At 44.4% G+C, this 144179-nt stretch overlaps 3 protein-coding genes across 4 annotated transcripts in view; all 3 read left to right on the top strand.

Moving 5' to 3' along the window:
* The window catches only part of LOC120936280 (WD repeat and coiled-coil-containing protein-like), a 15197-nt gene extending 2016 nt beyond the window's left edge, over positions 1 to 13181 (top strand). Inside the window, exons 2-3 of the mRNA XM_040348512.1 lie at positions 5771 to 5885; positions 12748 to 13181. Of these exons, the coding sequence (XP_040204446.1) occupies positions 5771 to 5885; positions 12748 to 12893 (261 nt within the window). The 3' untranslated portion in view covers positions 12894 to 13181. The remainder of the gene's footprint in view (positions 1 to 5770; positions 5886 to 12747) is intronic.
* Positions 13182 to 62490: 49309 nt separating this feature from the next.
* On the top strand, positions 62491 to 93119 carry LOC120935624 (cytosolic phospholipase A2 gamma-like). Its single transcript, XM_040347676.1, has 10 exons — positions 62491 to 62793; positions 64468 to 64502; positions 66326 to 66410; positions 70902 to 71047; positions 71416 to 71617; positions 74073 to 74163; positions 76932 to 77072; positions 84589 to 84642; positions 91271 to 91324; positions 92965 to 93119. The coding sequence occupies exons 1-10, from the start codon at positions 62779 to 62781 to the stop codon at positions 93117 to 93119; spliced, it is 978 nt and encodes a 325-aa protein (XP_040203610.1). The 5' UTR covers positions 62491 to 62778.
* Positions 93120 to 101753: 8634 nt separating this feature from the next.
* LOC120936279 (cytosolic phospholipase A2 gamma-like) lies at positions 101754 to 124508 on the top strand. 2 transcript variants are annotated; one of them, XM_040348510.1, is made up of 6 exons: positions 101754 to 101896; positions 106595 to 106648; positions 110787 to 110954; positions 114142 to 114287; positions 119999 to 120158; positions 124212 to 124508. In XM_040348510.1, exons 1-6 carry the CDS (start codon positions 101833 to 101835, stop codon positions 124445 to 124447), a joined length of 828 nt encoding a protein of 275 aa, XP_040204444.1. In that variant the 5' UTR covers positions 101754 to 101832; the 3' UTR covers positions 124448 to 124508. The 2 variants fall into 2 exon arrangements, with proteins under 2 accessions (XP_040204444.1, XP_040204445.1); XM_040348511.1 differs by having other exon boundaries at positions 101755 to 101896; positions 110859 to 110954.
* The last annotated feature ends 19671 nt before the right edge of the window (positions 124509 to 144179 follow it).

Below are 144179 nucleotides of genomic sequence, written 5' to 3'. Positions count from 1 at the left end.
GTTTTTAAAAATCTATATCTATACCAAGAAATCTGAATTCAGTACAAGAAAATGTTGCCTCATGAGTCAAATGAATCTGCAACATTTTCCTCTAGAAACTTACTAGTGGATTTTTAACTAGATGAATTAAAGTGTAAGTACATCTTTACCAAAAAAGCACACTATGCTGTCTCATATGGGTATAGCAGCATAATGTGCTAAATCTGGGTCAGCACCCCCTAGTGCACAGGTGACAAACCCAAGGCCCGCAGGCTGAATCCAGCCCTCCAGTCCATTTCATTTGGCCCTCGCACAGGGGCGTAATTAAAAATCACAGGGCCCCATAGCAAAATGTTATATGGGGCCCCCCCCCCCCACAGCTGCCCTAGTGTCAATGCAGCGTTGCCTGTGCCCCATACAGCGTTGCCTGTGCCCCATGCAGCGTTGCCTGTGCAGAGGAAGAGGCAAGCTGGCTGGATCAGCAGAGAGCAGGATTGCCCGCTGTAATAGCTTTCATTTGGATTTCCAGTCTTCCCGGGTCTCATCGTCACATAGTCCCACCTCTTGGCCCAACTCCTTTGATGACATCACATGTCCCGCATTGGACCGGCGTTCTGTCTATCAAAGGTGCCGGGCCAAGAGGTGGAGCTATGTGACGTGAGCCCCGGGATCACTGGAAGTTCTAATGAAAGCTATTACAGAGTGCAATTCCGCTCTCTGCCGATACGGACAGCTCGCCTCTTTCTTTCCTCTCTCTTTCCCTGGCTGGGAGACCATGCCGGCAGTAGGGTTGCAATGGATCAAAAAACTCACGGATTGGATCGATCCTCGGATCAGGAGTCACGGATCGGATCATTTTCGGATCAGCAACATTGCCCCCACATTAGTAATACTAGCCACTAGCCAGTAGTTTAACATTGCCCCCCACATAGTAATAATAGCCAGTAGTTTAACATTGCCCCCACATGACATTATTAATAATAGCCAGTAGTTTAACATTGCCCCCACATGACATTAGTAATACTAGCCAGTAGTATAACATTGCCCCCACATGACATTAGTAATACTAGCCAGTAGTATAACATTGCCCCCACATTAGTAATAATAAATTCAAGGTACATCTATAGCCACTCAGTAGTATACCATTGCCCCCACATATTAATAATAATAGCCAGTAGTTTTTGCATTGCCCAAGAATCATTATTCAACTCACTGTACTTGCAGTCTTGCAGATGCATTCAAAATAGATCGCGGCGTGCGCTCTGGTAGGAATAGCAGAGGGGTGATGACGTCAGCGCGCACCGCCGCCGGGTGTACCAAGATGGCCGACTGCTCCGGAGCTAGGCCGAAGCCGCGGTCTTTCCTAAGGCCACGGCGGGGGTGCGCCACTGCCCTCGCACCTCTCCTGCAGCTGCAAGAGCGCTCCATCCCTCCTCTGGTCCTACTCCAGACCCTTACTTTCTGCTTTCAAGCAATGCATCCAGCTTCTTCCCAGCAGCAGCATAAGGAAAGGGCAATCATAATGCTGATGCGGCCCACGATGAAACTGAGTTTGACACCCCTGCCCTAGTGCAATGGAAAGGAGTGCTCTATTGTTCTTTCTAGCCACTTATGCAACAGCTGAGTATAGACTGCGCATGTGCGGACTGAAAGAACAGCACAACACTCTCTCCTGTGGCGCTAGGGGGTGCTGGTCCCAATGGCTGTTCTGTCTCTACAATAACTTGGGACACAGCCATCATAAACCGCAGAGGGTTTTAAGAAGCTTCTTTTAACCACTTGTCGCTCTTTGAATGACAATTGCACAGTCATGCAATACTGTATTCATATGAAATGTTTATCATATTTTTGAGACAGATAGAGATTTCTTTTGGTATTATGTAATCACCACTGGGTGTTTTATTTTTTTGCTAAACAAACTAAAATAGACTGAAAAGTTTGAAAAAGAAACAAAAATTTTGTTTCTGTTATACAATTTTGCAAATAAGTAATTTTTCTCCTTTACTGATAAGTGTTGATGAGGCTGCACTGATGGGCACTGATAGGCTGCACTGATGGGCACTTATTAAGGGGCAGCACTGATGAAGAGGCAATGATAGGGAGGACTGTTGGGCACTGATGGGCAGCATTGATGGGGCTCTACTGATAATAAGGGCACTGAAGATCAGTGCCCTGATTATCTGTGTACATGTCTCCTGTCAGGACTGCCTAAGGGGCACTTTGATTGACCCTTTACCTTTGGACACAGCAATCACGGAGCGTGCTGAATGCACACCCCAGGGGGCACGTGAGGGGCGTGGTTCTGAGATGAAGTCCATGGACGCCTTAGGGAGAATGGGAGAAGTTTTGCCACTTCAGGTAGGATGTGTCCTTGTAATGATCCTCCTCACAGAAGCCACAGGTGCAGGCAATGCATATAGCAAGGTAGAAAAAAAAAATTCTGGACAGCCGCACTCCGAACAATCGTTGCCTTTATTGGTAAATCAAAAAACAGCACTACAAGCCACAGCAACAACAAACGGAACAGCTTACGCATTTCATACTATTCCTAGTATTTATTCATAGCTTATTATTAAACACTAGGGATCCTCTGGTGGCGGCTATAAGGGGAAACACAGAAATACAGGGATTCAGGCGGGGAGAACTAGAAGAGAAGGTAGCACTATACGCAGACGACACGCTGTGGTTTCTGGGTGATACGTCTGCATCCCTGATTCATCTTATGAAACTGGTCCATACTTTTGGAACCTTCTCTGGTTTTAAAATTAATTGGGACAAGTCTACCCTTCTTCCACTAGACGCACTCTTGGGACCTCTGCCGAAGATTGCTGACCAGATCAAAGTTGTGGATAAATTTAAATATTTGGGCATTATGATCCACCCTAATTTAGATCAATATATTAAACTGAATGTGGAGCCTGTTCTTAAAAAATTTCAGGAAAAAACAACGAGCTGGATTAAGTTGCCGCTGTCCGTCGTTGGGCGCTGCAACATGATCAAAATGATTTGGAACCCACAGCTACTCTAGGTGCTCCATAATGCTCCTATATGGATCCCTGCCCAAATATTTAAGAAATGCAACACACATATATATATATATATATATATATATATATATATATATATATATATATATATATATATATATATATACACAGAGCACTAATATGGAGGAAACTGGTCCCAAGAATTAAATTAGAAACTTTACAGGAGAGGAAGGATTTGGGAGGCTTAGCAGTACCGAACCCATTTTTTTATTTTATTGCGGCACAGCTACAACACTTGGCAGGACGGCTGTGCCCGGAACCCTCGGACCCCACTAGAAACATGGTGGGAGCCCAGGTAACCGGAGATAACCTGATAGAATGTATAGAGGCGGGGGAACTGGGGTCTCTGGACCAGTACCCCACATTTATACTTATAGACAAAATCTGGAATAAAACTAAACAACACCTGCAATATAGGGGATATACTAGCTGGTCACGTATATGGAGGAATAGTAATTACTCAGAACTTAATAAATTACAACATTTTATTGATTGGGAGAGATGGGGAGTAAAGTATATCTCTCAATTATACGATAGAGGGGTACTTAGAGATTTTCAGTCCCTACGTGCAGAATTTGAGCTGCCCAATACGCTCTTCTTTCAATATCTACAATTGCGACATGCCATTTCTGCGCAGGCTACAATATCTATATGGGAGCTTACTAGACCAATAATGCTCATGAAGCTAACTATGGTGCCCTCTAGGAAAGGACAAATTTCGTCCTTGTATAGTGCCCTTCTTGGTCATGCCTCCACGGCGATGACTTTGGAGTGTAGAGCTGGCTGGGGGGATGACATAGGATATATTGCTGATGAAGAGTGGAATACAATACTAGGCAATGTTCTTAAGGTTACATTGTCATCAACTCAGCAGCTAACCCAACTTTTTATTATTCATCGTACATATCGTACACCTGAAAAGTTGTATAAATGGCATAGAAGGGATGACCCATTTTGCCCCCGCTGTCTAGTGGACAACGGGACCCTTGTTCATATGCTCTGGAGGTGCCCGAAGCTGCAGCGTTACTGGGGAGCGGTGGTGGACACTGTTAATAGCATTTGGAACCTTCAACTCCCTATGGATCCTAAACTTTGTTTGTTGGGGTGGTTAGACGAAGAAATGTATATGCCATATACCTCTACTGCAATCCTGAGGACCCTATTTTTGGCTAGGAAGCTAATTGCTAGGAAGTGGCTGTCTGTAACGGCCCCCACATATACAGAGTGGATATTGTCGGTAAATGATTCTCTTGTTAGGGAACAACTTACTTATAAACATCAGGGTAATTCGGGGAAGTTTGAGAATATATGGGGTCCTTGGTTGAATGCCCCAGGTATGGCACCAATGCGGCTGATGCAAAGCAGAACCCCTGGATATAGAGAGTAGAGACCACTAGGCAGGGGTAGAAAGAGTAATGGGAGGGAATATTCAGGGTGCCTAGACATAACGCATCCAGTTTAGGGCTGAAGAAAATAGAGATGCTATATGGATGTATATGTGACTTTGAAGATATGTGAAATCTGTTGTGAAATATACCATGTAATATTTTGTAACGCATTTAAAAAAAAAAAAAAAAGTAAGTATGTGTTTTGTATGTCAGAAATCCAATAAAAAAAGTATCTGATTAAAAAAAAAAACACTAGGGATCATGTGAAACGCGTCAGGTGTCCAGTTTGCTGTTGCTGTAGCTCGTAGTGCTGTTTTTTGATTTACCAATAAAGGCAACGATTGTTCGGAGTGCGGCTGTCCAGAAAAATATATATATTTTTTACCTTCCATGGACGCCTTCCCAGAACAACAGAGCTGCGCTGTAGCCATCGTTCGGCTATAGCGCGGTAAGGAAGTGGTTAAAGGCGGTTTTGGCTTACATTGTTTAAACAGCAAAGGGAAGGTATGTTTCTTTAGGTATATGACAGAATAGTATACTTTTTGGTAAAGTTGAACTTACACATTAAATGTGACTGTGGTGCCAGTAACAACTTCCAATTGTAGGATGACAACAGCCACTCATATTTCTGTATTAGAACAACGTAAGCAAGAACGGACCACTGAACCCAACCCTTCAACTGTTTTCCAAAGCATAGAGGGGTGTGGTTCTGTAGTCCTCAGAGCTAACAAAGAACAATATACAGTACCTGATAATAGTCAGCTGTATGGGCCATATGTGCCCAGGAATGTGAGTCTGGCTTCGTTCCCTGGCTACATATGGTCCTTAACATATATGTGAGCAGCCTATTGCATTAGGGTGTGCACCCCAAAGCTCAAACACACACTACCGATCACTCACCATGTTCATTCAGAAAGGTAAGGGTCTGATAAATACATATTTACCAGCCCCTTCCCTCACTCCTAAAACATTTCCGCAGCAACAACCAGCAGGAGAGGAGAGGAGAGGAGGGAAGACGGAGGTGCTACAAAGGGAAGGAGTAGGGAGCTGCACAGAATGATTAGGGTGTGCCTGGGCACACCCGGCACACCCTCTGTGCACACCTATGGTCCTAAATGTTAGTACCACTCGATGCTTTGTCTAGCCATAGCAGCTTTCAACCTCTCATAGAGTTTTACAGGCAACGGGTCCAGACAGTGTGCCTGTTCCTTTCCACCTACATGAAAATTCTGCATACTTTTGCACAGGTGCTAAACACCCAGTATACATGTGGCCTTACAATGACGAGAGCTGAGCTCCTAGTCCTTTAACTTAATTTATTGATAATAATGTTTTCTCTTTATTTATTTTTTTAAGGCGTCATCAGATGTAGGAAGAGGTGCCTTCAGACTTGTTCTTTTATGTCATGGAAAACTTCACCTAAGGACTGTACGGGAGATCTTTCACCTCCAAACCATTGAAATGATGTTTGGTAATAATTGTATTTATCTGTATACCCTTCTACCTTATTATATTATCATTATTATATTATCATGATAGGGGGCAGCACATTTTCCTAGGTTACTTATCTTATTTTTATAGAAGTTCATAAATTCCATATATAACAAAATTCATTAAATGGCTAAATGCAAAGTAATAAGAAGGAATTGAAAAATATGTGCTGTAGTTAAAGTATATCTAAGGCCCCTTTCACTCATGTAGTTCATTTGTCCGTTTCTGAAGAAAAACAGACATCTATACATTTCTTTGGAAAAATGGATGTAAATGGATGATCATCTGCATCCGTCAACATCTGTTTGTTTAAACTGATCAAAGCTCTATTTTTCTTTCGTTAAAAAAACGTATCGGATAAAAAATGGATGTAAACTAACAAACACTCAATTTTTCATAATTGTTTGCATTGGTAGTGGATGTAAAAAGACTGATGAGAGACTGATGAAAAACAAATGAAAACTTTGTCCGTTTAAAAAAAAAAAAAGACGTGACCGAACTGATGAACTGAACGGTCTGCATGTGTAAAAGGGGCCGGCGCAGCGTATCTGAGATACGCTACGCCGCCGTAACTTACTGTTTTTGGTTTGAATCCTGAAAGAATTTGCACCGTAAGTTACGGCGGCGTCGTGTATTTGTCGCGGCGTAACGGCGCCTAATTCAAATCGGCGAGTAGGGGGGCGTGTTTCATTTAAATGAAGCGCGTCCCCGCGCCGAACAAACTGCGCATGCGCCGTCCCTAAATTTCCCGCTGTGCATTGCGCTAGATGATGTCGCAAGGACGTCATTGTTTTGACGTGGACCTAAATTACGTCCAGCCCGATTCACGGACGACTTACGCAAACAAATTTATTTTTTTTAAATTATACGCGGGAACGACGGCCATACTTAACATTGAGTACGCCACCAAACAGCAGCTTTAACGAGACAACGTAAAAGAATGCGACGGCCGCTCGTACGTTCGTGGATCGTCGGAAATAGCTAATTTGCATACTCGACACGGAAAACGACGGGAACGCCACCCAGCGGACGCCGAAGAATTGCATCTTAGATCCGAAGGCGTATGAAGACGTACGCCTGTCGGATCTAACCCAGATGCCGTCGTATCTTGTTTTGAGGATTCAAAACAAAGATACGACGCGGGAAATTTAAAAGTACGCCGGCGTATCAGTAGATACGCCGGCGTACTCGCTTTGTGGATCTGCCCCACAGTTACCAGTTACCCAATAGTGCAGTTACAGAAGGCTGGACTGAAAGTGTAAGGGCCCTTTCACATTATCGGATTCCTTACATATCCGCTTGTTCAGCGGGGATCGCTCCATTGATCCCGCTGAGCCAGCAGATGACAGGGACCGACCTGTCAGATCTCCGCTCTCCCCTATGGGGGGACCGTCTGTCTGTGTTCACCCAATCCGATCCGCAGACAGATGGAAAAATAGGATTTTCCTCTGTCTGCAAAATCGGAACATAGCGGGGACAGATGAGATCGGGTGTCAGCGGATGTTCATCCGCTGACACCTGCTATCCCATAAGGGGTAATGTATGTCCGTATTTCATCCGAAAACGGATGGATGAAATACGGACATACTGTCCGCATGTGTGAAACTCTGACTCCGCTAAATTCTGATTCATACACCTGCCATACATCAGCTGTGTCTAATAGAGACAACTTGTCATGAATATGCATCATTTTTGTGTATATATATATATATATATATATATATATATATATATATATATTAGGGCTGTGCAAATTAACTTTTAATTAATCGATTAATCTTTAATTTTTTTGATCGATCAAAATCTTTTTGATCGACTAAAATTCTTTTGATTGGTACGCACCTCTCCGCCGGCTTCCGGGCCTTCAGGGAGTTTTTTCGGAGATCCAGTAACGTCACGGACACCGGCGGGGCTTGCCGTGTCCATCTGAAGGGCTCCTTTGCTGTGCCTTCATATCTGCATGCCAGCGGGACCTTACTATCTGCCACACGCAAGGGCTGTTACACTTCCCTCTATCACTTCCCTCTATCAACCTGGGATTCTACAACCATCCACTGATAGTTCCCTTCATGGGACATCTACATGCCGACGGACTGATGTTAACCTCTCCTCATCTAGATTCAGCAGTGGTATCGTTGTACACATTTTTATACCAGTATCACACTTAGCTACATGTTTTTATGACTGCTTTTGGTACCGTTTGGTATTACTCGCACCATTTTTACAGTTTATGTAGCTACATCGATTTTATCTCCAGTGCAATATTTATTTGGTTACCTACTTGAAGACTATAAAAGTTTTAATGCTATTCCCATCAAGCGCTGCCTTTGTGTGTTTTTTTGTATCCTGCTATCCATTTTTCCAGTGGTTGGTAGCTGCACCGGGAAACAGCCTGCAAGGAGATCAGCTAAAAGTAGTTGGATCTGTATGTGCGTTATAATTAATCAAAATTAGTCGATTAATCGATAAAAAAAAAAAAAAAACGATTAATCGAACAGAAAAATTTTGATCAGTAACAGCCCTAATATATATATATATATATATATATATATATATACACACACACACACACACATTAGACCTGAAACTCCATCATTATGGATGTCTGTCTAATCTTGTTCTCCATTTTAGGTCAGATTTGAGCCCAAACTTTGGGCTAAATTCGGACCTGAAATGGACCAAAAGACGCACAGCATTCCTGTGCAAATCACACCAGAGCCGCTGCGGAGATATGTGAACCGGCTTCATAGAGAGAGGGTCACAATCTCCTGCTATTGCGAATTAGATGCAGGGAACCCACATCCAATTCACACTAGTGTGAACCAAACCTAAAGGGATTGGAAAGGAGGAAATTAAGCGCTGGCTAATGCATTGATGCCCGAGTGCTTTCAGACTGGGGCGGTGCGTTTGCGGGATGTTAGAAAGAGTCCTGCAAGCAGCAGGTTGTAGTTACATGCTTCTCCAATGCAGACAATGTCAGTATCTTCTTCTGCTGATGGGTGGAGTGTGCAGGAGCTGAGCGATCACATAACAGCCTATGTGGAGCAGAGCTGTAGTACTGAAAACAGGAGAAAACGTATCTCTGGAAGTCTGTAAAGCTTAACATATACTATACAATTTGTACAATCTTTTAGATCTACCATCAACTATGTAGTGCAAGAGCCTGCATGATTGAATACAGAGTGATCGGATAGATAGGAGTGTCCTCTTATTATATAGTTTTGGTAAAACGAAAGGAGATTGTACAGAGTATGTCGATTGGGATGTATAGGATATGACCACCTTTATACATCTAAATTTAACTAGTCACACTTTCAGTGGCGTTAATTTTTAGTGGCACCCCAAACATGAAAGCAACAATAAATTTTGCTGGATGCAAAAATGTGCAACAAATGTGGTAAAACACACAGTAAAAACCATGCAAACTATAACATGATAAAAAATCCCCAATGAGCTGCTTTGCATTTATTGACAATAGGGCAGCCCATTGAAATCAATGAGCTGCCCTATGCATATAGCAGAAAAATTACACCCAAAAAAGAAAGCTCCGACTACGCTATGAGAATGGGCCCTGATCGTGTTTTGAATGCTTATAAGGGCAGAGGAGGGACCAAGGATCCCTCCATAAACAGTACCTGTCACATGTCTATTGCTGTCACAAGGATGTTTACATTGCCTGTAAAGGCTTTTAAAGTGTCGCCTATTGATAGTAAAGCTTACATTGTTTGTTGCTATTGCACGGGCGTGTGCAATTTTAACAATTAGCTTAACCGTAGCTTCAACTGACAATTGTGTGGTCGTGCAACGCTGCACCCAAACAAAATTAAAGTTTTTATTCCCTACACATAGAGCTTTCTTTTGGTGGTATTTGATTACCACTGCAGTTTTTATTTTTTGCGCTATAAAAAAAAAGTAAATTTTGAAAAAAATAAAATAAAATAATAATTTTTACTTTTCGCTATAATAAATATATAAAAAAAAAAATCTTCATCAGTTTAGGCCAATATGTATTCTTCTTGGTTTGCGCAAAAGTTATAGCATCTACAAAATAGGGGATATAATTATGGCATTTTTATTATTAATTTAATTTTTTACTAGTAATGCCCGTGATTAGCAATTTTTAGCGGGATTGTGACATTGCAGAGGACAGATCGGACACTTTTTTTTGGGACCAGTGACATTTATACAGTGGTCAGTGCTATTAAAAAAAAAATACACTAGCAGGGAAGGGGGCGATCAAGGGGTTAAAGCGGAGTTCCACCCAGAAATGGAACCTCCCCCCCTCCAGTGCCACTATCAGGGAGAGGGGGAGCAGAAATCTGTCAAATCCAGGTATCTGCTCCCACTTCCGGACATAGACCAGAGAACTACGCAATGTCCAGCCCCTCCCACTCTCCCGGCTGTCTTTTGGGAGACACACAGGTCCCAGAAGACAGCAGGGACCATTCTGATCACGCAGCGCGACTTGCTTCACTTCCAGTTTCCCCTAGTAAGGATTTTGGCGCCTGCACCCGGAGCCGAGGGATGGGTCGGCTTCGGGTGAAGACATTGCGGGCACCCTGGACAGGTAAGTGCTCTTATATTAAAAATCAGCAGCTGCAGTATTTGTAGCTGCTGACTTTTCTTCTTTTTTTTTCAGGTGGAACTGTTTTAAGTGCTCCCTAGGGAGGTGTTTCTAACTGTGGGGGGAGTGTACTGACTGGGAGTAGAGAGAGATTGCTGTTCCTGATCACTAGGAACCACAGATCTCTCTCTCTCCTCCCCTGTCAGAATGGGGATCTGTTTGTTTAAACTAACAGATCCCCGTTCTGGTTCTCTGTGGAGCCGACGTATACCTACGTACAACTTTGCGGGAACCAGCCGACCTGCCACAGTATAATGAAGGCGGCTGGTCGGCAAGCAGTTAAATTATGTCATAATTGGCATCTATCTACTCTAAATAACAACATCTTTTATATTTTACAAAAAAAAAAATAATAATGAGTCATGTATTGTGTTTTCTTGCAATAAAATTCTATTTTTTTTAAAATTCTTTTGAAAAACTGCTGCGCAAATACCGTGTGCCATAAAAATGTGTAAAACCCACCAATGTATTCTGTAGGGCCTCTGCTTTAAAAATAAATATAGTGTAGCGCTACCCCCTCAGGAGCCGCTGATTGATTTGGGATTGGCGTATTAAGTTACCTCTATGTAGTGTCTAGGGGTGAAGGTAGTGAGCAGAGCAATAATCGAATGTCCAGGCTGTAGATGAAGTTTTCGAATGCTTTATTTTCCTAGTCCAACTCGACCAACACATCAACTTGAGGTAGACAGGAAAGGTTGATGAAAATAGAATAACTTTGCAGTATCAGACTTTGGATAAAGAAAGCAGTCCTGCCTTCTGTAATTGTATCAGTGTCGTCGCACACCCAAGCCAGAATGGGTGAAGTGCCACTGGATAGACCTCTCTCACCGGTCTGACAGCCAGAGCGCCACTTAAAGCGGGGATTCACCCTATAAACAAAAAAAATTTTTTTTTTCTTCTAGCATAAAATTAGGCATAGTAGCGCGAGCTACAGTATGCCTGTCTTGATTTTTTTAGCCCGGTACTCACAGTGCAATCGTACATTGAAGATTCCGACTCCCCGCGGGGAATGGGCGTTCCTATCCAGACGGAGGATGATTGACGGCCGGCTCTGGCACGTCGCGCTTCTCCGGAAATAGCCGAAATAGGCTTGGCTCTTCACGGCGCCTGCGCATAGTCTGTGCGCAGGCGCCGTATAGCGACGTGAAGAGCCGAGACCTACTCCGGCTGTCTTCGGGGGGGCGTGACGTGCCAGAGCCGGCCGTCAATCATCCTCCGTCTGGATAGGAACGCCCATTCCCCGCGGGGAGTCGGAATCTTCAATGTACGATTGCACTGTGAGTACCGGGCTAAAAAAATCAAGACAGGCATACTGTAGCTCGCGCTACTATGCCTAATTTTATGCTAAAATGTTGCTATGGAGGGTGAACCACCGCTTTAAGGTTGCTGGGAGGAACAAGTCTCTGCCACAGACTTGGCTCTGATTAAAGGATGAGACCTCTGCCACAGGCCTAGTACTTGGTAATTTTGAATGGTCGAGCGAATCCTCCCAGTAAATCACGTTAGGGTCACCGGTTGACAGTGTGAATGCACCTGTCAATGTCCGGTCACCAGATCCCTGATGGTTCGTTCAAGCCCTTTTTGATCACCTGCCTCCGGGTTCTCCTCAAGCCGATCCCCCACCGAACAGCATACAGCTTGGGATCTTCTCAGTAGAAGTGGGGACCCAGTAAGTCACTGGGGCCCCTTTGTAGCATCAGTTGCTCCAGGCTATGAGAGCCCAGAGTCAGGAACTCTGCGTAGCACGCGACCCTAGGCCAGGAGGGCCATAGTGGTGGGGCCCGTGATGTGCGCACACCCCGCAACAGAAATACCCCTCCCCAGCATGCCCCGTGAGGGCAAACTCCTCCAATTGGCTGCTGGGAAGAAACGGCTCCGCCTGGACCCCTCTGGCACCACCTGCCGCCCAGAGATGAAACTGTATCCCTGGAACGCAGACTGACCCACAGAACAATCCAGATTTGGCGATAGCCAAATTTACCAAAATCAAGAATGAGAGCAACATAACTCTCCCATTCCCCCACTAAATTTAACATAGCGTCCTTACTGAAAGTAAAGGGGCGCTACAATAGTATTTGGGGGTTATAAGTAATTTTTTTTTAGCAAAAAGTACTGATGAAACAAAAAGTGCCAGAAAAATCCTGGTCTGGAAGTGAGATGGATGCAATAATTGTTCTAGTAATCCTCCTATATGTTGCGTTTTGTATTATTTCTGCAGACACAAAGTGGGTCGTCCTGACAGAAGATGGCGAGGGCTTTGCCCCAGTAATATTCAGACCCAATCAAGAAGTTATGATACGTGAGGCAAAAGATTCCTTATCTTCCGCCACTGAGTCTACTGGATCTACAGAGAAAAGGCAGTAATGTGAACTTGATGTGATCCTTCAATTATGTTGTACGCTGCCGCTTGCTGTGAGGAGACCCTGAAAACATGTGTTGTCCACAGAACTTGAAGAATAGCATGTTTTAGTAATTAGGAAAATGATGTAGTCCTTATTTTGCTACACTTTCTTTAAAATGAATATTATGCAGCAGTTATCTATGGCCACATGTGAGGCTTGTTGTCACCGAGCCGGTATTGGAGCAGTTAAAGGAGTTGTAAAGGAAAAAAATGTTTTGCCTAAAATTAATGTCTGCAAGGTAGACAGACAGAATAGTGTAATGATTCTGTTAAATACCAATTAAATTCCTTCATCTATATCACCTCCGGCATTCAAGTTTCTGTTCTCTCATTCACTTCCTGGTTTGCGGCGCTCGTTCATGTAAGAACTAAATTTCCCAGTATGCATTGCGACACGCCCAGTAATTCACACCTCCTTGAAGTCTCTAACACGTAGAGAGCGTCCTGCCGCACAGATGTAGTTCCCAGGAGGGGGTGAGCACGTCACTGACCACCGCAGTAAAGCCTCCCAATCACGGTGGTGAGTAACAAATCAGACAAGCAGGAAGTGAACACAATAGAGAAGAAATAGAGCAACTTCTGAGCAAAAACAAACAAGCTTGGTGCTTGGTGTAGAACTCAAGTGGCCTGCAGAGAGCCCTAAACTCAACCCTACATCTTTGGGATGAATTGCTTCTCATCCAACATCAATGCCTAACCTCACAAATGCTTTTTTTTTTAACAGAATTGGCAAAATAAATCCCACAAACACATTCAAAAAAGTTTTCCCAGAAGAGTAGAGGCTATTACTGCCACAAAGGGGAAAGGGGGGGAGGGGGGTAGGTGTAACTCCATATTATTGCTCTTGGTTTTGGAATATCATTTACAGCAAGCTCATATACAGTGGGGATCGAAAGTTTGGGCACCCCAGGTAAAAATGTGTATTAATTTGTATTAATGTGCATAACAAAGCCAAGGAAAGATGGAAAAATCTCCAAAAGGCATCAAATTATAGATTAGATATTCTTATACCGGTAATATGTCAAAAAAGTTAGATTTTATTTCCATCATTTACACTTTCAAAATGACAAAAAACAAAAAAATGGCGTCTGCAAAAGTTTGCAGAGTTAATATCTTGTACTGCCCCCTTTGGCAAGTATCACAGCTTGTAAACTCTTTTTGTAGCCAGCCAAGAGTCTTTCAATTCTTGTTTGAGGTATCTTTGCCCATTCTTCCTTACAAAAGTCTTCCAGTTCTTTGAGATTTCTGGGCTGTCTGTCACGCACTGCTCTTTTAAGGTCTATCCATAGATTTTCAATTATGTTGAGGTCAGGAGATTGTGAAGGCCATGGCAAAACCTTCAGTTGACGCCTCTTGATGTAATCCCCCGTGGATTTTGAGGTGTGTTTAGGATCATTATCCATTTGTAGAAGCCATCCTCTCTCTTTAACTTCAGCTTTTTCTCAGTTACCATCCAAAATTTGCTGAAATTGTATTGAATCCATTTTTCCTTCTACTTGTGAAATGTTCCCTGTGCCATTGGCTGCAATACAACCCCAAAGCATGATTGATCCACCCCCATGCTTAACAGTTGGACAGAGGTTCTGTTCATTAAATTCTGTGCCCTTTCTTCTCCAAACGTACCTTTGCTCATTCCGGCCAAAAAGTTCTATTTTAACCTCATCGGTCCACAGAACTTGTTTCCAAAATGCATCAGGCTTGTCTATATGTTCATTTGCAAAGTTTAAACGCTGATTTTTGTGGTGAGGACGTAGAAGAGGTTTTCCTCTGATGACTCTTCCATGAAGACCATATTTGTACAAGTATCTCTTTATAGGGGAATAGTGTACCACAACTCCAGTGTCTGCCAGATCTTTCTGGAGGGATCGTGCAGTCAAACGTGGGTTTTGAATTGCTTTTCTCACAATCCTGCGAGCTGTTCTGTCTGATATTTTTCTTGGTCTTCCAGATCTTGCTTTAACTTCCACTGTTCCTGATGACTGCCATTTCTTAATTACATTCCGAACAGAGGATATTGATATTTTTTTTTTTTATGAGCTCTATACTTGATATCATTCACCAATGATCATTTAGACCAGTGGTTCTCAACCTTTCTAGTGTCGTGACCCCTTCATAACATTTCACAAATTGTGGGGACCCCTAACAGTAAAATTATTTTCGTAGCGTGGAACCCGTACTACAGTGGTGTCTCCCAGCCCCTTCAGCCCCTCCCACTTCACTTTCCTCACCAGTCAGCCGACTTCTAGTCTCTGTCCCTCAGCCATGCCGCGAACTGAACGGGCGGCTGCAAAGAGGCTGAGTGGGCGCCCGCGGGTTCCAGGAACAGCCCAGCTGGGCGGCCGAGAAAAGGCTGGGAGAGCGGTGCGGTCTTCAGAAAAAAAGCCAGGATTTGGGGACCCCTGGCAAATCATCATTCGACCCCCAAGGGGGTCCCGACCCCCAGGTTGAGAACCACTGATTTAGACCATTATATGAGCCTTTACAACCACTTTTTGCTACAGGCAAGCCTATAATAAAGCTTACCTGTAGCTAACCCAGATATCTCCTAAACCTGCAAGGTTTAGGAGATATCCCCTGTCCCCTGCATGTGCAGATGTGATCAGCACATGCGCACTGAAGCAATGGCACGTACGCACCGTTGCATCAGTGAGTGTGCCGTTACCAGCAGCTCCTGCATGCATTTATCGCGGCTTTGGCCAATAACAGTGCCAGAGCCCGCGATACCCGGAAGTAACACAGAGAGTGATGTCGCTGGCAGGAGGGGGATACGAGGACCGGCGGCTTCGATGTAAGATAAGTAATTCATAATGAGCTAGTATGCTATGCATACTAGCTCATTATGCCTTTGTCTTGCAGGTTTTTTTTTTTTAAGGTTTACAACCACTTTAAATTGGTCTGCATGGCTGTCGTCCCAGAAGGAAGCCTCTTCTAAAGATGTTGCACAAGAAAGCCCGCAAACAAACAGTTTTCTGAAGACAAGCAGACATGGATTACTGGAACCATGTCCTTTGGTCTGATGAGACCAAGATAAACTTATTTGGTTCAGATAATGTCAAGCGTGTGTGACAGCAACCTGGTGAGAAGTACAAAGACAAATGTGTCTTGCCTACAGTCAAGCATGGTGGTGAGAGTGTCATGGTCTGGGGCTGTATGAGTGCTGCCGGCACCGGGGAGCTACAGTTCACTGAGGGAGCCATGAATGCCAACATGTACTGTGACATATTGAGGTGTCCGTTTATGAAGCAGTGAAATCTTTTCACTGCTTCGTTCTCCGGCATTCACGGAGGAGATTTTTCCCCTCTGTGTGCCTGTTTATGAAGCGGAGAAGATCGCTTCACCCTTGGAGGAGTGAAGTGATCTACCAACGCTTCTAACAGTGGAGAACGGCTCCTGATACTGGAATCTCGTGAGACTTTACGAGATTACAGTACCAGAAATTCACAGAAATACAGAGATGTCAGTTTATTGAGCAGTGATAAAATTATCACCTCTCACTACACTGACAGACGGCGTGGTTAATGTAATTAAAATAACGAGTCCCCCTGCATTATATATGTATACACACACACACACATTATATATACATACATATTGTACAGGACACCGGGGGTGGGTCCTGGACGGGTGCTATACGGCACCACTGTTTGGACTATGGTCCATTTAAATAGAGGTAGAAGGTTCAGGGGGTCACCCAAAAGTGGGTGAAAAGTTCCAGGCAGGCGCTAATTCAGAGAGGACTGGCTCGCAGTCTTCTCTATCTTAATAAAGTAGTTTGGGGCCTGGAATTTTGGAGGCTCCAAAGTGTTATTTGGGTGGGATGGAGCCTCCACTCCTAAACCCTGGAAGCCAGCGCACAAGGGGTTAAAATCTCACAGACAACCACCCATTAAAGCAGGAAGTGATGCTGGAGGGAGTGAGTGAGGTGGGAGAGTGCACCTGTGAGGACAAGATGGAAGTCTGCTAGCTGCTCAGAGAGGACTTTTGAGTAGTTTGGAAGTGAAGCTGTGTCTGCAGGGAAGGTCTGGAGGACTTCTTACTAAAAACGTATGTGCCTTTCTTTTGGTTGTTTTTTCTGAAGAAAGACTTTCTCCTAATTTATGCTGGAAACAAGCAGGACTTTTGTTGTGACGTTTTGGATGCTGAAGAAAAGCTTTATTTTGTTTTGTTTGGTCACCAATAAAGACCCTTTGCTTTACTGACACGGTTTTACGCACTTGTCTCGCGGAGCTTAAAGACCCCCAAAGTTTACAATTGGTGTCGAATGCGGGCAAAGTGCATTTGCAGGCGCAAAAACCGTTTAAAACTGACATTTAAAGAGACAGTATACTTATGGCATGTCTTGGGTGAAGTCAGCCCAGGCGTTACAAACAGCAGACAAAGGCATGGAGGAGGTCCTTAAGGCTTTGGCACAAGCCACTGTGACCCAGCAGCAAGCCACTGTGACCCAGCAGCAAGCGTCAGCAGAGTCAAACCGTCGCCATGAGGAAGCGATGGTTCAGCAGCAGCAGGCCCTGGCACAGGCTATAGCTGCGCAGCAGGAAAATACACGGCTGCTATCCGCCCAGTTTACGGCCCAGCAGGAGTCCACTCAAGCACAGGTGGCTGCCTTGCAGGAGGCCGTACAGCAGCTGGCTCAGGGACAAGCGCAATCGGTCGTTGCCGTTAGCAACCCAGTGTCTGTTAGAGCCAGCCATTTCTTGCAGAAACTAACACCCAGCGATGACGTGGAAGCCTTTCTTACCACCTTTGAAAGGATAGCAGAGAGAGAAGCGTGGCCCCGGGACCAATGGGCCGGCATTATATCGCCTTTTCTCACTGGTGACCCGCAAAAGGCCTATTTTGACCTCCCAGCTGAGCACATCAAAGACTATGAACGTCTAAAAGCTGAAATCCTGGCCCGCCTGGGAGTGACCACAGCTGTCCGGGCTCAGAGGGTGCATCGCTGGCGGTACAAATCGGACCAACCACCCAGGTCCCAGATGCATGAACTAATTCAGTTAGTTAAAAAATGGCTGCAGCCAGAAAAGTTGTCATGTCCACAAATGGTGGAACGAGTGGTGATGGACCGGTACCTACGGTCCCTACAAGATGACCTACAGCGCTGGGTAAGCCATGGAAACCCTACTAATGCTGACCAGCTGATCAAGCTGGTTGAACGGTATACCGTGGTGGAGGACCTGCTTGGGCCTGCCAAGCGTCGAGAACCCACGCCAAGGACACCCAGACCAGCCACCAACCTGAGGAGAGAAGCCTTGCCAGATGTTGGCGTCCGCAGGTTTACACCATCTGCCCTAGAACCACGGAGGTCGGTTCCTGTACCAAAGATGGGAGACATACAATGTTGGCGATGTCGGTCCTGGGGGCATACCCGGGCACAATGCCCACTGCAGGAGGAGCCTATGGAGTGCGGAACTGGTCGGAGAAGCTCCTTCTATGTGCGAAGTGTGTGTACTACTCATCTTGACCTGGCTGCAGGACGGTTTGAGTGTGAAGTGTGGGTGAACCACCTTCCTGCCAGGGCCCTACTGGACTCCGGTAGCATGGTAACATTAGTACATGCCAGGGTACTTGGGAGGCTTAGACCAATAAATAAAACTCTTCGGGTGGTATGCATTCATGGGGATACCAAGGAGTACCCCTTGGTTCCGGTGACTGTCTCTTATGGCCATGCCTTAGTTACACAGGAAGTCGGGGTGGTAAACAGTTTAATTCATGACATTATTGTGGGGCGGGACTGTCCACTATTTCTGGAACTATGGAACGAGGTGCAAATGGCACCACCAGGGGAACTGGGGGCGCTGGGCCTGGAAGGGACAGGGTCCGAGGGGTCCGGAGCTGAAATACACCCCTCTGATATAGAAATACCTACCATTGATAATGAAGTCGCAGGGAATGCTAATGTGGAGGATAATGCCCCTGACCCAGGTCTTAAACCCGGGTTGATCTCTGAGGGGGGGGAGGTCTTCCCATTACAAGTCATGCTGGGGGAGGATGACGAGGAGCTCTCCCCGGTTGAGGAGGATGAAGGGGAAACATCCTCAAGGCCAGTACATCCAGATCTAGATGTGTCCAGAGGTGCATTTGGTACCGCCCAATTACGGGACCCTGCCTTGGTCAATGCTCGAGAGCAGGTTTCTGTTGTTGATGGGGTCCCACAAATGCCAGACGCAGACCAGAGGTTCCCTCACTTTGCGTTAAAGGGGGACTTACTGTATCGAGTGGCTGAGAGCCGAGGGGAAACTATAGAGCAGTTGCTGGTTCCCCAACCGTATAGGCGGATGCTCCTCGATCTAGCCCACAACGATGCACTGGGAGGACACCTGGGGGTGGAGAAAACAGAGGCCAGGATAAACGACCGGTTTTACTGGCCAGGGTTGAAGGCCGAGGTTAAAAGATACTGTGCGTCTTGTCCCATTTGCCAGTTAACCGCCCCAGTGCCACACTATAGAAACCCTCTGGTGCCCTTGCCGATTATCGAAGTCCCGTTTGAACAGATCGATATGGATCTGGTGGGACCCCTGGTAAAGTCGGCACGGGGCCACCAATACATATTGGTCATCCTAGATTACGCAACTAGGTATCCAGAAGCTGTCCCTTTGAGGAAAGCCTCCTCTAAGGCCATCGCCAGGGAGTTGTTTCAAATGTTCTCACGAACTGGGTTCCCCAAAGAGATCCTGACAGACCAGGGTACCCCTTTTATGTCAAAGGTAATGGCGGACTTGTGCAAATTGTTTCAAATTAAGCAGTTGCGGACGTCTGTCTACCACCCACAGACCGATGGCCTAGTCGAAAGATTCAATAAAACCCTAAAATCCATGTTGAAAAGAGTAGTCCAGAAAGATGGGAAGGATTGGGATATGTTACTCCCTGCCCTGTTATTTGCTATCCGGGAGGTCCCGCAAGCATCCACAGGTTTTTCGCCATTTGAGTTAGTGTATGGTCGAAGGCCCCGGGGGTTACTCGACCTGGTAAAAGAAACATGGGAAAGTGAATCCTCACCACACAAAACGGTGGTAGAGCATATCTCTCAAATGCGAGAGAGGGTGGCTAAGGTGATGCCACTGGTGAAGGAGCACATGCAGAAGGCTCAGGATGCCCAAAGAAGAGTGTATAACAGGTCGGCTAAAATTAGACAGTTCCAAGTAGGAGACTTGGCCAAATGGCAGGGCCCATTTGAGGTAGTAGAGAAAGTCGGTGAGGTGGACTACAAGGTACACCAGCCAAGGAAAAGAAAACCATACCAGATCTATCACATCAATTTGTTGAAACCCTGGAGAGACAGAGAACAAGTTTCAGCGGTAGTAGGGGTACAGTCAGGGGACCATGCAGGGATTGACTTGGTGCAGGTTGCTGCTACCCTGACTAGACCTTTAAACCCAGCAAACAAAAGAGTTTCTACAAAAAAATAGAGATATGTTTTCAGAGTTGCCCGGTCGCACCAACGTCATCGAGCATGACATTGTGACCGAGCCCAATGTAAAAGTCAGGTTAAAGCCTTACCGTATCCCAGAAGCTCATAGGGTGGCAGTGTCCGAAGAGGTTAAAAGAATGTTCGAGCTTGGAGTCATTGAAGAGTCGCAGAGCGAATGGTCAAGTCCAATTGTGTTGGTACCCAAGCCCAACGGCACCCTCCGCTTCTGCAACGACTTCAGAAAGCTTAATGAAGTCTCCAAATTCGACGCATATCCCATGCCACGAGTAGATGAGCTAATTGAAAGGTTGGGGCCTGCCAGGTACATTACCACGCTAGACCTCACAAAAGGGTACTGGCAGATTCCCCTGACTAAGGAAGCCAGGGAAAAGACAGCCTTCTCTACCCCAGAAGGCCACTTCCAATATAAGAGGATGCCATTTGGTCTACACTCAGCCCCGGCCACGTTCCAAAGGGCCATGGACAAAACTCTGTGTCCACACCAACGGTACGCTTCTGTCTACCTAGATGACATAGTCATCTTCAGCACTGATTGGGAGTCCCACCTTCCCCGGGTTCAGGCAGTAGTAGACTCCTTAAGAAGAGCAGGGTTCACCATCAACCCCGAGAAGTGTGCCATTGGGATGGAGGAAGTAAAATACCTAGGGTATATTGTGGGTAGAGGGCTGGTGAAGCCCCAAATGAGTAAGGTGGAGGCCATACAGGACTGGCCCCGTCCCCTAACCAAGAAGCAGGTCAGAGCGTTTTTGGGCATAGTTGGCTATTATAGGAGGTTTGTCCCCAACTTTGCCACTGTTGCTGCACCACTGACCGACCTGACCAGAGGCAGAAAGTCAGTGATGATAAAGTGGAACGCCGAGGCCGAGACGGCTTTTCAAAAGCTTAAGACAGCTTTGTGCCAAGATCCGGTGCTTGTAGCTCCAGATTTTACAAAAGATTTTGTAGTACAGACAGATGCTTCAAGCGAAGGGTTGGGAGCGGTCCTGTCTCAGGAAATCAATGGGGAAGAGCACCCTGTGGTCTTTCTTAGTAGGAAGCTGACGGCAGCTGAAAGAAACTATGCGGTGGTGGAGCGGGAGTGTCTGGCCATCAAGTGGGCTCTAGACTCCCTGCGATATTTCCTCCTGGGCAGAAAGTTCCGCTTGGTGTCAGACCATGCTCCGCTTACCTGGATGAGACAGAATAAACACACCAATAACAAGGTGGTTCCTTTCTCTCCAGGAGTTCCATTTCATGGTAGAGCACAGACCCGGGAGACAGCATCAGAATGCCGATGCCCTCTCCCGAGTCCATTGTATGGTGTCTACTGTTGCCTCCAACACCTCCGCGTTGAGGCACAGGGGGGGGGATATGTACAGGACACCGGGGGTGGGTCCTGGACGGGTGCTATACGGCACCACTGTTTGGACTATGGTCCATTTAAATAGAGGTAGAAGGTTCAGGGGGTCACCCAAAAGTGGGTGAAAAGTTCCAGGCAGGCGCTAATTCAGAGAGGACTGGCTCGCAGTCTTCTCTATCTTAATAAAGTAGTTTGGGGCCTGGAATTTTGGAGGCTCCAAAGTGTTATTTGGGTGGGATGGAGCCTCCACTCCTAAACCCTGGAAGCCAGCGCACAAGGGGTTAAAATCTCACAGACAACCACCCATTAAAGCAGGAAGTGATGCTGGAGGGAGTGAGTGAGTTGGGAGAGTGCACCTGTGAGGACAAGATGGAAGTCTGCTAGCTGCTCAGAGAGGACTTTTGAGTAGTTTGGAAGTGAAGCTGTGTCTGCAGGGAAGGTCTGGAGGACTTCTTACTAAAAACTTATGTGCCTTTCTTTTGGTTGTTTTTTCTGAAGAAAGACTTTCTCCTAATTTATGCTGGAAACAAGCAGGACTTTTGTTGTGACGTTTTGGATGCTGAAGAAAAGCTTTATTTTGTTTTGTTTGGTCACCAATAAAGACCCTTTGCTTTACTGACACGGTTTTACGCACTTGTCTCGCGGAGCTTAAAGACCCCCAAAGTTTACAATTGGTGTCGAATGCGGGCAAAGTGCATTTGCAGGCGCAAAAACCGCTTAAAACTGACATTTAAAGAGACAGTATACTTATGGCATGTCTTGGGTGAAGTCAGCCCAGGCGTTACAAACAGCAGACAAAGGCATGGAGGAGGTCGTTAAGGCTTTGGCACAAGCCACTGTGACCCAGCAGCAAGCCACTGTGACCCAGCAGCAAGCGTCAGCAGAGTCAAACCGTCACACACACACACACGTACACATTATGGCCCAGATTCACAAAGCACTTACGCCGACGTATAACAAGTTACGCCGACGTAAGTGCAAATGTGCGCCATCGTATCTGTGTGCCAGACCCACAAACAGATATGCGCCTAAAACCAGGCTACACCCCGCCGACGTAGCTTACACCGGCGTAGGGTGGGCGCACATTTAGGCTGGGTGCACGGTGCGGCTCCCATTGATTAGCCATTCAAACATGCAAATGAGGGAAATACGGCGATTCACGAACATACGTGCGCCCGACGCAGGCTACTCGAGGAGCGCGTAAGTTGTACGTCCGTCGTAAACTTATTCCCCATAAAGGAGGTGCAACCCTGCAACAGACATGCTCAGGTCTGCACCAGGGAACATAAGCCAGCGTATTGTGCGTTGGACGTGTGTCTGGCTGGGCGTAGGTTACGTTCATGGCGTACGCAGTGATCCGGCTTAGCTTAGGCAGTTGTTCCGACGTGTTTGTGAGCAGGCGCAGGGGGATGTGTCCACGTCACGGCGCATGCGCAGTTCGTTATACGTTCTTGTCTGGCGCTCGGCCCATCATTTGCATGGGGTCACGCCTCATTTGCATGGGTCATGCCCACTTCCACCTACGCTGGCCTGCGCCTTTGAAACCCACGCCACGCTGGCGCAACGTTGGGAGCACTGGCTTGATGAATTCCATGCTTGCCTCTCTGCGCTGCGTTGGCGTAGCGTACAGGGGTTACTCTACAGCGGCGTAATGTGCGCTGTGCTCTCTGTGAATCTGGGCCTATATGTATGTATGTATATATGTGTGTGTATATATATATATATATATATATATATATATATACACACACAGGCAGGGGCAGAGGGACATGGTTACAGTGTTGGGGGGTCTGAACGAGGTAGAAGGAAGTTAAAAATCTTCCTCCTTCCTCCTCAGAACCCCTGGGATTCCATCTTCACTCCCCGCTTCACCACCTCTGAGATGGTGAATCGGGGAGTGTGAATTCTGACACAGATCGCCAGTGAAGCACTCATATCACAGCTTCATAAACTGGCCGTTACTGTGTCAGTCTATGAGACTTCTCTGTGTGTGGAGATAATCGGCGGGAAAACAAGTTCAAACACTTCTCCCCCGATTATCTCTGTTTCATAAACTGTTTATGGGCTGTGATCAGTGGTGATCCCTGGGATCACCGCTGTTCACTGCTTCATAAACGGACACCTGAAGCAGAGCATGATCCCCTCCCCTCGGAGACTGGGCCGCAGGGCAGTATTCCAACATGATAACCACCCCAAACACACCTCCAAGTCTCTCTCTCTCCTTCCCATTCCCAACACTATAGCCTCCCTTTATTGTTTCTTAGCTAGATCTTCATCAGTCGGTCCCTCCTATAAAAAGTTCCCTTTCATTTTTAGCTGTACATCTAAGGCCTCGTACAGACGGGCAAACATGTACGATGAAAACGGTCCACCGGACCGTTTTCAGCGTACATGTCCGCCCGGAGATTTCTGTATGATGGCTGTACACACCATCATACAGAAATCCGCGCGTACACGATACGCGGCAACGAGGCCGCGCCGTCGCCGCGAAGATGGATGGCGGCCGCTCGGACATGTACGGTAAGTCTGTACAGACGACCGAACATGTCCGACGGACAGGATTCCAGCAGGCATGTTTCTAAACAAGTTTAGAAACATTTGCCCGCTCGAAAAAGGCCCGGCGGGCAAATGTACGCTGGAATCCTGTCCGCTCGGCTTTACAGACGACAGAACATGTCTGCTGAAACTGGTCCGCGGACCAGTTTCAGCAAACATGTTCGGTCGTGTGTACGGGGCCTGGCGAAGATTATGCGGAGTGGCTGGAGCTTCGAGGAAGTAAGTGTGGTAATTAATTAATAGCTGTGCTGCAAAGTGTCCCTGGACAAATGTTGGCAACTATGCTATCATGGTAACACACTCTGCAATAAAACTGAATTATTTTTCTGAAATATATGTTTATCAAGTGTCATCAAAGAGCATTAATGTGATTTAGGAATAACACAGAAACAAAGGCCAAGTACACATGTATAATACAAATGGATATCCACCGATATATATGCATAGAGTGTGTCCAGAGAAGATAACATTTCTATCTAGGATAATAATAATAATAGGAGTTTCAGTATAAAAAGCACGTGTTTCAGCATTTGTGTAACCTTCTCGTGATAAAATAGATGGATGTTGGTGCTAATAAAACCCGAGTGTATGTCTTCTTGGACATAAATTAAAGTGCAGAACATACCGCAATCTCTAAGCTACCTCCAGTCCACTAAGAGATGCTGGAAGTGAGCAGACAGGGGGAATACATTAAGTGCTTGTAAATTTCTACCTCCATGTTCATCAACCCCTTGCTGAATCTTCAGGATTTTCCATAGTCAAGGCACAGACTATTACTGATTGCCTTTAAATCTTCTTTCTACGTTATTTTGCTATCAAGAATAAAGATGCATAATCACATTAACCTGTTAGATTAAATTATTTATTTCAGGTACTTATATAGCGCTGTCAATTTATACAGTACTTTACATATTTATTATACATCCACATCAGTCCCTGCCCTCAAGGAGCTTACAATCTAAGGTCTCTAACTCACATCCATACATACACAAACTAGACAGGAGCCAATTAACCTATCGGCATGTCTTTGGAGTGTGGAAGGAAACCCACGCAGGCACAGTGATAACACGTAGACTTGTTGCAGGTAGTGCCGTGGTTGGGATTTAAACTGACAATCCTAGTCCTGCTTGGGAGAAGTGCTAACCACTTAGCCAATATACTACCACTTAGCTTCATTGCTTTAGGCCGGATTCACACTTGTGCGGTGCGAATTTCAGCTCTCTTATCTCTGCAGAGAGATTTTTTATTTTTTTTAAAAGCCTATGGCGTGTGAACACACCCAAAAACTCCACCCGGTGCAGAAAAAATGTGCACACACATAAAGAGTGTTCACAAAAAAACGTGCAGACGGGTGCAACGTCAAGTGGTCCTCCTGTGAAGAGGGACCCAAACCCTGATCCCCCGGGGCGTTAGGCTCCAGACAGGGACTGAGGTACTGTGGTTCGAGCAACCGAAGCCGACAGGGACCCAACTTCCTCGGAGGGACTTCCGAAACAGAACCCTCCCAGTACTAGGTGGGGCTCCCCCGAAGGGAGACCTCATGAGAGCAGGCGAACTAAGCCAGAAGGCCATGTCCACCCACTCCCAAGACATTCAGGGCTGGCCCGAGGACCCGCACCCTACTAATCACACAGTGACACAAAACGTGCACAACAATCTGTACAGACTCACCGGACTTGTCCGACCGCCATCCCTCGCATGCGTCAAAGTGATTCGACGCATGCGTGGAAGTATTTACCTTCCAGGGTCACGCACGTCGCCGCGTCATCGTCGCGGCGACGGCGTGGCCACGTCGCGACACATAACCGCGTATGTTTTCCGCTGGGATTTTGGTCTGATGGTGTGTGCAACCATCAGACCAAAATCCGGCAGCGGATATGTCCGATGAAAACGGTCCTGCGGACCGTTTTCATCGGATAATCCGCCCGTGTGTACGAGGCCTAAGATCCGACAGGTGTAAGTGTCTTACACCGTCGTATCTTCGGCTGCAATTTCAGGCTAGCCGCTAGGTGGCGCTTCCGTATTTTTATGCAAGGAATATGCAAATTACTATTTACGTCGATTCAGAAACGAAAGGCAAAAGTCATAATGAGCTAATATGCACCGCATATTAGCTCATTATGAAATACTTACCTCGGAACAAGGTGTGTAGAACTTACCTGGTCCACGCCGAGCGAGATATCATCTTGACTCGGCGTGTCTTCCGGGTATCGCCGCTCCAGCGCTGTGATTGGCTGGAGCGGCGATGACGTCACTCCCGCGCATGCGCGGGAGATTTAAATTCGGCAGGGTCCGGCGGCGACCGGTCCTTTCACCATAAACCCCCCCTGCGCATGCGCCGCTGCAATCAGCGGCGCATTATGAGGGGAATATCTCCTAAACCGTGCAGGTTTAGGAGATATTCTCCTTACCTACAGGTAAGCCTTATTATAGGCTTACCTGTAGGTAAAAGTAAAAAAAGTGGGTTTACAACCACTTAAACCAATCGTGTTGCTTGTTTTTTGAAAATTTGCATATTTTAAGAAAGCACTTACATTCCTTGAATTTTTATATTTTCTAAGTAATAAATGTGAAGGACTTTTTACCTATATGCTTCAGGTTAATCCTCCCTGCTTGTTTAAGGCTGTTAATGGTATTTGCCCTTCTGCAGCCAGTCCTGTTTCAAATGTTAATTGTTCTAGCCCTGTGTTTACTGGTTACTGTGATTGGATAAGTGGCTCATGTTAATTATGCTGATTGCTTCATTGTGGTAATTATCTCTCTATATGCGGAGCCAAACCGGCTAGATACTGATTAGTTCAAAGAAATATCTTTATTTCAAAGGAGCTGTATTGAAGACCCCCCACTGTGTAAGAGGGGGGCGGAGATTTGTCATTGTAACAGTTTTGGAAATGACATATAAGCTGTGTGATATAACATTAAAGTCTGTCTTGTTCTAGCAGTAAGCCTGGACTAATGTGTGGCTTAATGGGCGATCTCAGGAATATTCCTCCTAGTGGAATATTGGGTGACGTTCTTACGGAAGAAGGGAATCTTTGACGGGGATATCATACCAATACCGTCACACCCCACTACTAGTACTTGCAGCCTGGTGGCCCCTCGGTGGCCGCGGCCCACCGGGCGAATGCCTGGTTTGCCCGGTGGCCAGTCCGGGCCTGCCCTCCGTGAGCTAGGAGGATGTTAGTCGTGAATGTGCCCCTCGTGATGTCTGCATCATGGGGTCGGACATTCATGCTTGACATCCATGTCACTCACCAACCAGCCAGCTGTTCCCGTACACGTTCTGTTAGAATTCTGTTGGAATGTTGCTTTGACGGTATATGTAGCTGTCGTGGCTGGACCCGGGGTGTTTGGCACAGACGTGCCATATGAGGCATTGGGCATCGGCTATCACCTGTACGTTGATGGAATGCCACTGCTTCCGATTGCTGAATATGTGCTCTGTGGCACGGGGGGGGGGGGGCTGTAGTGTCACATGTGTGCAATAATCAAATCCTGCAATCATGTAAAAATCCTGCATTGCCTTCTGCCGCAGGTGCTCATGGGTGGGTTTGATGAAGTGCTGGGACATGCATGTAAGGATTGCCGGGATAACCTGGTGCACACATCTGCTCATGGTGGATTGTGACATCCCAGCCACGACTCCACTTGTATGCTGAAAAGATCCACTTGCAAGGAAATGCAGTGTTGCCAGTACCTTGACCAGTGGCTCCACTGCATGTACGTGCTGTGTCTTGCTGGTGATATCATCATGTAGGGTTGTGGCTAATTCCAGGATGGCTTCAGGGCTGAATCTGAAAATGCGAAAAACACCTCTGAATCACTCATGCCAAAGACGTTCATGCGCGTGCAGTATATCCTCTCCCGTGCCCTCCTACGTGGCGATGGACCCATTAGTAGTGCTAGGACCACGGCTGCCATGTGTTGTCCTGCAAGTGTGGTTGCTCAGCTCGTCCGTAACAGTGCTGCTGCAGCTACTCTCCAGCTGATGCAAAGTTACCCCTGCTTTATGAGGGGTAACTTTGGGCCGGGCGTACAACTGATGCGCACCGCGCGTAGCCTGCGCCGGACGCACGTATGTTCTGGAATCGGCGTATCTCCCTCATTTGCATATTTGCATAGGAAATCAATGGGTGCGCCAGATGCGTTTGGCGTAAATATGCGCCTACGATGCGCCGGCGGAGGAAAGTTTCGTTGGTCGGGAGAAGCCTATTTTCAGGCGTATCTAGTTCTGTGGGTACGGCGCATAGATATGATGGCGCACATTTAGACTTACGTGGCGTATCTCGAGATACGTCGGCGTAAGTCCTACCTGAATCTAGCCCACAGTGTTTGGTCTCATGTAGATGTGGCTGGAAAACCTATTCATTATTCTTTGAATAATGTCCCCCTTGTCACTGGTGTGAAAGCATTATGAATACATTGTACATTATTAATGTCTCTTGAATAAGCATGCCTCCAGCTAACTCAAATGAAAGGCAGCGCAGAGATTGAGTATTGAACGAAGGCTCATTCTCTACCCCATTGGGATTGTGTAAAGGATAAACGTGCCATAACCACTAGCGACTTGTCATAGATAGGCTCACAGCAGTTCAGGGACTGCAGGGACTTTGTACCCGATGTGCCATTTATCTGCAGCAGACAAGAAGTCTACAACATGCCCAGGTCTGATACTGCTGGGCGAAGCTACTATTTACATTGCACAGTGACGGTGGGATTTTAAGTAAAACTGTTTTCAATTGTGCAACAGATGAACCGCTAAATAAATTGTTTTTAAGCTTTCGAGGAGTGTTACTGGATATTTCTCACCATAGTGGCCTATATACACAGAATTATTTAACACAGAATTAATTAAGGCACAGTTTTATTCTCGCATGAATATAATACATTTTAAGGATGCCTATACTTTTGTATCCTTTATTTAATCCTCTCCTCTACCCCAAATTGCCCCCCAATCCCCCCAGGTCTAATACTCACCTGTCCATGCTTCTGAAAGGTCCACAGCAAAATCTACCTCATAGTTTATTGCTTCTTCTATACATGCTATCCAGGGCCGTCTTTAATATGGTTTGGGCCCTGGGCAAACATTTTTTTTGGGCCCCCCTCCAGCTTATTTTGGGCCTGGCTGGTTCACATGTATGTGTTTTGGCGGCCCTCATTTGTGCAGGCACAGCAGCCCATTGATTTGAATGGGCAGCCATGCCTTTGTTTCCTGCAGAAAAAAAGGTGCATTCAGCATTTTACAGTTGCCTTGAAATCCATTCTGCTTTTGCACCATGCTACTTACCTGCAGTTCTTGCACACACAAACGCACTGTATTTTTTAAAGTGTGACCTAAACGTCTCAAAATCCAGCAAGTTTGACAGTGCGGGAACTGCAGATAAGTCACAGCAGACAGCACAATGGACAGACAGTGCTGTATTTCAGTGCTTGATGGGCATAGGTGTGCCGTGTGCGCAGCCTATTACATGAGGCATGCGCTTTTCTTTGCAGGAAACGCAGGCATGGCGGCCCATTAAAATGAATGGGGTTGCTGTGAATGCGCAAATGTGGGCCACCAAAACACATACATGTGAACCAGCTAGGCCCAAAATAAGCCCATCAAGCAGTTAAATACAGACAGTAATGCCATGTGCTCTGAGGCCTTACTCAGCCTGGACTGCAGGTTTGGTCTGTGATTTAAAGAGTTCCTCTATTTTACACATGGCATGGGGTCCCATGGTACTAAAGCAGAATGGACAGTCGGTGCGGTGACCCCCATGCCATGCCATGTGTAAAATAGAGGAACTTTTTAAAACACTGACCAGACCTGCAGTGAATCATCAAATATTATAAAGACTTTGGGCACACTCGACAGAAAACTTCTATTTGCATAATACATTAGCAAACAGTGACATACCTTGAGGTGCAGGACATGAAGAAGAAGTCAGCCTTTTGGAGATCAAACTGGGGAAGCTCTAAAATCACATTCTAATTCACTTTTATATACAAGCAGCACCCAGTGGCAGGAAGGGAGAAGTGCACTTCTAAAGGGAAGCCAGGGGTGCTGTACATTTTAAAACACTGGGAAGGGAAGCAGTAGCGTGCCGCTGATGATTTTCAGCGCTGATTTGTGGGCAGCACAGGGGCTTAACGGGCGGCTCTGCTTTGGGCCCCCAACAGTGAAAGGGCCCTGGGCAGCTGCTCCTGTTTGCCCTGTTTGCTATCAATGCTATATCCTTGCCTAGGCCAACAAGGCTTAGGCCTAGGGCAGCACTTTGCAGGGGGGCAGCACGGAAAGAGTCCCTGCCATCCTGGACCACAAACCTTCCTCACTGTGCTATATGTTTCTGCTGCACCATTGGCATGGTTATATCTTCTTAGTCCTCTCCATAAAATGATCAGAAATTTGTGCTTAAAGTAGAACTATAGGCAACGCTTTTTTTTTTTCATTTTGGATAGTAAGAGAGGGTTATAGCCCCTGTCAATAAATGTTTTACCATCCCTGTTCAATTGCAGAGATTTCCCTTCACTTCCTGCCCCATAGCCAAACAGGAAGTGAAAGGAAATCTATGAAAATGAAGGGAATCCATTGCCCCCTCCCCAGGCCCTCAGAACTAGTGTCCCCACTCGAAGATATTAGGGCGGGTCTTAAACAGAAAGGGGTGGGTCATTTTTAAATTAGGGGGTGCACAAGTTTAGTCAGGCCTAGGGCAGCACAAAACGTAAATACACTACTGCATGCTATACGTATAATGTATAGATATGATAATATGATGATATCTTTATAATAAATTAATGTTTTGTTTTTTGTTTTTTTTGCACGTGCCCAGAAGATCCAAGGTAGCAGTCCAGGGCTTTCACCTGTTTATGTGGCTCCCCATTGGCCATAGGGTTGCCACCTGTACGGGAATGACCCAGACAGTCCAGGTTTGGACACTTGTGCCTGGGTTTTTGTCATCCCAAAACCCGGACACAGCAGCATAGTGTGTAAACTCACTCCATGCCAGCTCCTGGGGGAAACCAGGGCACAGCAGCATAGTGTGAACTTACTTTACACCAGCTCCTGAGGAGGAACCTGGACACAGCAGCACAGCAGCATAATGTGTGGACTCACTTCATGCCAGCTCCTGGGGGAAACCCGGACACAGCAGCATAGTGTGTAAACTTGCTTCACGCCAGCTCCTGTGGGAAACCTGGACACAGCAGCACAGCAGTCAGAGGAGCCTTATCCTATCTGCTCCCGCATACTGTATGTGGGTAATGCACAGTTATGTCATGTACACACGACCAGGTTTTCCAATGGGAAAACTGCGAGGAGAGCTTTTGGCCAGGAATCCCGGCTGTGTGTATGCTCCCTTGCCGTTTTTCCAACGGGAAAACTGCCAAACCCGCCAGACAAAAAAAAGAGAACCAGCTCTCTTTTTTCCCACTGGGATTCCTGACAGGCTTTTTCCCGTCAGAAAAGCCGGCTGTGTGTAGAAGAAAACGGCAGTTTTTGGCCGTTTTCCTGTGGGGAAAAATTTAGATGGAGCATAAACACGGTCGGGATTCCCGAGGAAAAGCTCTCATGAGTTTTCACAACGAGAAAATTGATCGTCTGTATGGGGGAAAAGTAGAGAGCAGGTTCTCGTTTTTCCCCTCTGGATTTCCGAAGGACCTTTTCCTGCCGGGAATCCCGGTCGTGTGTACTAGGCATAAGGGTACAAGTATTAAGAACAATCAATCCACTTGCATATGAAGTCAAAAATAACAGCCCTTATGCCTCGTACACACGATCGGAATATCCGATGGAAAAAGTCAGATGGAATTTTTTCGAGGGAGTTAGAAAGAGAACATGTTCTCTTTTTTTTCTATCGGAAATTCCATTCGTCTGTATGGAACTCCGACGGAGAAAAAAACATGCATGCTTAGAATAAAGTTGATTTTTTTCGGCTCGTCATACGTGTTGTATGTCACCGTTAGGGATGAGCTTCGAGTTCGAGCGAACAACGAACAATTAGGGGTGTTCGCGGCAAATTCGAAAAGCCATGGAACACCCTGTTAAAGTCTATGGGAGAAATCTAAAGTTCTAATTTTAAAGGTTAATATGCAATTTATTGTCCTAAAAAGTGTTTGGGGAACTGGGTCCTGTCCCAGGAAACATGTATCAATGCAAAAAAAAGTTTTAAAAACGTCCATTTTTTTTCGGGAGCAGTGAATTTAATAATCCTAAAAGTGAAACAATAAAAGTGAAATATTACTTTAAATTTCATACCTGGGGGGGGGGGGGGGGTGTAAAGTTAGCATGTGAAATATTGTATGTTTCCCGTACATAGAACTGTCCCTGCACAAAGTGTCATTTCTGAAAGGAAAAAAAGTCTTTTAAAACCGGACTTGCAGCTATAATGAATTGTCGGCTCTGGCAATTCAGAGAGAATTCGTTCATAAAAAAAAATAGCGTGGGGGTCCCCCCAAATTCCATTACCACATAGAAATGGTTGGGGACTTTGAATGAGGCATATAGACTGCCGCACCAGCACATGCCTCCATGCCCGAAATTGGAACAAGAAAAGAAGTTGGGACTTTAAATGAGATGCGATTTGATGCTAACAGTAGTAAAGTATTAAATACGTAATAACCAAGCTCAAACTTACCACCCAAACAGCAAGCCACCTTCAACTGTCTAACTGTATGTTAAAAGCAGAGGATTGGTTGCACACATTTGCAAATGCATGGATAAGCTACAGGCCACTCCACGGCTCTCTGCGTTTCTGTAGTCCTAACTAAACTGATATAGTTTCCTCAATAAGAGGCATACAAATACTAATGAGTAGATGGAGGACTGGTGACTGGGAGTATGTGTCCCCGCCTCCACCTAAGAATGGTATGATAGTGAGAAGCATTGGAAAAGACGCATAAGGGTAAATATATAAAAAAATAAAAAATAAAAATCGCATCTCCATCCCTATAATATGACATAGAAATGGTTGGGGACTTTGAATGAGGCATATAGACTGCCGCACCAGCACATGCCTCCATCCCCGAAATTGGAACAAGAAAAGAAGTTGGGACTTTAAATGAGATGCGATTTGATGCTAACAGTAATAAAGTAATAAATGCGTAATAACCAAGCTCAAACTTACCACCCAAACAGCAAGCCACCTTCAACTGTCTAACTGTATGTTAAAAGCAGAGGATTGATTGCACACATTTGCAAATGCATGGATAAGCTACATGCCACTCCACGGCTCTCTGCGTTTCTGTAGTCCTAACTAAACTGATATAGTTTCCTCAATAAGAGGCATACAAATACTAATGAGTAGATGGAGGACAGGTGACTGGGAGTATGTGTCCCCGCCTCCACCTAAGAATGGTATGGTAGTGAGAAGCATTGGAAAAGACGCATAAAGGTAAATATATAAAAAATATATATATCAAAATCGCATCTCCATCCCTGTAATATGACATAGAAATGGTTGGGGACTTTGAATGAGGCATATAGACTGCCGCACCAACACATGCCTCCATCCCCGAAATTGGAACAAGAAAAGAAGTTGGGACTTTAAATGAGATGCGATTTGATGCTAACAGTAGTAAAGTAATAAATGCGTAATAACCAAGCTCAAACTTACCACCCAAACAGCAAGCCACCTTCAACTGTCTAACTGTATGTTAAAAGCAGAGGATTGGTTGCACACATTTGCAAATGCATGGATAAGCTACAGGCCACTCCATGGCTCTCTGCGTTTCTGTAGTCCTAACTAAACTGATATAGTTTCCTCAATAAGAGGCATACAAATACTAATGAGTAGATGGAGGACAGGTGACTGTGAGTATGTGTCCCCGCCTCCACCTAAGAATGGTATGGCAGTGAGAAGCATTGGAAAAGATGCATAAGGGTAAATATATAAAAAAAATATATATCAAAATCGCATCTCCATCCCTGTAATATGACATAGAAATGGTTGGGGACTTTGAATGAGGCATGGTTATTACGCATTTATTACTTTACTACTGTTAGCATCAAATCGCATCTCATTTAAAGTCCCAACTTCTTTTCTTGTTCCAAATTCCATTACCAGGCCCTTCAGGTCTGGAATGGATATTAAGGGGAACCCCGCCGTCAATTTAAAAAAAAAATGACGTGGGATTCCCCCCAAATATCCATTCCAGACCCTTCAGGTCTGGTGTGGATTTTCAGGGGAACTACACCCCAAATTAAAAAAAAAATGGCGTGGAGTTCCCCCAAAAATTCACACCAGACCCCTTATCCGAGCACGTTAACCTGGCTGGCCGCAGAAAAGAGGGGGGACCCCTCTCCTGCACCGTACCAGGCCACATGCCCTCAACATAGGGAGGATGTCCCCATGTTGATGGGGACAAGGGCCTCATCCCCACAACCCTTGCCCGGTGGTTGTGGGGGTCTGCGGGCGGGGGGTTTATCAGAATCTGGAAGACCCCTTTAACAAAGGGGACCCTCAGATCATGGCCCCCCCTTATGTGAATTGGTAATGGGGTACATTGTACCCCTACCATTTCACGAAGAAAGTGTAAATAGTTGGAAAAAACACACACACACACCGTAGAAAAAAGTCCTTTATTAATAATAAAAAAAAAAAAAAAAATCCAGCGGTGGTAATCTACTTGGTCCCAGCTCCCTGCTCCAACGTTGTCTGTATCCAGCAACGGGTGATCTCCGGTCCAGCAATGAGAAGATCCATCCATCCAGAGCGCAGCCACGCCGACCTCCTCTCTCCGCTGTAGCTTTGACATTTCTTATATAGGGGAGGCGGGGCCACACATCACGTGACCCCACCCCCTCTGACGCACCCTCTGCTATGTCACTGGGGAAGCCCAGCAAGGGGGAAGATTGTCTCCTTTCCCAGTTGAAGCCTGATGAAGGGCGAAACGCAGCGTAGGTTGGAGCCTATATATTTTCCCAAAGACATTGCCATGTTTTAGCTTGCTGGTTGTTACCGAAGCTATTTTTGATTTTAAAGATACCGCTTTTTGTTTCTGTGTAAACTGTTGCTTCACAAGTATCAAAACTGTGCTGTTCTTACTCAGAAACTTTTTTATTAAAGAAGTGTTTTGCTACTAAGTATTACACTATGAAGTCTTCTTTTTCTTTTTTCATTTTGTTGCTACTTGTTTCCTAAACACCCGGGGAGAGCTGTATATGCTAATCATCTCACTGCTGAGGAGTTGATCATTTCATTGCTGAGGAGTGGATTACAAGCGCTGCTGCACCTGAAGCACAGAACGCCAGATCCTGTCGGCTTGCATGAACTACAGCTCCCAGGTCGGGGATGACATGCCTATGAAATCGTCTCTCTGGTAAGAGGCTCATTTATCTGCACTTTCCACCGTATTATTTATACTGCATGGATGTAGAATTTTTTCCTATAATTGGAGCAAGCTGATCGTTGGTGTCAGAAATTAGGAATTTTCTTTCTTTTTTGGACTGCATTTGATTCTATGCACCTAATCTTAACAGTTTATGTTTTTTGGACTATTTTTTATATTTTATATTAATTTTCTTACATAGGAAAATTTAACTACAGACTTTATGCTTATTGATTTTCACATATGTAAACTTTTTTTCTTCACATATATGTTTGTGGGTTGCGCATTATTACCATATTAACACAAGGGGGAAGACTGGGCTTCCCCAGTGACGTAGCAGAGGGTGCGTCAGAGGGGGCGGGGTCATGTGACAGGTGGCCCCGCCTCCCCTATATAAGAAATGTCACAGCTTTGAAGTGAACAAGAAGGCCTGACTCACAGTCTCCACTCCTACTATTTTTCCCAAAGGTGTTCTATTAGATTGAGGTCAGGACTCAGGGCAGGGCAGGCCAGTCAAGTTTCTATACCCAAAAACTCGCTCATCCATGTCTTTATGAACCCTGTTTTGTGCACTGGTGCGCAGTCATGTTGGAACAGGAACGGGGTCACCTCCAAACTGTTCCCACAAAGTTGGGAGCATGAAATTGTCCAAAATGTTTTGGTATGCTGATGCCTTAAAGGAGTTGTAAAGGATTTTTTTTTCTAAATAACAAACATGTTATACTTACCTCCACTGTGCAGGTCGTTTTGCACACAGTGGCTCCGATCCTGGTCTTCTGGGGTCCCTCGGCGGCTGTCGTGGCTCCTCCCCACAACAACTACACACAGACATGTGAGCAAGTTTGTATGATGTGTAGCTGTTGCTGTTCCGTGATACAGCGGCAGCCAAAGCCGCCCCTGTATCACTCGCCCCCCCCCCGGTGCCCCGCGTCATTGGATTGACAGCAGCGCCAGCTCCATTAAGGTAAAAAATGTTTTACCTTTACAACCGCTTTAAGAGTTCCCTTCACTGAAACTAAAGGGCCAACCCCACACCATAATCCCCACCAAATGATTTGGACCAGTCCTGACTAGGGATGAGCTCCGGTGTGTTCACACAGTCCACGTGCAAAGCCCACCAGGAAGTCTGCATGGTGCTGCGCTAATCACAAGCAGGGAGACATTGTCCCGATGCTCGGCTGCAGAGATCCGGAAATGTCTCCCTGCCTGTGGTTAGTGCAGTGCCGTGCAGTCTACCTGACGGGCTTTGCACGCGGACTGTGAGAACACGCCGGAGCTCATCCCCAGTCCTGACATTAACCCGATGGAAGAGATTTGGGATAAATAGTAAAGTGGGGACTGGCCTTCTTGTCCACATCAGTGCCTGACCTCACAAATGCGCTTCTGGAAAAATGGTTAAACATTCCCATAGACACACTCCTAAACCTTGTGGACAGCCTTCCCAGAAGAGTTGAAGTTGTTATAGTGTTATAGAGTGGACCAACTCAATATTGAACCCTACGGACTAAGACTTGGATGCCATTACATTATAGTCCAAGGCCCGGATTTACAACGGACTTACGACGGTGTATCTCCACATGCGCCGTCGTAAGTCCGAATCCGAGCCGTCGTATCTATGCGCCTGAATCATAGAATCAGTTACGCATAGATTTGGGCAAGATACGAGCGGCGTAAGTCTCCTATGCCGTCGTATCTTGGGGTGCATATTTATGCTGGCCGCTAGGTGGCGCTTCCATTGATTTCCGCGTTGAATATGCAAATGAGCTAGATACGCCGATTCACGAACGTACGTGCGCCCGGCATATCAAGATACGTCGTTTACGTAAGGCGTCTGACCGGCGTAAAGTTACCCCTCATAAAGCAGGGGTAAGTCATGTTAGGTATGGATGTCGGAAACGTCCAAACAGCGTCGTATTTTACGTCGTTTGCGTAAGTCGTCCGTGAATAGGGCTGGGCGTAGGTTACGTTCACGTCGACTAAGCATTGAGCGGGCGTAATTTACTTTGAAAATTCGACGTGATACTGAGCATGCGCGCGCATGCGCCGTTCGTTCGGTCATGCATCTACATGGGTTCATGCTTAATTTAAATACAACACACCCACGACCTGCCTACTTTGAAATACGCGCGCTTACGCCGGCCAATTTACGCTACGCCGCCGTAACTTAGGACGCAATTGCTTTGTGAATACTGCACTTGCCTCTCTAAGTTGCGGCGGCGTAGCGTAAATAATATACGCTACGCCCACACAAAGTTACGCCGCCCTACGTGAATCTGGGCCCATGTGTGTAAAGGCAGGCGTCCCAATACTTTTGGTAATATAGTGTACCTTCTGGTGTTTAGGTTTCCTTTCAATGCTGGTGTTTCCTCCTACATTTCAAATACACACTGACTTTCACCCAGATTGACCAGTGTTGTGATTGTAGTAGGGAGACAAGATTGTAAATTTCTTTAGGAAAGGGGTGATGTGAAGGGTATTATGTGGCTCTGCAGGAACTCTCAGAAGACAGAATAGGCCAGAGCCAAGTTCAAGTTTTACATGAAATGTTGAGATTGTCGTATGACTTTAGCTTCTTATCTGCAGATTGTTTCTGATTATTTATTATATGCTTCAAATGATTATTTTAAATAAAAAGGACAACTGGGCTTTTATCTACAATGTTAGGGAATGGAAAGCGGGACAAAACAGCTTGAGTCAATCTGATTAATAGGTCAGCCCGGGTGATAATGAAATATAGGCTTTTGCAAACCGCTTATTTCTAATGAATGTATTTGAACACAGCTGGAGACTGCTAACTGCAACAAGGCTACAAAAGAAACCATCAAGCAGACCTATTATCCATGCAGGACAAACAGGCTAGAGAAAGGCTAATACAGTGACAAATCTTTCACTTAGAATGGTAGACAGTAGCAAAGTTGTTCCTCCTCTACTTCACTGCAGCCCTGGTGGGAATTTTCTCAGATTTTCTTTCAAGTTGGAAGAGCAACAGGAACAGAAAAGGATAAAAACGCCAGGAGGAAGTGAGCATGCAAAATACTAGGGAGAATAGAAGTACAATTTTCTAGATGCCAAGGGGAGGTTAGACACAAGCACAAGCCAGGGACAATGCCAGGGAAGATAGGGCACAAAAACAATAGATGCAAAGTGAAATTCAGGCAAAAGACATTTAATGCCATGGAGAAGACCAGCACAAACCCATTGTATGACTTGGTGAATAGAGACCCAAAACTGCTAAATGTCATGGGAAATTCAAGCACAGGTCCCCTAGATGCCAGAGAGATTGCAAGAACAAAACGACTAGATGCTGGGTGGATGTAGATGTATTAGATGCCACGCAGAATTCACCCAAAATACATTAGATGCCAAGGAGAAGTACAGCACAAACTCATTAGATGAATAGAATACAGACCCAAAATTGCTAGATGCCAGGGGAGGCACAAGTCCACTAGATGTCATGGGAAATTCAAGAACAAAACTACTAGATTCCAGTGGGGTATAGGCACAAAAAAGCGCTAGATGCCTAGTAGAATTCATGCAAAAACATTGGATGCCAAGTGGAAGACCTTTACAAACCCAGTAGATGACTGGGAAAAGAGAGACCCAAAACTGCTCTATGCCAGGGGAGATTCAGGCACAAGAACACTAGATGCCAGGGGAAATTCAAGAACAAAACTACTAGATTCCAGTGGGGTATAGGCACAAAAAAGCGCTAGATACCTAGTAGAAGTCATGCAAAAACATTAGATGCCAAGTGGAAGACCTTTAGAAACCCAGTAGATGACTGGGAAAATAGAGACCCAAAAACTGCTATATGCCAGGGGAAATTCAGGCACAAGAACACTAGATGCCAGGGGAAATTCAAGAACAAAATTACTAGATGCCAGTGGGGTATAGGCACAAAAAAGCACTAGATGCCTAGTAGAATTCAGGTAAAAACATTGGATGCCAAGTGGAAGACCACCACAAGCCCAGTAGATGACTGGGAGAAAAGAGACCCAAAACTGCTAGATGCCAGAACTCTAGATGCCCGAGGGAGTGCAAGAACCATACTAGACTTCAGTGGTGATACAGGCACAAGATGGCAGCCATAATTCAGGTAAAAGACTTTGGCTGACAAGGAAAAGCACAGCACAAATTTCTCAAGACACCAGGGGAAATAAATGCACATAAGAACTAGATTGCAAGCAGAATTTAGGCAAAAGACAAAAGATGACAAAGAGCAATGCAGAAAAAAATGTACTAGATGACAGAGATAATAGTGACCAAAAACTTCTGGTCCCATGGGAAAATCAGGCACAAGTCCACTAGATTCTAGGGGGCAAGCAGGCACAAAATGACTACATACCAGAAGGAAAACAGTCACAAAAAAGCACTAGATGCCTGCCAGAAATCAGGTAAAAGACATACATGTTCAAGCCCCCCCAAAAACCCATTAGATGCCAGGGAGAAACTGGGCACAAAAAGGCACTAGAAGCCAGGGATATGCACAGTGTATAAAAATGAAAATGGTTGGAAGAAGGAGCCATATGCCCCACCCCTGCAGGCCCACTATGGAACCACAACATAGTGGGCCTGCACTAGTCACTGCTCTTGGATTGAATAGCCCTTTAGCAGGGGCAGGAAAAATAGCTACACAAAGTTCAATGGAACCTGGAGGCTTAGTGGACAGATTCTACTGCCATCTTTTTGATTCCTTACTAAAGAGAAGCAAAGTGCCAACAAAATGTAAATGTTTGAGTATGTACAATTTCAAAGTCCTCATTCACGCAGTCAAGCCATGTTTTTAAAGGGGTTGTAAACGTTTTTTTTTTTTTTCTAAATAGGTTCCTTTAAGCTAAGAAATTCAGACAAAGAAAAAAACATTTCGAAGGGAAATCGAAGGAAAAGGTAAGTGAACCAACAATGCACTAGCTTAACCCCCTTGGCGGTAAACCCGAGCGTGACTCGGGGTAGGTTTCCAATGTTAGGATCGGTATCCCCGAGTCACGCTCGGGGTGGACGTGCAGAGTGTGCAGCGGCGCGGCTTACCTTCTCGCTGGATCCACAGGCAAGTTACTTACCTTGTCCCTGGATCCAGCGATGCCACCCCGCTGTGTGAGCGAGCGGGACCTCCTCGCTCGATTCACAGTGCCTCTGTGTGCCGCCGATCTCCGTTCCCTGCGACGTTACGACGCACAGGAGCGGAGAACGGTGCCAAATTCAAAAAAGTAAACAAACACAATACATACAGTATACTGTAATCTTATAGATTACAGTACTGTATGTAAAAAATACACACCCCCCTTGTCCCTAGTGGTCTGCCCAGTGTCCTGCATGTACTTTTATATAATAAAAAATATTCTTTTTGCCTAAAAACTGTAGATTGTCCAAAAGTGTCCCTTTATGTCAAAAATGGTTTTAGATCAGCTAGAAAACAGTGATAATAAATTATAATCACTTGCAGAATTGTGCGATAGCGATTTGTGGGGAAATTCGTCATAAAAAAAAAAAAATAATGACAGCGACAATTCTGCAACTGAGCAAATTTCAGTGATTTTGAGTTGATTACATTATTGAATCATTTTTATTATAATTATATTATTATTTGTTATAATTATTTATAATTATTTATTATATTATAATTTATCATTTTGTTTTAAAAAAAAAAATCATACCCGGGATGCCTACAAGACTCTTGCTTGGTCAGATTTAAGTGAGTTATTTCTAAAAATTACAGACCTACAGTATAAAACGCCAAATTTCCTTGCAAAATAATTGTACCGCTTTTGGTACGTAATTCCAGACAGAATCATACCGCCAGGGTGGTTAAAGGAACCTATTTAGAAAATGAAAAACTAACTTTTACAACCCCTTTAAAAACATGGCTTGACTGCGTGACTGAGGACTTTAAGCTGCAAAAGCAGTGGAGAGGGGTGTCCATATGCCGTTGGTGTGATGTTTGGCATCGTGGTGTGGCAAAAATGCTGATGTAGAGTTTAAGGGGTTGACACGGGTGGTGAGGAGGTGATATAATGCCTCCTCACTGCCTGTCAAAGGCCCTCTGAAGACCGACCCAACATCAGCGTGTGACGCAAAAGTATACAAGGCCTAAAGTAACTGCATTCCAACATCATGTCCATGTTCCTTGAAGGCACGTATGTCTAAACCTCTGCTTCCATCACTATTCAATATGTGATAATATAATTTATCATAACCAATGATGCTGTTGTGATTGCAGGAACTCATTTAAATGCTACATTAGGGCCCTAGAAGGCTTGGCTATTTGCACTATTAGGGTAAGATGGTAATTTCATAGGAAAGAATCTATCTACCTATATTGGATATCTAAGGATCTGTAGAGAAGTATTTTAAAATGCAGCAGCTATGTGTCAGATTTTGTCAAAAACAAAAGAGGTGATTGTAGTTTTTGTGGCAAATATAAAGCAGCTTTTTAAAATTGCAGTACTCCGGAAAAAGTATACATTTTGGACCTCAACAAAAGTAACCAATAATAGTGACTATTTTATGTTTAATATATCATTAGTTGTGGCCATTTTGTTCACTTGCCTATGCAGATGGGCACTTTGTATGCAGATGTTTTCATAGGACAATGGGCCATTGACATCAAAAACCATTATATAATATGTACTGAAACTACTAAGTCAGGAAGACAACCAGGGAACCAGCAATTTTCTTCAAGACGCTGGTAATAAAACTTACACCTTTCCACAGTGTTCACCCCAGACCCCAATACTGCTAGCCAACGTGATTATACACTTACCTTGCATACTGCCCAGATGAATATACAGTGGAACCTTGGTTTACGAGTAACGCGGATAACGAGCATTTTGAAAGACAAGCAACTTTTTTTTTTTAAATTCTGACTCGGTTTGCCAGTGTTGTCTCGTAATTCAAGCTAATGGGGAGTGCAGTACCGCATTTGGCCTGAGGTGCTCGAAATACTCCATGCCCGGGTGTTTCCAAGCCTTTCCGAGGGTTTCGGAGGTCAGCTGTCCTCTGGCCTTTCCTTGTGTTTCTGAGGCATTCCGGCGACCCCCCAACTCTGTCCACATGCGGTATAGCATGACATTAAAGTCAATACAGAACAAATTATTTTAGTTTCCATTGACTTCAATGGGGAAACTCGCTTTGATATGCGAGTGCTTTGGATTACGAGAATTCTCCTGGAACGGATTATGCTCGTAATCCAAGGTTTCATTGTATTGCAACATCTTGTTTGTTTTGGTTAGTCTCTTTCATCCATTTTTTACATAATTGTAGGCACCCTTATGCTAGAATGGGTGGACGGAGATGCACATGTTGTATGTTTATGCAAAATTGACATGTGGACATGTGTACAATAATATATATATACAGTAATATATACAGTATATGAGCATAATGACTATAGTGGAAAGATATATGTGTGATCAAAGATTTGTATTACGTTGGATACTTAAATGTTATATTTGTATTTACAGACTTTCAGATACTGATATTACTGTACATATACTTACACTGTTCTAAATCTGTTGGGCTTTCCCTTGTCCTGAAGAAACAGGCAAGACCCAAGAAACGCGTATACTTATGGGATACCTTTTTGTAATGATGCACATTATATCAGATATTTATTTCTGATTTTAATGACCCTTAATGACTATCATGTATCTAATGTACAGATATGGGGACATCTGTGCGAACACACGTTTTTGATATACGGTTAATAAATATAATTTATTTTTGAGTTATTTGTTGTAATGTTTTCATTTGCAAGTGTTGATGTGCTTAGTAACCTCATTTTGTGGATACAAATACTGGCTTTGGTATACTTTGTAGGAGATCATCACAGCAATATAGGGAGAATAAAGGATCACCAAGCTATTATGGATTCAGGGGATGTCATATATTTCACATTCATCACCTGCAGATTCTGAAGATAATCATAGGTTAAACTATATCCTTACTTAAGGACTTTGACTTCCCTGTGGTGTTTACCTCAATGAGATACTGACAATATAAAAATAATTCTTTCCACTAAAAACTGACAAATAGATTTTATACCTTGTGTGCATTAATCCCTATATTATAGCTTCTGGAAAATTGCAGCGAAAAGCAATAGATTTTCTTTAAAGCAGAACTAAAGTCTTTTTTTTTTAGCTGCTAGTAGTTAGGATTTTATTGTAGAAAATAGTCTGCGTCTCTTTTGCCATAAAAACGTCTGCCTTGCCTGCTAGCAATTTTCTTCTAAATGTACATAGAGTTGCATCATGCACAATTTTGCCATGGCTTAGGTGCTAGCAGGGGGGGCAGGGTGGAAATATCCCCCCGGGCTGGTGACACTATGCACAGCCACCGGCTACCAAATGCTGTTTTTGCAGAGCAGGAATATGCCTGCTGGAGCTCTGTTAACACAGGTCACAGCCGCTGCTCACCTCCCACTGTGCAGCCATGCCTGTGTCAGCTCCAAGGTAGATGGCTACAGAGCTGAGGTATGTCTCATCTCACACATAGCTCAGCCTCAGCGCACACCAGCGCTGACATCCCCTTCTCATTCTGCACAGACACGAGGAGAGATAGAGCTCATCTGCTTCTCCTCCTTCTGAGTCTGCCCTGCCCACACTCCCCGGGCATGTGTGGGCACTGGACAGGAAGCTTGAACCCAAAAAAGCATCAGACAGCCTGCCTGTGCCACAGCCTCCATCCTGGTAAGCTCATCCTCTAGTCTCTCCTGCCTCCCAGTGTATAAAAAGGGGAGGGGGCAGGCTTTGGTGAGCAGAGACCCTCTTTACACAATAGTCCACAGTATGCACTCTTAAATCAAGTTTCCCAGAACACCCCTTACATCAGAACTGATGTATATGGGGTCTGTGCGGACTCTGATGTAAGGGGAGGCTCTGTGCGGACTCTGATGTAAGGGGAGGCTCTGTGCGGACTCTGATGTAAGGGGAGGCTCTGTACGGACTCTGATGTAAGGGGGGCATCTGATGTAAGGGGGGCCTCTGTGCGGACTCTGGTGTAAGGGAGGCCTCTGTGCGGACTCTGATGTAAGGGAGGCCTCTGTGCGGACTCTGATGTAGGGGGGGCTTCTGTGCGGACTCTGATGTAAGGGGGGCCTCTGTGCGGACTCTGATGTAAGGGGGGCCTCTGTGCGGACTCTTGTGATCATGAAAAATCTTAGACTGTTTTCCACGTTCTATGGGCCACTTGACTGGACTTGCCCCCCAGGCCTAAGGCTGCCAGCCCTCCCCTGGGTGCTAGGATTAATTACCAGCGGTGTGCATAAATGGGAGTTATGTCATCCATGACAGCCAATCAAAATTGCCCATGATGCCAAACACAGAAGAGAGGTAAGCGGTGGCAATGAGGGAGGTTGCAAAAAAGTGCTCCCTCCAGTGAGTATAATGAGCTTAGTTGCACATTATGGCCAAATTCCACTTGCATCGATGCATGGCATGCCTGCCCCACAAGCTAACTGTTCGCTTTCAAACAAATGCAATCTGGGGGCTGTACACCCACAGAGTGTGACATCTCTTCCCCCCTCCATGATCCTTCCTGCCATGCTTTCTGCAGATATGGGACCTGTATGGTGGGTGCCACTTTATGGAGGGGAGGGAGACCAGTGAACATCTGTTTGCTGATCTCCCGTAGCTGAAATTATCCTGGAAGCGAAGTGTAAAATGTCACGTCTGGATTCTGATGACATTAGTCAATTAGCTTCAATGGACGACAGGTGAGACATCAAGACTTTTTGTCCCCTATGTGAAAGAAAAAATAAAAAAGTAGAAAAAAAAGTTACACCCAAGCACTTATTGCCCCCCCCCCATAAATGTTGTGCCCCTCGCCCCCACATGCGCACACACACACACATGAATGAAAAATCACCCATCAGGGATGCCTATGTAAACACTGGAGTGGGGTCAATCATTTTAAGACTAATATTTAGGGCCCTTTCACACTGCAGCGCATGTATTTTTACAGTGCAGTGCTTTTAAAACGCACTCTGCGTTTTAAAAGAACACTTAGCACGTTTCAAATGTGTTGCATGCAGTGCATAAATTGTGAATAGCTGGGCATCACCCTATAACTTCCTATTAGCACAAGATTATAGAATCAAAAACGAAATAAAAAATCTAAGCTAATCCTATAAACTGAAACATATGTTGTAAACAACTGAAATATCAGCTAAACCAACATAAACACATTTGTAAATCTCATGTGACCAAAAAAACTATTTATAAAATCAAGCATGAAACAACAACAAACAACAAAAGTCTCCTGTGTACACCAAAACTCATAAGTTTGCTTGCGCACTGTGCAGTGTGGTGTTACTTAGGGCTCATTCACACCACAGAGGTGCGGCCAAGTGTATATGGATTTTTTGTGCTTTCCCTCCATCACGTTTTTTGCAGCCAATTAATTTCAATGGGCTGCACTATGCATGTGAAATGTGCAAAAACAAATGTTGGTACTTGATCTGTTTACTCTTGTTGATATACTGTATTGTATATTGCAAACTTTTAATAAAGTTGTCGGCATGATTTTCAAAATCACGACGCACCAAAACTCACAGTACATTGTATGTTTTTCTCCTTGCTAGAGGAGAAAGTTGTAAACAAAAAGAGGCGACTTGAAGTTGCCTTGTACTGTCCTGGAGGCAACTTGAAGTTGCCTTGTAAGTTGCTTGATGATTCATACTCAAGTCGTGTCCAAGTTGCCTCCCAAAGTTGTGCTGGAAGTTGTGTTGCCCCTGTGTGAACCGGCTCATGGTCTCACTAATTTTTATGTGTTTATTATTACTTTTATTATTCACATGTGGTTTTACGTTGATCTCATAGCTACATACAGTATTTGATCACATTTCATTTGTTTTCATGCACACTAATATTTGATTCAGCGCAAAACATTACATTGTTTTGGCTTTCACATTTCAGCTATATATAGTTAGGATTGGTTTAGCACAGTATTGTCTCTCCATCTTCACACATTAATTAAAAAGTATCACAGATAGCAATTGTGTGTTTAGTTATCTTATTTTTAGTATTTTCACGATCAGAGAAGTTAGACCATATTAGGTTTGTTATGGAGAGTGGGTCACAGTCAATTGATTCAATCGATACCCAATGTGGAATCTCATGTTTCACGTGATATTTAGGAATATGTGCTATTTGAGCTGCATGAAAGTAAGTGGTAGAATTTATAAACCCTAATCCACCTTTACATTTGGGAGGGTAAAGTGTGTGTTTAGGTAAGTGAGGTTTCAAGGACCTCCAAATAAATGCAATTGTTTTACGTTGAAAGGTTTCTAAGAAAATATGCCGGGACAGGAATGGGTAAAACTCGAAAAAGATATAACATTTTGGGTAATCTTTATTACATTTATTTTACCAATCCATGATATTGGTAAAGAGGACCATTGTTTAAGATAATTTGTGATTTGCCGCAATAGTGGAGGAAAGTTAGCAGAGAAGATGTCAGATAGATTGGGAGTAAGAATAATTCCTAGGTAAGCGAGGCGTGATGTTGTTGACCAGGAGAAAAGGAGGGATGCTTGTGTTTGCTGTAGAGTATGAGGAGGTAAGGAGATGTTTAAGGCTGTAGATTTTTGAGAATTAAAATTTAGTCCTGAGATGTGGGCAAAAAATGATCAAGTTTGCTTATAATTTGGGAGCAGAAATATGAGGGGATGACATAAAGATTAATATATCATCAGAAAATAGACATCAATTGTGTTGATGACCAGCTAAGTCTATCCCTTTGATTGAGGGGTCAGTACATATAGCCTGAGCAAGGGGTTCAATAAGTAGGGCATATAAAAGTGGGGAAAGTGGGCAGCTCTGACGTGATCCTCTACTGATTTTAAACATTCCTGATTTGTATCCAGCATATTTAACGTATGCTTTGGAATTATTATATAATGATGAAACCCAATTAAGGAAATGAGGACTGAAACCCCATCGTCGTAGAGCGAAATGTAGGTAGGGCCATGATACTGTATCAAACACTTTTTTGATATCTAATGATAGGAGACACATGGGTATTTGTCGTGTTTTAGCCACTTGAATCAATAGGGTTGCCCTACGTACATTATCCGCTGCTTGACCAGCGGGCCGAGTGATACAGTGAGCAGCTATGGCTGGAGCGCGCCCGCAAGGACTTATCACCATGCAAGCTCTCTCGCATGAAGGTGATGAGTTCTTGCGGGGAGGACCAGAGACAGCCGCCGAGGAACCCCAGAAGACGTGGATCGGGGCCACTCTTTGCAAAACGAACTGCACAGTGGAGGTAAGTATAACATGTTTGTTATTTTAAAGAAAAAAAAATGTTTCCTATATTAACTCTTTAATGTTTGATACCTTGATATGTTAAGCGAATAGAAAATGGAAATCCCCATTGATAAGGGATCTGGTGGTGTTGTAAATTTTGAAGCAAAGGTTTAATCGCGCGACATTTAGCAACAGTTATTGGGGAAAGGTCAGCAAAAATCTGATATGGGTGACCTTGAAAGGTAGGGGATTCTTTGCTCTTAGTGGCAGTCATGAGCTGCGAAAGAAGTGGAATTTCGCAATTATGTCATGGAGAGGACCTTCAGATTTTCGTGGCGCCAAAGCTCTATGAATTCTGTCGATTTCATTCTTTCAATTGGAATTGACAGTGGCAATTCTTGAAAAAGTGTAGTCATGGTCGCTAATATACTCAGGTATAACTCGTATACGGAGGTTTGAGCGACGTGCTCTATTTTCAAAACCCTCTAAACGTGTTTGCAGCATGAAGTTTTCATCTCTTAGGCCGCATACACACGATTGGTCAAAACCGATGAAAACGGACTGAAGGTCCGTTTCATCGGTCCAAACCAATCGTGTGTGGGCCCCATCGGTCAGTTATCCTTCGGTCAAAAAAAAGAGAACTTGCTTTAAAATTGAACCGATGGATGCCTGACCGATGGGTCAAAACCGATCGTTAGTATGCAAAGGCATCGGTCAAAAGGCCACGGATGCTCAGAATCAAGTGGGCGCATGCTTGAAAGCATTGAACTTAGTTTTTTTCAGCACGTCGTGTGTTTTACGTCACCACGTTCTGACACGATCGTTTTTTTTAACTGATGGTGTGTAGTCAGCTTCGTCGGTTCTCGTCAGATGGACTGATCGTGTGTACAGGGCTTAAGAGTCTCCAATTCATTGTCATGGGATAGTACATTAGTTTCTATGTCATCTTGTCTGTTTTATAAATCAGCAGTGCGCTGACCTAAGTTACGAATTTCTTTTGTCAATTGTGTTCAGTTATATCGTCGGAGGTCTGCTTTAAGGCTTTCTGTAATATTTTCTCTATTTGTTTTAATACATTTAGATGTAAAGAATCTGCCTGTTTTGGCTGGGAGGTGGTGCTGTATTCACAGTCTGTATTATACAATTCCTGATTTGAATTCTGCTGTTTATCAGCGCGAGATATGACTGTGTGAGGTGAAATATGCTACCATTTTACAGGAGACTCTGCGAGGATTATCCCTGTGGTGTTTTATTTTGTTCTTTCCGCGGGTGGCTCACAAAACCATCCTAAAATACCCCCAGGGCACTAAGAAGGATTATGGTAAGTCTTTTTCTTATTTACCCTTCCGTTCAGGTGTCCTTTGTGGCCGTGAAGTCCCGAGAAAAGCAGAGCCTCAGCGGGATATGTTCGTCACCGTCAGCTCTGCGCATGCGCCCCGCAACCTCATCTTTTATATTTTAACAAAAATGGGTAATACATTGCGTTTTTGTGTCGTTAAATTGACGTTATTACATTTTGTCCTGAAAAGAAATCAAGCTCAAATAGAGACTAGCAGCAACCATGCTGACACACATTGCATGGGCATTGTCTACTTTTGTCACCATCAGGAAACCCACCTCAGAAATCGCAGCAAAAAAGTGGCTGCAAAAAGGTTGCAAGAAATCTGAAGCACTGAGATGTGAACTAAAAGTGAAAACAAGTACTTTATTTTTAAAAACTTAAATTGTTTATGATACACAGTGCTGTAGCATACTAAATGTCATTAAATGTCATTAAGTTAGGGTGTACATCTACTTTAACACCTTGATGCCTCATTTATACCCTTTTTCAGTAAAATATTCCATTCCTTGATCTTTGAAGGTATTATACTGTGTCCTTTATTACATAGGATGGTCTGATTATCTTGAAAATATTATAGGGCAAGTTGAAAGAGAACCAAACATATAAAACTTGGAGCAAGCAGCAATGAAAATAGGTGTGGACATCACCCTATAACTTCCTATTAGCACAAGATTATAGAATCAAAAACAAAATAAAAAATCTAAGCTAATCCTTTAAACTGAAACATATGTTGTAAACAACTGAAATATCAGCTAAACCAACATAAACGCATTTGTAAATCTCATGTGACCAAAAAAACTATTTATAAATTCAAGTATGAAACAACAACAAACAACAAAAGTCTCCTGTGTACACCAAAACTCATAAGTTTGCTTGCGCACTGTGCAGTGTGGTGTTACTTAGGGCTCATTTACACCACAGAGGTGCGGCCAAGTGTATATGGATTTTTTGCACTTTCCCTCCATCACGTTTTTTGCAGCCAATTAATTTCAATGGGCTGCACTATGCATGTGAAATGTGCAAAAAAAAATGTTGGTACTTGATCTGTTTACTCTTGTTGATATACTGTATTGTATATTGCAAACTTTTATTAAAGCTGTCGGCATGATTTTCAAAATCATGACGCACCAAAACTCACGGTACATTGTATGTTTTTCTCCTTGCTAGAGGAGAAAATTGTAAACAAAAAGAGTGTGTGTGTGTGTGTGTAAAAAAAATTATAAAAAATAAAGTTCTAGGTCAAGGTTACGGAGTATTTTAGGTAAAACGAAAAAATATTTTTGGATCAGTGTCAGTTAATGTTATGCCACGTAAACACGATCGGATTTTCCAGTGAAAAAAGTCTGATGGACTTGTTTCATCTGAAATTCCGATTGTGTGTGGGCCCCATTGGACTTTTTTCCATCGGAGTAAAAAAATAGAACCAGGCCTGGATTTCCCACAAGGCCACCGATGCCAGGCCTCGGGGCGGCAGGGCACAGAGGGGCGGCAGCGGCATGGAGTCCCCCGATGGCTGGAACATACCTCTGATTGCTATTACACAGGGAATTGTTTTCTCTTGTGTGAAAGCAATAAAGTTAAGTGAAAAAATAAATAATAATTAAATTAATAAAATAAAAAAGTAATTAAAAAGTAAAAAATAAGAAAAATAATATAAAAAAAAAAGAAAAGTATACAAAAATAAAAAAAGGAAACGACAAGCTACAAATAAATAAAAATCAAAAAGTGATAAAAAAGTAAAACAAAAAGAAACAAAAAATATTTGAACTAACCGTGCCGCCCCTGCCATCCGGTTACCATTCTCAGTTGATTTGGGGTGGGGGGGGCTGGTTCGGTTAGCAGGAAGGGGGTGCATTGCGGAACCTGGCCTTGGGGCAGCAGGGAGAGCAAATCCGGCCCTGAATAGAACATGTTTTAAATTGTTCCGATGGGAATTTCGTTGGAGAAAAATCCACGCATGCTCAGAATCAAGTCGACGCATGCTCGGAAGCATTGAACTTAATTTTTCTCGGCTCGTCATGTGTTTTACATCTGAAACTTGTATGTCCCGGTCCATGAGAGTAACATGCGCCACCTTTAGAGTCGGGAGTGAGAGACGGTTAAGAAAATGAGTAGTGTCCTGAGCATCAAATTGCTCCGGGTCTGAATACAGTTTAGTAAGGCGGAATCGAAATTCCTCCAGTATATCCACTTCCATACCAGGTACTTACGCAGCTTCCCGCCCAAGCCAATTTTCAGCTTTCAGCACTGTCACACTTTGAATGGCAATTGCGCGGTCATGCTACACTGTACCCAAACAAAATTGGCGTCCTTTTTTCCCCACAAATAGAGCTTTCTTTTGGTGGTATTCGATCACCTCTGCGATTTTTTTTTTTGCGCAACAACTAAAAAAAGGCTGAAAATTTGGAAAAAAAAATACGTTTTTATTTTTTTCTGTTAATTTTTTTGTAAATAAGTTTTCTCTTTCAATTACGGGCACTGATATGGCGGCACTAATGGGCACCGATGAGATGACACTGATGGACATCGATGAGGTAGTACTGACGGGCACAGATGAGGTGGCACTGATTGGCGGCGCTGGTATGCGGCACTGATGGGCACACATAGGCGGCACTGATGGGCACACATAGGCGGCACTGATGGGCACACATAGGCGGCACTGATGGGCACACATAGGCGGCACTGATGGGCACACATAGGCGGCACTGATGGGTACACATAGGTGGCACTGGGCACACATAGGCGGCACAGATGGGCACTCATGGGCGGCACTGATGGATACTTATGGGTGGCACAGATGGGCACTGATAGGTGGGCACTGGGCATGGATGGGCACTGTGGGGTGGCACTGATGGACACTGGGGTGGCGCTGATGGACACTGGGGTGGCGCTGATGGACACTGGGGTGGCAGCACTGATTTTTGCCAGGTTGCCAGTCAGTGCCCATTTGTGGGCACTGACTGGCATCTTTTTTCTTTATGCTTTTTTTTTTTTTTTTTAGACTTTTTTTTTTTTTTGGCTTTTTTTTTTTTTTGCCCACCCTGGTGCTCCAGGGTGGGCATCCCTGGTGGTCCAGTGTGGCGATCCGAGGGGGGGCTGCGCTGATAAACAATCAGCGCTAACCCCCCCTGTCAGGAGAGCCGCCGATCGGCTATCCTCTACTCGCGTCTATCAGACGCGAGTGAGGAAGAGCCATCGACGGCTCTTCCTGTTTACATCGTGATCAGCCGTGGTTGGACACGGCTGATCACGTGGTAAAGAGTCTCCGCCGGAGGCTCTTTACCGAGATCGGAGATGCAGGGTGTCAGACTGACACCCCGCATTACCGATCGCCGCGATGCGCGCCCCCACGGGCGCGCGCGGCATGAAATCCTGCAGGACGTTCTAGAACGTCCTGTCAGGATTTCATAACCACTTCCCGGACGTAAATCGGCCATAGGCCGGGCGGGAAGTGGATATGCCTCGGATTACCCGTAAGGACATTGTATCGGTTGCGCAAAGTAATGGGAGAAAATTTGGGAGGGAAAGTCCGGAGTCTATTGGCCAACATTCAAGTAGGTTTGTTTGCCCTAGAATACCACCTCTGGCGGGACCAACGTAAGACACAAATCAATATCTGAATAGTGTGGCGTGCATTTGTATTCAGCCCCCTTTACTCTGATACCCCTAACTAAAATCTAGTAGAACCAATTGCCTTCAGAAGTCACCTAATTAGTAAATAGAGTCCACCTGTGTGTAATTTAATCTCCGTATAAATACAGCTGTTCTGTGAAGCCCTCAGAGGTTTGTTAGAGAACCTTAGTGAACAAACAGCATAATGAAGGCCAAGGAACACACCAGACAGGTCAGGGATAACGTTGTGGGGAAGTTTTAAAGCAGGGTTAGGCTATAAACAAATATCCCAAGCTTTGAACATCTCACAGAACACTGTTCAATACATCATCTGAAAATGGAAAGTATGGAACAACTGCAAAACTACCAAGACTTGGCCGTCCACCTAAACTGACAGGCTGGGCAAGGAGAGCATTAATCAGAGAAGCAGCCAAGAGGTCCAGCCCATGGTCACTCTGGGGGAAGTGCAAAGATTCACAACTCAGGTGGGGGAATCTGTCCACGGGACAACTATTAGTCGTGCACTCCACAAATCTGGGCTTTTTGGAAGAGCGGCAAGAAGAAACTCATTGTTGAAAGAAAGCCATAAGAAGTCCCATTTGCAGTTTGCGAGAAGCCATGTGGGGGACACAGCAAACATGTGGAAGAAGGTGCTCTGGTCAGATGAGACCAAAATGTAACTTTTTGTCCAAAAAACAAAATGCTATGTGTGACGGAAAACTAACACTGCACATTACCCTGAACACACCATCCCCACTGTGAAACATGGTGGTGGCAGCATCATGTTGTGGGGATGCTTTTCTTCAGCAGGGACAGGGAAGCTGGTCAGAGTTGATAGGAAGATAATGGAGCCAAATATAGAGTAATCTTAGGGGAAAACCTATTAGAGTCTGCAAAAGACTTGAGACTGGTGTGGAGCTTCACCTTTAGCAGGACAACGACCCTAAACATACAGCCAGAGCTACAATGGAATGGTTTAGATCAAAACATATTTATGTGTTAGAATGGCCCAGTCAATGTCCAGGCCTAAATCCTATTAAGAATCTGTGGCAAGACAGGAAAATTGCTGATCACAGACACTCTCCATCCAATCTGACAGAGCTTGAGCCATTCTGCAAAGAAGAATGGGCAAAAAATGTCACTCTCTAGATTTGCAAAGCTGGTAGAGACATCCCCAAAAAGACATGCAGATGTAATTTCAGCGAAAAGAGGGTATACAAAGTATTGACTCAGGGGAGCTGAATAAAAAATGCATGCCAGACTTTGCAGATATTTATTTGTAAAAAACTATTTATAATTTTCCTTTCACTTTTCAATTATGTGCCACTTTGTGTTGGTCTATCACATATAATCACAAAATAAATAAATGTAAGTTTTTGGTTATGTCATGAAGTTCATGAAACAAAATTGCCTAGGCTTATTTCTGCTTTGAGCTCTTCCCGACTGCACTATAGCGAGAGACAGCTGATCACAGATCAGGGTGGTGTCCTCTCCCCGTCTCCCGCGCTGTCTCTGAGTCCTCCCCGCTTCCTGCGCTGTGTTTGAACGTCGCCGCCGACATATACCGAGTGCAGTACACTCGGGCACGCTCAGCCACGCTCGGCTCCTCTCGCATAACCGTGAGGGGAGCCGAGCCTGGCCGAGTGTACTGCGCTCGGTATATGTCGGCGGCGGATTCAAACACAGCGCGGGAAGCGAGTATCGGCGTATATCGTGCACCCACGATTTTGCCCTGATTTTAAGGGCAAAAAAGTGCGCGGTATACGTAGATAAATACGATATGTGATTTTTCTTTAAATACACTCCTAAATAATACCACGCTGGTTGCACAGAATACAGAGTCAAAGAAATTCTGTTGACAAAATAAACTTTCATTGATTTTTTTTTATTTTTATTATCATGGTATAAATACTTTTTAGTCACAAGTTATGAGGTTTACAAATGCTCTTAAGTTTGTTTAGTTGACAAGATAATAAAAGACATAAAAGCCTAATAATTGTCACTCTAACTGCATGACCACGCTTCTGTCATCGGCCTATTATTAGCAAAGCCATTTGTCTCTGCATCTAGACAGACACAAGTGTTTCGAAATGTGTCCCGGAGTCTCTCTGCTGCATTTGGGTTTTGGTGCAATTTTTTTTATTTTTCTGGTTTTATGGAAGTTCAGTGGTGTTAGAGCAACATTTCTACCAAACAAGGGGGTGAGTGATTGTAGTATGTATAGTTATTATCATGTAAGGACTTATTCTTTAAAACAGTAGGATGTGCAGTACCCACAATAACCTAAACAAAACATCTTGTCTTGGATTTTATAGTCTGTAATATAATAAGTAAATATATACTATGTATATGTTAAATTGTATTGAACACATAACTATAATCAATAAAAAGCACGCAGGCGGAACTATTTTTATTTTCCAAGTGAGCTAATAAAGAATGTAATGCCAATGCACAATGCAAGAACATCCTCCATGGATCAATTTTTCCTAAAAGCAAATTGATAATTATCCATCCCTGGTGTAAAACATTGTTTAATACAGTTTAAAATTAACTTCTCAAAGCATTTTATTACAATGGGAGTTGAAGCCACGGACAGTAACCTGTAAGGCAGGAAATACTGGACTTCTTTTGGATTGGAACAATTATTGATGATTACAAGGAAGAAGGCACCACCTCCTGTTCTAAGGAAATATTAAAGCCGTCCTCAAGGAAATCTAGCAATTGATAGGCACAATTCTTTAAAATAATCCCTGGCCCTGCAGATTTCCTCTCATTAACCATTAACAAACTGTACATGACACCAGGAATGGATCCTGAATGGGAGATATGTTTCCTCATTATTTGGATTATGGCGCTTTTAAGGGAGGGGGGGGGGGGGAACTGGATGGCAATTTTTGAGTATTCAGGGGGTTCTCACCAGGGGTCAAGTCCTGGGGAAAAAAGTGTGGGAACTCCCACCCAAGATCCACTCCCCCACCAAAAAATAAAATGATACACTCATATGCATAATTACTAAAACATTTTTTTTTTTTTTTTTAAGCAAGTTCTTTCTAAATCCCGCGATAACTCGCGGCAGACCTCCGCAATGTCTCCTGGGAACAATGACAAGAGCTCCCAGGAGACATTGTGGAATTGAGGAAGTGACGGAATACACGCACACTACCTGATGAATCCATATACATGAAGCGCAAAGTAACATAAAGGATTACTAAGGTTCGTCTGCCCCTGACAGTGACTCGAGCTGGGCATCGCCGCTTAGTGAAGGATTGGCTCGGCTGCTCTCGGCTGCTCTAGTCCTGCAAAGGGAACTGAGCTCCTGCTGTAAAAAAAAAAGGTGCAGGAACTCCGTTCCCACGCGTTCCCGCAGGACTTGAGCCCTGGTTCTCACCCATGCAGGGCGGGGGGGGGGGGGGGCCAGGGTGGTCCAGTTGGAGAAGAGAAGACTGATCTACAATGCTCTTAGGATTGGTAAGTTCTCATTTGGGACAACAATGAATTCAGAAGCTCAGAGAGACTTTGGGTGGGAAAGAACCTCCAAACCCACCTGCAGGGGAGGCTTAAAGAGGAACAGGAAGCTGTCAGCGGGTGTCTTTAAATAGGAGTGTGTAGCAGGACACACTGATAAGTCAAATTGGGGGACAGTTTATGACTTTTCTACTTAGCAACTGGAAACCTCTTGTTTGCAACGTCTGAGACAGGCGTCGACGTAACCCTGTTAAGGGACAAGTTTTGCAGGCGGTGAGCCAAACAGTTGATTTTTATACCAGGACTGTGGACTGTTTGGTTTTGTTTTGTGCTGCAATCAAGCTGTTTTGTTTCCCCTTTAAAGTAATAAAAGACTGCTTTGCTTTTACCAATGTGGTTGGCTGATGATCCCAGGCTGTCTAATCTTACCAAACCTAAAAACACTGAGTAGAGAACATAAGAGGCTTATCTCCAGGTAGAATAGACAATTTATGCTGGCCATACAATATACAATGTTCTTACTCAATTTCCTTTAGATTAACCTTCAGCTATGTAGCACAATGACCTGCCTGACTGCATACACATTTAAAGTGTTTTGGTTTGACCTCATTATATATGGTTTTGGTTTTCTAAATGAAAATTGTACAAGGAATTTGTATATTCTATGGCCAGCCTTAGCAATTACATAATTTTATAGATGATTAAAATGAGCATAAAATCTGTTAAATTCCTCTGGTAAAGCAGCCTCACATTCCCCTATGTCAGCCTGTTGTTTTTTTTATAACATGTGACTGATTAGTCTTCAGCATGGTTTTGGCACTATTACATCCCAGTCCTGTCCCTAGTCGCAATTTATACCTTTGCTTAGCCTTCCTAATCCCTACTCCTAGCCTCCCCCCTGTCACCCCTAAGCCTCATTATTACCTCATTTAAAGGCGATATTCCTATCTCTAACCCAGGGGTCTCCAAACTTTTTAGGCAGTAGTGTAGAAAATGCCCCAGCATCAGTCGGCATAAACAATGCACCATCATTGGTTTTAATAGGAGAAAGAAAGCCCCATTGTTGGTATCAATGGCAAAAATAGTGCCAACGATGGTGTCATTGGGAGAATGGTGTACCATCATTGGAGTCAGTTGATCAAATAATGCCCTGAGGGCAAGATAAAGGCAAGCAATGGGCTGAATCTGGTCCAGGGCCACCTGGTTTCATGTACTCATTGTTCGTTTTTGCTCTGATGTCACTGTAATTCTTCTCTGTTCTGGACACTTCCTGGTTGTCTGTTTCCAGATGACTACAGTACTGGGAGATTCTAGTTTCATTTTCCAAACCATCACTTCTATATGGCTCTGTCTAGCACAGAGGCAGGATAACATGCAAAAACGAAACTAGATGCAAAAACGAAACTAGAGGTACATTATATGATTGATTTTTATCTACTTGTAATCAATTTTAAAAGGAATCAGTTAACTATTATGTCTCTATAACCTGTAAACAGTCATTTCAGCAAAAAAAAAATGTTTCCTTTACAACTCCTCTAAGGCCTGTTCATACCTCAATTGCACAGGAACAAGGCCTGCATTCCTGTTAGATTCCTGTGCCATTCAGTGCAGTGGGATTTTCACTTTCCGTCTGTCTGTAGGCCTGTTTTTTCCTTATAACCTGTGAGTAAGTAGGCACCATAAAAATCCATATATGCTCCAATATCCCCTAGTGGGGCAAGAGTTAGCCATGTACCTGTTGTGCACATTAGTGAAACACAGTACAAGGTACTTCCCCTTGGGGATATCAACATGCTGTTCATACCTAGGTAGTACTGATCTTAAATCTGCTTCATTACAATCTCCTTCCATTATATGAACTCCATCAGGGTTTTTTGCCATCTGAGCATTAATGGATTCATAAACCAACTGCACGGTAATTGTACAATCTGCATCAGGCAAAAATAATAACAGATGTAAATTTTCTCAGGAGGTAAAAGGGGTGACATTTAATCAACACGAGTTCCACATCTGGTATACACTGCAAATCTACCTTAGGCCCCGTACACACAGGCGGATAATCCGCTAAAAAATGTCCGCCCGGAGATTTCTGTCTGATGGTTGTACACACCATCAGACAGAAATCCGCGCGTAAACAATACGCTGGGGGGTGGCCGCGCCGTCGCCGCAACGATGACGCGGCGACGTGGGCGGCCCTGGAAGTTCAAAGCTTCCACGCATGTGTCGAATCAGTACGATGCATGCAAGGGATGGCGGTCGGTCGGACGGACGTGTCCGGTGAGTCTGTACAGACGACCGAAAATCTCCGACGGACAGGTTTCCAGCGGATAGATTTCTTAGCATGCTAAGAAATTTTTATCCGCTTGAAAAACGGTCGGCTAGACAAATGTCCGCCGAAAAATGTCCGCTAGGCCGTACACACGACCGGATTTGTCTGCTGGAACTGATCCACGAATAAATCCCAGCGGACAGATCCGGTCGTGTGTACGGGGCCTTAGAGGCATAGTTAACCTTTTTCAGAAAACTGACAAGATAAGGGTTGTCTGTGGGTAAAAACAAGCTGTGCAGCTTTCACTAAAGTTCAATAATGCCCTTAATATAGGTGTAGTCCATTTATGTACTTCATGAAGTCTGACAAGAAAACTCGTTGAATTTGGCTAAGGATGTTCCTAGGGGACGCAAATTGTTTGAGCAAATCGCCACCACAAGCCACTAAAATTAGTGAATTGGCTGCTCGCCTTAAAATATGACCTAGGATGGTCAGAATTTTTTTGTATATATCCCCAAAGAAGTCACATGACGAGTGAGGCAACATGTCGGGGGGGCAGTGTCTGGTGTCTTTGTTACCCATTAGGTGGTGAGGAGGCTAACAGTCGAGTCTATACCCTGTATATGCTGATTTTAATCTTTGCTAATGTGAGTGTACAATTTGTATTTAACCACTTCATTACTGGGCACTTAAACCCCCTTCGTGCCCAGACCAATTTTCAGCTTTCAGCGCTGACGCATTTTGAATGACAATTGCGCGGTCATACAACACTGTACCCAAATTATATTTTTATCATTTTTTCCCCACACATAGAGCTTTCTTTTGGTGGTATTTGATCACCTCTGCGATTTTTATTTTTTGCGCTATAAACACAAAAAAACAGAAAATTTTGAAAAAAACACAATATTTTTAACTTTTTGTTATAATAATATCCCAATTTTTTAAAAAAGTAAATAAAAATTTCCCTCGGTTTAGGCCGATACGTATTCTTCTACATATTTTTGTTAAAAAAAAATCGCAATAAACGTATATTGATTGGTTTGCGCAAAAGTTATAGCGCCTACAAAATAGGGGATAGATTTATGATTTTTTTTTTTTTTTTTACTAGTAATGGCTGCGATATTGCGGCGGACGTATCGGACACTTTTGACACAATTTTGGGACCATTCACATTTATACAGCGATCAGTGCTATAAAAATGCACTAATTGCTGTATAAATGTGACTGGCAGTGAAGGGGTTAACACTAGGGGGTGAGGAAGGGGTTAAATGTATTCCCTCATTGTGTTCTTACTGTGTGGGGGGAGGGGACTGACTGGGGGAGGTGACCGATGCTGTGTCCCTATGTAAAGGGACACAGATCGGTCTCCTTTCTCCCTGACAGCACGTGGAGCTCTGTGTTTACACACAGAGCTCCATGTACCTGCTGTCACCGACGATCGCGGGTGTCTGGTGGACATCACGGCCGCCAGGCACTCGCATTGGCTCCCGAGCGATGCGCCGGGCACGTTGTTTCCCCGCTGTGCGCCCCCAGCGGCGCGCACAGGGAATGACAACAATAGGACGTCTAAAGACATCCACTCGGCACTTGAGAGCCGCGCTGTGGACGTCTTTCGTTAAACTGTAAGCATGAGCCGTGGACCCAGCTAGCTCCAGCAGGGGGATCGTTGGTGTGACAGATCATATCAGGTGGAAGTATGCATAACTTTAAAGACTATGGCCCAGATTCACAAAGGAGATACGACGGCGTATCTCCAGATACGCCGTCATATCTCTGAATTGTGCCGTCGTATCGATGCGCCTGATTCTTAGAATCGGTTACGCATAGATTTCTATTAGATCCGACAGGCGTAAGTCTCTTACGCCGTCGGATCGTAACTGCATATTTACACTGGCCGCTAGGGGCGTGTACGCTGATTTACGCGTCGAAATATGTAAATCAGCTAGATACGCAAATTCACGATCGTACGCCCGGCCGACGCAGTACAGTTACGCCGTTTACGTTAGGCTTTTCCCGGCTAAAGTTACCCCTGCTATATGGTGGCGTACATGCGGCGTACCAATGTTAAGTATGGACGTCGTTCCCACGTTGAATTTTGAATATTTTACGTCGTTTGCGTAAGTCGTCTGTGAATGGGGCTGGACATAATTTACGTTCACGTCAAAACCAATACGTCCTTGCGGCGTATTTGGAGCAATGCACACTGGGATATGTCCACCGACAGCGCATGCGCCGTTCGTAAAAAACGTAAATCACGTCGGGTCATGGTTATTTTACATAACACACGCGCCCCTGTTCCACATTTGAATTAGGCGGGCTGATGCCGGCCTATTTACGCTACGCCGCCGCAACTTACGGAGCAAGTGTTTTGAGAATACAGCACTTGCCCGTTTAAGTTGCGTAGGCGTAACGTAAATCAGATACGTTACACCCGCGCAAAGATACGCCGCTGTATGAGAATCTGGCCCTATATATATATACACAAAAAGGGTGTTTTCTGACCGTCTTAGGTCATATTTTGAGGTGAGCGGCTAATTCACCCATATTGGTGGCTGGTGGTCACTATTTGCTCAAACTTTAAAGGATCACTCTGTCGCTGCTATTAGCAGAGGGGATTCTTTGGTTAAAGGAGGATCTGTACGTATTTGTTGGAATATCACAATCATTTTTCTTTGAACATTTATATCGTTTTCAACTTGCTTTTTTTGTTTAGTGTCTGACATCATACACTGGAGGGGCACAATTTTATGTTTTTTTGTATGTAAAGTGGATTTTATACTCATCCTATAATTTTATTTATATGGTATTTTATTACTTGGTGTATGCACATATCACATATGACTTGTGTCATGGTCTGAGACTGCTTGAGTGCTGCAGGCACTGGGGAGCTACAGTTCATTGAGGGAACCATGAATGCCAACATCTACTGTGACATACTGAAGCAGAGCATGATCCCCTCCCTTCAGAGACTTGGCTGCAGGGCAGTATTCCAACATGATAACGACACCAAACACACCTCCAAGACAACCACTGCCTTGCTAAAGAAGCTGAGGGTAAAGGTGATGGACTGGCCAAGCATGTCTCCAGACCTAAACCCTATTGAGCATCTGTGGGGCATCGTCAAATGGAAGGTGGAGGAGCGCAAGGTCTCCAACATCCACCAGCTCTGTGGAGGAGTGGAGGAGTGGAAGAGGACTCCAGTGGCAATCTGTGAAGCTCTGGAGAACTCTGTGTCCAAGAGAGTTAAGGCAGTACTGGAAAATAATGGCACCCACACGAAATATTGACACTTTGGACCCAATTTGGAAAAAACACCTTGCAGTGTCCGCCCCCCCAGCCCCTGTTTTACTTACCTGAGCCCCATATTTCCGTGGGCGCGATCCCAAGTCGCTCTTCCCACGGCTTCTTGGGTCTTCATTGAATAGATTGATAGCAGCGCAGCTATTGGCTCCCGCTGCTGTCAATCAAATCCAATGATGCAGCCGCCGGGGGCAGGGCCGAGTCATACACTGGGCGGCTGTGGACATTATGACATAGGAGTGCACCCGCAAGGTAACCCCCTTGGGATAGAGGTTCCCAGAGGAGGGGTTATCTATTGCGGGGAGGAGCCATGAGAGCCGACGTGGGACCCCAGAACAGGAGGATTGGGGCCACTCTGTGCAAAACTAACTGCACAGTGGAGGTAAGTATGACATTTTTGTTATAAAAAAAAAACTGAACCCATAGTATCACTTTAAGTGGAGCTTCAATTATTCACGCATATGTTTTTCCACCATAATATACATTAGTAGCTCCTCTATCTTTTCCTTCATCACACATTTGGCAGTGGTGTAAGTTTAGGTCCAAGGCATCTGAGCCTGACTCTCAGTCCAGCTTTTCCCTCTATTCCTGGATCTGACGCATCTCAACTCCCACCTTCCCTGCTCTTGCAAATCCTGTCCTGTCTTCTGATCAGCCTTATTTGACTGGCTGTCATTTTGGCCCCCAACCCACATATCTTCATTTGGCACCTCCGGATAAGATCCAGTCCGCTGGTTATCTATTTCACTCATAACAGCTGCTGCTTTCCTCCTCCTTCCTTAGTTCCACAGCCTGTAGCCACACTGATTCCCTACCCAGTTGTCAAATTGTTACGCATTCAAAGCACTGCTCGTCACTTTCCAGATCAGCTGGGACTACATCTCCCCGGACTTCTGTTTTGATCTTCCTTTAAACTCCAGGGCATCCAGTGGTCACAAACATATTCCACGGCAAAGTACATCCAGAGCTGCAGTCGCACCAAGAATGTCCACCCCCACAGTGAGTCCCACATATCTGCCTCTGATAATGATCAGGGTCTGCCTGTCCAACACAGTCTGGGCATTACTCACCCGGTAGACACAGAAAACAGCCACCCACCACTAGAACCGAGGGCTACTGACCACCACACATGCTTATGCTGCCATCTTGCTAAATATTACATTTCCGCAGTTACACAATCAGATTTCCAGTCAGTGGGCACAGTGAACTACAGTTTGAATTAAATATGTATTTGAAAAACAAATCTTTCATTAAATAATGAAATAAATCAAACATCAGTTTGAAAATGTATATTATTAAAAAAAAAAAAAACAGCCCCCAAAATCCCCTTTAAAATCTATGAATGGTTTACTCTTAAGTGAAGGTTAATGATAATGAATTAAAAACGACAGCAAAAGTTTTATAAAATGCATTGATATAAACAAGCCTTTAAAGTATATGTAAAGGCAAAACATGATATTTGTTCCCATAGAGTTGAGATGGTAATTATCTTTAATAATTTACAACTATGTACAAGGTCTAATTTGCAATTTTACCTTTTATTATTCTTTTATGGCTTTCATTATGTTTCTTAAAGTGGAAGTAAACCCTCCTATTGTTTTCAGCCAAGGAAGCTGCCATCTTGGCCTCTGTTTAATCTGCAACTGCCACGATGCTGCACATGTGATCAGTTATGAAACCAGCCATTGGATGGTTTGACAGTTTGGTTGAGAGCACAAGCAAATGTGACATCTAGCATTTCCGGCATGCCGGGAATGTTAACTGTTTTTTTAAACTATCAAATAGATGGGTTTACTTCCTCTTTAACAAAATAATTTGACAAATAGTTTACAACAAAAAAAAGAATTCACCTGCAGTAGCCCCTGCTGGTGGAATCTGGTATTAACTTATGACCATATCCGTGCAGTGTTCTCTATCAGAACCATTTTATCAGAAAAGGATGCTGTAAACAACACCTGGAAGGTGTTCCTAGCTATATTCACAAGAAAATTATGGAATCCAAGCTACGGCTCTCTACCGAGAGGGTCCAAGGCAGTAGAGGGCTTATAGTTTACCTGAAAAACTAAATGTTGTCCTTTTAGTGCAGTGGTTCTCAACTTGGGGGTCAAATGATAATTTGCCAGGGGTCACCAAATCCTGGGCTGTTCCTGAAGCCCGCATTACTCTCCCAGCCTTTTTGGAGCCACCCAGCAGGGCTATCCCTGGAGCCCGCAGCCACCCACTTAGCCTTTTCGCAAGTGCCTATTCAGTTCACGGCATGGCTGGGGGGCAAACACTAGAGGTCAGCTGACTGGTGAGGAATGTGAAATGGGAGGGGCTGGAGGAGACCCTATCTCCTGATTTCGGCATAGGTGTCACTGCTACGATACACCACAAAGTCGGAAACACAGTGAAGCTGGAGACTTAGTGAGTGACACTACCTGCGATTATAGTTGCCATTAAAAGGACTCAGGGAGCGCTAAATGTCTGTGGGTTAGGGGCGCAAATTACTTTTCTTGCCTTGCGTGCTGACAACCCACGCTACGAAAATAATTCTACTGTTAGGGGTCCCCACAACTTGGGAAATGTTATCAACGGGTCACGGCACTAGAGGTTGAGAACCACTGTTTTAGTGTGTGTGCTTTACAAGAGATTATTTATAAACACCATCCTTGTCTTTATATTTCTCTACAGAAATGTCCTGATATTACCTGCTGCTCCTCTTCACAGTGAGTAACTATTATTTTTATGTAGATTTATTTAATTATTTTGATTAACAAGGTGTACATCACTTACTATTAATTTATAGAAAATGCATACTTTCTTCCAGTCTTCCTTCCTTTCTTACTCCTCTTTTCTCTTTCATTATTCCCCTATTCTTGTTTCCTATCTTGTTTCATTTCTTCTTTTCTCCCTCCCTCATTGCTTTTATACCCCCACCTTTAGCTTTAATTGACTTCCTCATTCAGTTTTAAACTGGGTTTTGCACCAGGTTTTACCAGGCATTGAATTCTTATTTGTAAAGTAAAGATGTCTTTACAGTATTTATGTGGTACAGACTTTTTACACATTTTAAAGGGTTTCACTGTTGAATACATAAGTAATCTGCCTGGCTTTACAATTAAAAAGTCAAAACAGCATGACAAAATGTATACATGACTAGGATAATGAAAGACCTTGAGAACCTTACCTTAGGATGGAGGAGAAAAACAAGTTCTGTAGCGCACATAAACCTAACAGTAATGCCGCGTACACACGATCGGTTCGGTTCGGTCTGATGGACCCTTTTCATCAGACAAACCGATCGTGTGTGGGCCCCATTGTTTTTTTTCCCATCGGTGAAAAAAATTAAAACCTGTTTTAAAATTATCTGATGGTTAACAAACCGATAGAAAAAAACGATCATTTGTGGGGATGCTCGAAAGCATTGAACTTCATTTTTCTCAGCACGTTGTTGTGTTTTACGTCACCGCATTCTGACACGATCGGTTTTTTAACTGATGGTGTGTAGGCAAGATTGATGAAAGTCAGCTTCATCGGATATCTAATGAAAAAGTCCATCAGACCGTTTTCATTGGATGATCCGATCATGTGTACTGTACAGGGCATAAGAGGGGCTTAAAGAGGCAGGATTAAACAGAACCTGAGCCTAGTCGCTGTATACAGTGCATACCTATATGCCACAGTACCCCCACAAAATATTCCCAATTACTGTACCACAAGTGAAACTTTCACAGACACACTTAAACCTCAGGACAAAGGATAATTAAAAAGAAATAACATTTCAATTAAATGTTCTTTTCTGCACACAAAAAAGGGGGGGGGGTAGTGGTGGGCTGATAGAGAGAGAGTGAAAAAAGAGAGGGTGAATGGGGGGGGGGGGGGTGGGAAGGAGAGAGGGGTTGGAGATAGGAAGTGAGGAGAGAAAGAGGGAGGAGGGTAAAGAGGGGTTAAGGAAGGAGGGGGGAGAGGGGAGAGAGGAGAGGTAGAAGGGGAGGAGATATGGGGCAGGGTATAGAGAGGGAGAGTGTTTGGTGTACAGAAAGCTAACTCACCAATTGGGACCCCCAGGCTGGTCTCCCAGCGACAATAAAACCCCTTTCACAGGCCTATGTTAGAGATTATCCCATTGCAGGCATGACTTGGACTGTTGGTCTGGGTGGACACAGGGAATAGGACAGAAAGCAGAGCGTGCAGCTGGGCAAACACATATGATAGAGCAGGAGGCATAGTATAGTACTAAGTGGACACAGGTGATCAGATAAATACATTGTCAAGATAGCATTGTGAATAGTGTGAGACAATAGAAATACTTTTGCATGCACTTTAAAAATATGTTTCAAGGTAGGTCCTCTGAGTGATTCAAACCATACAGATACCAACTTATGCTTTTCTTGCTTCAGTAAAGATGTTGAAAATGGTATCGGCAAAGAAAAAATTGTCCTTGTGAAGAGAAGTACGCTTTGTCGGGAAAAGCTTTCAAATACTTTTGTTTGCAATACTGTATTTGATTTGATTTTTTTGCATGACTCACTACATTTACACTAAACAGATCAGAAGGGGAACAAATATCTGTCCAAGCAAGGAAGAGAATAATAACTAAGAACCTTGTATCCCAGGGCATGGATTCTGCAGAGGTAAGTGTCTTTATCAGTGGGAATGATCCAAGTTATTTCAGCCTATTTATTTTGCTGCAAAATTACTACATTTCACCGTCAGAAAATGAAATTTTTGCTAAAGCAGAGATCCTGAATTTGATTTATTGGTCCACTTAGGTGAAATTTGCTTTCTGTACTCTTTCTGTACTCTTTTTTTCTTTAGGTCCTCCATCAGGGGGGTACAGGCATTACACTTGTAAGGGGCCCGATGGTTCCCAGTGCCCCTTACAGGCCCGGCTGGCCCCCCTCTTGTATTTATTTATTTATTTATTGCATTACACCTGTAAGGAGCTCAATGGTCTCCAGGGCCCCTTACAGGCCATGTTGTCCTATTTCTTTTCATCCCCCCCCTCCCTTCTTTTGTTCTCTAATCTGTGCAAGCGCATTAAGGTAAATATTAATAATTAAGTACCGTCTTTTCAAAAAAAGGGGGTTGGGAGGAGAGAGGGTGGTTGGGAGAGGTGAACCAGTCTGCCTGCAATTTTCACAGATGCAGCGAGGAATAAATCAAAATTTAACTAACCACACAGAATTGTATTCTATTGTCTACCAGCATTTAAATCAATCAAAATCTCAACAGACTTTCCCCTAAACAGATTTTTTATGATAGATTCTCAAATATTCTGTTAAAAGTCCCCTAGAATCCTGTGGCCCCCCGAAGGACCTGGTTGAACACATTCGTTCTATCCTTCCATTGTCCAAGATCACCAGTAACTCTATATGCATAGTATTACTAAGGACATCCAGACACTCTGTTAATAAAGGAGTAGTTGTGTCCTTTTTGTGATGAGAGATTACCACTCTAGTTTTTAAATAACTTTTTCCTACCTTCATTTTTAGAAATACGATGGTATAGAAAGAGGGTGAGGCAACAAGAAACATTTCTTCCATTCCACCTCAGATAAAACCATCCCTAACTGGTTCTCCTATTTAGCCATAAGAGTAGGCCTTACTTGAGAGCCCCCCACCCTTAAACAACTGTACAACTGAGATGTTGCATGTGATAGTCTCTGTGAATAAAAATTCTTACAAGAAAGTTGGCTGTATTCCTTGACACCAAAGAGATGGTATTTCTGAAATGTGTTGGATAGGATGGATAGCAGAGAACAAATGTAGGGAAACCTAGACTACTGTGAAAAAGTTCTGGGCAGGTGTGAGAAAACATTCTGTAAATTAAGAATGCTTTCAGAAATTAAAGTGTTCATTTGTTTTAATCATCTAACAAAATGGAATGTAAAGAACAAAAGAGAAATCCAAATCAAATAAATATTTAGTGTGACCACCCTTTGCCTTCAAAACAGCATCAGTTATTTTAGGTACACTTGCACACAGTTTTTGAAGGAACTCGGCAGGTAGGTTGTTCCAAACATCTTGGAGAACCAACTGCAGATGTGAATTTAGGCTGCCTCAAATCCTTCTGTCTTTTCATGTACTGTAATCACAGACATACTCTATGATTTTGAGGGCAGGGCTCTGTGAGGGCCAAACCATTACTTCCAGGACTCCTTGTTCTTCTTTATGCTGAATATAGTTCTTAATGACATTGCCTGTATGTTAGGGGTCGTTGTGGTTGTCCTGCTGCAGAAAAAATCTGGGGCCAATCACATGCCTATCTGATGGTATGGCATGATGGATAAATATCTGCCTGTATTTTTGTATTTCTCAGCATTGAGGACACCATTGATCCTGACCGAATCTCAAACTCCATTTGCAGAAATGCATCCCCAAACTTGCAAGGAACCTCGATCATGCTTCACTGCAAACAAACTGCCTCCTGCTCCAGCCAAATATTAGTCCAAAGCACCTGCTGCCATTTTTCTGCACCACAGTTCCTATGTTTTCGTGCTTAGTTGAGTCGTCACTTCGTTTTATTTCAATATCGGGCATATGGCTTTTTGGCCGCAATTCCTCCATTAACCACTTAAGGACCGGACCAATATGCTGCTACATGACCCAAGGGGTTTTTACAATTCGGGACTGCGTCGCTTTAACAGACAATTGCGCGGTCGTGCGACGTGGCTCCCAAACAAAATTGGCGTCCTTTTTTCCCCACAAATAGAGCTTTCTTTTGGTGGTATTTGATCACCTCTGCGGTTTTTATTTTTTGAGCTATAAACAAAAATAGAGCGACAATTTTGAAAAAAATTCAATATTTTTTACTTTTTGCTATAATAAATATCCCCCAAAAACATATATAAAAAAAAAATGTCCTCAGTTTAGGCCGATACGTATTCTTCTACCTATTTTTGGTAAAAAAAATCGCAATAAGCGTTTATCGATTGGTTTGCGCAAAATGTATAGCGTTTACAAAATAGGGGATAGTTTTATTGCATTTTTATTAATTTTTTTTTTTACTACTAATGGCGGCGATCAACAATATTTTTCGTGACTGCGACATTATGGCGGACACTTCGGACAATTTTGACACATTTTTGGGACCATTGTCATTTTCACAGCAAAAAATGCATTTAAATTGCATTGTTTATTGTGAAAATGACAGTTGCAGTTTGGGAGTTTACCACAGGGGGCGCTGTAGGATTTAGTGTTCACCTAGTGTGTGTTTACAACTGTAGGGGGGTGTGGCTGTAGGACTGGTGTCATCGATCGAGTCTCCCTTTAAAAGGGATCACTCGATCGATGCAGTGCCACAGTGAAGCACGGGGAAGCCGTGTTTACACACGGCTCTCCCCGTTCTTCAGCTCCGGGGAGCGATTGCGACGGAGCGGCTATAAACGAATAGGCGCCGTCGTCCCGGATCGCTCCCCGAGGGAATCCGACCGCCGCATCAAGCGGAACCCCGACCCACGTCTAGGCAGGGACGTACAGGTACGCCAATGTGCCTGTACGTGCCATTCTGCCGACGTATATCTACATGCGGCGGTCGGGAAGTGGTTAAGTCCACTTCTAGCCAGACTTCTCCAGACAGAGTCGGGTGTACCTGGGTCCCATTGGTTTACACTTGTTCTGTACTGATGGCGATGCTGGACATCTTCTGATGTCAAAGGGAAGTAAGAATGGTGTGTCATCTGCTACATCAAGTTATCTTGGCAGACCACTGCGTCTATGTTCCTCAACATTGCGCGTTTCTTTGTGCTTTTTTAAAAGAGCTTGAACAGCAAATCTTGAAACCCAAGTCTGCTTTGAAAATTTTGCCTGGGAGAGACCTTTCTCATGACTTTGTCTTGTTTCCGGGCTCAGTCTTGCCATGGTGTATGATCTGTGATATGAAAGAATCTTCCACAACCTCAGCTTAGTAGCAGAGTTTGGTTGTTCTGCACCAAGTTTTAAACCTCCTATGCAGCTGTTTCTGTTTCAGTTAGATAAAGTGTTTCAGCCTACTGTACATATGAAATTGATGATCATTAACACCTGCGTGGTATAATTGGTTAACCATACACCTGACTCTAATCCTACAAAATCCCTGACTTGTGTGCAAGTGTGAAAAGTGTGCGAGAACTGTTGCTGGTTTGAAGCCAAAGGGTAGTCACGCCAAATATTCTTTTTAATTTACATTTTTCTCCTGTTTGCTTACTTTGCATTTTGTAAATTGATAAAAATAAACAATCAAAATATATATTTTTAAAGCATTCTTACTTTACAACATTTCTTCACACCTGCCTCAAACATTTGCACAGTACTGCAAATACAGGCCCAGATTCTCAAAAGAGATAGGACGGCGCATCTCCATATACGCCGTCGTATGTCTGCCTAGCGCCGTCGTATCTATGCGACTGATTCTTAGAATCAGTTACGCATAGATATTCATTAGATCCGACAGGCGTAAGTCTCTTACACCGTCGGATCTTAACTGCAAATTCCCGACGTACGCGCGGCCGACGCAGTAAATTTACGACGTTTACGTTAGGCTTTTCCCGGCGTAAAGTTGCCCCTGGGTCTATGAGGCGCAGCCAATGTTAAGTATGGCCGTCGTTTCCGCGTCGAAAATTAAAAAATGTACGTCGTTTGCGTAAGTCGTCCGTGAATGGGGCTGGACGTCATTTACGTTCACGACGAAACCAATGACGTCCTTGCGACGTCATTTGGAGCAATGCACACTGGGATATTTTAGGGACGGCACATGCGCAGTTCGTTCGGCGCGGGGACGTGCTTCATTTAAATGAAACATGCCCCCTACCCGCCGAATTTGAATTCCGCCGGGTGATTTACGCTACGCCGCCGCAACTTTACAGGCAAGCTTTTTCCTGAAAAACTTGCGGCGGCGTAGCGTAAATAGATACGTTACGCCCGCACAGAGATACGCCGATCTCTGTGAATCTGCCCCATAGTTTTTTACTACAGTACTTTACTGTACAGTACTTTTAGTACTGGACCTGCATAGTAATTCACCCTTACCACAGGTGAGGGCATCATGTGAACAATTGCCTCAAGCTTCTTTTGTACTTTCTCTTGCTTTAGAGTATTATTTTAGACCAGCCTGTACTGAGGTTCCTTATTTTTGTTTTTCTGTAGAATTTTGATCCCCCTGTAATTGCAGTGCTGGGGTCTGGGGGTGGAATACGTGCCATGAATGCTTTTCTGGGTACCCTGTCTAAGCTGTCTGAACTGAAGCTTCTAGATGTTGTTACATACGTTTCTGGAACATCTGGATCAACATGGTAAGTACATCCATTGCACCTACCTAGAACTTTCACCAAGAAGGCTTTAAGCAAGGGGCTTCTGGTGTCAAAAACAAATAAAGACTATTCAACTCCCTTAAAAATAAAGACAAATAAATACAAAATAAAAATCTGTCATTTTTCTTCTAGTTTCACTATATCATTGATCTAAAATAATACAGATCAAGAGTGCAGACTTTTTAGACCCTCTTTGGTTGTATGATTTTCCAGGTCAGTGAAACAGGTTTGGGGTTTTAGCCCTGTAATCTGCATCCCCAACCCCATTAAACCAAATCAAAGTACACATTTTATAATAATATAAATATTGTATAGTAAATACATCAAACATCCGACTTCAAACCTTTCAGGTGTATGGCATCATTATATAACAATGAAAATTGGTCAGACTTTTCATGCATGGAAGAAATGGAGAGTCAGTTATATGATCGTCTCAAATCGAAATGGGACTGGGACAAGTCATGGGAGAAGTTAGAGAAGGCATTTTTGGAAGAAGTATACTCACTGACTGATTTGTGGGCCTATGTGGTTGTTTACTGGATGACTAATGAAGTAAGTACAAGTCATAATGTACCCAGAAGGATATTTACATTTGCATAGTTGATCATTAGTCTTGCATACAAAACACAAAGCTGCACACTGCTTGTCTCATGTACTGTGCTGACGCATTTAGCCCCCTAATGGGGCATATTCTTAGATAGTGGCGACTGGTGCTAAAGAAATTTGGGGGGGTGCAAATGAACCCCTCCAGGTCTGAATTCACCACAGTCATGACTCCCCTGATACAGCTCACCTCTGTGGCTTCCCCTCTGTGGCTTCCCAGTCTTCTTTCCGGGCTCCAGATCTTTATTCTCCTAATTGGCTAGGACGAGAAGCCGGAAACCGGAAGTGACGCAATGGCAAATATTAATTTGTTTATATCAAAAGTGGGAGGGTTCGGGTGCAGTGCTCTGTGCCCCAAGGACAACTGAAAACCAGGCAATTGGAGCCTCAGGCCCCGTACACACGAGAGGATCCATCCGCTGAAATTGATCCGCGGACCGGCTCCAGCGGATAGATCCCCTGGTGTGTACAATCCAGCGGATCTGTTTCCGCGGATTTTTATCCCCTGGGATGGATTTCAAGCGGATAAAAATTTGAAGACATGCTTTCAAATCTATCCGCTTGAATCCATCCCAACGGATTGATCCGCTGGTCTGTACAGACTCACTGGATCAATCCGTCCGAATGAATCCCCCGCATGCGTCGTAATGATTCGACGAATGCGTGGAATTCCTTATATGACAGCGTCGCGCACGTCGCCGCGTCATCATCGCGGCGACGGCGCGACACGTCATTGCGATGGGATTTCGGCGCGGATTTCGATCCGATGGTGAGTACACTCCATCGGATCAAAATCGTCGCAAATCCTTGAGAGGATTTATCCGCGGAAACGGTCCGGTGGACCGTATCCGCAGATAAATCCTCTCGTGTGTACGGGGCCTGAGGCTCTAATCACATGCTTGTCAAAAAATGATGGGCGTAATAGACTCCCCTTAGTCCTGGCTGGTTTTCTCTCCCTCAGTTACAGTCTCCTTAAAGTATAACTAAAAGCAAAACTTTTTTTTAGTTTTAAACAGAGTGGAGATGGATTAGAATACCTGTCCATATTTGTTACTGTATGCGCCCCTGCTAGGGAAATATACCCTCTCTTTTGTCCCGTTTACCATTATGTAAAGGAAAATTAAACATTTTGGGTTGTCCCCAGCAAAGTAATAGGGAGGAAATCCCCCAGGGATTCCCTTAATTTTCAGGGATCTCGTCTCACTTCCTGTTTTAGCTATGGGACAGTAAGCAAAGGGGACTCAAATGTCAAAAAATAAACTGACAGGGGTTATGACCTTCCCTTACGCTTTCCAAAATGGAAAAAAAAAAGTTTTGCATATAGTTCTACTTCATATGGAGTCTGGGCTCCCAGGATGCACCTGTTTCCTTTTTTCAGAATGAGGGATGCGAGTTCTTATTGAAGCTAAACAGTTTCTAGTTTCTGTAATGGAGTACATTTATTCCGGGCTCTATTTAGTAGCCACATTTAATACTGCAGGGAGAACAAACATAATGAATTTCCTTTTGGAGACAGAACAAGCAGTATCAAAGATGTGTAAGCCAGCTTCTTATTGGTTTGTTGGATGCTAGAGAAGGAACCCTTTTTTCTATGATAATGATTACCTCTCTCATTTGCTTTATACCCTGTTATTGCTTACTTCTCACTTAGAGGGGTAATTAGAGTCAGCAACCCCTCAGCATATCTCAAAATGGAGTCCCCAGACAGAAGATTATCAGCCAGTTTGATTATCAGTCAGATAAAGAGACAGTTGCATGTGTCTATGCGTACTCCCCAACATTTCCAGATAGCCCTCAGAAGAAGATTCAACTCTCTTGGATTTTCACACACATTGCTATTCCCACATTTTTAAGTCAATACCAGGCAGGAATGTCACTCACTGTCCTTTTTTACTTCTCTATTGGCATATACATGCATATTTAGGTGACATTTGCGTGAATGGTAATCTTTGATGAGGTAGGTTTTGTGATGGTTGGATGGTAGCTTCATGCCCAACTACTATCTAATCTTTGTTCTGGCTTAAAGTTATGTGCCCGCTGACATTCCATTTAATGTCTGACACTTTTGGCTATCATCTACATTTGGCCTTTAGTCTTGAGTCTTTTCCTTATCACGTTTTGTTTTGTAATGATTTTTCTGATGGTGGGCTTGTCTATTACCTATTTTTTGTACCTGCTTGTTAGTTTGATTCATCACCCATGACTTGTGTCATGTTCTTCTTCAGGAACCCTACTTCTGAATTATCATTAATGCCCATATTGGCTTATGTTGTTTAAATTATCGGGAACAACCCGTTGCAATATCTTAATAAAAGCAGTTTAACCTAAAAAGACACTACCTAGTATACTTACCTGTTACAAACAGTTATTTTTTTTTTATTATGCATGTGTTCTCTTCCTTCAGATACATGAAAAAAATCTGTCGAATCACAAAGTTGGGTGTGAGAATGGGGTAAACCCATACCCAGTCTACTCTGCTATTGAAAAAGAAGAAGGTGATTGTGCCAAATATAACATTTCAATAAAAGTAGCAAAAATCTTAAAACTGAACTTGGTTAAATTTTTATCTCTCCAGTCCTGAAATGTATACAGATCTGTCACACAGCTAGCCTGGCGACCTGACTTTTCTCTGCTGTAGTTTAAACAGACCTTCGCCCAGAGGCGATTAAGTTCGCATATAAGTTTTCATTCATTCATTCATTCATTCATTCACCAATAAAATAAAAAATGTCCTTCCTGGTTCCTCTTTTCTCCCCATTCCACAATTGCATACAACTTCCTTACTTTTGCAAAGGTTTATTTCCTGTTTAATGCCGCAGCCCAGCACTTACCCCTTACTTGCCTAGGTAAAAATGGTACAGGCACCCCTGCTGCATTTTGGGTTGTCTTCGACACGGGTGAAACAAAAGTCTGCATATGTGCTCTCTGCTAGGGATGAGCCGAACACCCCCCCCGTTCGGTTCGCACCAAAACCTTCGAACGGACCGAACGTTCGCGCGAACATTTAGAACCCCATTGACGTCTATGGGACTCGAACGTTCGAATTCAAAAGTGCTCATTTTAAAGCCTAATATGCAAGTTATTGTCGTAAAATGTCTTTGAGAACCCGGGTCTTGTATCAATGGAAAAAAAGTTTTAAAAACGGTTGTTTTTTCAGGAGCAGTGATTTTAATGATGCTTAAATAAAAAAAAAATGAAAAATTCCTTTAAATATTGTACCTTCTGGGTGTCTATAGTATGCCTGTGAAAACGTCTTTAAATAGCACAAACACCTGCCTGCCAGTAAATTAGGAAGAACTGATCTAGCTAAACTATACAGTGTATAAATATATGTACAACACCTGGGATGTATATATATCCTCTACACACTGTAACATTAACTGACTAGCCTGCCTGCTCTATCTACCTGCAAAAAATCTCTCTGTCTCTCTCTGTTCTCTCTAACCACCTCTGCAACACACTACACAAGGCCGACCTGCAGGCGGTCTTTTATAGTGTGGGGCGTGTACTAAACCCCCTGAGCCATAATTGGCCAAAGCCACCCTGGCTTTGGCCAATTATGGCTCTCCGTTTTTTGCAAGCTGTGATTGGCCCAGCATGCGGGTCACAGTGCATGCTTGGCCAATCATCAGCCAGCGATGCCGCAGTGAATTATGGTCTGTGAAACGTAACTTTTTTGCGAACGACCCGTTTTGTTTGTATTTTGATGAACGATCGAACATACGATGTTCGAGTCGAACATGAGTTTGACTCGAATATGAAGCTCATCCCTACTCTCTGCCATGTATTGGAACCAATCTGTGCACATGTTGGGTATTTCTGTATACCCAGAGTGCTTATGTGCATGCACACACATGGTACAAATCTCTACAAGGTAACAGATGTCAGAAACCAGATTACAAAGACCTGGCAGAGACCCTTTATCACATCCGCACACATGTAGGATTTTCTAAAGATGGCAGCCCAGAAGAGTAGATGTGGATGCACATTTATGTCAGGAAGAAGTTCCTCTTTAAGAAACACAGCTAGGTCACCTATTTGTCCCCAGCATGTGAAAGGACAGCGAAGGAGTAGCAATAGTTTGAAAAGATCCTCTATCTGCTCTCTTCACCTGTCAGCATGTTCCTTGTTAGTGATGCTGTTCAGGTGATTAATAGCTGAAATCAAGGCAAATTCAGGTATCTGTACTAATTGCATCTAAAACTCATGTATGTATTTTGTGAATAAATACAAAACTAAATTCAGTGATATTTTTAATATCTTCGTGGAGGTTCACTTAAAACTAAAAGTGCATACATACAGAGAATTAAAGACACCGACGAGGGGCATTCAAACTGTAAGTATTTTTCTTTTTTTCAGGAAATTTCCCTTCCAGGTTGGGGGTGAACGCTATACGGCGGTGTGCGCTTTACCCCAATAAATATGGTATTTAATTCTTAGGCCCCGTACACACGACCAAACATGTATGCTGAAACTGGTCCGTGGGCCAGTTTCAGCATACATGTTCGGTCGTGTGTAGGCGCGAGCGGGCCGAATTCCAGCAAACATTTGCCCGCCGGGCCTTTTCCCAGCAGACAAATATTCCTGGGCGTGTTTTAAAACCGTCCGCTGGAATCCTGCCCGTTCGGACATGTACGGTCGTCAGTACAGACCTACCGTACATGTCCGAGCGCCCGCCGTCCCTCGCATGCGTCGAATGACTTCGACGCATGCGTGGAAGCCTTTAAATGGCAGGCCCGCCCACGTCGCCGCGTCATCATCGCGGCGACGACGCGGACACGCCCCGCGTAATGTTTGCGCGCGGACTTCTGTACGATGGTTAGTACAACCATCGTACAGAAGCCCTCTGGCAGGCATGTACGGTGAAAACGGTCCGACGGATCGGTTTCACCGTACATGTTTGCTCGTTAGTACCCGGCCTTAGAGATAGCAGCATACATACCCATATATACATTTTTACAAATTGTTTTTTTCACATTTCGTTCATTTTTTTCCAATTTTTTATGGTTATATTTGTTAGTTGGGTGAGCGCAGAATAATTAAACTATACCCATTTCTGATGATTACCATAGTGTTGACTAAAGTTACACATGTTGGGGTTAGTTGGTATAGCTTTAGCTATCATTGAAAAGAAAGGTAGTAAAACTTTTAAATGAAATTCAGCATGTTGTCACTAACTAGTTGTAAGATTAGAACGTAAAACAAATATTCAAGTACTAAATCTCTGAATGGACAATAACTGAAGAAAATGTTCTTATTTTAGGAACTTGGTTTGAGTTTACTCCACACATGTGTGGATTTCCTGCATACAAATGTTTTGTGAAGACTGAGTTTTTAGGCAGTAAGTTTGAAGCGGGACGTTTATTGAAGAAACAGCCTGAGAAGGACTTGTCTTATCTTACTGGTAAGCTGAAAGGGACATTGCTAAATAATAAAGCAGAAAATATGTGCAATTAGTGTGCAGAAAGCTGGGTGTCACTTTCAGGGGCGGACTCACAAATCATGGGGCCCCCAGGCAATAGGACATTATGGGACCCCTGAGCAATAGGAGATTATGGGGCCCCCAGGCAATAGGAGATTATGGGGCCACACAGTATACACAAACACACATACAGTATGCATACACAGTATACACACACAGTATACAAACACAGAATACACATACACACACTGAAAAAGTACTAGAGAGGCGGGGCAGCTATAATCTTGGGATTTTTAGACCAAAAGGATGTCGGTAAGGAACATTTCAGGGACAGATATGAAAAAAACACAGATTTTTACATACTGTCCCTGGTTTTGCTGAGGCTGGCAACCCTGATGGGGGCCCCCTAGTGGCACAGGGCCCTCGGGCAGTGCCCGAATGGTCAGTCCGCCCCTGGTCACTTTTGATCTTCACGGGACAATTTAGTAAGGAAAGCAAGTGTACCATTGGTTGATACAGGATTTTGCATTTGTACCCTATGCTACTGACTCTAAATCTTTGTCAGGGAGTACTTCTGCCTAGTGCCTTATTTAAGCGCCAATTCCTTATCATTTACAGCTTTAACAAATACAATTTTGATGAGAAAACTAGATCTTGCCAAGTTTTTAAACACATAAGGCTCCATGTACACGGGACGTTTTTACAACTGCTCCTAAATGATTAAACATGACAGATAGTGACCCATGTTTAAAATGTCTGTTTTGATGCATTTAAATGCTGCGTTTAGTTGCGTTTTTCCGGGTTTTGCCGCGTTTGCGTTTAGTGAGCTGAACTGAATCGCCTCTGGGCGCTAATTTGACCATTTCTCCTTTGACCTCAAAAGAGATGGGTTTTGATCTTTCTCCTGAAGGCCAAGTGGTTCTCCTCCAACCGAATGGAGGTTGGTAAAGTGTTCCAAAGTCAAGGGCCTTGGACAGCAAATCTTCTTTCTCCTTTGGACTTGTATCTGGTTTTGGGGATTTGGAGTAGATTTTGGTTGGAGGATCGCAGAACGGGATTGGGGTTGTAAGCCTTAAGTTTTTCGTATAGATATTTGGGGGCATTTCCCAAAATACATTTATGCGTCAGACAGAGTGCTTTGAAAGTGATTCTGTCTTTCACTGGCAGCCAGTGAAGGCTTCTCAGTGAGGGTGAGATTGCTTCCCAAAGGTTTTTTCCCAGTCATAAGTCGCAAGGCTGTATTCTGAACGACCTGCAGGCGAGTGATTTGGTACTTTGGGAGTCCGAGGTAGAGGGGGGTATTATTTAGTTTAGAAGATATATATATTCTTTTTTTTCTTTTTTTTAAATGGCCAAAAACGAAAAACGCCTATAACAAAACGCTGCTAAACGTGTACATAGGGCCTTAGGGATTTGTACACATATAATAATTAGTGATCATATGTTGTAAATGTACATATATCAAGAAGGGCTTGACATAAGGCAACCCACAACACTGCAACTTGCTAAAACGACTCAAGCGTGAGCTCCAACTAAAAACCAAAACAATGTCACTGTTATGCCCTTTACACACGATCGGACCTTTGTCTGACCGAATTCACATCGGAACTCTGACGGAATTCCATCGGAGTAAAACAGAACATGTTCTCTATGTAAACTCTGGCCCAGATTCAGGTAGATTTGCCCATTACTTACACCTGAGCCGCTCAGCTGAATTTCTCTGCGCTGGAGCAATTTTGCCAAATTGCCACCTGATTCAGGAATCGTTTGTTCATTTAATTTGCTCCTGTTTAAGGCAAAGCTGAGGACGCAAGGCCGTGCAAGTCAAAGTGGGTGTGCCCCTATGTAAATGAGGAATTTTCGGCTCAGCAGAGGTTTGCTAGCATAATTTCAGGGCAAATCCTGCTCAGCTGCTTGCACTGAGCAAATAAATAGGAGCAGACTTGCGCAGGTTCTTTGCTGAATTTCATCCTGCTTTTTCCTACCCCCCCTGAGCAAGGAAATTCAGCCCTTTTGCAAGACATGGCACCTCCCAAAGGGACCAAAAAAAGGAAGGCCAACTTTGTGGCTGCAGAGATGGACATCCTGATTGCTGCACTCCAGCAGCATAAGGAAGTCCTATATGGTGCCCAGCGGCTCCCTCCAGGAGGAGACCACCATCCCTGACCAACCCAGCACGTCATCCCCCTCCAGTGCAAGCCCCTCCCTTGTGGACCCCTCCCCTTCTCCCTCTGTCCGTGGCCGAGCCTCTCCTCCCAGGAATGCTCTGTCCAAAACGAGGCATATATCCTCCAGCCTCCGTGGCGGTCTGCTGGAGGAGCAGGCCCTGCAGACCCGCCATATAGGGGCCATGGTGGGAGAGGTGCGTCGTCTGGCGGACAGCATGGCATCCACCTCCACCTCTATGCAGCATGCCCTCACCCTGCATGAGGACCGGGACAAACATGTGGCACAGAGCCTGGGGGAAATTAGTGGCAACTCTAAGGCCATAGTCACCTGCTTGGTGGCTCTGGAGACCACACCAGCTTTGTTAAGCAGGATGACAGCTGCGGTGGAGGCCAATACCGCTGCTGTGCAGGCCAACACCGCTGCAGTGCAGGAGGAGGCGAGAGTTACCCGCCGGCATCAGCGGGATACCACCACCCGCCAAATGCGGATGTTGGCCCAGACCAACACCATCCTTGCCCGCCTGGCCAACGCCATGGAGGGCATGCAGCCACCACCTGCAAGGAGTGTGGAAGTAGGGGTTGATGCTCCTCCCCCCACCCCTCCATCCCCACCCCATGCCTCCTCCGCACCACGGAGATTGAGGAGCCAGAGCCGGGGCACCCTTGGCCCAAAGAAAAAAACAAAAAAATAATTTTATGTCTACATTTTTTTGCTCAACACAATATGATTTTTTTATTATTTTTCTATATGCTCAGGGTATGAGATTATTTTTTTTTTATATGCTCAGGATATGAGTTTCTATTTTTTTTATATGCTCAGGATATGAGTTTTTATATTTATTTGTAGTCCCTACACACGGTGAGGAGTGTATACTACAGTGTGACTGGTGTGTGAATGGGGGGGGGGGGTGGCACTCCTGCTGGAAAAGGGGTGTCACCCTCTGCCATGTGAAAGGTGTATGAATGGACAGCAACATAATTGGAGCCTTGACGCGGCGTTGCTGCTCCCTAATACCATGGGGTATTGTTGGGTCTAATCCAATTGGGGGTGCATGTGTCGGGTGTGTGCTAGGGACTACAGTGGTGTACATACATGCATTATACTTGTGACAAGATCAGGGTGTGTTTAATGTAAAGAGGCGTTCCACAAGACCATTCCGGATTGCTCTTCCCTCAGAAGATCCGGTAGTGTTTCTTGGGGGGGGGGTTGCGTGGTTCGGGGGTAAGGTCATTGCGTAGCTCAATGTGCATGCCCCTTCTTTGAGCTAAATTGTGGAGAATACTACATGCCCCTACGATTTGGCATACAAAGTTGGGTGAATACAATAGGGTCCCCCCTGATTTATCCAGACATCTGAATCGAGATTTAAGGATGCCAAATGTGCGCTCCACCACCGCACGGGTACGTGCATGGGCTTCGTTATATCTTTCCTCTCCTGGTGTTTGAGGGTTACGAAATGGGGTCATCATGTGAGGTCCCAGGGCATAGGCAGAGTCACCTGGAAGGGAAAAGACAGGAGGATGTTAGTCGTGCATGTGCCCCTTGTGATGTGTGCATCATGGGGGGGGGGGGGGCAGTCATACTTGACACCCATGTCACTCACCAATCAGCCAGCTGTCTCCATACATGTTCTGGTCAAACTCGGTTGGGATGGGGCTGTGTCGGTAAATAAAACTGTCATGGCTTGACCCTGGGTGTTTGGCACGGACATGCCATATGAGGCTATGTGCATCCACAATCATCTGCACATTTATCGAATGCCAATGTTTCCTGTCGCAGTAAATATGCTCGAGGAGCCGGGGGGGGCGTAGTGCCACATGGGTACAATCTATTGCACCCACAGTGCGTGGAAATCTGGCTAATAAATAAAAATCACTGATTGCCTTCTGCCGCACGTCAGCCGTGGTTGGTTTGATAAATTGTGTGCCCATTCGTCTGAGTATTGCAGGGATCACTTGGTGCACACACCTGCTCATGCTGGATTGGGACATCCCCGCCACCACTCCACCTGTGCGCTGAAATGAGCCAGTTGCCAAAAAATGAAGGGTTGCCACTACCTTCACCAGTGGCTGCACTGCCTGTCCCCGATGGGTCGGGCTGCTGATGTCATCCTGCAGGATTGTTACCAACTCAAGGATGACTTCAGGGCTAAAGCGAAACATGCGATACACCTCAGTATCACTCATCTGAAAAAGGTTGTAGCGCCCTCTGTAAATCCTCTCCCGTGCCCTCCTACGAGTCGGCTCAGTCAATAGAATATCAAGAACCATAGCTGCCCCTGGCATGTTGGTGCACAGATGTGAGGTCCCGAAAAGGTGGGTGCTCTGCTTGTTCAGCTCGTCTGTCTAGGTGCTGCTGAAGTTGCGCGCTCCTTCAGATGACATTTGGCCATCTTTTGCTAACTTGCCCCTGCTTTTAACAGGAGCAAGTTTGCCCAGGGAAAAAAGCTTGCACGCTTCCAGTGCAAGATGCGCATAACACGCGCATGTTTATGAATCATCGGCAGTACCTAATTTGCATATTCGCTGAGGGAATTCCATGAAGGCGCAACTTACACCCCGCGCAAAATTGCGCGAAAATTTAGCTGGAACAGCTAGGCTGCGTGCGCGGGAAAATGGCCGCATTTCAGGCTTAACTGGTTTACAGAATCAGTGGCAAATTTGCATGGGAGCAAATCAGTACTTGCGCGGCGCAAATCACACTTGTTCCCGCGCAAGTGCTTCTTGAATCTGGGCCATTGATGGAATTTATCAGAATTTCCAATGGAATTCATTGGAATTTCCGATGGAATTCATTGGAATTTCCGATGGAATTACTCCGATGGGGCATACACACGGTCGGAATTTCCGATGGAAAAAGTCCATCTGACTTTTTCCATCGTAAATTCCGATCATGTGTACTGGGCTTAAGTGTATGTAAAGGCCTTTTTTGGTTTTAGGTAGAGTAAGATAAGGTTAGACTGTTTGTCAAGTTTTGACCCTTGAGACTCAAGACTCTTTGTCAAAGTCTCATCTTCACTGGGGATAGTTTCATCCCTCTATTTGTTCTAGTGACCATTGTCACTGAGACAGTAAGCAAGGAGAAATTCAAAAAAGTTACGTTTTCGTCAGAGCAAAAAGTGAGAAAAACCTTGGAGAAATTTCCTCTAGTACGGAAAATGAATAGAAACCTCTCTACCTGGACAACAAATAAATTGGCAGAGGTTTTTAACCTCTTCTGAAACAAACACACGTTTTAGCTTTATATAGCTTATAAGGAGACTTTTCCCCTCATTTCCTGTCCTGATGGCAGGTGTTGGTGTTATGGGCTTTTTAGGAGGTTTGAGTTAAATTATTATAACTTGTCTACAATATTAAAGTGGAGTTCCGGCCACAATTTCACTTTTTATATATAAATACCCCTGTAATACACAAGCTTAATGTATTCTAGTAAAGTTAGTCTGTAAACTAAGGTCCGTTTTGTTAGGTTGTTACAGCATTTAGACACTTTATAAAATAGAAATTGACTGGTGCCATCTTAAGTGTGGGCATCATGAAGCCAGACTGTATGACTTCCTGGATTTCAGCCTTGCAGATCTCGCACATGCTCAGTGCTGCACAAGCAGTGTAATAGGTTTCAAATTAGGTTTCAGCACCTGTACTGTCCAAGTCACATGATTCTTCGAGACTGGGGAGTGCACAGACTCCTGGAAAGTTAGACCCACTACACTCCCAGGAGTCTGTGCGGTGTAGGTTAGGAAGCTTAAGCACCTAGGTGCAGGAAGTGGGAAGATTAACTATTCTGCCTAGCAACAACACTTTGAAGGCATCTAAAAAAAAAAAAAAAAATTCTTAAAGGACTAATGACATTTTTTTAAAACTACGGATGTAATGTTATATTTATGGGTGGAACTCCACTTTAACTAATAAAAACCTTATAGCATAAAAGCAAACAGCTTGGCCTCGCCACCTTCATTTTCTGAGCGTCCCTATTGTCCTTTTCTTTTAACGGATTGCTTCACTAACCAAGAAGGAGAGACATGTGCGACCAAACTAAAGCTGGCCATAGATAGTTCGAATCTTGGCCGACCACAGGTTGCAAGAAAGAAAATTGCTATAGTCGCTAACAATAATCACTGGGCTAGATTCAGGTAGCTGCGCCCCTTCTAACGGCGGCACAGTGTATGGTATTTACGCTACGCCGCCGCAACTTACAGGAGCAAGTGCAGTATTCACAAAGCACTTGCTCCGTAAGTTGCGGCGGCGTAGCGTAAATGGGGCCGGCGTAAGCCCGCGTAATTCAAATGCGGAAGGGGGGCGTGTTTTATGCTAATATGTGATGACCTGACGTGATTGACGTGTTTTACAAACGGCGCATGCGTCGTCCGTGTACATATCCCAGTGTGCATTGCTTCAAATGACGTCGCAAGGACGTCATTGGTTTCATCTTGAACGTAAATTACGTCCAGCCCTATTCGCGAACGACTTACGCAAACGACGCAAAAAATTCAAATTTCGAAGCGGGAACGACGTCCATACTTAACATTGGCTGCGCCACCTAATAGCAGAAGCAACGTTACGCCGAAAAAGCCTTACGCAAACGACGTAAAAAACTACAGCCGGGCGCACGTACGTTTGTGAATCGGCGTAACTAGGTAATTTGCATACTCTATGCCAAAAACAACGGAAGCGCCACCTAGCGGCCAGCGTGAGAATGCACCCTAAGATACGACGGCGTAAGAGACTTATGCCAGTCGTATCTTAGGCTAATGTCGGCGTATCTTGCTTTCTGAATACAGAAAGAAGATACGCCGGTGCAGCTTTGAATTTACGCTGCGTATCTATGGATACGCCGGCGTAAATCGTTGCTGAATCTAGCCCATTGTGTTTTCTACTGACTGTGATGGCTCTCCATGCCTCCCCACAGGTAGAGCACAATAGCTCCATGGGAAGGATTCCCCCATCAACACTGACTGTGTTGATGGGGGAATTGAGAGATTTACTTTCCTACTACCCATGGTGGCAGGAAAGAAAGTCGCTCCATCTATGGCCAACTTTAGTTTCTACTAGAAGATATAAGAACTGCTCATAACTTTAACTGCCCATTTATCTGGGTCTATTGACCAACACACTTTTCACAAAATGCAATCTTAGCCTATGCATTTTTCATCAGATGATCACTTTAAATTTCATAGGTTTGTGATAGGTTTTCTCAAATTCTGTTCCTAAGAAATATAGAAATTATACAGCATATGTCCACAGCTATACACCATGCCAGTTAAATTGATATAGTCATCTATGCAAACCAAAAGAATGAATAATACAGATGGATTTTTTTTGTTATTCCGCAGGCCTGTGGGGCAGCGCGCTTTCAAGCGATAATCTCATTCGTGAAATTACTGAAAGTAAGAATCTTCAAAATAACAATGTTAATTGTATGCATACATGATTATTAGAGGATATTAAAGGCAATTTTCCAGTTACAAACTAAGATATTATGGCCCAGGGGGTTTAAGACACACGTCTTTTCGACAGGTATATTCAATATATATGGTAATTCTAGTTATTATTGGAGTGATCTCATTCCACAGAAAGCACTGACTTGACTGAAGTGATGCAAACATATGTTGCAGACTGCTCTACATTGTTCACTAGGCGAACTGACATTTTCCTCTGAACTGTAATGATTAGTGTTGAGCAGAATACGCCATATTCGATTTTGCGATATATCACGAATATATAGCCGAATATTCGAGAAATATTCGCTAAATTCGAATATTCGTGATATTTTATCGAAATGAAATGTTTGCGAAATTTCGCTATTGCGAATGCGAAAATAATTCTGAAATTTCGACAACTGCGGTAGGAGCACTCTGATTGGCTCAGAATATTCGTGATATTTTATCGAAATTTCGCAAAATGCGAATGCGATATTTATTGCGGAATTTCGACAACTGCGGTAGGAGCCCTCTGATTGGCTCAGAATATTCGTGATATTTTATCGAAATTTCGCAAAATGCGAATGTGATATTTATTGCGGAATTTCGACAACTGCGGTAGGAGCCCTCTGATTGGCTCAGAATATTCGTGATATTTTATCGAAATTTCGCAAAATGCGAATGCGATATTTGTTGCGGAATTTCGACAACTGTGGTAGGAGAACTCTGATTGGCTCTGATGAAAAAGAAGGGCGGAGAAAATAATCGCGCAATATTCCTATTGCCGAATATTCGCATTGCGAATATTCGGCAATATAAAATGATCGCTTCAGCTACTCGGCCCAAGGTCTCTAATCATACCAGCAATGCTTTTAGACGTCGATGGAGATCACTAGGATGTGATCTGTTTTAAAAATGAAACTGAAAAAATCGCTCTGATGCGGAAGATAGGGCGAAGAAAATAATCGCCCGATATTCCGATTGCCGAATAATCGCATTGCGATTTTTCGGCAAGATAAAATGATCGCTTAAGCTACTCGGCCCAAGGTCTCTAATCATACCAGCAATGCTTTTAGACATCGATGGAGATCTCTAGGATGTGATCTGTTCTAAAAATAAAATTGAAAAAATTTGAATATTCGGAATAGCGAATATTCACCGCGAAATTCGAAATATATCGCGAATACTCGAATATGCCATATTCGAGCCGAATATTCGCAATACGAATATTCGTGAGCAACACTAGTAATGATGCCTTGCCCATCAGACAATCACTTAGCCATGAACAATGATATCCTTTCAAACACTAGGTTTGTGCAGCAAGTTCCTGCATGAGTTCAAACGCAAGACATTAAAGTATTTTACTTGTGCAGCAAATCAATAACTTGCAAAGCCATCCAAAACTACCCCCAGCTATATCACTAAAATACCAACCAAATCATTCTTTGCATTCCACCAAAGGCCTCCTACTCTCTAGCTCCCTCGTCGGCTCCTACCATGCTTGCTGCCAGGACTTCTCCTGAGCCTCTCCCATCCTCTGGAATTCCCTACCCCAATCAGTTACTATCTCCTACTCTGTGCACTTTTAGGCAATCCCTAAAAACCTTGCTCTTCAGAGAATCCTACCTTGCCTCCATCCAACAACTGTATTTTCTACATCAGCTCATCCCTCACAGTTATTACCTTTTGTATCACTTGACCCTCCCTTTTAGATTGTAAGCTCTAACAAGTAGGGTCCTCTGATTACTCCTGTATTGAATTCTATTGTAACTGTACTGTCTGCTCTCATGTTGTAAAGCGCTGCGCAAACAGTTGGCACTATATGAATCCTGTATAATAAACCCCTAACAATCTGAGTTTAACAGACCCTGCTACCCTTGCTATTGGTGAATTGTCCAACAATTGCTCCAGAGCACTCACAGACCTACCATTGGCCAACCAAATGACCATAATCCATGCTGTCAGTCTTTATTTAGAGTTGTATTAGCTCAGTCTGCAGGGAAGAGATGTTTACAGGTTATAAAAAAAAGCAGCAAAAATTCTCCAATAAAAATAACTTCAGTCCATCTCATTGATCAAGGGTGTCCATTTAAACTGAGACCAGCAATTTCTCAATATGTGTTTCCTATACCAGTAATTGACTGAGGAAGCTTTTCGATGGTACCCCCTTTTCTAGCCACCTTACTGTCTTCTAGGCCTTATCATAGGCCATTATCAATTCTCTGGGACTAGATTCTGAAGCTGAGAGGGCCTGAGAGGGAAAAAGGTTTCTTACAGTGGACCTCCTCTTCCGGCAATGCATGGGAGGCAGAGATCCTTCTAAAAAGGCTCCTCAAATATTTGTCTCCTACCCAATCCCACAACACTGGCATTAAACCTTCCTGAAATAAATATTCATAATCCACAATATTGTATCTTGTTGCTGTATCTGCTGAAACACACGCCCCAATGATAGGCAGATGCAAATAATGGGCCAGATTCAGGTACCGCTGCGCACTTCTTACGGAGGCGCAGCGTCCCGTTTTTGCCCTGCGCCCCCGCAAATTATCTGCGCTACGCTTCATTCACGAAGCAGTAGCCACGGAATTTGCGTGGGCGCTCCTCAAAAATGCCCGTCGTAAGGGCGCGTAATTTAAATGATCCCGTAGGGGGCGTGGATCATTTAAATTAGGCGCATTCCCGCGCCGAACGTAGTGCGCATTCTCCGTCGGGAAACTTTCCCGACGTGCATTGCGGCAAATGACGTTGCAAGGACGTCATTTGCTTCTAAGTGAACGTAAATGGCGTCCAGCGCCATTCACGATTCACTTACGCAAACAACGTAAAATTTAAACTTTGCGACGCGGGAACGACGGGTATACGTAGCATTGGCTGCCCCTGCTATTAGCAGGAGCAGCCTTACGCGAAACCCGACGAACGTAAACGACGTAAACTGCGTACGCAGGGCTCGCATAGGGTAGTGAATCGGCGTTAGTATGCAATTTGCATACTATACGCTGACCACTACGGGAACGCCCCCTAGCGGCCATCGTAAGAATGCAGCCTACGATATGACTGGCGTGAGAGCCTTATGCCAGTCATATCTTAGGCTGCAGTCGGCGTATCGAGGTTCCTGAATCAGGAACATTCGAAACGCCGGCGCAAGTAAGCAATTGCGCTGCGTAACTATGGTTACGCAGACGCAATTGCTACCTGAATCTGGGCCAATGTTTTAGGCTTAGAAGAAACCCAACAAATGCAGACAATTACACCAACTAGCACATAGACTTGCTACAGTCTAGCTGAAAATGCTAAATTTGGACTAGTGGCACTCCAACTTCAGTAGGACTGTTACACTTCTGTTCTAACAACTCTTCTATTTTAGCATGTAAAAGCTACATTTTTAAAAAGATCAGCACAAGGGATGGTACTTATCTTAATGAGACAATTCCCTTGAACTGTCCTAGTTGAAATCCAAATCTCTCTGCTCACGATTCCCCATACCCCAGCTGCTATCCTCTTTTGAGTACTGGACCTGTAACAGGAACTTGTCATCAGTACCAACTATCCACTTTCCACTCCCCTCCTTTATTTATACATTTTGTACTATAGTTTCCATGAATGAAAAGTGCTCTTTGAATTGAGGATGCAAAATGTCATTCATCCACCAATCCTCCATCCATAAACTGATTAAATGCTAGCGGCCATGATTAGCTGTGGGTACTGTCAGCCTCCCATTACTTTCAATGGGGCTACCGCTTGCAGCTAATCGCCAAGAACTCCAGCTGGGTTCCCTGCATGTATCCCTAATGGCCCCATCCATAACTGTGCATTTGGCCTTATATTGAGTTTGGTTGTCCTACACTCTGACCTTTTCTTGTTGCATTTTGTCTGTATGTTCTTTAATTCTGTCCCCCCGACATGTACGGTCGTCTGTACAGACCTACCGTACATGTCCGGCCGCCCGCCATCCCTCGCATGCGTCGAATGACTTCGACGCATGCGTGGAAGCATTTTAAAGGCAGGCCGCCCACGTCGCCGCGTCATTGTCGCGGCGACACTGCGTCATCGACGCGGCGACACCGCGGACACGCCCCGCGTATTGTTTACGCGCGGACCTCTGTTCGATGGTGTGTACAGCCATCGAACAGAAGTCCCCGGGCAGACATGTCCGATGAAAACGGTCCGCGGACCGGTTTCATCGGACATGTCTGCTCGTGAGTACTCGGCCTTAAAGAGACATTGTCAACCAGCCATTCATTTCAAGAAAAAGTACTTCCCATAAGATTAAATTTGTATTTAACATATTCTATGCATGTAGTATACTTGTAAAGGCCTCCTTTGTATAGATCCAAAAAGCCTAAGAATGCTGCAGGTCATCGATATCTTGGATGTGATATCAGCAGCCCCAGCAGACTCAGAGGATGGGTCTTGAATAAAAATTTACAGAGGTTCGGGTTAGCAAAACGTCCTTTCGGCAGAAGTCCAAATCTCGTTAACACTATAGCACATCACGGTCCCCCCATACATCATCATCTTCAAAGTAATATTGCTGAAGGTCATCAATATCTTGGATGTGATATTAGCAGCCCCAACAAACTTAGAGCTGTCACTCAAGTCACACTCTATAGCATGGGTCTTGAATTAAAACTTACGGAGGTAAAAATTTCCTTCCAAGCAGAGGTCTTAATCTCATTAACGCTACAGTATATCATGGTCCCCCCATACATCATTGTCTTCAGAGTACTTTTCACATCCTAGTCCCCTTTAGTCTGACTTGAGACTGGGGTGGAGTTTCACCTTCCAGCAGGACAAGGACCCTAAACATACAGTCAGATCTACAATGGAATGGTTTAGATCAAAGCATATTCATGTGTTAGAATGGCCCAGTCAAAGTCAAGACCTAAATCCAATTGAGAATCTGGGGCAAGACTTGAAAATTGCTGTTCACAGACACTCTCCATTCAATCTGACAGCTTGAGCTATTTTGCAAAGAAGAATGGGCAAAAATGTCACTCTCTAGATGTGCAAAGCTGGTAGAGACATCCCCAAAAAGACTTGCAGCTGTAATTGCAGCGAAAGGAGGTTCTACAAAGTATTGATTCAGGGAGGCTGAATACAAATGTACGCCGCAATTTTCACATATTTATTTGTAAAAAAAATTGAAAACCATTTTATCATTTTCCTTCCACTTCACAATTATGTGCCACTTTGTGTTGGTCTATCAAATCCCAATAAAATACATTTACGTTCTTGGTTGTAACATGACCTGCGGACCCGATCGCCGCTGGAGTCCCGCGATCGGTCCCCGGAGCTGAAGAAAGGGGACAGCTGTGTGTAAACACAGCTTCCCCGTTCTTCACTGTGGCGGCGTCATCAATCGTGCAATCCCTTTTATAGGGGGACACAATCGATGACGTCACACCTACAGCCACACCCCCCTACAGTTGTAAACACACTTGAGGTCACACATAACCCCAATAAAACAATGCATTTTCAGCAAAAGTATGCAGGCATAGGACACACACCCTTGCCACGCCCCCTTAAAGGAGAATTGTACAAAAAATAAGATTGGTTAAACCCACAAGTGCTTTTTTTACCACTACTATTTCTTTATTTTGGCTTTTGGAATTTACAAATGCAGCCATTTAGAAATCAGATGAAAGGTTTAGCACTGGGAAACACTTTTTGATAGATAAAAAAGTGAATTTTATATACATCTGTATAGATCAGACCAAAATGAGGGACAAATGAGGAGAACGAGGGACAGAGGAACATTGCTCCAAATCAGGGACAGTCCCTCGAAATCAGGGACAGTTGGGACTTATGCATACGTATTGTATATAGTTAAATCAATCCATTCAGCAATGGTTGCAAACACATTAATAATCAAGCTTTCCCTACCCAATACTGTATAGAGTAGGAGATAAGTGTAAGGCCCCGTACTCACGACCAAACATGTCTGCTGAAACTGGTCCCCGGACCAGTTTCAGCAGACATGTTTGGCCGTGTGTTGGCCCGAGCGGACCATTTTCGGGCGGATCGGACAGGTTTCCAGCGGACAACTGTTTCCTGGCATTGCTTTAAAACAGTCCGCTGGAAACCTGTCCCCCCGACATGTACGGTCGTCTGTACAGACCTACCGTACATGTCCTGCCGCCCGCCATCCCTCGCATGCGTCGAATGACTTTGACGCATGCGTGGAAGCATTTTAAAGGCGGGCCGCCCACGTCGCCGCGTCATTGTCGCGGCGACACCGCGTCATCGACGCGGCGACACCGCGGACACGCCCCGCGTATTGTTTACGCGCGGACTTCTGTTCGATGGTGTGTATAGCCATCGAACAGAAGTCCCCGGGCAGTCCCCGGCCAGACATGTCCGATGGAAACGGTCTGCAGACCGTTTTCATCGGACATGTCCTGCCGTGAGTACAAGGCCTATGGGGTTGCAGTTGGTTGGTGTAACATCCTAAGGTTTATCAAATATATTGTGTTACTATCTGTTGCAGTTACATATTGAGTTTTGTACTGTATGTAATTGTGATACGTGAAATCACAATTGCATTGCATGCTAAGCATCATTGTATTTAAAGCAAATGTCTTTTATTTTCCTCCAGGATTCTGGGGCAGTGCACCTTCAAACAACTATCTATTTCATGACTTTATTCAAAGTAAGAATGCCCAGAATGCTTATTGTTGTACACAAATCAGGAACAGCGATCTCTTTGTTGTCCCAGGCAGCCCAGCCCCCACACAGTTAGAACAGACCCAGGGAGCACAGGTAATCGTCCCCTAGTGTTAACTCCTTCCCTGCCAGTGTCATTTATACATTGATCAGTGCATTTTTATAGCACTGATCAATGTAATACTGTCACTGTTACCCAAAAAGTGTCACTTGGGGTCAGATTTGTCCGCTGCAATGTCGCAGTCCTGCTAAAAATCGCAGATCAACGCCAAAAATCAACAGTGACTGCACTTGTAGTGCAGAGCAGATTTCCCTTTAGTAAATCAACCCCACTGTGACACTTTCCAGAAAGTCTTAAGCCTGGTAAATACTAGGGCCCAGATTCTCGTACGAGTTACGCCGGCGTATCTCCAGATACGCCGTCGTAACTCTGAGTCTGAGCCGTCGTATCTTGGCGCCTGATTCAAAGAATCAGATACGCCAGAATTTGTATAAGATACGACCAGCATAAGTCTCCTACGCCGTCGTATGTTAACTGCATATTTACGCTTGCCGCTAGGGGCGTGTACGCTGATTTACGCCTAGAAATATGTAAATCAGCTAGATACGCCAATTCACGAACGTACGCCCGGCCGTCACATTACAGATACGCCGTTTACGTTAGGCTTTTCCCGGCGTAAAGTTACCCCTGCTATATGAGGCGTAGATGAGGCGTACCAATGTTAAGTATGGACGTCGGGCCAGCGTCGAATTTTTCACATTTACGTAGTTTGCGTAAGTCGTTCGCGAATAGGGCTGGGCGTCATTTATGTTCACGTTGAAAGCATTGGCTTCTTGCGGGTTCATTTGGAGCATGCTCACTGGGATACTTTCACGGACGGCGCATGTGCCGTTCGTAAAAAGCGTGATTTACGTGGGGTCACATTAAATTTACATAACACACGCCCACATCTTCCACATTTGAATTAGGCGGGCTTACGCCGGCCTATTTACGCTACGCCGCCGCAACTTTGGTTTGAGAATACGCCACTTGCCTGTCAAAGTTGCGGAGGCGTAACGTAAATTGGATAGGTTACGCCCGCACAAAGATGCACACTTCTACGTGAATCCGGGCCTATTTTTTTTTACGTTCAACCCAGTGGGCAAAACAAACAAAAGCTGTCCGGTTGCTGTACTAACGCATGCAATGTTAGTACAGTGATCTCACCTGCTGTGCTATTGTGTTCTGACAAAGGGACTGCTCCCCCGCAAGGACACACTGATCAGCACTGACAGCCATTGACTGCCAGTGCTTATCAGATGCCGATCCCATGCTGGTTTTCCAGCATGCCCATTCATCAGGAGCCTGTTGTGAGACCGTCTGATGTTGGACAGGGTGCTGTACACACAAGCTGTAAGTCGGCCAGTTCCTGCCAAATCCGCCGTTTCCTAATGATTTTTGATCCCTGTGTATTAGGTAATGCTGAAGTTTAGCTTTAACTTATATGTAATTTTATATGTTGGTTTAATATTGCTATTTTTTTCCATTTTATGTCCACTGTTTTTATTGTTTGTACATTTGTTACTATATTGCATTTTTTTCTCAATTAAAGATCAGTAAACAAATATATTTTATTTATTTTTTAGAAATCTTTCACGATTTGATGTCCAACAAACCTATAGGTGAGAATTGCACCTTCAGACCTTTTGACAAGTCTAGATTACTGTGGAGTGGCTGCAGTACATGGAGCACAAATCAAAGAGATGTTTTTAATAATCATGCGGAAAGTGTAATGCAGTAAAACAACCAGTTTGCTTTATAATTTAGGAGGACATACATTATATTACCAAAAGTATTGGGACGTCTTAGGGCCAGATTCTCAGAAGAGTTACGACGGTGTATCTCAGGAAACACCGTCGTATCTCTGTTTTTGGCCCCGGGTATCTATGCGTATGATTCCTAGAATCATTTTCGCATAGATACGGCCTAGATCCGACAGGTGTAAGTCACTTACACCGTCGGATCTTAGATGTAATTCGACGCCGGCCGCTAGGTGGCGTTTACGTTCAGTTCTCATTTGACTATGCAAATGAGCCTGATACGCCGATTCCCGAACGAATTTGCGCCGCGTCGTCGTTTACGCCGTTTCTGTAAGCGTAAGGTTACCCCTGCTATATGAAGGGTAACCTTACGCCAGTCCGCCGTATGCCATGTTAAGTATGGCGTTGGGTCCGCGTCGTCTTTTTCCGTCGGTTACGTAGTTTTACTAAGTCGTTCGCGAATACGACTTTACGTCAATGACGCTCACATCGGCGTCATTGACGTTTTCCGTCGTGATCTGGAGCATGCGCACTGGGCTTTTTTTCCGCCCGGCGCATGCGCAGTTCGATCGGCGCGGGGGCGCACTTAATTTGAATACAAGCCGCCCCCTTTGAATTACACGGCCATACGCCGGGCCATTTACACTATGCTGCCGCAAATTACGGAGCAAGTGCTTTGCGAATACGGCACTTACTCAAGTAATTTGCGGTGGCGTAGTGTAAATGGCTTACACTACGCCAACGCGGTATCTATGAGAATCTGGCCCTTAGTCCGTAGGGTTCAATATTGAGTTGGCCCACTCTTTGCAGCTATAACAGCTTCAACTCTCCTGGGAAGGCTGTCCACAAGATTTAGGAGTGTGTCTATGGGAATGTTACAGAAGTGCATTGGTGAAGTCAGGCACTGATGTTGGGCGAAAAGGCCTGGTATATCTACCCCGCTCCTGGAGCCTTCAGAACCTTTTAAAGCAGTGGTTCTCAACCTTTCTAGTGTCGGGACCCCTTGATAAAATTTCCCAAGTTGTGGGGACCCCTAACAGTAAAAATATTTTCGTAGTGTAAGTGGTCACACCCAAGGCAAAACAAGTAATTTGCACTCCTAACCCACAGACATTTAGCGCTCCCTGAGTCCCTTACACTCGTACAGTATTAAAACCCCTTGTGGTACATTTTAGGTTTTACCGCTCTTTCTCTTCGTTCTCATTTCTTTCCCTTTTATCTCTCTCTATCCTAATTTTTTGTTTTTTTCCCCATCCCCCCTCTCTAGCCATCTTTCTCTTATTCTTTCTCTCCCCTTTTCTTTGTTCCTCCCCCTCTTTTCCTCTCCCTTCCATGTGTAGCGGTACTCCCGAAGGAGCTGCTGAGAAATTATGGGATGGCATGTTACCTCATGGCTCTGGTGAAATGTCTAGGGTGAATGGTGCACACAGCAGCAGAAAAGGAATGTCTGCAAATAGAAAGTCTCTTTATATGTGCTCTTTATTACCCAGCCGGGTAAAAACAGTTAACAGGTGATGGAAAGGATAGACAAATGTTTTGAAGGAGAATAGCAGATTCAGGCCTTGGATATGGAAACAGTCCTGCTTCTGACAACAATCAGATTTCTTTCGCCACTCCAGCCTGAGTGGGTATAGCGTACCTGGACAGGTCTCTCTTACCGACCTGGCAGCCAGAGTATCACTCGGAAATTAGGAGCATGTCTCTCTCACAGACTCTTCCAGGGTGAACGTCAGAGAAGCGCCTCTGCCACAGGCTCTCTCTGATTGCAGATACAGACGATCCCCTCCTCAATAAAGTTTTGCCTGAACCTTCCTTTCAACGTCGCCCAGGTACCGACTGAGAGAGGAGTCAATCCCTCAGTGTTCAGTACCTTGATCCCCGATGGTTCGTCTCAATACTGTTGGACTGCCAGCCTCTCATTGGCGCTCCTCAACTGGACAGAGGCGATTCAGTTTGCATGTGTTGCGCTATATAAGTTTTTCTCTCACTCCCCACCGAACAGCCACACTTGCTTGGGATCTTCAAAAGTGAGAACCCAGTCGACCACTGGGTTCCCGTCCTGCTTGGATGTTCCGGGCCCACATGGCCCTGAAACCAGGAACACCGCATAGCACACACGCCCCGGCCAGGTAGGCCATAACGCTAGGGGCGCGGTGATGTGGTCACCCTAAAGGTGGGTGCCACACTCGAAAAGAACCACCTAAAATGGTGTCTGCTTCATAAGAACCCTCTCCCAGCATGCCCAGCGAGGCCCAAGCCTCCTGATTGGTGCCTACTGTCTTCCTGGGGTGGAACAACACTCCAGGCACAACATAATGAGCCCACAGCACAGCCAAGCTGAAACAGAGACCCTTACAACAATCAGAATTGAGATCAGAGTCACTTACACTCTGATCATCCCTTTAAATTTACTGGCACCCATACTTAGCAGTACATGGGCGCTACACATGTTTTCTTTATTTGTATTCCTTCTCCTACTCCTTGGTGGGGGGGAATGGAGTGAGCGGTAGTGCTGGTGGGGAGTTGGTATGAGCAGGGCTGTCTTAATGAGAGGGCACACCTGGGCACTGCCCATGGGCCCCATCTGCATAGGGAGCCCTGCCCCTTCCCCAAAGCAGCTGGTCCTTGAGCCTGGGCTGCCCCTCTACATTCCAGATATCCCCCCAGCACTCTGACCCCTCTACACCCTAGATATCCCCTACCTCCTACCTACTTGATTTCTGTTTACCTGCACTGTTTCCATTGTAGGGGCCCCAGAGCATTACTTTGCCCAGGGGCCCATGATGCTATTAAGATGGCCCTGGGTATGAGTGGCAATGTTGGGGGGAGTTCTGATCAGCCAACTTAGGTGCTCTTGATGAAGGTCTTCTGCTGATCTGAGAACTGTAGTGGGGACTTTTAATGGCAACTCTAATTAAAGGTAGTGTTATTCGCTGTGTCTCTGACTTTGTAGTGTCTCGTAGCAGTGACACCTATGCCGAAATCAGGAGTTGGGGTCTCCTCCAGCCCCTCCCACTTCACATTTCTCACCAGTCAGCTGACCTCTAGTCTCTGCCCCCCAGCCATGCCATGAACTGAATGGGTGGCTGCGAAGAGGCTGAGTGGGTAGCCGCGGGCTTCAGGAACAGCCCAGCTGGGCGGCCGCGATGAGGCAGGGAGAGCGATGTGGGCTTCAGGAACAGCCCAGGATTCGGTGACCCCTGGGAAATTGTCATTCAATCCCTGAGGGGGTCCCGACCCCAGGTTGAGAACCACTGTTTTAAAGGTATGCTGGGAAGGGTGGAAAGGTATTGCTGCGCTGAAGCATTCTGCAAGCATGGCTGCATGTCCATAAGCTGATTAATTAAGCTCTCAGGCTTAATGTTGTTCCTGCATTAAACTGTTGCCTCTCAGGTAACGCGTATGGCGACAAAGACAGAGATGTATTATGGCCTACTAGGCCGACAAGGCCCAGGCCTAGGGCGACACTTTGCAGGGGGCGGCGAAAAAGCGCCCCCCCTCCGCGAACCCTCCTCCTCCCGCACGGAGAGCCGCACAGCTGAATCCTGAATTTCAGTGCCGAAGCGTGCAGTTGCACTGAAATCCAGGATTCAGCTGTGCGGCTCTCCGTGCGGGAGGAGGGGCTTTTTCGCCGCCCCCCGCAAAGTGACGCGGTCACCAGGGACATCTGCCACCCGGGGTCCCACAGCGTCATTCGGCTACAGTGCAGCCGTCCCTCTCTCTCCACTAACTGCAATACACAGTCACTCTTCGGCTCCTCCCCCCTCTTGGCTCAATGTTCCTGTGTACACAGCCAGGAGTAGGACCCGAGGAGAGACACAACTGAGAGCCGTGCTGCACAGTAACCAGGAGGTAAGGGGGGGGAGCAGATACGAGGTGAACGAATTAAGTGATGGGAGAGGAGAGGGTGGTATGGGGATATGTGCTGGGGAGTGATTTGAGAGGGAAGATGATATGTGCTAGTGGGGGGTCCGATTCCCCCCCCCACACTAGCACATATCATCTTCCCTCTCAAATCACTCCCCAGCACATATCCCCATAACACCCTCTCCCCCCAAATTAAAAGATGCTCTGTCCCCCTGTGCTCATCCCACCCTGTGCTCATCCCACCCTGTCCCCCTGTGCTCAACCCACCCTGTGCTCATCCCACCCTGTCCCCCTGTGCTCATCCCACCCTGTGCTCATCCCACCCTGTCCCCCTGTACTCATCCCACCCTGTGCTCATCCCACCCTGTCCCCCTGTGCTCATCCCACCCTGTGCTCATCCCACCCTGTGCTCATCCCACCCTGTCCCCCTGTGCTCATGCCACCCTGTCCCCCTGTGCTAATGCCACCCTGTGCTCATGCCACCCTGTCCCCCTGTGCTCATGCCACCCTGCGCTCATGCCACCCTGTCCCCGTGTGCTCATGCCACCCTGCCACCCTGTCCCCCTGCACATTCTTATATTTTCAAATTTCATAAAATATTGTTTACAGAATCACCATGTGTTTTTTCTTTTTATTCTGAAGTTAATTTCTACTTGGTCCATCTTGCCTAGGGACATCAGAGGAACCCAATCCTATTTTGGAGCAGAAGACCAAATTCGCACACGGTACATAGTAACTCATATTAAGACATATATGCTGTATTATTGTAGATTTCTTTTTATTTTAAAAACAGGCTCATCACACATATGATTACTTTTTTAACCTTTAAAGATATACTTATACATGATTGCATGCCTTATTTTTCTTTTCCTCCCTATTTTTTTTTTCCACTGTGGCCATTTTTACTATGGTCAGATGAATCCATCTCCCTTTACTTCCTGGTACTCTGCCTAGAATTCTGGGTCTGCCTCCTGAGACATTTGAAAGAAACTTCCCAGGTTGCAGCTGTGAGGCCCCTGGTTATATCACCAGTGCCTCACTCAAACAAAAAGTGGTAAAACGGGAAATTGTAAGCTAAAGCAAAAAAACATTTTAATTAAAGGGGGGAAAGATCAGCTTTAAAGGCTAAGTTCACCTTTATCCTGTAGGAAAAAAATATTCAACACACATTGTAACGGTCACCACCGTCTACGACCTTCCATCAACCCACGACAGCTCATCTGACACTCCAACCAACAGGACCCGATCCATCCCACTTCCCAGAATAACCGAGACACACAGCTCTGGGTTCTGGTTTCAAAATATATATCCTTTTAATGGTTAGCTCTCAAGTTTATATACAGTTTTTAAGGCATGTTTCAGTGATCACAGGAACAATCAAACTCTCCACCCACACATCACACCCTGGGGGGGCTTCAATACACCTTCAGATGGGCTAATTGCTAAACATTCCAGACATTTTGGCGCCGGTCTATAATTAACATGACCTAATCACTCCACCTGAGAAGTCACATTCCTTCATTAACAGAATTAAAACAAAACACCATCACACAATGATTTCCCCTCAATCCACATCTTTAGACAGATGGTCTGTCTCCGACAGGAAGGTATTCACACCTGAGCATCAATAGGCTTTAAACAGTGTTATCACACAATGAAAGGCCTTTCAGGAGCCAGCCTCATTTAACAACTCACTAGCCTGGGCTAAGCATTGAATGCGTCATTATTGACCGGTCGGGTCAGAATATTCTTTGCAGACATTAAGGAATGTATGGTGGATTACTGTCCATGCTAAAACAATCCAACATATGTCCCTTATCTCCTGGCTCAATCTGTGCCCAAAAGTGACTCCTGTTACACACATATTTCTGCAGATTTTTTTTTAGCATTTATTATTTTTACTGCAGGAGCCTGGAAAGCATTGCACCCATGATCAGAGGATCAAGGGTGCAATGTCAGGCTCCTGCAGACATGCTTTCAGCCCATACCCCTGTCTTTCTTTTTGAAGATGTGAGAAAAAGTGACAGCAGGTGTGGGGAGAAGGACCCCCGCCCTCTTTTACAGGGGTGGAAGGGAGCTGGAACATGTTACATGTTCCACCCTAAGGCTCGGTTCACACCTATGTGAATTAAATGCGCGTTTCTCCGCATCCAATTCGCATAGCAGGAGAATGTGACTGGCTCTCTATGGAGCCAGTTCACATATCTCCGCAACAGGTCCGGTGCGATGTGCAGGAAAAACGTGTGCCTTTTTTGGTGCGTTTCAGCCCCGAATTCAGCCCAAAATTCGGGCTGAAATCGGACCTGAAACGGTGAACCAGCAAGCACCGGACCCCCGCTGTGCGACGGATGTGGCGATAGTGTGAACCGAGCCTTAATATTTTGGTGGAACATATAACATGTTCCAAAGGTGAACATGCTCTTTAAGGGCAATTGAACCCCTTTCTGTTTTTTGCTGCTTGTCCCCACCTGCCCTTCACTTAACCACTGCCCCATTTGGCTGCAGGAGTAAGGAAAAGAAGCCATGTGTACGTTCAAAGTTTCTCTGGTTAGAGCTTACACATGGCCAAGGATTCCACCCACCCTCTGCACTGTACTTAGATCTGATCATTGACTATTTACATGCTCCCCACTGTACCTATCTCCAAAGATGCTGAGCTCTCAGTGTCCCCACAGCCACTCCAGTGGCCCTGGGATTTGAAAGCCTCGCTCTTTTCCTTCTTATCTTTGCAGCTTTTCCAGAATAGACCAGAGCAATTCTGATTGGTCAGCACTGTAACAGGGAATCGTTCTGGTGAAGAAGAGAGAGAAGAGTGGGCATTTCAAATCTCCAGACTGCTGATGCAGCTGCAAGGACACTGACAGCTCAGCATTGCCGGAGGAAAGTGCAATGGGTACAAGCGGGTTGGTGGGGAGGGTGTACAGTGTTAGTTCACCTTTACATTTTTTTCTGTAAAGGTGAGCTAACACTTTAGGTAAACCTATAAGGGTCGGTGTTGATGAGCTTTGGGCTTGCCTCAATGGTGTGAATTTGACATCAGTTTAAGATGATTATTTACAATTAAACTTCAGTTGGCCTCCTTCTGACCTGCATTTCACCTGTTTCAAGTTGGATTTCATTCCAAAGACTTGTATAGAAATACAATGATTATAAGACCCGGATATAAGAGGTTTTTGGGGTGGGGTGGGAAACTTTAGTTGTGCTCCCCCAGGTCTCTGAAAGTGCACTTACTGATCCATGAGGCACTCTGGTGGGGTCAATTAATGTAAGAGATACTCTGATTTGAACAACCGATGGAAGGAGTACTCCATTGGGGACACCTGATGTAAGGGTTACTCCAATGGAGGGACACCTGAAGCAAGGGGTACTCTGATGGGGACACCAGATGTAAGGACTACTCTGATGTGGACACCTGATGTAAGGGGTACTCTGATGGGGGGAACCTGAAGTAAGGGGTACTCTGATGGGGGACACCTGAAGTGAGGGGTTCTCCGATGGAGGGACACCTGAAGTAAGGGGTACTCTGATGGGGACACCAGATGTAAGGACTACTCTGATGTGGACACCTGATGTACTGGGGTACTCTGATGGGGGACACCTGAAGTAAGGGGTACTCTAATGGGGACACCTGATGTAAGGGCTACTATGATAGGTACACCTGATGTAAGGGTACTCTGATGAGGGCCCTGATAAAAAGGGGTACTCTGATGGGGGCCCTGATATGAAGAGGGAATTTTAGTTGCGCTCCCCCAGGTCTCTGAAAGTGCACTTACTGATCCATGAGGCACTCTGGTGGGGTCACTTAATGTAAGAGATACTCTGATTTGGACAACCGATGGAAGGAGTACTCCATTGGGGACACCTGATGTAAGGGGTACTCCGATAGAGGGACACCTGAAGTAAGGGGTACTCTGATGGGGATACCAGATGTAAGGACTACTCTGATGTGGACACCTGATGTAAGGGGTACTCTGATGGGGGGAACCTGAAGTAAGGGGTACTCTGATGGGGGACACCTGAAGTGAGGGGTTCTCCGATGGAGGGACACCTGAAGTAAGGGGTACTCTGATGGGGACACCAGATGTAAGGACTACTCTGATGTGGACACCTGATGTACTGGGGTACTCTGATGGAGGACACCTGAAGTAAGGGGTACTCTGATGGGGGACACCTGATGTAAGGGCTACTATGATAGGTACACCTGATGTAAGGGTACTCTGATGAGGGCCCTGATAAAAAGGGGTACTCTGATGGGGGCCCTGATATGAAGAGGGAATTTTAGTTGTGGTCCCCCAGGTCTCTGAAAGTGCAGTTACGGATCCATGAGGCACTCTTGTGGGGTCAATTAATGTAAGAGATATTGCTGATTGCTGTGTGGTTATTCCCATTTGGCCGCTGACAAAAAAAACAGGCTTTCAGGAGGCGGAAGTATCACCTCTTGAATGCATGTCAGATACTCCTGTATAACTCTCTGTGTCGCAGCAATTTGTCGCAGATTGCTTTTGCAGAGGAGTGGTAAGGACTGCCGCAGGTGTGGATGAGCCATAAAGGTCGTGTTAGTCTTATGCCACCACTGGGAAAAATGCCTTTTATTTTTTTTGTCTTATTTAAAATTTTGTTTTTAACATCCATGCTACTAAAGTGGCTGCTTTGAGACAGAAGTACATATAAATCCATGTTTAGAGAACATGTATTACTAGAATGATGTTTTACTGATGGTGTCACAGTGTTTTCTTTCCTACTTTATAAGTCTATGCTTTTTCCCGAGTAGGGAAGACCTGTTCATGCAGAGGATGTAAAGAAATAGAACGCCTTCTGTCGCATGACATGACGGGGAGAACAGAAGAATATAAGAAGAAGTTCTGGAAAGATTTTGCTAAGGACTTGGAGGGTATGTAACTTGTTTCCATGATGAACCAACTTGTGTGAAAGAAATTCCCCTCCAGGTCAAGTTTATTCACTGCAAGAAGCAAAAATTTACATTCTGGACGTTGAATAATTAAGGAAAAACATAGATGGCGTCTTTTTTTTGCTTTTGAGTATTTACGGTAGTTAAATTTATTTTCCTTGTTCTTTGAATGTGCATTTTCCTTTTTTTTTTTCTTTAATAATTCATTTTTTTAAATTTAACCATTTAAGTTTTACGATCTTTTTTTCCTAAAGTCCCAGAGTTTTTAAATTTCTTATCTTAGTGATATCTTTGTTTTACACATTATACCTTTTATTATTTTGTAGACTACTCTACCATATTATACTTAATATATTATATATATATTTGAGGGTAGGGAACAGATAAGGCTTTAATTTGGTAGCAAATGGGGATACATATTTTTGTATTTCCTTGGTTTTGATTGGGAAAAAATACTAAAAGAAAAATTAAATGTCATTTTCTGGTAATTTTTTCCAACACAGCATTTATGTAATTAGCCCACTCCTATATATTTTCTGCAAAATTTAATGAAATGAAAGCGCAAAGTGAACACATGCATTTACTTTAGGAAAGCTGTAGCCCCCTTTCTGCGCTACACGCAGGCAAAAAAAGATGATTCCTTATATTCGTCACTTAACATTAACCTCTTTGCACCTAAGGGTAAAACAAATCTAAATGCCTCAGCCCAATTTTGCAATTTTGACATGTATTAGTAAAACCGTACATTTCATCACAACTACTTTGTGCATCCAGGTGGAATATACCTTGTTCTTTTCAGGTCAAATTGGGCTTTCATTTGGTAAATGGTAATGGATATCTCCTGATTTTTTTTTTATTACCAAAGAAAAACTGTCCCTATTGCCAAAGAACAACCCAATATAAATTCTCCTTTTTCTGACAATCACAACAATACCATATATGTGTATGTTAGTTGTGATTCGTACCTGTAGTACAGCCCAGAAACAATAGTGTGACTTTCGTTTTTTTTTACTCCTACCTAAAACACACTGATATTGATACTAATTAAAAAAAATCCTGTCCAAAAAATACTGACCCTGACCTTTGACCTTGAACCTTGACCTTGACCCAAACACTAATCCTGGCACTGACCTGGCTCAGACCTTTTTTAATTTTTTGTTTACAAGCACTTTTTTTTCTATCTCTTCAAAGACAGAGAGTGATACATTGTATCTCTCTCATCCATTCACAGAGATAGAAGACATGGGAAGGCAGGCTTCACAGTGACTGATCGCTGTGATAGCCAATCAGAGGCTATTACAACGACCAGGTGACCTGGAATCGGACGTTCTGGGCTTGGGGCTCTCAGTGAGAGCCCGGTCTCTGTGCTGGGAGGGCGCTGTTTGGCACATTCCCAGTACAAAAAAAGATACACAAATATGCGACCCCACGGAAAAAAGATAAGTCCAGTGGGGCCGCATATTTGCGTATTGTCGGCGTGAAGGGGTTACGCTTTTTTATTTAATTTTGGATAGAGTATGAGAGGGTTATAAGCCCTGTCAGATATAGTTTTCCCCATCTGTATCCCATTGCAGAAATTTCCCTTCACTTCCTGTCCTGCCAAACAGGAAATGAGAGGGATTTAGGGAATTCCTTGGTGACCCAAGTCACCAGAACTAGTGTCCCCATTGGAAGATTTCCTCTCTATTACTTTTCTGAGGACAACCCAAAATTTGGGGTTTTCTTTTACTTTCACTTTTAATCATCATAGTAAACAGGACAAATAGAGAGGGTACATCTCCTTAAAGTGGAACGTCACTCTCTCAATCAACACTGACAATTTTTAGTCCTTATGCTATTAGTATTAGTAAATGCATAGGAAAGTGTATCTTTCTTATTTTGTATAATGTGTATAATCTTGCTTATTTTAAACTTTTTTATACAGTTCTTCAGTTACTTCCTGGTTTCCATGCCTAGGCAAAATTATGTCATACATCCCAGGAGTCTTCAGTAGGGGAGGAGGGGCTTTTTCAGCTAAGCACACCCTCTCATGCTTGCATGCCTGAGCAACAGTAAGGGCAGGTGGATTCCAGCTAGTATACGCTACATGAATCATCTGCCTTTACTCAAGATGACCACAGCCAGAAATGATAGGGGGTGTTTTTCAAATTGATTTCTCCACAAAATAAAGAATGGAGACATGGATGGATGGGGGAGTTTGCAGTGAATATTAAAAATAGCATTTTTGTTTTTTGGTGCTTAGATGAAGTGTAGTTCCGCTTTAAAGGGGGCACAGACTGCAATAAAAACTGACAGGTGTTATATAATCCATCTCCACTCTGTCCAAAACTAAAAAAAAAAAAGTTTTGCCTTTAGTTACACTTTAAGAAAAGTGAACTGATATCTAGGAAACCCTATAATGTAAAAAGAAAAAGCATGCACATTTTAAGGTGGATATTCTCCCAAAGAAACAGTGCACATTCCATAAATAATATAAATTACCCTTTATTTCCATACAGGCCCTTTGTAAAAAGCAACAAACACAGGCTCCCAAGAGCCCCATGGTAATGGATTTTGGGTCAGTAACCAGTCCATAGACTTGTGTTTTGTTGCTTTATTAAGGGAAATCGACTTATAGGGATGAGGGATTATGGGTCGCCCAGCTTAAATTTGGTAGAACAAAAAGAAATGCAGATCTTGAACTGTACTCCCTCTGTAATAATGTCAGTCTTTTAATGGATCAGTAGCCAACTTTTCAGAATCTCTTTGTCCCCTTGGTGAAACTCACAAAGTCCCAACACTCACAGAAAATACCAGCCCACCTGGCTGCCATGAAAAGTGTCCTAGAACAGGGGATTTAGGTGTCCCCTCCCAGGCCACATGACACATCTTCAATATTCCATCTTCCCCCCCAACTTCCCTGCTGGCAAGGCTCCACAATATTATTGGGCTGCCCCAGCTACCCTGCCAGGCCTTCTGCCTGGAGATTGGCCAGATTATTATTAACATGCAGATCACTGCCTTTTTACCTCCACCCACTAGCTTCTAGAAACTTCCAGAAGCTTCTAGAACCAAGCGTAGGTACCAGAGGCCTAACCTGTAATAGCAGCACTTTATATATTTATTTATATAATTTATTCTCTCTGCATTGATATATCTAGGTTTATATGTTATATGTGATTTTCCCCTTCTGAGATTCGCCAGCACTTTAGCACCTTTTGCTACACTCACAATGGACTTTATTTCCATTTGTTTCTAATTCTACACGCATTGTTTTTTATTCTAATTATTATCAATTTTTGAATATTTATTATCATTGCACTTTATATCATTGCACCTGTAGTCACTTGTTTGCAGCACAGCAGCACTTTATATATTTATTTATATAATTTATTCTCTCTGCATTCATATATCTAGGTTTATATGTTATTTCATGAGGGAGCGCAACACCACTATTTGATTTTTTTGTGATTCTTTTGTGAGTAGTGTTTGACCCTTACGGTGTTTGCGGCACCCTTGAGCAACTCTATTTACCCATAATAGCGCAGGAATACCCCCGTTTTACATTTATTTATAAACTGTAGAGCCCGGCAGCCTGATCTACAGTATCCCCAGGCCAATTATACAGACTCACACAGGCTACTGTGAGTCAAAATAACATTTCCTCACTCTAACTGTACACTAGAGGGTGCTACATTTGTAAACCTAATATCTGGATGGTGAAAACGATATCATAACCGAATGGGGTCTAATGGATGTATTGTTCAAAACATTGTATTGGATTTATTGTAACTGTAAATTCATTTTAAAGGGGAGCTCAACTGCAAAGATATTTTTAAAAATCAAGTAGGCAGGTTTTATTGCCGAGAGAGAGAAGAGACAAAACCCCTGCCAGTTGACATGCACAGTGTACGTTCTCAGCATACCTTGGTGCTGGAATAAATGAACTCCGGTGTGCATACGTGGAAGCTATGTCATCCCAAGCTGGCAATCAAAATAACGAAAGACCCAATGCTCAGAAAAATCCGGGAAGAAGATAACAAAGAAGCGCATGGACATAGTATGGCTGGCGGGGAGGTGAGTATTTGCATAACTTGATTCTGCTTTAAAGCATCTCTTAAACCCCCCCCCCCCCAAAAAAAAAATCCTTTTGATGTGGTAGGAATAGACTAAAATCACTACTCCATTCAAAACAAACAAACAAACAAAAAAGAAGTTTTAGCTTTGAAAACACACTATACTGTACAGTGGAACCTTGGATTAGGAGCATAATCCGTTCCAGGAGAATACTCGTAATTACAAAGCACTCGCATGTCAAAGCGAGTTTCCCCATAGAAGTCAATGGAAACTAAAATAATTCATCCGCATTGACTTCAATGGCATGCAATAATGCATGTGGCCAGAGGTAGGGGGCGCCGGAGATTGTGAACTATTGCTATATTTTTCATATTGTGACGTATTACATTATATGACATGTTACAAGTTACACAGTGGTGTTAACATGCTTTTAATACCCTAGTCAATGCAAAACTAGTATTTCCATTATAGATGGAGCTTGGTGGGCTGTGTCACCATCTGTCAAGCATCCACCCAAACATAACTATCAGTTTTCCAGTAGAAATAATAAAGTTCTTTATTTTGCCCTATGCTAACTGTATGGGTGGGGTTGGTACTAATGTTATCTGGGTTCATTTTATCCAGACGCCAAGGAAATCACACCAGAGGCAGAGAAGGATACCATCTCATTAGTGTCAGGTAAGAAAAGCAATGCAGCAATGCTATACATATTTATCATTTATGCAGTATAGATGCCAAAGTAAGAAACTGTATACATGTATTAAATATTATTCTCTCTGCATTATGAATCTCCACTATGTTCCCAGAGTAGATGGCATAATGTGCATGTACAGCATATTACCTTTTAGTTATCCTCCATCTATGCAGGGTCCACATCTTCCTCACTTTGTTGCCACAAACTTCTTCTTCTACTGGTCTTCTTCTTCCTGGTTCAGCGGCCTCTTGTTTCTTCAACCATAGGTTGAAGTCTTCAACCATAGTTGCAAACGGTAAGAGACTTACCAGGACGACATGGACGCCACCGCCCATCTTGGGACAAACCATCACCCCAAGCACCAAAGTAAAAAGCCTCGGAGTAATTTTTGACTCTGACATGACAATGGATGCACACATAGGATCAGTAGTTAGCGGATCTCACCATCTTCTACGTCTGCTACGAAGACTCGTTCCCTTCATCCCGAAAGAAGACACAGCAGTAGTGGTAGGAACAATTATCAACTCTAGGCTCGATTATGCAAACTCCCTCTACCTCAGAATCCCAAAATACCAGATTGCCCGTCTCCAAGTCGTCCAGAACACGGCGACATGACTGGTAACAGGAAAAAAAACCTGGGAATCAATCACTCCGTCCCTGAGGTCCCTCCATTGGCTGGCCGTAAAGGACCAAGTCATATTTAAGGCCCTATGCCTGACACACAAATGTGTACACGGAAGTGCCCCCCAATATTTAGGTGAGAAAATAAAATACCAAACCCCCAATCATGTTATAAATCCACAAGGCCCGCTACAAGACCAAAGGAGAACGAAGATTTGCAGTCCAAGGACCTCGACTGTGGAACGCATTACCAACTAACATCCGAACGGAAGTGAATCACCAGGCCTTCAAGAAAAAACTCAAGACCCACCTATTCTGAAGGCTAAATAGAAGGAGAATGGATGCCAAGCGCCTTGAGGCGATTCAGTTCGCATTTGTAGCGCTATATAAGTTATTCACTCACTCACTCACTCATAGGTTGGCTACTTAGCGTTCACCTTTGGAGGGACCACTGAAAATTACATAGATTCTCCCACAAAAAAACATCCACCAGCACAGCTCCATACACACCAACAACACAGGCTCAGTCTAGGTCAGGGGTGCTCAACCTTTTGAAAAGCGAGGGCTACTTAAGTGATTTGGCAACCGTTCACCGGACACAATGAAATTAAATGGTTCAGAATTTTTTTTTTATTATTATTTTGAATAGCATAATAAACATTGAACATGAAGTCGGCGTAGAGCAGTTAGGGGTGGAAAATGGAGAGGATCAGTTCCTGTATATGTTGCCCCTCCTGTCCAACTGTAAAACAGAATGTGACAAGGAGACTGAATGGGCCCCCTGGAGCATGGAATGGGGTCGCCATTGCCACCAGACACTACACCATTGGTTGGGGGGAAGGTGGTAAAAACACTTCTCAACTATGGGGTTTTACCACCCCCTCAAATCGCAAATGTAAACAAGCCCTTACTGTCCAGAGTACCTTATAAGGCTGCTTTCACATTGGTGCAGCTTAGTGCACCTGCGTCTTTCCTGCGTATTAGCTGTGCTTTGCCTTAGACCTCCATTATATCTTGCGATTGTGGTGCTGTTTCTGAAAGCGCACCAAAACTGCTACATTCAGGAGTTTTGGTGTCCATCAGAACGTGCACCAAACTTGCTGGATATAATATAAGTCTGACGCAGTGAAGCTAACCCGCAGGAAAGCCACAGGTGCACTGCGCGGCACCTGCAAATCAGTATGAAAGCAGCCTAATGCCGCATACACACGATCATTTTTCGTCATTTAAAAACAACGTTTTACAGCATGTAGAAAAACCGACGTTTTTTCCAAGTCATCATTAAAACGATGTTGCCCACGCACTATAAAGGGGAAGTTCTATTTGGATGACGTCACCCTTTAGCTGATTTCGTGTTAGTAAAAGACGATTTGCGCTTTTCTGTCTGTTACAGCGTGATGAATGTTCTTACTCCATTACGAACGGTAGCTTTGCCAGAATGAGCGCTCCCGTCTCATAACTTGCTTCTGAGCATGCGCGTTTTTTCACGTCGTTAAAGCCCACACACGATAATTTTTTACAACCCGAAAAACTACATAGTTTAAAACGTCGTTAAAAAACGCAACATGTTCGAATTTTTTTTTGTCGTTTTTCAGAACCCGAAAAATTATGCGAAGCCCACACACGATCATTTTAAATGACATTTTTAAAAAATGTTGTTTTTTACATGCCGAAAAATTATCATGTGTACGTGGCATAATAGTTAAAAAGTATTCACACCCCTTGAAATTTTCCACCTTTTGCCATGTTACAACAAAAAACATAAATGTATTTTATGGGGATTTTATGTGATAGACCAACACAAAGTGGCACAGAATTGTGAAGTGGAAGGCAAATGATAAAATGCTTTTCAAAATGTTTTACAAATAAATATGTAAAAAGTGTGGTGGGCATTTGTATTTAGCCCCCCTTTGTAGAACCACCTTTCCCTGCAATTACAATTTGCAAGTCTTTTTGGGAATGTCTCTACCAGCTTTGCACATCTAGAGAGTGACCTTTTTTGCCCATTTAGCTTTGCAAAATAGCTCAAGCTCTGTCAGATTTGATGGAGAGCGCCTGTGAACAGCAATATTCAAGTCTTGCCACAGATCCTTAATTGGATTTAGGTCTGGACTTTGACTGGGCCATTCTAACACATGAATATGTTTTGATCTAAACCATTCCATTTTAGATCTGGCTGTATGTTTAGGGTCGTTGTCCTGCTGGAAGGTGAACCTCTGCCCCAGTCTCATGTCTTTTGCAGACTCTAACAGGTTTTCTTCTAAGATTGCTCTGTATTTGGCTTAATTTGGCTCTGTATTTGGCTCCATCCATCTTCCCATCAATCCCATCTAGCTTCCCTGTCCCTGCTGAAGAAAAGGAATGTTTTTTTTTTTTTTTTGTCGGCAAAAGTTACTTTTTAACTGCCTATTTTTATCACCCCCAGCTGCCAGTCTAAACTAATCCATAGTTAGGGGAAGGGGGGATGAGGGGTCTCTAGCCCAGATCTGCAGGACTTAGGCCGCGTACACACGGTCGAACATGTCCGCTGAAACTGGTCCGTGGACCAGTTTCCGCGGACATGTCCGACCGTGTGTACGGCCTAGCGGACAGGTTTCCAGCGGACAAAAGTTTCTTAGCAAGCTAAGAAAATTGTCCGCTGGAAACATGTCCATCGGACATGTCCGATGGTTAGTACACCTAATCGGACATGTCCGCTGGTTATGACGTGTAACCAGCGTCCCGAAATCCCGCGCATGCGTCGAATTGCGTCGAATCTCAAACACGGAAGTGCAATGCTTCCACGCATGCGTCAGCATGCGTGGAAGCATTGCACTTCCGTGTTTGAGAGCGTCGGTGTCTTCTACGTCACCGCGTTCTCTGTCCGCGGGGATTTTGGTCTGATGGTGTGTACACACATCAGACCAAAAGCTCCCAGGAGTCATGTCCGATGAAAACGGTCCGCGGACCGTTTTCATCGGACATGTCTCCTCCTGTGTACGGGGCCTTACTTCACATTGTTGGCTGGTCACGTGGCTCACCGTCAGTTTTTTTGTCCTTCTTTGGTCCAGAGGAGAGTAGGAGAAGGAGAAAACAGTGGTGGATCCCGATTTCCATTGCTTGCGTCCTCCGTGCTCTGGCCACCATGTTCACTGTCCGGCTCCCTGTGATTGGGCGTATGTGGGTCATGTGCAGAGGTGGGACTCCAGGAGCAACCACAATCGTGGATAGGCCTGCCCTGCTGCCACACATGACCCCCACACACCCAATCACATAGCGCCGGACACTGAACATGGAGGCCAGAGCGCCGGGGACACAGGAAATTTAAATTAGGACAAGGCACGGAATTTCACCCCCCTAAATGTTGCACCCGGGGCCACGGCCCCTCCGAACCCCCCACTCTACGTCACTGTGTGGAATCCGGGATGGTTGGGAGGTATAGGTAGGATGTGGGGGGAGTCTGGTGTTTAGTTTTAAAAATCTTTGCAATCTAATGCTTGTTTTTTTATACCTCTTTTCTAGGCATTTATAAAATTATTCCTAAAGTGTTTAAGGGCATTGCTATTCGCCTTATGCATTTTTTCACTCCTAAAGGTATTTGTAATACAGCTACAGTGATAAAGAACATTGCAGTATGTCTTGCAGAATGGAAATGGGGAACCACAAATAACTTTCTCTACAAATGGAAGAGTGAGTATACTTGAACAATGTTCATTTGTTTCAACCAAAAAAAAGCTTAAACCTCAGAATCCTTTACTAGTTTTTCCAATCCCCCTAATAAAACATGGTCCAATTGGCTTTAGTCTTTTCCCAATGGTCACTCTTTGGATCAGCATTCTATCATGTATTGTTTCAATATTTTAATTTTTTTTAAGAGAAAAAGTCACAAGTACCTGAACATCAAATAATGCCATTTCCTCCTGTAGGAGACACAAATAAAGAGAGGAGTCAGAAAAAAATTGCAGTTGGGTTTACTATTTACTAGCAACAGTATATGTAATCCAATTTAGAGTGAGTGAAACACAATATACAGGTCACCTATCGGCAATTAATTGTAAATGAAATCTTGTATTGAGGTCAGTTCACAGTTGGATGTTAGGTGTGAAATGTTTTCTGTATGTGCTTCATGGGGGGTGTGTGGGAAATGGATCCTCTTGGTGTATAAAGCAATTTTCATGTAAGATATAAGATGGAGAAGTGGGAACCATTTTCTTCCACATCCCGAGAACCAGACCGTGATTTATAGATTAGTTAGGAATCCCGTGTCTAGATGTTCAGGGTTGGCAGATGTGCAGGAACTTTGTATAAAGAAACTGCGAATTCTAGTCAATTTCTTGTTTCTCATTATGCCATTGATCTTCTTAGTGCAATTGCTTTTTTTCCAAACATTTTCTAGCACTTAGTTGGCTGAAGAGAAATTTGAAGTAACAGATTTTAATAAGAAACATCCATCTGGTTTATTAACTGATAGATGCAATAAATGCAACTCATGGGTCTATACTTAAAGTGGAGGTTCACCCAAAAAAATAATTTTTAACATTACATTCAGCCGAGTTGTCCTAATGACAATCGGCTGTTTTTTTTTCCCCCGTACATAACTTATTTCACTGCCGCTTCCGGGTATGTTATCTGCGGGACTGGGCGTTCCTATCTGATTGACAGGCTTCCGACCGTCGCATACTACGCGTCACGAGTTGCCGAAAGAAGCCGAACGTCGGTGCGCAGGCGCCGTATAGAGCCGCACCGATGTTTGGCTTCTTTCGGCAACTCGTGACGCGTAGTATGCGACGGTCGGAAGCCTGTCAATCAGATAGGAACGCCCAGTCCCGGAGAAGACATACCCGGAAGCGGCGGTGAAATAAGGTATGTACGGGGAAAAAAAAACAGCCAATTGTCATTAGGACAACTCGGCTGAATGTAATGTTAAAAATTTATTTTTGGGTGAACCCCCGCTTTAAAGTATAAATAAAGGCAAAACTATTTTTTTTAGTTTTGGATAGAGTGCAGTGGCATTAGAGCACCTGTCAGTTTTTATTGCTGTCTGTGCCCCCGTTAAAGCGGGATTCCACCCTTTTTTTTCTTTTTAAAAGTCAGAAGCTACTAACACTGTAGCTGCTGACTTTTAATAAGGACACTTACCTGTCCTAGTCGCTTGCGATGTCGGTCCCCCGACGGCCATCGCTCCGTCCTGACACCTCCATTCTTATGGCTTATGGCCTTATGGCTTGACTGCCGATTTCCTACTAGCCGCTTTGTGAATGGGCGGCTGCCTCCTGGGATACACACAGTTCCCAGAAGGCAGCGCTGCTCATTCACCATAAGACACCGCGACTGAGGATGAGCCAGAAGATCCACCACAGTGAAAGAAGAGGCAGAAGACCTACTTACGCATAGCACCAGCCCTTTCAGGTGAATATAATTTTATTTATTTTTTTAAGATTTTTTAGGGGAAAAAACGTGTGGAACTCCACTTTAAGGAGTTTCCCCCTCTCTATTTGTCTTGTTTACCATTATCATTCAAAGTGAGTAAAAAGAAAAAAAATCCCAAATTTTGGATTGTCCCCTGAAAAGTAATAGAGGGGAAATCTTCCAATGGGAACACTAGATCTGGTGATCTAGGGGCTCCCAAGGAATTCCCTTAATTTGCAGTGATTTCATCCCGCTTCCGGTTTGGCTATGGGGCAGGAAGTGAAGGGAAATCTCCCCAATGGGACACAGATGGCAAAAAGAAAAAAAAAATCTCATAGGGGTTATAACCCTTCTTTACTCTATCCAAAATAAAAACAAAAAAAGTTTTGCCTATAGTTCTACTAAGATCACTTTAAAAAGACAATGAACTAGACCAACCATTCTCAACCAGGGTTCCATGAAACCCTAGGGTTTCTTCCAGAGATTGCTAGGCGTTGCTTGAGCTGTGCCTGATTTACCTCTCATTTGGTTGGCTTATCCAAATGTATGACAGCAAAAATCTTTTTAGCAGTCAGTAAGGGTGCCATTTTAATCATCATTGTAAATGGGGCATTTTTCTCACTGCCAGTATTGTAGTGGGCATTCTTCCCACTGATCACTATGAATGAGCAGGGGTTCCCTAAATTCTGACGGGTTCCTCTGTGGTAAAAAGGTTGAGAAAGGCTGAACTAGACCACATACCCTAGACCAGAAACAAGTAAAAAAGAAGTATGGATTTTATTTTCGGATTCATACTTACCTAGGTGGATGTAGCATTCTGCCTGTTTAAAGCGGAGTTCCACCCAAAAATGGAACGTCCACTTTAAGGGAAGGTAACCCCCTGACATGCCGCATCTGGCATGACATTTTTTTTGGGGGGGGGTGGAAACCCTCTTTTTAGAGGGTTTTAGCTCCCACTTCGTCCCTGGGCACCACGCCCCCGGAAGGAAGGTTACCTCTCCCCCTCCCTCTCAGCAATCATCTGGGACACGTCACAGGTCCCAGATGATTGCTCTGCCAATCAAGGTGCGCAGTGCGGGCTCCCACAGTAGTGATGCCAGCGCCATGGAGGGGAGATGAGCAGGGCTTCATTCCACTGCATCGCTGGACCCTGGGACAGGCGAGTGTGCGATTTATTAAAAGTCAGCAGCTGCAGTATTTGTAGCTGCTGAATTTTAATATTTTTATTTTAGTAGGAACTCCGCTTTAAGCTTTCACCTCTTTTAGGAGTGTCAGATGCCTGTGTCTATGATGCCATCTTCTGACCTTAGCATCAAAGCCTTCTGTAGTGATGTCGGGGTCAGAAGAGGGAACCCCAACCCACAGTGAGGGACATGTGAAAAAAAAAAAATTGATTAAATTGATTAAATTGAATTGACTTGACTATACTTTGTGTGTTTTATATGTTTTTATATATTAATTATCTTAGGTAATATCCCCCTCTCCAGTAAAAAGCACATCTCTTTAGTTGATGCGGGCTTGGATATCAATATTGCATTTCCACTAATGTTACCTCCCCATCGCAACATAGACCTCATACTGTCTTTTGACTTCAGTGAAGGAGATCCATTCGAGGTAACCATACTCATTTTATTGCAGCACATTCTGGGATAGAAGTTTATGGTGTCATGATTTTGGCTGCTGGTAGATTTTGGTGTTGGGTTTTTGCCATTTGTTCCTGGCACTGGTATTTTTATGTGTCAGGATTTTGGCATAGGTTCCTGCCACTGGTAGTTCTTGGTTTATGGGCTTTTGGCATTGGTTTCTGCCATGGGTAGTGTTTGGTGTCAGGCTTTCAGCATTGGTTCCTGATGATGGTAGATTTTATTATTTCAGCGCTGATAACAAAAGCATGCACTAACATCTGCAATCTCTAACTTATTGCTGACAGCTATCCTGAGCCTAACACATAACCTAAACGCCTCCTAACTCAGAACCCGCACCACACCACATCAGATTTTTATTGCTGTCTGTGTTCCCAATAGGGAGATTTATCCTTGGTGTGTCCTGTCACCTGGTCCATAAAGCTATAGGAATGTTTTTTCGCTGCCACCAAAACAGGAATAAAAGTGACATATCCCAGTGGGGCACTTTTTATGATAACGGTCTAAGAAGGGATTTTATATTTAATTTTGAAGAGATTTTCACTCATTTCTTTTTGTGTCTTTGGCATAGGAAGTGAAGGAAAATGTCCTCAATGTAATTTGAACAGCAAAGCATACTAGACAGGATTCTTGCATATCAACTTCTATATCCAAAACAAAAAAAAAACAAGTTTTGGCTTTTCATGCAATTTAAAGAAGATATACAGCCAAAAGTTTTGAGAAAGAATTGAGGGGAAATCTCCTCACAATGAGGGGAAATTGCAAGAAAGTTGAAGATTTCCCTTCTATTGCTTTTCTGGTGACTAATTGAAAAATACAGAGTTTCTTTCTTTCATTTTTCGCCCGGTGCCAATGGTGAATCAGACAATGATAAAAATCAAACACGGGTTATAACCTTTCCATACTCCAGCATTTTCTCTTTAGACACACTTTAACCACTTCAGCCCGGACCATTGTGCTGGTCAATGACCGGGCCACTTTTTGCGATTTGGCACTGCGTCGCTTTAACTGACAATTGCATGGTCATGCGGCTTGGCTCCCAAACAAAATTGGCGTCCTTTTTTTCCCACAAATAGAGATTTCTTTTGGTGGTATTTGATCACCTCTGCGGTTTTTATTTTTTGCGCTATAAACAAAAATAGAGCGACAATTTTGAAAAAAATGAATATTTTTTACTTTTTGCTGTAATAAATATCTCCACAAAAATATATATTAAAAAAAAAACTTTTTTTTTACGTTTTACGTATTCTTCTACATATTTTTCGTAAAAAAAAATTGCAATAAGAGTTTATTGATTGGTTTGCGCAAAAGTTATAGCGTCTACAAAATAGGGGATGGTTTTATGGCATTTTTATTAATATTTTTTTTTTTTACTAGTAATGGCGGCGATCAGCGATTTTTATCAGTACTGCGACCTTATGGCGGACACTTCGGACACTTTTGACACATTTTTGGGACCATTGACATTTTTATAGCCATCAGTGCTATAAAAATGCATTGATTACTGTAAAAATTTCACTGGCAGGGAAGGGGTTAACACTAGGGGGCGAGGAAGGGGTTAATTATGTTCCCTAGGTGTGTTCTAATTGAAGGGGGGGTGGGACTGACTAGGAGAAATGACAGATCGCTGTTCATACATTGTATGAACAGACGATCAGTCATTTCTCCCCCTGACAGGACCGGGAGCTGTGTGTTTTCACACACAGCTCCCGGTTCTCGCTCTGTAACGAGAGATCGCGGGTGCCCGGCGTTGATCGAGCCCGTCGGGCACGCGCGTCCGCACCAGGGGCGAGCAGGGGGCGCGCACGTGCCCCTAATGGCTGAAATGCGTGATGACGTAATATTACATTGTTTCGCACAGCCGAGCCGACCTGCCGCCGTAAAACTGTGGCGGCTGGTCGGCTAGTGGTTAACCTTATAAAACAATAAACTCTGACTGACTTAAGAAAAATCTTTTTAAAAGAGAAGTATGGATTTGGGCTTTTTTGCAGTTTTATACTTACCTAGGTGGATGCAGCATTGGTCCGATGCAGATGCTGCATCTGTCCCCCGGCGTCTCTGCACTGAGAACCAAGCGATCGAACACCATCGATCACTCGGTTTTCAGAGCTCCGTGAGCAGAGAGCTGCTTCAGTCACAGCTCCCTGCTCTGATCGCTTATTGGAGCACTGGGCTGTGGAGGGGATGTAGCGGCCGGCTCAGGCCCGCTGAGAGGCTGAGCCAGGTGTCGGTTCAGGCATCTGGCATATCCCGACTTCCATTGTCGTGATGACACGGTGCCTGGACCGACTTCTGTGATGTCAGCAGACAGCGGACTTCAGCCAGCTCTCTGCTGAAAACGGGTTACAAAACGGTCACAAAACGGGTCACAAAACTAGTTGCACTCCTGTGATCCATAGGAGAAGTACAGCCAAACTCCTTTCAAGTGTGTATATTTAAAGCGGATGTGCCAGTAAAAAAAAATATTAAAAGCCAGCAGCTACAAATACTGCAGCTGCTGACTTTTAATATTAGGACACATACCTTTCCTGGAGTCCAGCGCCGTCCGCAGCAGAGGACGAGCGATCGCTCGTCTCTCTGCTGCTCCCCCCGCCATCCTCAGTGAGGGAACCAGGAAGTGAAGCGCTCCGGCTTCACTACCCGATTCCCTACGGCGCATGCGCGAGTCGCGCTGTGCCCGCCGATTGGCTCACACACTGTGTGCTGGGAGCCGAGTGTTCCCAGCACACAACGGGGGACAGACGGGAAGTCTGGAAAAACCCGTCTTTTGCCCGAGACGTGTGGCCGAAAGTGGGTGCAAATACCTGTCTTTAGACAGGTATCTGCACCCCCCTGAAAGGTGTCAAATGTGACACCGGAGGGGGGGCGGGTTCCTATCAGCGCGAGTTCCACTTTAGGGTGGAGCTCCGCTTTAACAAATCTCCAATTTTTTTTTTTTTTTTTTTCATTTGCTGTGGGTCATCTTCCTCTTAACAAGTGGCTATGTTTGTTCCCTATGGTTCCACTATATGTAGCCATCCCCTCTTGTTCACCTTCAAGATGAACTATGGACTATGGACAATAGTGTGCATAGAGCAGGGCAAAATAGATTGCAGGGCCATTAAGTAGTGCACGTGTATGAATTGCAAACATTTTTTTGAAAAATAATTATATCATTCAGTGTCACTTTAATTCTAACCATTAAAATATATCTAATGCCAAAGCTTTTTTGAATTTTGGATAGAGAAAAATAAGGGTAGAGTTTTTTTTGCTATTTGTGCCCCAATATATTGATTTTCCATAACATCTTTCTAGGCAAAAGGAAGTGATAGACACTCTCTCCAAAGTGAGGAAATTCCCCTTTTAGGGCCGCGTAAAAGGGCTCATTTGTAGCCCTTTTGACAGTATGTGCAAATAAGAAACATTTCTCGTGTTTTCCAAAGAGGGGAATATTGGGGATGGGGATATTTTGAGTGCCCAAAAAAAAAAAATGGAACAACCATATTAAAAGTTACATTTATAGTATCAAAATCTTAGTATTAATAAAATCTATTTTGTTGACTGCATATCCCAGTAGACAGATATTTCAACCAGAGTATCCATAAAAGTATACAGAAAGGGTCAGGATCAATGTGTTTCACCTATCTTGAGGCTTCTTCAGGATCCTTTTGATGACAGATTAGGAGTGCAGCTGATAAAAAACAAATGGTATGTTAAAAAAAAAAATAACCAAGATGAAAATCAAATAATTACCAGATATGTCATAATATATAACAATTAAATTAATACAACGTAACCATATTCATAATATTTTGAAGGAGACTCTAAATTGGGGAGGGGGAAGGGAGGGAGAAAAAACAGCAAAAGCAATAGAGGACTTTATCCAGCACTAAGGGGGGGGGGGTACCTATATCTGACAGTAACCTATGACATTAAGCCTACCCATTTGCTGAGCAGATGGAGAGCAGACATTCCCTCATTGGGGGATGAGTAGTGAGAGGATTATGTCTCAACATTTATTCCTTCTATGATCTCGGCAAAGGACTGATTTTATTCACCTAAAAATTTTAACACAGGGCATATTACACCCCACAGAGGCTAGTTGATATCTATCCCAATCTTAGCCCATTGTGTACTAGATGCAACCTTGAACCGGGAAACTTTTTTCATATGGTCCGGTCCTATCCCAAATGCTGTCCTTACTGGCAGGCTGTGGCCTTAAAGTGGTTGTAAACCCTTACAACACACTTTTTGCTACAGGTAAGCCGATATTAAGTCTCACCTGTAGCTACCCAGGATATCTCCGGCACATGCAGACACAGGGGATATCTCCTAAACCCTGTAGGTTTTGAAGTCATTGGCACATGCGCACTGAAGCAATGGCACGTAGTGCCATTGCTTCAGTTAGACTGTGCCATTACTGGCGGCTCCCGCGCATGAGTGACGTCGTCGTGGATCTGGCCAATCACAGCGCCGGAGCCACGATACCCGAAAGTAACCCCCCGGAGTGATGTCGCTGGCCGGTGCTGTGTACAGATACCGCAGCGAGGTCTTCAATCTCAGGTGAGTATTACATAATGAGCTAGTATGCTATGCATATTAGCTCATAATGCCTTTGTCTTGCAAGTGTTCGGGGTTTTTTTTCAAAGTGGGTTTACAACCACTTTAAGTGTTATATGTGGAATTGATATACTTTTGGATCCTCTGATCCTATTATTGAGTTTTTTTGGAAGATGTGGAGGGAGACAGACATACCAAGCTATGCATTACCTTCACCCTGTTTTATGGCAGGAGAGAAATACTGCTGAGATGGAAGGGGAAGGAACCTCCTTCGTGAGACCCATGGCAGCAGACGATTAATAACGGTGTTACCACTGTATAAGATCATGTAAAAGAGCAAGAATTGCCCAGGAAAGTTTGACACAGTATGGTCGAACTGGATCGATGCTTGTGGTTAATCCTCCGACGGCCTGTGTAGGACCCTATCTTGCATATTAATGTTCGGGATGGGTGGTCCGGGGACATCACTATTACCCTGAGAGGGTTCTAAGGCCTAGTACACACGAGAGGATTTATCCGCGGATACGGTCCACCGGACCGTTTCCGCGGATAAATCCTCTCGAGGATTTGCGAGGATTTTGATCCGATGGAGTGTACTCACCATCGGATCGAAATCCGCGCCGAAATCCCATCGCGATGACGTGTCGCGCCGTCGCCGCGATGATGACGCGGCGACGTGCGCGACGCTGTAATATAAGGAATTCCACGCATGCGTCAAATCATTGCGACGCATGCGGGGGATTCATTCGGACGGATTGATCCGGTAAGTCTGTACAGACCAGCGGATCAATCCGTTGGGATGGATTCAAGCGGATAGATTTGAAAGCATGTCTTCAAATTTTTATCCGCTTGAAATCCATCCCAGGGGATAAAAATCCGCGGAAACAGATCCGCTGGATTGTACACACCAGGGGATCTATCCGCTGGAGCCGGTCCGCGGATCAATTCCAGCGGATGGATCCTCTCGTGTGTACGGGGCCTAACTTTCCATCTCATCCAAAATTAAAAAATAAAGTTTTGGCTTTAGATGTGCTTCACTCTAATCCTTGTTGCAGTAAACCAAAGTACAGTGCTGGGGTGTCTAAAATGTATTCAGTGTGCTATAACAGAAATATTACAAAATGTATCTTTTTGTTGAATCAGACACTTAGAAAAACAGCCAAACAATTTCCCTTTCCGAAAATAACTATAGAAGATAAGGATGTGAAGATTCCATCAAAAAGCTGCTACGTTTTTGAGGGAGATGGTGACGGTATACCTGATGTCATGTATTTCCCACTTTTTAACAACCAAACGTCTGAAGGTCAGTTTACACCTAAACAGAGCTCTGTAGTTAATTTCTAAGCAAGTTGTAGGGGGCGCTATTAGGTAGTGCTAAACAATATTTAAACAGTGTAAGAAGTAGCAAATAAAGATATGTGATTAGTGCTAGATATTAATGTAGCATCCTGGAGTTTAGGCAGGGTTGCTCCTCACCAATTTACTTGCCAGGAGTAGTTATCCTGATGGCTAGTTAGAGATCCATTGATTTCTCCCTAAGTTTGGCCTTGCTGCACTTTTCTCTTTTACCACTAGGTGGCCCGGGTACTTGGTGGTACTAGATATGAGAAGGGCAACCCAAGGTCAGGTTATGGGTATGTGGGGTGTCTCAGTCAATGGGCAGGGGTTTTCTTAAATACGTTGGCCTGCTGGGAGAGCCTATATATTCGCAGGAGCTTTTCCCCCATCACTAGGGATAACAGCATAGTCACCATACAGAGGGTCTGCAGCCACCCAGCCTCCGCTCTGTGATCGGCGTGCATACCACCGCCGTAGTGATGAGAATCCGGAAGTTGATGAACCAGAAGTAATGTGACCGGGATGCGCCTCGACATACGTTTTGTTTTACAATGTCAGCGGGAAGCGCTTCCTGATGACGTTGTAAAACGAAACGTACGTCGAGGCGCATCCAGGTCGTGGTGAAGAGGAGGATATATTATTCAAAGGTTTCCAGAATCCTCTCCATTGGTTTTCCAGCAAGCATATTGTTCCACTTTAACAGCCTGGTTTTGACCTTCTTTTTAGCTAAAGAGGTCATGTTTGTTTGGTGAGTAGGCATTTTACTCACACGCATCGGGTGATTTATTTTAAGATCTACCACTGGTGACGGTGTATGGAATAGAGCTACCTCACTAAAAAGATTCATGGACTTTGAATTTATGCAATATTTGTCTCATCACTATTAACATTAATATTTTTTATACTGTATTTTATTTATATTAATTTCTAGCAGTATGCACTTTAGGAGTTTTATGTTTATTTGCTACTACTTACACTGTTTAAATATTGTTAAGCACTACCTAATAGGGCCCCCTACCACTTGTTTATTCAATCACTTAAAGTTAGCACATTGCACTATGGGAGGAGCAGCTCCAATATTTTGCACACTTATTCCGGTTGCGCAAGGTTATCTTCCTATACATCAGTTAATTTCTAGGACCTCATTCACATGGACAATGGTATACTGTACATCATTTTTTTTAATTCTGTTTTTTATTACAGGATGTTTTATAATGCCATTCATTTACCCAGCACCTTACATAGAAATTGTACATTCACATCAGTCCCTGCCCTCAAGGAGCTTTGGGCCAGATTCAGGTAGAATTGCGGCGGCGTAACGTAGATACGTTACACCGCCGCAAATTTTCATCGCAAGTGCCTGATTCACCAAGCACTTGCGTGAAAACTTACGCTGGCAGCCTCCGGCGTAAGCCTGCGTAATTCAAAGGGGCGTGTGCCATTTAAATAAGGCGCGCTCCCGCGCCGGACCTACTGCGCATGCTCCGTTTCGAAATTCCCGCCGTGCTTTGCGCGAAGTGACGTCATTTTTTCAAACGGCGACGACGTGCGACGTGCGTAGCGTACATTCGGATTCCCGGACGTTTTACGCAAGAAATTTTTTTTTTTCAATTTCGACGCGGGAACGACGGCCATAGTTTAAACAGCACATACGTGTGCTGTCTAAAGTTAGGGCACCTAAAACGACAACTAAGTTTGCGACGGGAAACTAGACTAGCAGCGACGTAGCGAATGCGAAAAACTGTCGTGGATCGCCCAACTACTAATTTGCATACCCGACGCTGGTTTACTACGCGAACTCCCCCCAGCGGCGGCCGCGGTATTGCATCCTAAGATCCGACAGTGTAAAACAATTACACCTGTCGGATCAAAGGGATATCTATGCGTAACTGATTCTATGAATCAGTCGCATAGATACTCTGAGAGATACGACGGAGTATCTGAGATACTCCGTCGTATCTCGGCTGTGAATCTGGCCCTTACAATCTAAGGTCAATAAGGCGTTTTAACGCCTGAAGCCCGACGCTATTGCAGCCTGAAATACGCTGGAGGGGTGATTTAACATTGTTCTCTATGGAGATGGTTCACATCTCCACGCGAAACGCCGTACGCCTGAAGCTCAAAACAAGTCCCTGACCCTTTTTTTCAGGCGGCTTCGGCGTTCGACATAGCCGACAATGTTAAATCACCCCTCCAGCGTAAAAAACGTTGCGTTTTGTCGCGGCAAATCGCGGTACAAAACGCCGCAATTTGTCACGGCAAATCGCGGTACAAAGCGCCACGCTAAGGTGTGAATGCAGCCTTACATTTATACATACACATACTAAGGCCAATTTTGACAGGAGCCAGTTAACCTATCAGTGTTTCTTTGGAGTGTAGGAGGAAACTGGAGTACACAGAGAGAAACAATACGCAGGAGAACATGCAAACTCTAGGCATTTACAGTATATGCGTTTATAGAACATTTCTTAACACATTTTCTGGGTGGACTTTAACTCCCACTTGCCGCACATATGCGTCACTGGCAGGGGTCAAGTCCTGGGCAAAAAGTGTGGGAACTGGAACCCAAGATACACTCCCCCACGAAAAAAAAAAAGATGATACACTCATATGTATAATTACTAAACCGCATGTTTTTTTTTTTTTTTTTTTTTTCAATACACTGTACCTTAGTAATCCTTTATGTTACTGGCCGCTTCCTGTATATGGATTCATCGGGTAGTGTGCGGGTATTCAAATTTAGAAAGTTCTTTCTAAATCCCGTGATAACTCGTGGCAGACCTCCGCAATGTCTCCTGGGAACAATGACAAAAGCTCCCAGGAGACATTGCGGCATCCAGGAAGTGACGGAATACCCGCACACTACCTGATAAATCCATATACAGGAAGCGGCCAGTTACATAAAGGATTACTAAGGTTCGCCTGCCCCTGACAGTGACTCAAGCTGGGCATCGCCGCTTAGTGAAGGATTGGCTCTGGTGGTTCGGGCAGCTCGGCTGCTCTAGTCTTGCAAGGGGAACTGAGTTCCTGCTGTGAAAAAAGTGCAGGAACTCCGTTCCCACGCGTTCCCGCAGGACTTGAGCCCTGGTCACTGGGCAGCCAATGTTTTGTGCTGACAGAGCACGCTCAATAGATTTAAAATATTTTTTTTTTGTCCTGAAAAGCAGCACTGCCATATATCTCCCCTAGGTGAGAATGACAGAAGGGTAAAACCAACATTTTGAGTTGCCACCATGCAAGATATAGAGGGGAAACCCTCCAACGGGGAAGCAGGTAGCTGGGACAACTATATAAATGGGGATTCCCCTTATAATGGAAAGATATCCTTTCACTTCCTGTTGAGTCTACAGGACAGGAAGTCTTTATAATGAGTTACAGATGACAAAAAAAAGACTGACAACAGTTTTAACACTTCCCTAATATTTCCATAATGGAAAAAAGGTTTTCCTTTAGATATGCGTTAACAAAGCCTCGGTCGTGCATAGTCCCAAAAGAGGATACCGTACATCAGGGGTGTCAAACTCAATTTCTTCGTGGGCCGCATCAGCATTATGATTGCCCTCAAAAGGGCCGGTTGTATCTGTAAGATTAGATGTCCAGCGCATTCCCTTTACATTAGATGTCAAGGGCCGCCTCACCATCAGAAGTTGAGTCCCCCACTCTTCCTTACATCAGTGCACCCCCCTTTCCTTATGCTGCTGCTGGGAAGAAGCTGGACGCATTGCTTGAAAGCAGAAAGTAAGGGTCTGGGGTAGGACAAGAGGAGGGCTGGAGCTCACCTGCAGCTGCAGGAGAGGTGCGAGGGCCACATGAAAATGGCTTGGAGGGCTGGATTCGGCCCACGAGCCTTGTGTTTGACACCTGTGCCGTACATATATCTAGTTTTACAATTTGTATTATTTAACCCTCAGAAGTGCAACCTGCTTACCATTGTTAAACTCTCAACCATAGAGATGGTAAGTAACATTGATAACCCAGATAATACACCATAGGTAAACACATTTCCTTTTGCTTGCAGGAAAAGTAGATGAAATGAGGGAAAAGTATGCCACCATCCACATCTCCTATGATGAGTCTCAGGTGAAAGAACTCCTAGAGGTATCGAAGAATAATGTGGAAAAGAACTACACCCAGATACGAGAGAAAATAAAGCAATGTGTTCAGAGGCATAACCTGAAGAGGACACGGGAGGCAGCTGCCTATGGTGTAATGAACACAGGGGGAGCAATGGAAGAAAAAAATAAAGATAATTAAAAACATCTGTGTGTTTCTGTTCTGTCTGTGGTTTACAAATAAATGGGACTTTAGCCAAGTACATTTGGGCATTTTTTTTATTGCATTCTGTTCTGCAAGCTTTGCTACTGTATATCTCATCTTGTACGATCGGGAGTACAGTGGAAGTGGTAGTGCCACTGGTAACATAACCCAGGGCCGTCTTTAGGTCAGGGCCTGTCATTGATGTGGGGCCAAAAACAGCTGCCTCATACTTGCCAACTATCCCAGTTTAAATTCCCTTGTCCCTTGAAGTTTTAGTCCTGTGCTGTGTCCTTATATCTTAGTGTGAAGTGCTGCTGCTAATGCTGCCCAGCTCTGCCCTATTGTTGTGTACAGATGTCTCACCTGCAGACCCTGGGCCGGATTCAGAAAGAGTCCCGACGGTCGTATCTATGCGCCTGATTCATAGAATCAGTTACGCATAGATATCCCTAAGATCCGACAGGTGTAAGTGTCTTACACCGTTGGATCTTAGGCTGCAATCCCAGGCTGGCCGCTAGGTGGCGCTTCCGTATAATTACGCAAGGAATATGCAAATGAGGAGTTACACCGATTCAGAAACGAACGACCGCCCGGCGTTTTTTTTTTACGTCGTTTGCGTTCGGCTTTTTCCGGCGTATAGTTACCCCTGGGTCTATGAGGCGCAGCCAATGTTAAGTATGGCCGTCGTTCCCGCGCCGAATTTTGACATTTTTACGTCGTTTGCGTAAGTCGTTCGCGAATACGGCTGGACGTAATTTACGTTCACGTCGAAAGTATGACGAGTTGCCGATGTCATTTGGAGCATGCGCACTGGTATTCAGTCGCGGCCGGCGCATGCGCAGTTCGTTCCGCGCGGGGACGTGCATCATTTAAATGATACACGCCCCCTACCCGCCGAATTTTAATTCTGCTGGGTAATTTACGCTACGCCGCCGCAACATTAAAGGCAAGTGCTTTGTGAATACAGCACTTGCCAGAAAATCTTGCGGCGGCGTAACGTAAATGTGATACGTTACGCCAGCAGAAAAATCCGCTGATCTTTCTGAATCTGGCCCCCTGTGTTTACATGTAAATAACCGTCATTCATATGTAAATAAAGGCGGCATTCATATGTATATCATGCCCCTCTGCAGTGAAAAGATGATGTGCTGTAACCTCAAGAAACCAATCAGTGAGCAGTATTACTGTACAGTAAATTCTAGCAACCAATCAACAAGAAGAAATCATGTGCTGTAACCTCTAGCAACTAATCAATGAACCGTAATGTGTGCTGTAACCTCTAGCAACCAGTCAGTAAGTGGTAATGATATGCTGTAACCTCTGGCAACCAATCGCAATCACTGCCTGATTTGATACAGTAAACCGATTTTAAGTCTAGCTGATATTCATTGTATGTTTCAGAGCAGGTGGAGAACAAAATTGCATGCGGGGGCCCCCAAGAATTTTTTTGCCCAGGGTCCAATCAACATTAAAGACGGCCCTGACATTACCTATAAAAAAAGGTCACCACTCCCTGGAAAATGTAGCTTTTTTGCATGACATGCCTGGCCGAAGAGGGCCTACATGCCTTTGAAATATGACTTTGGTGATTTTGGTTATGCAGGAAAAGAGTTAAACTTTACGTGACCTCTGGCCTTTTCTTGTGCTTGTGTGACAATAGCCATAGCAGCAGGTATAACTGTGACCAATGAAAAATATTCAGTTTCAGCTTGCATTCATGTGAGTCTGTTTAAAGCAGAAAAGGCAAAACAGCAAACAATGGAGACAGGAAATTCCAGGCACAAATCTGTTGCACATTTTACTGTGAGTCATACCTTCAGTAAACCCTCTTCATCTTCATACACACCAGACACCCACTAATCATAACATCGATGAAGACAATTCATCGAGATTATTGTGTATGTGAACCTACCAGGGGCAGACTGACAACTCATGGGGCCCCCGGGCAATAGAAGAGTATGGGGCCCCTGGGCTTAAAGATGGCCACCACGCTAGGAGGCAGTGCAGCTAAAATCTCGGGATTTTCACATCAAAAGCATGTCGGTTTCGGACATATCAGGGACAGATCTAAAAAAACATAGATTTTTACATACTGTCCCTGGTTTTACTGAGCCTGGCAACCCTGATGGGGCCCTCTAGTGGCATGGGGCCCTCGGGCAGTGCCCGAGTGACTCAATTGTCAGTCCGCCCTTGGAACCTACACACACAGGCACTCAAGGAGATGCAACAATGGAGTGAAAAGAACGGTAATCCAAAGCAATAAAATCAGCATTATCTGTCAGCCGTCTGACATCACTGGTAAAATATAATTTGATTGGTCACTGCTGTAAGTCCATATGGCACTATTCTAGGATTGTGTGTAAAGCGGTAGTGAATTTGCGCTTCCCTTAAGAAAAGTGTAATATTAAACACAACCTAAAGCTAATGGTGAAAAAAGGGTTAATTGAAAATGTAGGCAGGACAACACCTGCTAATTAGCCACAGTGGTGTTAAAATAAATGAATGGTATTGGGACAGAGAAAATTTTGATAAGGTGCTGCTATTTGTGAAACTGCTGAAATAGGCAGAAATGGACAGAAATAATAAAGACAAATATATAGCGAGAGAGAGAGAAATGTCCAATATCCAAATAAGGCCGGGGTCAAAGGAAGCTTCCTTTCCCTGTAGAAACCTCATCAGGTGAAACGCAGCGTCGGTTGGAAGCTTCATTGTCAGACACAGCCACTATCCAAGTATATTTGTTTTTACCGTATACTGCAAAGAGATACATCTTATTTGGATATTGGACATTTCTCTCTCTCTTTTTCATTGTTGAATTCATGAAAAAAGTTCATTACAACTATTTTTAAATAAAGAGGTTCATGTGAACATTTTTAAATTGGTTGCGCTATGAAGTCCTCTTTTTCCTCTAATTTCATTTCTAATCACGATATCTCCGGGAGAGCTGCAAACAAGCCGAGCGGAACAGAGTGTGAGTGTCCCTGGGAACCTGGGAAGACGGATCTCCTGTTTCCTGCACCCCTCCGGTACAAAGAAATCCTTACCTTATGCCTATATGATCTCTTGTCATAGAGATCCATCTTTTCTGGTAAGGGGCCACACAGCCCAGATTCTTACATCCCTCTTTTCTGCATATTGAAGCTGTATTATGTGTGGAGGATTTAGCCGCTTCAGCGCTCTCATTCACTACAAGTGGACTATATGTTTTTACACATCTCGATAGCTTGTTACAGCAGACTCATTGATTTATTTATTATTCATTTATTTTTTATGTTGCAATTCTGCACAGTGAAGTAATATTACTGTTGGAGAAACTGGCCATCCTTTGAACAGTGATCGAGTGTTCTTTTTTACATCCAGTGGACTTCATATATATATTTTCCTCTTACATAATCTGGTGTAATAGATACGTTGATTCACCTATTATTTATTATTTGTTACATTCGTTTTGAGTGTTGTATTTTCACCATTTATTTATATTGGGGGTTACGCTATATATTTGTCTTTATTATTACTATTCTAGGTTTGGCCTCGGACTGCATACCTAAATCCATATTCATTCTACCCATGCTTTCTAACGTAAACACTCGGTGAAATATCACTTTTATGTGTAGTTGCCATTTAGAAGTACAAAGTATGGCAAATGATTTATTGGAAGTCTGTGGCCCTGAGCATGTCAACCAGAAATAAGTAAAGCGTATAATATAAACCTATGGAAGTACATAAGTGGTTTGTAAATATAAATTATACTTTAGCTATCTATATATTGCTACAGTATGTAAGTAAAGTATGTATATTTCTGTAGTGCCTTTTGAGGCGGGTGTGGAGGTAAAATGAGATGACCCCAATGGCTATTAGGAACCATTGCTACATAAAAGAGCGGGATTATTTGTGAAATTGTCAATGTATGGTTGATCACAATTGGCTAGATGTTGGAGCCAAGCTGTGCAAGTCCCTGCCTGTGTTTTCTTGAATAGCTACCCACTTATTGTAGATGGAACCCTTCACCATATTCATATTGTGACACTACTGGCCAGAGCCCCACTCACGACATTTTTGGCCGTAGGCCTTAATATTTAGGAATAAAGAAATGTCTGCACAAAATGCATTTTCCACACTTCACTGTAACTTTGCAGGATTTCTGTGACATCTGAAATCACATTTACAAACGAATGCCCCGTACACACGATCGGAAATTCCGACAGCAAAAGTCCGATGTAAGCTTTTGAAATCCCGACCGTGTGTATGCTTTATTGGACTTTTGCTGTTGGAATTTACACCAACAAAAGATTGAGAGCTGGTTCTCAAATTTTCCGAAGGAAAAAATTGCTATCGGAAAATCTGATCATCTGTAGTAATTTCGACTGAACTTAATTTTCTCAGCTCATGGTAGAGTTGTACGTCACCGCATTGTTGACGGACGAAAGTTGAGAGAACTTTTGTGCGACCGTGTGTATGCAGGCCAAGCTTGAGCGGAATTCTGTCGGAAAGAAACATCCAAGGATTTTCCGTCGGAAAATCAGATTGTGTGCATGCGGCATAACAGAATTCTCCTCAATAGAAAGCTATATATATACATATATATATATAGGAGTAGCCATTCTGTAGTTGTCATATAGGCGACAAAACTAAAACAGCAAAAGAACGAAAATTATATTTTGTTTGAATCCTTGTTCTGTTCGTATTTTGATTTTCAGTCGTATGTTCATATGACATCTAACAAAAGATTTTCATTCTGTATTTTGTTTGAATCCTTTTTCTGTTTGTATGTTCATATGACATCTTATAACAAAAGATTTGTATTCTGTATTCTGAATTCTTTTTTTCTGTTCGTAATTTGGTTTCAAAATACAGAATACAAATCTTTTGTTATAAGATGTAATTTTCGTTTTTTTGAATGGACAGTGAGTGTAGTTAGTTAGTGAAGCAGCTTCTCTTTTTTTGCTGAGTACAGTAGTACAGTAAAGCCAAATAAACTTTTCTGTGGATTTTCGTCTGAAGGGAGATCAGTTGGCCAGACTTTTGAACCTGGAACCCAAAAATGTTTTTCTGATGGAGTTTAAAAACGAACGAACGTTCGGTAAAACGATCGTTTTTATGTTTGTTGTTAAAAAAGTCTTACCAAGTGTATGGGGCTTAACAATAGTTAATATGGATGAGCCGCATGTTGAAAGTGCCGCGAATCCCGCAATATACTTCCGAAAGTACAAAACGACGAAAACATACGAAAATTATTGTATAACAAGTAACGAACATGAATTAAACAGAAAAACGAACCATCCCGCATGTACGAAAATAAAACAGTAACCAAAATACGAAACGATCGGAATACGAAAAAATCGCGTCGTACGAAAAACAAACGGGAACGAACAGGAAAACGGGCGTCTTACGAAAAACGAACGGAAACGAACCTACGGAACGATACGAAACAGAACAAAAAAAAATAAAGGTTTTCCAATGCTTTATTTCCAGGCCAACATGGCCAACATCAACATCAAATAGGAAGGAAAGGTTGATGAGCAGAAGAGAGAACTTTGCAGTATCAGGCCTGGATATGAACCGAGAAGTCCTGCTCTCAGTAGTATCAATTACAGTTCGTTGTCACTCTAGCCTGCTCTCCTGCTCTCAGTAGCACAATAGTAGTAGTCACAGTTCGTCGCCACTCTAGCCAGAGTAGGTGAAGTGCCCCCGGACAGACTTCTGTCACAAGCCTGGCAGCCGAAGTGTCACTTTGCGTTGCTGGGAGGAACAAGCTTCTGCCACAGGCCTATTAATTAGATGAGCGGATTAGATTGAGCGAATCCTCCCAATAGATTAAAGTAGGGTCACCAGGTGACAGTTGAAGTGTACTGTGAGTGGGGTGTGTTTCCGCGCCAAAATGAATAAGTATATCAAATTAATCACAAGTTGAAGTGTACCTGTCAATGTCCCGGTAACCAGATCCCCGATGGTTCGTTCAAGCCCTGTTGGATCACCTGCCTCCGGGTTCTCCTCAAGCCGATCCCCCAATTGAGCGGCACCCAGCCTGGGATCTTCTCAGTAAAGCGGGGGACCCAGCAAGTCACTGGGGCCCCTCTCAGCAACATAGAACTCCGCGTAGCATTTGACCCCGACCTGGAAGGCCATCGTCGGGGTCCGTTGGATGTGCACACCCTAAAGGTGGGTGCTGCACCTGGAACCCGGAACCCGCGGGAAGAACCAATAAAGATGGCGTCTGCCACAGATATACCCTCCCCCAGCATGCCCCGCGAGGAAAAAAAATGCCCTGCGAGGGAAAAAATAAAGGTTTTCCAATGCTTTATTTCCAGCCCAACATCAACATCAAATAGGAAGGAAAGGTTGATGAGCAGAAGAGAGAACTTTACAGTATCAGGCCTGGATATGAACAAAGCAATCCTGCTCTCAGTAGTATCAATTACAGTTCGTCGCCACTCTAGCTAGAGTGGGTGAAGTGCCCCGCGGACAGACTTCTGCCACAAGCCTGGCAGCCGAAGTGTCACTTTAGATTGCTGGGAGGAACAGGTCTCTCTCACAGGTCTCTCTCACAGGCAGCCTGGAAGGCCATCGATGGGGTCCGTTGAATGCGCGCATCCTAAAGGTGGATGCCGCACCTGGAACCCGCGGGAAGAACCAATAAAGATGGCGTCTGCCTGCCACAGATATACCCTTCCCTAGCATGCTCCGCGAGGGAAAACTCCTCTAATTGGCTGCTGCTTTTTTGGGGGGGGAAAGTGTCTCTGCCAGAACCCCTCTAGCGCCACCTGTCGCCCAGGGGTGGAAACAACACCCCTGGAGCGCAGACTGACCTACAGGACAGTTCAGGAATGACAGCAGCCCAAATTTGACAAATTGTGAATGGGAGCAAAATAACTCTCCCATTCCCCACTAACTTTAGCGTAGTGCCCATACTGGAAGTAAAGGGGGCACTACATAATATATAATTTTGGGGGATATTTATTATAGCAAAAAGTAAAAAATATTGCATTTTTTTCAAAATTGTCGCTCTATTATTGTTTATAGCGCAAAAAATAAAAACCGCAGAGGTGATCAAATACCACCAAAAGAAAGCTCTATTTGTGGGAAAAAAGGACGCCAATTTTGTTTGGGAGCCACGTCGCACGCCCGCGCAATTGTCTGTTAATGCGACGCATTGCCGAATCGCAAAACCTGCCCGGGTCCTTTAGCTGCCTAAAGGTCCGGGTCTTAAGTGGTTAAACACAGTTTACTATGTCATTGCAGACAAGGAAGGGGCAAGTAAATGGCATATTTACAGTCCCCCTCCCTGCTCTCCATCCTGACACATGCCCTGCAGCAGCCGGCGGGAGAGGGGAAGGGGGAACCCGGAAGAGATGCAGGGGCAGAAAAAGGGGGTGGACCAGGAGAGAGCTCATGGGGGCAGGAGAGTACACAGGGGTGGACCAGAGCACATTAGGGGACCGGACCAGAGCACAGCAGGGGACCAGACCAAAGAAAAGCTGGGGACCGGAGAACAGCACACAGGTTTGGAGAAAGCAGAGAAATGCCGGGAAAGATCCCAGGGGGGCCAGGAGAGTGCAGAGGGGTCCTTAGTCAGCAGAAGATAGCTGAACAGGATGGGCAGCATATAGAGAAACCAATGCTCGCCATGTTCCTCTGCAGCCACTGAATGCCTGCGGGAGGGAGAGGAGGAGAAGCAGACATTCAGTGGCTGCTGGAGCTATATAGATGGCATCAGTTTCTCTATATGCTGCTCCTCCTGTTTAGGTGCAGAGGGAAGCCGCACGGGCCCCCTGGAGAATGGGACAGGGTTGCAGTGGTTGTTGCGACCCCCTTAGTTACGTCCCGTGTATGTGACTTGTGTGTGCTCTGTGTGATCACTGTGTGAGTATGTGACTGTGTGATATGTGAGCACTGTGTGTATCTGACTATGCTTGCTCTGTCTGTGTGATGTACTTGTAGCGGTACCCCCATAGGGGCTGATGGATATTGTGGTCACCTGTCACCCTGCCCAGCCCGTCATTCATTTCCCATTCACTTTATAGACAATGAACAGTATGTATGTTTTGTATTTTTATTGAGGGATTTTGAACTTGGATGGGGTAAAGGAACTTATGGGATGCCCAGAATCAATAACAGAATCAATACGATGATCAGTTGGAACCTCTATTTACACTTCTAGAGCTCCAGTCTCCTCCAGCACAACATTTATTTGTAGACTGTTTCTCTCTCTCCTGTACAATACTTGGTTCCAGGCACAGCTAGCACATGGTAGGCAAAACTCTGACTCTATCCGGCCTTAGCAACTGCCATTTGCTGGCAGGGACTGTGGGCCCCTTTAGTGTAGCAACAAAGAGTGAAAGAAAAGTCTTTTAGTACTAGCTGTCCTGTGGTGGACTACATCTCCCAGTTAGTCCTCTTCAGTAAGGTGTCCATCGTGTCCTCTTGCTCCTCTCAGTCCATCGTGTCCTCTTGCTCCTGTGCTTGTTCCACAAATCTGCCTCTCTTATGTAATTGCTGGATGCCATTGTTGTGGTTCTGAAGCGGCGAGTTGTCCCGTGGCGAATTGGAAGCTGATCTTCTGCGGGCTGCAGTTGTCGACGGAGGTCTGTCAATTATTTTGAAGTCCAGCAGGGCCTGTTGAAGCTGAGCTGGTGTTCTACATACAATTTTTGTGCCTTGACAGGTGAATCGCAGGGAGAAAGGGAAGCCCCATTGGTATTTGATTTGGCATTGCTGTAATTCGTATAGGAGGGGGTCTCATTTCTCTCCTTTTGTTGATTGTCATTTGCGAAATGTCCGCAAAGATTTGATAATCATTCCCCTGAAAAGTTAGCTTACTCTTCTCTCTGGTGGTTTGCAGAATCAGCTCCTTTGTTCTATAGAAATGAAATTTAGCTATGATGTCCCTAGGGGGACCATCAGCCTTCATGGACGTTAGTGCTCGGTGAACTCTGTCCATTTCCAGCCTGTCAGCTGGTATCCCAGGTAATATTTCCTGACACAGTGCCAACATTGTACCATTTAGGTCAATGATAGATTCCGGTAGTCCCCTGAACCTCTGAGTGTAAGCTTCTAAATCATCCATTTTAGTCTCAAGTACTTCTGTGCGGCCCCCAAGCTCCCTAATTTCTTTAGTCAGGCTATTTGTTATCTGATCTGAAGTGGTCTGGAGCGCCTTGTGCAGCATCTTTTCAAATTGCCTCAGGAGACTTGTGGGTACCGCTGTGCTGTGACATATTGCTGTGGGGTTTGTCACAATGTCATCCTCCTCGCTATCTGAGACAGCAGTATTGAGAGAAGCCATTTGTTTTGCGCTTTTAACGCTGACCCTTTTCTGCTTCACTGAGGTGAATCCCTCTAAAGGGGCTGGCGCCTTTCTCTCTGAGGTGATTTTGAGATGCTGAGGAGAATGGGGATGCTGCGCGCCGCTGCTGTGAAGCAATTTCCCCTTTCCTCTTGTTCCTTTCAGCACCATGGCGTATAAAAATGTTCTCTCACCCTTCCTGAAGCTTTGCCCAGTGTTCTGGGTGATTATGCCCACGGTGTTCCACCGTTATTTGCGGGTCAATCTCCGTCACGGAGCGGAGCTCTAGCTCAGCATTGCCGTCCCGCTAGGCTCCGCGCATGCGCTCCGGGACTTGTGTTTTTTCAACCTCATCTACTATGTAACTATGTGTGTGAGTTGACTGTACAGGGTTAAAGGCTAAATGCATTAGATCACCCAATATGTACTGCAGGAAAATGCAAGGATTGTAGGGAAGAGAGAGTGCAACATTCAGGAAGAGAGCAGAGAGATATGGAGCATGCTTACTGATGTGAATTTCCGTGGGCGCGATTCCGCGTCGCTTTCCCCGCGGCTTGTCGGCTCTTCATTGGATAGATTGATAGCAGCGCAGCCATTGGCTCCTGCTGCTGTCAATCAAATCCAATGACATGGCCGCGGGGGGCGGGGCCGAGTTATACACTTGGCGGCTATGGCCGCCTAGTGTATCACACGGAAGCGCGCTCCGCAAGGTAACACCCTCGGGAGAGATCTTCCCAGAAGGGGTTAGCTATTGCGGGGATGAGCCACGAGAGCCGCGGTGGGACCCCAGAAGAGACCATCGGGGCAAAACTAACTGCACAGTGGAGGTGAGTATGACATGTTTGTAATTTAACCGCTTGAGGACCGCCGCACGCAGATATACGTCTGCAGAATGGCACGGCTGGGCACAAGGGTGTACATCCCCTTTAGGAGCCCAGCCATGGGTCGCGCAGCCGGCGGTGCGCGCGACCCGGTCCTCAGCTCCGTGACCGTCCCCGCCGGAACCCGCCGGTGTCACACAATCGGGTCACAGAGAGGAAGAACGGGGAGAGGTAAGTGTAAACAAACCTTTCCCCGTGCTTTCTAGTGAGACTGACACTGATCGTCTGTTCCCTGTCATAGGGAATGACAATCAGTGACGTCACATGCCCAGCAACGCCCCCCCACAGTAAGAACACTCCCTTAGAGCACACTTAACCCCTACAGCGCCCCCTCCTGGTTAACCCCTTCACTGCCAGTGTCATTTTTACAGTAACCAGTGCATTTTTACAGTAACCAGTGCATTTTTACAGTAATCATTGCATTTTTATAGCACTGTTCGCTGTAAAAATGACAATGGTCCCAAAATAGTGTCAAAAATGTCCGATGTGCCCGCCATAATGTCGCAGTCACAATAAAAATCGCTGATCGCCGCCATTACTAGAAGAAAAAATTATTAATAAAAATGCAATAAAACTATCCCCTATTTGGTAGACGCTATACATTTTGCGCAAACCAATCAATAAACGCTTATTGCGATTTTTTTCTTACCAAAAATATGTAGAAAAATACATATCGGCCTAAACTGAGGGGGAAAAAAATGTATATCTTTTTTGGGGATATTTATTATAGCAAAATTGTCACTCTTTTTTTGTTTATAGCGCAAAAAATAAGAAAAGCAGAGGCGATCAAATACCACCAAAAGAAAGCTCTATTTGTGGGAAAAAAAGGACGCCAATTTTATTTGGGAGCCACGTCGCACGACCGCGCAATTGTCAGTTAAAGTGACGCAGTGCCGAATCGCAAAAAGGGGCCAGGTCCTTCAGTTGCATAATGGCCTGGGGCTTAAGTGGTTAAAAAAAACTGAACCTTTAGTACCACTTTATGGACGAGCTTCGTTTTGGTCTGAACTTGAGATCGGACCGAACCTGGAAGGAGGTTGTCACTCCCATCCACTGCCGCCCAATCAACTGCGGCCAGGGCAGTCGCCATCCTACACGTACACAATGGGGTGGGGAAGCTCATGACATAATTTACGAGCTTCACTGATTGGACGAATAGAACAGAAAAGCACTTTCACCTAGAAAAATGTTGGGTGAATTCTGTTTGAATATGTTTTCACACAGGTGAATGTTTGATGTTAGTTTTAAACCTTGTTAAAAATAGGTGGAAACTGCTGTGATAAATAGAGGAAATATGAAAAATGTAATCTTGTTTGAAAAAATATTGGGTGAATGTTGAATGAACATCTTATGGAATCATTGAAAAATACACCTTATTATTATAGGGCACCCAGAGTTCCTATTCCGTACAGTTTGGTTTATTGTTGCTTGCCAGTGATCAGGTAAAACAAGGGTTATATTGATGATGTGTGGCCGTGTATATGACATTTCTAAGCAGTGTGAGATCCTATTTCTAGTATGATACCTCCCCGATCTCCTGCAAACAGACAGACTATCATTACAGAACAGACCATATGTTTGGAAGTCATCACCTCCTAATGTGACAGAAGCTCCCTCAGCTGTCTTCACACACACTCCTGTGTTAAATGACATATAACGTTACCCAGATCCCACATGAAAATGGGCATTTGCCCTGCTGTATAGAGAGCCCTGTGACCCAAAGACCTTTTTCAAGCAGATAGGGCTAAAAGTTATCAGGATTTGATGGTACATACTGACTAAAATAGAAAAGTGCGCTACGGCTATGTTTGCCAACTTCCAGTAAATTTATAAACATTTTTGCATCTGTCCGTGAATGGTGTGAAACGACAATTCATGGACAGATGCAAAGACTACGGATTTTACAAACTGTTTGTAAAATTTCCTGAAAGTTGGCAACCCGAACAATGGCAACAGAAAGCAACCAGTCCAGTCAGTCTAAAGTTTCTGAGGTGGCAAAGAGGGAAACCTTTAGCACAAAGGGTTGGCATTCTGCCACATCCAGCCCAAAGACCGGGCATGGAGAATGAATGCATAAAAAATAAATGGTTCTATTTTAGGAGCTAGAAGATTTGTGCTAGGTAGGAGGGGGGATTTGGGGCAAGGGAAGATTTGTGGTAGGAGTACGGAATTGGGAAGTGGGGGGCTGTTCTAGGAGGGGTAATTTGGGAAGGATTAGAGATTGAGGGAGGAGGAAGGAATTGAGCTAGGAGGGGGATTTGGAGAGGATTTGTGATAAGAGGGATATTTGGGAGGGGGATTTGTGCTAGGAGGGGGATTTGAGGAGGGAGGTTATGTTTGGAGGAGTGATTTGGGGGGGAGGGGGTAGGATTTGTGCTCAGAGGGGAGATTTGAGGGGAAGAGGATACGCACTCGGAGGGGTTGCGGGATTGTACTATGAGGTGAGATTTAGGGGGGGGGATTTGAGTTGGGAGATGGAGTGAGGGAGGATTTGTGCTGGGAAACAGGATTTCAGCAGGAGGGGCGAATTCATACTGGGAGAATTTTTACTTGCAAAGGAAATGTATGCCTAAGTGGGTGACCTGCAGATTAGTGCTCACCAGGGGTCAAGTCCTGGAGAAAAAAGTGTGGGAACTCCCACCCAAGATCCACTCCCCACCAAAAAAAAAAATGATACGCTCATATGCATAATTACTAAACCGCATGTTTTTTTTTTTATCCACTGTACCTTAGTAATCCTTTATGTTACTGGCCGCTTCCTGTATATGGATTCATCGGGTAGTGTGCGGGTTTTCCGTCACTTCCTCAATGCCGCAATGTCTCCTGGGAGCTTTTGTCATTGTTCCCAGGAGACATTGCGGAGGTCTGCCACGAGTTATCGTGGGATTTAGAAAGAACTTTAAAGCGGGAGTTCACCCAAAAAAAATGTTTTAACCTTAGATTGAGGCTCATTTTGTCAAGGGGAATCGGGTATTTTTTTTAAAATCGAAGCCATACTTACCGTTTTAGAGAGCGATCTTCTCCGCCGCTTCCGGGTATGGTCTTCGGGACTGGGCGTTCCTATTTGATTGACAGGCTTTCGACAGGCTTCCGACGGTCGCATACATCGCGTCACGAGTAGCCGAAAGAAGCCGAACGTCGGTGCGGCTCTATACGGCGCCTGCGCACCGACGTTCGGCTACTTTCGGAAAATCGTGACGCGATAGATGCGACCGTCCGAAGCCTGTCAATCAAGTAGGAACGCCCAGTCCCGCAGCCCATACCCGGAAGCGGCGGAGAAGATCGCTCTCTAAAACGATAAGTACAGCTTTGATTTAAAAAAAACTACCCGATTCCCCTTGACAAAATGAGCATCAATCTAAGGTTAAAAATTTACTTTTCGGGGGGAACCTCCACTTTAAGCAAGTTCCGCACACACTACCCGATGAATCCATATACAGGAAGCGGCCAGTAACATAAAGGGTTACTAAGGTTCGCCTGCCTCTGACAGTGGCTCGAGCTGAGCATCGCCGCTTAGTGAAGGATTGGCTCAGGCGGCTCGGCTGCTCTAGTCCTGCAAAGGGAACTGCGTTCCTGCTGTGAAAAAAGTGCAGGAACTCCGTTCCCACGCGTTCCCGCAGGACTTGAGCCCCGGTGCTCACACTTGGTAGGGAAGGGTAGGGAAAGGGTGCATTTTGCCAGGGAAATAATGCATCATGGCCACTAGATGGAGCTGCTGTGCTATACTGTGATCATTATCACCATCTGTCACGCACGCGGAAGTGCTAAGAGGGCTTCCCTTGCGAAGTACAGAGCGCCCCTAAAGGTGGTACCAGGAAGTGCTATGCACAGAGAAGCAGGTGTTGCCAGCTGCGACAGGCTGAGGTGGTGAGGAGACGTCCGCTGGATTGCGGCTGATGGGCAGGAGTCCCTCGGGTGTACCAGATGAGACTTGGCAGAAAGGAGAGCCAGGAGCAGAGAAGTAGCCAGGCCAGTAGTCATGCACGGAATATCAGCCAGGAGTAAGGCAGTAAGCAGAGTCAGCTGGGGTAATACACTGGTAACAAGGTAGCAGCAGAGTCAGAAGAGCAAGCCAGAGGTCAGACATGGATCAACAGACAGAAGGGAAGTCACTGGAACAAGCCAAGGGTCAAAGCCAGGAATGAAGACAAGACAGGTCAAAGGCAAGCCGGGTCAGTAATAGGAAATCCAATAATAGCAGTAAACAGGAACACACGGGGGAGCTGAAGATCATCCAGCATCTACTGGCTGATACTGCTGGCTTTAAATAGCTCACATGTGCCAGAATCTGTCATGCATTGTGTGCTCTACTGGCACATGAATCTTTGCAGCCATTCTTGCCCCTGTGCGCATTAGCGTTAGCATTGGCAAATTTGTATGTGCCAAGCTACGATTTCACTAGGCATTAGCAGATGTTCTAGTTCTTCTGCGGGCTGTTCTCTGACACCATCTAGTGGCCATAATGTCGTATTTTCCTGATTCACTCTAGTATTAGTGAATGAATAATATTCAACCTGGATGAATAGTGCTGCAATTTATTTTTCTATATACACCCCCTATGGTATATACAAATACTGTATATACAATATATATATATAACTCAAACCAGAAAGAGGGACATTTTAAGAGCAATGAGGGACAGAGGGATTTGGACTGTCCTTTCAAATCAGGGACAATTGGGAGGTATGCAAATGCCATAAAATATAAAGGACACTTGTCATAGGAGGAACTATTGCAACCTTTCTGAAAATGTTAACCATTTGGCTGTTGTGGCAATCCTCAGGCTCCAGTATGTTTTAAGCTACTGACATTGAAGAACAAGTATGTCCTAAAAATGTACCCCAGGCAGATGTAAAAGACACAAAACAATGCAGGTCTGTATCGTTCAATACATCATTAAGTTTAGTTCACACCTATGCGCCTGCGTTTTATGTGTTTTTAGGCACGTTTTTCAGTGCATTTTGCTTTTTCAAACCAGCGTTTTTATATGCGTTTTTGCATGCAGTTTTTATGCATTTTAGTTTACTCTTTAAACGCACTGTAAAAAGCTGGTTGCTAAAGAGGGGGTCAGGAAGCTGGCCGCCGCATCCTTAACAATCGATGAGGCATCAGCTGTCAGCGAGGTTCCTGCTGAAATCTATACTGAAAAAAAATTCCGGCGAAAAAAGATCCATGCCAGGCACTTTGGGTGTGGTATGGATTCGGACCCATACCAGACCCTTATCTGAGCATGCTACCCGTCAGGTCAGGAAAAGGAGGGGACGAGCGAGCGCCCCCCCCCCCCTTGAACCATACCAGGCCGCAAGAAGAAGACAGAAGCAACGACGTGAGAAGGAGGAAGAAGACGACACCCGAAGAAACAGCATTGGGAGAAAACAGCGATGGAAGAAGGCGAGGGCACCGGGAGAGATGGCTACTCAGAGCTATTTTACTAATAAAGGAATTGTCAAAAACTGGCCCTTGTTTTTTTTCACTTTTCACTGCTTTTTTGGTCAAAATTGTCGCTCTATTTTTGTTTATAGCGCAAAAAATGAAAACCGCAAAGGTGATCAAATACCACCAAAAGAAAGCTCTATTTGTGGCAAAATAAGGACACCAATTTTGTTTGGGAGCCACGTCGCATGACCGCGCAATTGTCAGTTAAAGCGACGTAGTGCCGAATCGCAAAAACTGGCCAGGTCCTTTACCTGCCTAAAGGTCCGGGTCTTAAGTGGTTAAAGGGGGCTACCAGATCTTGATAAATCCCCTGCCCGCAGACCCCGACAACCCCCAGGCAAGGGTTGTGGTGAAGAGGCCCTTGTCCTCATCAACATTGGGGTAAGGTGCTTTGGGGTGACATGCTCGGATAAGGGTCTGGTTTGGATTTTGGGGGGGCCCATGCTGTTTTATTCAGGGCCGAAACAACGAATCGATTATGAAATTAATCGATTACCATTTTCATAATCGATTAATCGGCCAGTAACATAATGGGGTTAAAAAAACGAAAATTGGCCCTTTATAGTACAAAAAGAGCAAATCGCTACTGTAAATATTACTTTCACTGTCCAACAGTAAAAAATTACCCCTTACAGTAGCGATTATTTGCTCTTTTTGTACTAATTTTAGTTTTTTTAACCCTCATTATGTTACTAAACATCTCAGGACGGGTTCACACCTCTGTGTTTTTTGGTGCTTTTTGCAGAAACACACTACAGTTCATTTACATGGTTTCCTATGGGACACATCCACATCCATGATTTTTTTCAGCTGTTGCGTATTTGGAAAGGGCGAGGACTTTTTTTTAATGCAAAAAGGTGCCATTTTGTTTTTTTGGTTCAATATACTTCAATGGAGAAGCTGCAGAAAAGCATGTAATGTGTTTTTGCGGCAATTTGTGTTTTTTAATCTGCCCAGTGCCCAACAACAAATTGGCCAAAAAATTTAAATGCAAATCACTGCAAAATTACTTTATTTTATTTTTTAACGTTATTAACAGATTAATCGAAAAAATTATCGGCCAACTAATCGATTATAAAAATAATCGTTAGTTGCAGCCCTAGTTTTATTTAAAATTTTTGGCGTGGGGGTCCCCTCCGAATCCCTAAAAGACCCAAAGGGCCTGGTATAAAAATGGGGGGGGACCCCACACCGTTATTTTTGCATTTTTTTTGCCTGCAATTTTTATTTATTTTTTACATTCAGCTTTCAGCGGGGAACACCACTGACAGCTGATGACTCGTCGGATCATAACGATAAGAGGAGAGAGAAGAGTGACATAAAGATTAGTCCATCAGTCTGCTGCTTCTACTCCTGCTGTCCAGTCTTTAACTGGGGGAGGTAGAAGACCTGTGTGTTACTGAACTGCAACAGAGAAAAGTCAGGTCTCCTGTCATGCCAGACTGGGCTGTGCTGCGTGGCAGATGTGTGTAAATCCACAGGACTGGGTGGACAGAAATCCAAATCCTTTGGCAGCATTGTATGTAAATTTCATCTATGTATTTAGTTGTTTGCTTGGAGTTTAGCGCTGGGCTGAAAACAGATTATTGCGCTGCAGTGTGGTGTCATTTGGAGTCATGCATTGTATGGTGTATATCTATTTTTATTACTCTTTTGGTGCATTGCCATCTCGTTTAATCAAATAGGCTGTCTTAACACAATTTACATTAACGTTGCAAAGAAAAACACGTTTATACAACACATCAGGACGCTAAGGTCAGGACACCTGGGGCCAGATTCTCAAACGAGATACGACGGCGTATCTCCAGATACACCGTCGTATCTCTGAGTTGCGCGGTCGTATCTATGCGCCTGATTCTTAGAATCAGTTACGCATAGATTTCCCGTAGATCCGACTGGCGAAACTGTGTTACACCGTCGTATCGTAACTGCATATTTAGGCTGGCCGCTAGGTGGCGCTTCCGTCGAATTACGCGTTGAGTATGCAAATTAGCTAGATACGCGAATTCACGAACGTACGCCCGGCCGACACAGTACATTTACGCCGTTTACGTTAGGCTTTTCCCGGCGTATAGTTACCCCTGCTATATGGTGGCGTAAGTGCGGCGTAACAATGTTAAGTATGGACGTCGTTCCCGCGTCAAAATTTGAAAAAGTTACGTCGTTTGCGTAAGTCGTCCATGAATGTGGCTGGACATCATTTACGTTCACGTTGAAACCAATGACGTCCTTGCGGCGTACTTTGGAGCAATGCACCCTGCGAAATTCCACGGACGGCGCATGTGCCGTTTGGGAAAAACGTCAATCACGTCGGGTCACAGTACATTTACATAAAACACGCCCCCCTGATCCAAATTTGAATTAGGCGGGCTTACGCCGGCCGATTTACGCTACGCCGCCGAAACTTACCGCGCAAGTGCTTTGAGGATACATCACTTGCCCGTCTGAGTTGCGGAGACGGAGCGTAAATCAGATACGTTACGCCCGCACAAAATTACGCGACCGTACGAGAATCTGGCCCTATATCTGCATATTTGCCCTGCTTATTCTGGGTCAGCAAACTTTTTTTTTTTATGTATAATTTAAAGTATAGGATACCCAAGAACATCAGTTTACACTTATGGTCAGGTAATGAATAGCTCATAATAACAGTAAATGAGGACAAATGCGATTGAGGGTCTTTATGCACAACTGTCTTCAACGCCCTGCATACAAGACTGCATAGAGTACATTCAATTGTCTTCATTGTGATTATTAAACATTTTTGTATTGTGTATTTGCTTCATTTTTTATAATCATGTCTAAATTCACTCACTGTATCATTGTACCTCACATCATAGGAAAAATATTATAAAGGGAACCAGGGTCGATCCTAGGGTCACAGGCGCCTGGGTGCAGAAATATTTCTGGCGCCCCCACATGGGTGTGGTCATTTTTACTAACTCCTCCCCATTACAAATATTTCTATGGCAATGACTTAAACACAGATATGCTCCCCCACGAAATCTTTATTAACCTGGGATCCTTACATGATCTCTTAACAATAAACAAAATACAGGAAGACAAGCAGAGTACTTTATTGGGACCTGGAGGGGGACCTCACTGATGGACATAGAGAGGGCTTCTGTTAGAGAGTCTGTTAGAAAGAGCCCCTAGACATACTACAGACATGAATGAATGAATGAAAACTTATATAGCGCGGCACATGTGAACTAAATCGCCTCTGGGCGCTTGTTGTTCCTGTCTCCTTTGATATCAAAAGAGATGAGTACATGATACAGGAGATGGTCAGAGACTGCAGACATGGTACAGGAGATGGTCAGAGACTGCAGACATAGTACAGGAGATGGTCAGAGACTGCAGATGTAATACAAGAGATGGTCAGAGACTGCAGACATAGTACATGAGATGATAAGAGACTGCAGACATGGTACAGGAGATGGTCAGAGACTGCAGACATAGTACAGGAGATGGTCAGAGATTGTAGACATAGTACAGAAGATGGGCAGGGGCTGTGTATCCTATGCAATCTATCATGCCATAAAACATCTAGAGCAGGGGCAGCCCAGAGCACATGTAAAGGGATGCCATCCCCCAGCACACAGCACAATGAACACTGAGACTCACCTCGGTTCTCTCTCTGTGCAGCCCAAGATAGAGATGGGAGGAGGAGGCATTCCAACTGGAGTTGGTGCGGGATCCAAGATTACCAGTGTAAGGAATTCATTCCTGCACATCCACTCAGCAGCGTCTGAAAACTAGAACCCTTGTGTCAGGAAGAGAAGCGGCCCCCTCGCCCGAGCACTGCCAGGCTGAACGGGCTGCCCTATGCTCACACATCAGTTCTGGACGGACCCACACCTATGTTCAGAACACTAGTTCTGGACAGACACAAACAAGGAGAGAAGGGGGAAAGGAGAGAGGGGAGAACTCTGGCACTTCTGCGCCCCCATCTCTGCAGGCGCCTGGGTGCAAAGCACCCTGTGCACCCTACCTAGGATCGGCCCTGAAGGTAACTGGGTCAGTGATATCAGGATACTAGTAAATAAATAAAAAAAAGCCCAACTACAGACAATTTTTTTTTTTTTTGATCGAGTGGGAAAAACAAACAGCATGTTTATTTTTTTTG

The sequence above is a fragment of the Rana temporaria genome, chromosome 4, assembly GCF_905171775.1.
Source record: "Rana temporaria chromosome 4, aRanTem1.1, whole genome shotgun sequence".
NCBI lineage: Eukaryota > Metazoa > Chordata > Amphibia > Anura > Ranidae > Rana > Rana temporaria.
The sequence above is the reverse complement of the archived record's forward strand: the minus strand, read 5'-3'. Positions and strand labels throughout refer to the sequence as shown.

Bases quoted from the DNA above. Each gene is read 5' to 3' on its own strand.
- LOC120935624 (XM_040347676.1), top strand. The intron at 64,503-66,325 runs GTGAGTAACTAT...TACACTAAACAG, and splicing joins ACCTGCTGCTCCTCTTCACA to ATCAGAAGGGGAACAAATAT. The intron at 71,618-74,072 runs GTAAGTACAAGT...CTCTTCCTTCAG, and splicing joins TTTACTGGATGACTAATGAA to ATACATGAAAAAAATCTGTC.
- LOC120936279 (XM_040348510.1), top strand. From the start codon at position 101,833: ATGACGGGGAGAACAGAAGAATATAAGAAGAAGTTCTGGAAAGATTTT. The intron at 114,288-119,998 runs GTAACCATACTC...TTGTTGAATCAG, and splicing joins GTGAAGGAGATCCATTCGAG to ACACTTAGAAAAACAGCCAA. The intron at 120,159-124,211 runs GTCAGTTTACAC...TTTTGCTTGCAG, and splicing joins TAACAACCAAACGTCTGAAG to GAAAAGTAGATGAAATGAGG.